General features: G+C 41.6%; 2 protein-coding genes across 2 annotated transcripts; both read left to right on the forward strand.

The window, feature by feature from the left end:
- The first annotated feature begins 1,695 nt into the window (after window positions 1-1,695).
- On the forward strand, window positions 1,696-12,312 carry LOC145214876 (mucin-6-like). The gene is made up of 31 exons (XM_080083485.1): window positions 1,696-1,769; window positions 1,834-1,853; window positions 1,923-2,004; window positions 2,281-2,405; window positions 2,553-2,763; window positions 2,833-2,921; window positions 4,429-4,538; window positions 4,603-4,841; window positions 5,711-5,867; window positions 6,027-6,136; window positions 6,192-6,361; window positions 6,536-6,757; window positions 6,860-7,029; window positions 7,097-7,212; window positions 7,272-7,400; window positions 7,477-7,660; window positions 7,765-7,953; window positions 8,017-8,166; window positions 8,236-8,373; window positions 8,491-8,712; window positions 8,773-8,859; window positions 8,921-9,032; window positions 9,104-9,333; window positions 9,395-9,495; window positions 9,562-9,833; window positions 9,898-10,316; window positions 10,400-10,578; window positions 10,675-10,850; window positions 10,920-11,149; window positions 11,307-11,510; window positions 11,616-12,312. Exons 1-31 carry the CDS (start codon window positions 1,714-1,716, stop codon window positions 12,129-12,131), a joined length of 5,415 nt encoding a protein of 1,804 aa, XP_079939611.1. The 5' UTR covers window positions 1,696-1,713; the 3' UTR covers window positions 12,132-12,312.
- Window positions 12,313-15,133: 2,821 nt separating this feature from the next.
- On the forward strand, window positions 15,134-109,971 carry LOC145213102 (von Willebrand factor-like). Its single transcript, XM_080081340.1, has 19 exons — window positions 15,134-15,359; window positions 103,254-103,363; window positions 103,893-104,081; window positions 104,148-104,500; window positions 104,580-104,806; window positions 104,863-105,077; window positions 105,140-105,388; window positions 105,519-105,705; window positions 105,777-106,000; window positions 106,071-106,214; window positions 106,278-106,397; window positions 106,464-106,607; window positions 106,672-106,829; window positions 107,223-107,388; window positions 107,813-108,009; window positions 108,078-108,358; window positions 108,644-108,894; window positions 108,957-109,137; window positions 109,200-109,971. Exons 1-19 carry the CDS (start codon window positions 15,134-15,136, stop codon window positions 109,493-109,495), a joined length of 3,918 nt encoding a protein of 1,305 aa, XP_079937466.1. The 3' UTR covers window positions 109,496-109,971.
- Window positions 109,972-120,205: the final 10,234 nt, after the last annotated feature.

Below are 120,205 nucleotides of genomic sequence, written 5' to 3' on the forward strand. Positions count from 1 at the left end.
CAGGATCTCTTCTCTGAACAAACTGAAACTTTGCATGCTGTTTCTGTTTGCGATTCCAAGTTGACTCGTGAAAACCGTTTGATATTGAACTTGTTCGTTTTTGCAGGTTATAACCAAGATTTTTTCAAAAAGAAACATTGACAAATTTTTTTAATTGTCCTGTGAAAGTGAGAATTCCATAGTTGAAATGAACTGTTTTCTACACATAAAACATCATTACACTTTACAGTTGCATCAAACAACTTGAGTATACATAATTTGGAACAAAATTGCATCACAGTTTCATTTATTCCCACAAGTGTCGTAATATTCAACTAATTTATTGGTGTAAGCAAAACCAACGCGTTTTCCGTTTTCCAACCTAACACGAAAACAAAATATCGTTTTGAAAACTTTATTCGAAACGAAATTTTATTTTGAAACCAAATTCTTCCTTTCTAATTTGTTTTTTCGACACACGGTCAAATTTGTTTGTAAACAAGATATTTTATCATCTTTTGGCGTAAATAGTGGAAGATTCACTTTATCTCGACAAACAGTCTCGTTTTTGCTTTACTTTAATGTGAAACCCCTTCATGTTTCTCTAACTTAACGTGTGGTGAGAATGTTATCACTGAACAGATCTGTTTTCTTCACAAATAAAATCATCATACTTTAGAGTCGCGCTAAACAACTCTAGAATATCGTAATTGCCAGATAATTATGTTACAATTTCATTTGTTTCCACTAATATTGCAAAATTTAACTAATTTCTCGGTGGAACCCAAACTAACTTGTATTTCCGTTTTTAAACCCAACATGAAAACAAAATTTCGTTTTGCAAACGTTATTCGAAACGAAATTTAATTTTGAAATCTTAACTTCTGTTTATAAATTCCTTTAACGGTGAATGATTGGCAATGATAATGAAAAGTAACTTTTTATCTAATAAAAATGATTTACGATCGTATAATTAGAGCCCAGTCAGTACAAACAATAATGCAACACTCCACCGTCCTCTAGCGTCACCATGCGCAAATCAAAAAAATTCGAAACGAAATTCCGAAACAAAAATTTTGTTTTCAATTTTTTTTTCGTTTTGGACCGTGCTATAGGACGTTTGTGCACCAACAGGTTTGATGATATTCGCGTATCGAATGACTTTGAAACGGTATTGCAACTGTGACGACTAAAAAACGTTACTTTGATTTTTGATTTATTTGCACCAAGTGGATGCCACGCAGTGTGCACAATTGTCAGATAAGGATTTGCTTTTCAAACTCTCTAACATCCGTGTGACTTTCGAAAACACGTTACTCTTGACAGTCATCTGCTGCCAAAACTTGAAAACTCTGTCTTTCAAAGACACTCAAATCCGTAACAGACAAGCGCATTTGACTAGATATTGTGATATCAGCTGTGTTCGGAAGCGACGATAGCACTCAGAGATACAGTTGAGTACTGCAAAGCGAAAGACTATTGAGTGTTTTTGGTATGAGTGAAAGTTTCAAGTGTCGTTTTTACCGGATGCGTACAAATATAGATCCCGGATCCAGGAATCGTTTGACACTTACAGCAAAAAAGCCAACGTCATCCAGCAACCCAAGCCGGATTTCAACAAACTACATAAGAAACTTGAAATGCAGCTTGCAGCATACAGGCGCAAGAGCGCGCCAACGTAATCACGTTGAGTTGATTGAGATACGGAACATAGCTTATTGTAAGACACTACGTATGCCTTTCGGAGCCTTTTTGCTCTGTTTATTTGCCTTGACTGCTGCCCCCAACAGGTAAGAATTATAATTCCTAAAGTTTTACTTTGCGTTTTCAAATAAACCATGTTTTTTTTTACAGCATCAATGGCTTTGTACCAGGTAGGTATTTTTTTAACTTTAAAGGCCACTACCTAAAACATGTATGAGCTACGCAAGATATTTTTACAGATGTTTTTGATCTCGGTCAATGTAAAAACCTGATCTGCCCTGAATTTGGAGAAGTTGATTATGAAACTAACGGCAACATAATGTAAGTTTAGGCAACAGGGAAGATACTTTACGCGAGTGTCGCTAAAAAAAATTGCAATTGCAATTAAACAAATATCTTACGATTTTTGTTTAATTTGTTTATTCGTACTTTTCGACAACCTTTGGTGCCATACGACATCAGGTCACCCGATTTTTTGTTCCGCTGAAGAATAATCTTTTTTGTCACTTAATTGTTAACAAAACTAAAATAAATAAAAAAATTATAGTAGTTGTTTCATAGCAGATATATCTTATCTGATTTTGTTTGTTTTGTCAGGGTTTGCACAGTTTCGTGTCAATCTGGGTACAAATTCGAGGGGATGGATCCCGGTGAGACTATAGAATCACTTTGTCAAACTGACGAAGGAGACTGGTCTGTGACAGAATTTCCTTCATGTGTAGGTTCGTACCAAACCAAAGTGTTTTAAAATTGATTTGAAATTGAATGTGTGTTTTAAAAAAAAAAATAACTAAAGGGACGTAGGCCTATATAGACTTTTCGTGGTGTTACTTGCAGGCATTGGAGCTAAAACTTTCACCTTTTTTCAGAGGCGAAGTGTGAAGCTATGAAGCCGCAAAACTCTGTTGGAAATCCCGACTGCACAGTTGCCGGAAATCTTCGGATTTGCGACATTACTTGTGCTACAGAGTACCGAGCAAGCCACACTCACCTTTACGCGTGTAACCTAGAGACTGGCAAATGGTCACCTGCGTTTAAGGAAAACAATCGTTTTCCAGCTTGCATTAGGGGTTCAAAAAAGTAAAAATTTTCTAAGATTGTTGGTAAACAAATTCTGATTTATTCAATTTTCTAATGTTTGTTGTACAGATGTAAGGAACTATCTCCACCAGTAAACGGATTTGTAGCTTGCAACGTGACAAACGAAGAGCAGAGATGTTATCCCACTTGTCCCAAAGGTTTGTGCAATGCACTTTTTGAACTTAACCATTACAAAGATATTAACATGGAAAAGCAAAGTAATTTACTAAGCATGCGGTCCACGAATAACAGTGATACAGTAGATGTTTTGCATGCCGATATCTGTATATTTTTATGTAAAGTGAGCGGTTTGCATCTATTGGAAATAAGCGTGTGAAACAAATAGGGTGCGAAACTACTTTGTACTTGTCATTTTGATAACAATGAAGATATGAGCGATTTATTTCAGTGCGAACATCACACACAATAGTTTTGACGCTAACCAAAAAATTAATAACTTATTTAATAAACAAAGACGAAAGCATTCTGTAAATTTTCGGGCTTATTCAAGGTCTGAAAAAAATTCGCTACATGCCGTGTTTTTTTCGATTGCGACCAAAAAAATATTTTGTACATGTTTGCTAGAATATTAAAAATGCTCAAAAAGCAAAATTGCCAAAAAAACAACTGCGCCCTCCACAATCGGGCCGTCACTCGTAGCGTGCGCCGGAGCACAAGGACCCATTTAGGAACCTTTGGTTAACTTATGATTCGCCACCGTTTCTTTACCTGTTGGTTTTGTTATGGACGTTACCTATTTCGGCTGCCAAAACTCTCCGTTTAATCGCATCTGTAGGCTAACAAATTGCAATAATTAATCTCTAAGTATAAAACTCGAAAAGACACCAAGACTTTAAGGTTACACAAACACTTTTGCATGCATGTCATGTTAGTATTTCTGTACTATCAATTACCAATAAAGCAAACCTACAATGAACTTTTGTTTATCTTTTACGTGTCACGAGAAGAGAACCTGTTGGGGAAAATTCCGGGTAGCCATGTCTCAAAAGTCGCTGGAGGATACCCTAACTAAGTAGCCCTGCAGAAAAATTTGGCAAGAAAACTTTATGCTCTTAATGAATTGCACATGTGCAATAATAGCAATAACATTTTCAAAATGTACATGATATTTTTCGTTTATTGTCGTTTTTCCACTTTTCCACAATTTTGCCAAATCTTTTGTTTGCCTTCTTTTTTTCTTTCTTGCTAAATCAAAAAAGTCACGTCTAATCCGCTGTTCAATAATGAAACAAGATTTCACTAAACAACAAAACAAACGATTTTTTGAAACTATTTGTAGTTTTCCAATAATCTAAAATCACTAACCGAATATGTTGTTTCGCAAAATAGAGACAAATCTTATAAACAGAACGGAATGGCAACTATATAGTTACTATATCTCTACTTGCTTTGTGATTCTGTCCATTTCAAATAGTGAAAAGACATATCGACTTACGGCTTTTCGCTTCAGACATACTGGCAACGAGATGCATACTGCCAAATCGCAAAACCTAAAACTAACCTCGCATTGTTTCGTCAAAATGTAAACTTGTTTAAGAGTTAATAGTGGCGCACACTTGTTTTTAGTGTTAAAAAAGTGCGTATAGTGTTAGGAAGATTTTTTTATAATAATATGAAAAACGGACCTACATGTTTTTTTGCCAGGATTTGAATTTTCCGTCAATATACCATCATCTGGCTACTATCGTTGTGACGAAAATGGAAAGTGGTTACCTGGGGATAATGCTCCAGCCTGTGTGGAAAAAGCAGATGCTGTATGTAACATGTACAAAATGACGAAAACTCTATTTTTGCTTTATTTATGTATAAATAACACAGGTCAATCCACTGGGCGTCGGACATTTTACTGGCATTTACACTAACGTCAAAGCACCAGCTGACCAGACGGGCACCTGCTTTACGTGGGGTCAGCATCATTATCGTACCTTCGATGGCACAATGTACAGATTTCGCGGAAGATGTACATACGTGCTTGCAAAAGATATTGTTGATGATACATTTGCTGTTCACGTTGTTAACGACGATGACTGTGATGGATCTGAAACAGGATGCAAAAGGTACGACTTGTATACATATATTTCTGAATAGTTTTAAAGAGTTGACGAACGAATTATTTTTTTAAAGTTTTAGGCCCCTTGCCACCTTGACATGTGACTACCACTAGATAAGCGTGTTATCTTGTCTGCTCCAATTAAATAGCCTGAAAAAAGTATGCAAGGGAGAACTAATAAAAACTGCTTAAAATTGGGGGCTTTTCCTAAAACAGACAGGTTTAGCTGACAGGTAAAGGTAGGAAGGCTTGTTTAGTTTTATTTCGGGCTTAGGTGTTTATCCCAGATATTTCGCTTGTGGAATTCATAGTATATACGTTAGAGAGAAGTATGACGTTAACCTTTTTTCGTGACATGTAATAGGGGTTAAGTTTTAAAACGAGAAACTGTTGCAAGGTATTTGAATGTGTGCATCAGATCAACATCCCAGTCAACTTGTTTAAAGTTTATAAATATAAATTTTATGCGAATTATTCTCAGTCCGCCAGGCCCATTAAAATCGTTGTACTGAATCACCAAGCATTTACCACCACATGGCAAGGCGTAGGCTAGAAACTGCGACGGGATTCGAACCAACGACGGAAGTGTTTCCGGGACTCGCGCCCTACCAGTGAACCCGTCGAAAGTCGAATCACAAGCACTGTGGACTGCCTCGTATGCTGCACATGTCAGCTTCGTAGTAAAGGATCGCCGTATTGACCGTATCAGTAAAGATAAACATTAATTCACCACTGGAATCGGCCTGAAGCGTCTATGCAGACCAACGATCACGATGCGCTAATGTAAAAAGTTACTATATGAGTTAAATTGTAGAATTGTTTTGCTCAGATTAATCTTTTTTTTAATTTTAACATCGCACGGACGCTTTATTTTAGAAGCGTGCTGATCGTTTACGGCGAAGACGTCTTGCGTCTAGAAACTGATCCTGTGACCAGTGAACCTTCTGCGTTTGGTGGCGTTACTAAACTCAACCTACCTGAATACATTTATGGACTCTCAGTGGAACGGATTGGGGGGTACATAGTGGTCAAGGTAGAAAAATCTCACATTTGTTAACATATTTTTTTAAATTTCCAACAGAAATAGATCTATAAATTATTTTAGATATATTGGCTTTAAAGGCAGTGCTATCAACTACATGTAAGTTATGAAAACTCGTGGGAAAAACACTTACTATAAATTTGTTTGTAGGACAATACCAATACACTGTATGTGAAATGGGATGGAAAGGAACAAATTTGGGTCCATGTCGACGAACAACTATTTGGAAAAACAGCCGGTCTATGTGGCACCTTTAACAGGTCAGTTGTACGAACTGCACCGTTAGACAGTTTGACATTAATATGTGTTTTACAGGGATTGCTCAGATGATCTTACAATTATCGTGGCCGACGAATCTAGAGTAGTAAAAGATATTGCTGCGTTTGCAAATAGTTGGAAAGCTATTTCCACCTGCTCTGAAGCTGGTAGTCAACCGTTTTGCACCTGGGGCGACGGAGTACAATTGGAACAACGATTGTTGACAGGTGTTGTATCACAGTATGGTTTGCCTATGACGAAGTGAAGTTTGTTTATGTGTGCTTTCTAATATCTGGGGTAGTTCCTTGGGCATCGAGTTTTTCTGATGTTATACGCACCCTTTGCCAGCAAACATACTTTGTGCTTTTTTTTCATTGTAAAACTTATTCTCTACTGTACAGGCAAGGCCTTGGAGATGTGTGGACTAATCATGGAATCAAAGTGCCGCGATGTTGTAGATCCACTGGCGTATTTTGAGTCTTGCAAAGAAGATGTTTGTTTCTTTAGTGCACATCCCAACTCTGTGTGTTCCTCAATGGCCGCCTATTTTCGTGAATGCTCTCGTCGTGGTGTTCATGTTGAGTGGCGAAATGATGGGCTTTGCATGGAAATGTGTCCTTTGGGTAATAATCTCAATTGTGTTTAGTCTTGTAACGTATGGAATCACATATCATTATAAGAACTAGTTGTGTTGTATTAGTAATCTTACATTTTCTAATTCGCAGGCATGGTATTTGACCACTGTGGATCATCTTGTCCTAAGACTTGCTCCGGCCGTGAATATAATTGTGAAGACCGTCATTGTATAGATGGGTGCCACTGTCCGGATAACATGTATCTACAAGATGGCGAATGTGTAAGAAAAACCGAGTGTCCATGTCAATTTGGAAAAAGCGTATGTCAACTTTGTATTTATTTTGCTGTGTAAAGACTATTAATCTCATAAAAATGTAAAATCACAGACATACAAACCAAAAAGTAAGATTAGACGAGACTGCAATCAATGTGTCTGTGCTCGTGGCAAATGGATTTGCACTAAAAATAGATGCGACGGCATTTGCCGCACATATGGAGACAGGTAACGTGTAAAACTAATCAATATGTATAAATATATACATAAATATATTGAACACACAGACATTACGATACGTTTGACGGAGCGGAATATAATATGCGGGTCGACCAAGATTGCTCCTACATCTTAGCCCGATCGAGTGGAGTACAGGACATCGTTTTTGAAATTGTTATTGAAAACGAAAGATGTGTGTAAGTATCTGTTCCCAGTAGAAATAATATTCCTTTTGCTCTGAAAACTGAACAGTTTTTTGAAATATTTTTGAAGTAAAACGTCCGCTAGTGGTATACAAGAATGGCAGCAGTGCACCAGAAATCTTGCCGTTACTGTAAACGGAGTGACAGTTAAGCTTTTGTCTGGCGGTGTAGTGTTACACAAAGACAAAAGCATGAAACTGCCCTATGTTGCTGATTCGTTTGCAGTAGAAGATGTGACGTCAGAATATCAAAAGGTAAATAGCAATTACCAAAAATCATTCTTTGGTATGGTCTATGTTAAAGCGTTAAAGAAAATGCACTTTTGCAATTTGTAACTAATAGTTTTTAATTTGCGCAGGTTACAATTTGGAATGGTATGACAGTTTTGTGGGACAAACGAAGTCATTGCCAAATACGAGCTAAAAGCAACATGTGTGGATTGATTGCTGGACTTTGCGGAAATTTTAATTCCATTCAGGATGACGACAAATGGGCTCCCGATGGAATTACTCACGAGGATATATATGAATTTTCTAGTTTATGGCAGGTACGTTTTAAAGGCTTGTTGCACATTAAAGACCAAGAAATTAATTTTAGGTTGAACTTTTAGACGTCTGTTTGTCCTGGTGCTCCTCGATGGGACCCAATGAGGGTACATCCATGCAAAGTTAACAATATCAACAAACCGTATGCACGGGAGATGTGTGGAAAATTAAGAAGTCCACCTTTTCTTCAATGCCATGACATAGTAGAATTCCAAGTAAATTTACACAAAATAAAGTTGTTTGTCTTATGTGCAATTAATCTTATGAACCAATAATGTTTTAAGCCATATTACGAAGCCTGCATGTACGATTTTTGCAATTCACCGACAAGAGAAATGGCGTGCAGTGTATTTTCCACTTATACATTGTCGTGTAGCAAACAAGGGGTGGTATTCGACTGGCGGTCTGACACAGGATGCGAAGTAAGAATTACGCCACCAGTGTTTTTATTTCACAATAAAAAAAGTTATTTTTATATTTTATACTGCACCGTAGCGAATTAAAAAAGTGCAAACCTACTTTAACCATTTAAAACAAAGGAATTCTGTTCCGCTGGAATGTTGTGGACGGAGTGTGCCAAATCATGCGAAGCTTCATGTGGTGCAATTCATGAAGAAATCCCGTGCAGCGAGGAATGCGTTCCCGGGTGCACTTGCCCGGAAGGTCAAGTACTTAGTTACGAAGGTGTTTGTACAGTTGTGGAGGAGTGTCCGTGCTTTTTTGATGGTCAAAAATACTTACCATCCGAATCTCACATGAAGGTGAGTATAATGTATCGAATACGATTTCAGTGGTGATTAAGCGTTAACATCTCTTACCAGGACTGCAATGTCTGTGAATGCCACAAAGGAAAATGGGAGTGCACCGACAACTACTGTCCTGTTTCCGAAGATTGCTCTGATACGGAGGTAGGTTATTGTAATAACGTGGATTAAGAAACAACGACCACATTACTAAACATTTTTTTAGGAATTTGTAACATGCAAGTGGAAAGAACAGGTATCTTGTTTCAGCATGCACCTTCCTCAAGACGAACCTGTGAAACCCGAGCATTGTATCTCTGGGTGTCAATGTCTTGAAGGTTAGGTTGCGTTTCTTTGTTCAAAATCACTTTCGGTTCGATTTGTCAGTGCCTTTTTGTCTCAAACACAGGAATGGTACTCGACGAAACTACAGGACAATGTGTAAATAAAGAGCAATGTCCTTGTGTGTACGGCGGAAGAAGTTATCGAGAAGGAGAGGAAATGCGCAAGGATTGTAACACTTGTCATTGTACCGGCGGAGTTTGGACTTGTACAGAAAACGTTTGTCAGGGTGAATGCCGAGCATATGGTGCGATGCATATTACAACCTTTGATGGCCACTATTACAAGTTTGGTCAGGTGCGTTTATCTACAAAAAGGGTATTCATGCGTTTTACACCAGTCGATTACATTTCTTTAGGATTGCGAATATATTTTGGCCAAAAACACAGAAGAAAATGAGCACAGTTTTAGAATTTCTGTCACAAATGTTCCTTGTGGATCATATGGAACCGTGTGCAGGTCTGTAGTTACCTGAAAAAAAAAAAACGTTTTTTAGTTCACTTGACACTTACTTTTTCCTAATAGCAAATCTATAACAATGATTGTCAATGTCGGAACAGCGGAAGAAGAAGTTTTAACATTAGTCCGTGGAAAACGCGTTGAAACATCAAGAAACTCGGCTTTTACTGCAAGATTTGCTGGTCTTTTTGTCTTTATAGATACTAACATAGGTGTCACGTTGCAATGGGACAAGGGTACATACCTTGCACTTAAAGTCACAGGAGAACATTCAGGAAAAGTCGAGGGGCTTTGTGGCAATTACGATCAAAACTCCAAAAATGATTTCAAAACCAGTGGTACGTGCAATTGACAAGTTTTTACCAATCGCGTTGTTATGTTATATAAACATGCATTGTAAAGGTGGATTGGAGGTTGGTGATCCACTGGTCATGGCAGAATCCTGGCAAGTAGGAATGTGTAAAGATCCAGTCAGTGTCGAAGATGTCGATGGCTGCCAAAATAATCCAGGACGCAGATCGTGGGCTGAAGCTAGATGCTCCGTTATTAAAACAAAGTTTGCAGATTGTCATGGTTATGTTAATCCTGATCAATACTATGAAAGATGTATATTTGACACTTGTGCTTGCAACACGGGTGGGGAATGTGAGTGCTTCTGTACATCAATAGCTGCATATGCTCAAGAATGTAACAAGCACGGAGCTCACCCCTACTGGAGAACACAAGATATGTGTCCTATTCAATGCGACGGTTATCGCATTTACAATCCATGTGTTTCCGCTTGTCCAATTACTTGTGACAACTACAACAGCAGAACAAAGGTACATATATATATATTAGATAGTCTACTCAACTATTTGGCCTGAAGTATTAAACTGAGTTTCGCCATACAAAAATTTTATAGATCGAAAGCGAGTGCAAAGACTCCTGTGTTGAGGGTTGTTCATGCAAAGCTAAGTTAGTATACGATCGGGAGGAAAAGTGTTGCGTCGAAAGATCAAAGTGCGTATGCACTGTACATGAGGGAGTTTTATACGGAGAAGGAGATAAAATCTATTCTTTGTCCGACGAATGTAAAAGTTGGTAAGGATAACTACATTAAATTTCAATCTTCCACCAGTAATAGATTAAAGTTCAAAAGTAATGAAAAATAATTTTAAACATGTTTAATTATTTTAGTTACTGCATGGATCATGCAATCCACTGCCTCGGTTTACCTTGTCCTGAAAACTATTTACCACCTGTTATGCCGTGTACGATACGATACTGGGAAAGAAAAGACAAAAAGAAGTACAATCCATTTTTGTTAAAACCTTCTCAAGAAACGTGCAACCTAGAAATTGAAAAAGCGTTAGGTGAATAATCGTTGGGTTGTAAAATTTTAATCACAAAGAAAGTAGCCTATAATAAAATTGTATTTACAGACTTGTGTCCCACGAACAAGCAAAACAAATGTGGATATAAATGTGGTTCATTGTGTCATGCTTGGAGGAAAGCGACATATGAATGTGTGCACGGGAAAAGCAGTGAATGCTGCTTAACATGTGGACAGACTGTAAATGCATGTTCTTCTGGGCAGGTTCTCCGGGATGAAAATACATGCATATCTCCCCAGGATTGCCCGTGTCTTCTTCCGAATGGAAATATTATAGCTGTATGTGGTGTTATGTTTGTGGTTAATTTTTGGTCTTAATTAAAAAACAGAGCTTGTAAAACTGTGCAGAGCTTGTAAGCAACGTTAGGTATTATACAGACTGTGTATCAGAACAATTTTTGTCCAGCCTGTTTTAAATCAATGTACATGTTTTAAGCCTGGTGATAATTGGGATTGTCGTGTTACATGCATTCGTTACTACTGCTGGAACAATGCATTGGAAGAATCTCACCTTGTTGGCTGCACGCCGGAAAGCGAAGAAATTCTGATTCCTGAAAAAATGCCTATTGATGTGGAAACACCAGAATATCCCAGCTACACAGCTATGGCAATCAAATACCCAGAAAAAAAAGAAGAAACGGTATTTGCTGAAACTAACTTTATATGTGTCTAAATGTCAAGTTTTATTTTGTTATGTTTTTAAAAAAGTTTTTTTGCGATTCTTTTTTATTGTTTTATCTTCCAGGAAATGTCGGTCTCATCTACAACAGATTCGGATACCTTTATTGAGCTAAAATTAGAACAAGAAGAAAAAAGCAAAATCAAGCATGAAATATCGGAGAATCTTCCTTTTACATCTGAACAGCTCTTGGCTAAAGTTCACTCTCCATTGCATATTGGGGAAACAGATTTAGTCTCGCCGGTTCCGGTTATAACGCAAACACTGGATGAATTCAAATTAGATCGAGTTGAACTTCCTATTGAATCTATTGTACCACCACCAGCTTTTTCCTATGAAATTGTAAATGAAGAAGCAATGTGCGTCGATCAATCAGGAAGAGAAAGAAATTTTGGAGAATGCTGGAGAGCGGCAAAATGTCAAACATGTGCATGTTGCGATCGCAATGAAGTGCAGTGCACTGAACGTGTATGTTCATCAGCTCCTTCGTGTCCAACTGGTCATAAGCTTGTGGAGGATGCTAATGATGGTTGCTGTTTAACGTATCGATGTGTAAAAGGTGAGAAACCTTTTTGCGAATAATGTGTTTTTGAGCAAATAATTCGTCATTCGTAATTTTTTACATAAAGAACGCTTTTTATGCATATATTTAGACGACATACAACCTATTAACTATTTAGTTATTATCACTTAGCAGCAGTAGGCCTACAGGTTAAATCCAAACAAAAGCTTGTGGGTAAAATATTTTTTCGCTGTTTCAAAAGTCAGCGCAGTGTTACTCGACGCTGTGAATAAAAATAAGTTAGCTTGTAAAATAGTGTTTTTTTATCAAAGGGGCGTTGTATGAATTTTTAAACAAGAAACATTACCAACCTTTTTTACTTAGTAAACATGGGGTTGTTTTAAATGCTGATGCGAGTCTAAAACAAACAGAGCGTCTGTTCAAAAACGTGTAAGAACCTGTATCGTACTCAATAATTTAACCAACACTGAGCGGACGAGCGAAAAAACATTATCTTCTAGGGTTACCATATTTGATGATACACAATCTCTGACAAATTTATCTCAGTTGCGTTAACATTTTTTGAGATCCAAACACTTCTATTACGGAATAAATTTAGAACATTCGAAAGTCACAGAAAGATACGAAACTCCAAGGGTGTCGAAGGTCACATCACATTGCAGTTTGGAAATTATGTCAATTAAACCTATTTTTGTGCACTCAAACTTAACGCTTATTTTTAGTCAGAGGAACGGTTTTACTACTGTTTTCATTTATAACATATGAGTTTTTATTTATAAATTCAATTTCTGTAAATGTCTGTTGAAATCAATTGTTTTCAACCTTTTTTCATAACGATACCCATTTTAGGAATCCCTTTCAAAAAATTCACGTTCTTTTGATAATCTCTACAATAAACTTTGGGCAAAGAGAAAGGGTCTGAACTTCTTTCAGTTTATATACATAAAGTATCTTGGTACAGGGCGCTGCAAGCTTTACCTAATACAAGCGTTTGATGTATGTTTGCCCACCAAGTGCTGTTGTCACTTTCATTGAATGAATTGTATAGTGACGTAATAAAGCGTTTGTTTTGTATTGTAACGATCATGATGGAACATAAAAATAAGTTCAAACCGAATGGTTTGACTTTTTTTGCTTATAGATGTTTTTATATGTTATTGCTGATAAACAGTTACTTTTTACTTTTTTAAAGTTCGTCAAAGATTATTTTAAAGGAGTCGCCACCCGAGGGTTGAAAAACACTGTTTTAAATTACAAACTTTTACTTTGAAATGTTAAAAAAATATTTTTTTTGGATAAAAATCTTACAAAATACTACAATTGTTGTTGAGTGTTTGAGGGCCGCGAGTTTGACAACACTGCGATACTCTGATCTTTGTCAATTACCCTTTTCCGTAGGCTTCTGTTGCACTTGTAAAACCATTTTCGTTAGCAGTGAAAGCAAATGAAACTTTCCACGTTTGCACATTGCATTGCAAGTTGTGTTTTCTTCAGACTCGGATTTTTATTTCTGCATTTGACGCGTATTTGTAGACAACTAGTAACAAACGGTGTTGTTACGGGCGCACACACACTCTGCAAACGAAAAAGTGACCTTGTGCGCAGTGTTGCCAGATTGCGCTTTTGTCGCCGAATTGGGCTACTTTGGACGTCGAGTTGCGGTCTTTTTTCATGAGTTGCGGGTTGAGCCTTTTTGGGCGGGTTTGTGAATGGCATTTTCTACCGTATGACGAGCAATGATTGCATTATTATTGTGACGTCAAAAACCTTGTAAGTTCAATTTTGACAAAAGAACTAATGAAACTGCCCAGAGCGTCGGAGATTTAACATCCAGCTGAGCAAAAGAATGCTTTCAGCCCACGCAATGCAACGTTCATTTTTCAAACAAAAGAAATTCAATAAACGGCTCCGTTGTTACCACTTCATAAGAATTGTCTCTAGGCAAAACAATTTCTTTTATGTTTTAAAGGTCATCTTACTTTGTTATTAATGCGAAACATGTTTGTTTTAAAGTGGAGATTGAAAAATTAATAAAAAAACAGCATGAAAAGTGGGTAAACAGAGAGTGTTCACCAAAGTGTTACTGGAAACAGTTCAAATTCAATTTTAAAATGAACAATCATTAAATCTGAAAAGGAGAAACCTAAATAATTATCACACAAATAGGTGAAAGTAGTGAAAATCAATTGCATTTCAGGTATTTGTAAAATTGGGCTCCTTTTGGGCTACTTTTGACTGGTAAAGTTGCGCTTTTCCGCAATTTGACCTGGCAACACTGCTTGTGCGTTACCCTGCGCGCCGCCAGTTTACCTCTTTACGTTTCACGGTATAGACGCGGTTGTAGCTAACTACTAAAAACTTTCCCCGTTGGTAGGTTCATTTAATAAAATAAATATTTTTGTAAATTCCGGACTTTTATATACATTAACAGAATTTTTAGCTCTTCCGGCAGTTTTTTATTGTAATATGCCAACGTTTCGATGTCCCATACGAAACACCTTCATCAGGGTAATGACATACATTGCAAACACAAGTTACTATAAAGCGAAAAGGGCGGCGAAACACACACAAAAAAGGCGATAGAAATAACGCAGTGCGTTGGCATATTACAATAAAAAAACTGCCGGAAGAGCTAAAAATTCTGTTAATACGTTATGCCTGGCAGCAACAGTGTATTCATTTTATATACATGTTAACATTTCTCCCTGACACAGATTTAAACAATCAATTCCTGATATGTCAGGGAAAATCCTGACGTATGGCAACCCTATTATATTAAGACAACCGAAAATCAATCAATAGTTAATTAATGACGCTTTTTTTCATTACAGATATATGTGATATCACACAGTGCAAAAATATTGCACCAAATTGCAAATATTATGAAGATTTAAAAAACAGCAAGGAGGAAGGCTGTTGCGCCACTTATAAATGTGTGTGCAATCAAAAGAAATGTATTCAATTGGCAAAGCCAGCATGCCCAGAAAACAGCATAAGACTAGAAATCGATACAGAAGCATGTTGTCCTGTTGCAAAATGTGTGCATGTAACAACAAAGTTTATGGACAACCACGAAGCTTTGCCCGGTGGACAAACCAACGAGGATTTTGGTGAATTTTTACAAATTGCAAACAACAAACCACAACCTGCTGCAAAAACTGCTCAAGAGGAATGGTTTAATCTGCCAAACTATGCAGATGGAGTGATTGAAGTTCCACCAAACAAACCATCCCAAAAGATACAAATCGTGGATACAGTTCCATTGAAACCCTCTGGACAATATAATGGTGGAGTTGTAGAACAACCAGTCCAAAAGTTCGGACCGCACTTTGTTGAAGACTACAGCGAGGTTACGCCGGAAAAACAAGCACCATTGATTGAATTCTTTGAAGACGGCAAATTGCAACCATCGCAACCTGCATTCTTCGATGATGTTGGCGTGGTACCTAACAAACCATTCCAACCTGTTTATGGAGATGGAGTAATTGATGTTTTGCCAAACAAACCAGCTCAAGGTGTACAATTTTTGGATGAAGTGCCAATGAAACCCTCTGGACAATATTATCCCACAGTCGTTGGTGGACAACCAGTCCAAAAGTTCGGACCGCACTTAGTTGAAGACTACAGCGAGGTTATGCCCGAAAAACAAGCACCATTGATTGAAATCTTTGAAGAAGGCAAATTGCAACCATCACAACCTGCATTCTTCGATGATGTTGGCGTGGTACCTAACAAACCATTCCAACCTGTTTATGGAGATGGAGTAATTGATGTTTTGCCAAACAAACCAGCTCAAGGTGTACAATTTGTGGATGAAGTGCCAATGAAACCCTCTGGACAATATTATCCCACAGTCGTTGGTGGACAACCAGTCCAAAAGTTCGGACCGCACTTTGTTGAAGATTACAGCGAGGTTATGCCCAAACAACAAACACCATTAATGGAAATCTTTGAAGAAGGCAAATTGCAACCATCACAACCTGCATTCTTCGATGATGTTGGCGTGGTACCTAACAAACCTTTCCAACCGGTTTATGGAGATGGATTGATTGATGTTTTGCCAAACAAACCAGCTCAAGGTGTACAATTTGTGGATGAAGTGTCAATGAAACCCTCTGGACAATATTATCCCACAGCCGTTGGTGGACAACCAGTCCAAAAGTTCGGACCGCACTTAGTTGAAGACTACAGCGAGGTTATGCCCGAAAAACAAGCACCATTATTGGAAATCTTTAAAGACGGCAAATTGCAACCATCACAACCTGCATTCTTCGATGATGTTGACGTGGTACCAAACAAACCATTCCAACCTGTTTATGGAGATGGATTGATTGATGTTTTGCCAAACAAACCAGCTCAAGGTGTACAATTTGTGGATGAAGTGCCAATGAAACCCTCTGGACAATATTATCCCACAGTCATTGGTGGACAACCAGTCCAAAAGTTCGGACCGCACTTAGTTGAAGACTACAGCGAGGTTATGCCCGAAAAACAAGCACCATTGATTGAATTCCTTGAAGACGGCAAATTGCAACCATCACAACCTACATTCTTCGATGATGTTGGCGTGGTACCTAACAAACCATTCCAACCTGTTTATGGAGATGGAGTAATTGATGTTTTGCCAAACAAACCAGCTCAAGGTGTACAATTTGTGGATGAAGTGCCAATGAAACCCTCTGGACAATATTATCCCACAGTCGTTGGTGGACAACCAGTCCAAAAGTTCGGACCTCACTTGATTGAAGACTACAGCGAGGTTATGCCCAAACAACAAGCACCATTAATGGAAATCTTTGAAGAAGGCAAATTGCAACCATCACAACCTGCATTCTTCGATGATGTTGGCGTGGTACCAAACAAACCATTCCAACCTGTTTATGGAGATGGATTGATTGATGTTTTGCCAAACAAACCAGCTCAAGGTGTACAATTTGTGGATGAAGTGCCAATGAAACCCTCTGGACAATATTATCCCACAGTCGTTGGTGGACAACCAGTCCAAAAGTTCGGACCTCACTTAATTGAAGACTACAGCGAGGTTATGCCCAAACAACAAGCACCATTAATGGAAATCTTTGAAGAAGGCAAATTGCAACCATCACAACCTGCATTCTTCGATGATGTTGGCGTGGTACCTAACAAACCATACCAACCTGTTTATGGAGATGGAGTGATTGATGTTTTGCCAAACAAACCAGCTCAAGGTGTACAATTTGTGGATGAAGTTCCAATGAAACCCTCTGGACAATATTATCCCACAGTCGTTGGTGGACAACCAGTCCAAAAGTTCGGACCGCACTTTGTTGAAGATTACAGCGAGGTTATGCCCAAAAAACAAGCACCATTATTGGAAATCTTTGAAGACGGCAAATTGCAACCATCACAACCTGCATTCTTCGATGATGTTGGCGTGGTACCTAACAAACCATTCCAACCTGTTTATGGAGATGGAGTAATTGATGTTTTGCCAAACAAACCAGCTCAAGGTGTACAATTTGTGGATGAAGTGCCAATGAAACCCTCTGGACAATATTATCCCACAGTCGTTGGTGGACAACCAGTCCAAAAGTTCGGACCGCACTTTGTTGAAGATTACAGCGAGGTTATGCCCAAAAAACAAGCACCATTATTGGAAATCTTTGAAGACGGCAAATTGCAACCATCACAACCTGCATTCTTCGATGATGTTGGCGTGGTACCAAACAATCCATTCCAACCGGTTTATGGAGATGGATTGATTGATGTTTTGCCAAACAAACCAGCTCAAGGTGTACAATTTGTGGATGAAGTGCCAATGAAACCCTCTGGACAATATTATCCCACAGTCGTTGGTGGACAACCAGTCCAAAAGTTCGGACCGCACTTAGTTGAAGACTACAGCGAGGTTATGCCCAAACAACAAGCACCATTAATGGAAATCTTTGAAGAAGGCAAATTGCAACCATCACAACCTGCATTCTTCGATGATGTTGGCGTGGTACCTAACAAACCATACCAACCTGTTTATGGAGATGGAGTGATTGATGTTTTGCCAAACAAACCAGCTCAAGGTGTACAATTTGTGGATGAAGTGCCAATGAAACCCTCTGGACAATATTATCCCACAGTCGTTGGTGGACAACCAGTCCAAAAGTTCGGACCGCACTTTGTTGAAGATTACAGCGAGGTTATGCCCAAACAACAAACACCATTAATGGAAATCTTTGAAGAAGGCAAATTGCAACCATCACAACCTGCATTCTTCGATGATGTTGGCGTGGTACCTAACAAACCATTCCAACCTGTTTATGGAAATGGAGATGGATTGATTGATGTTTTGCCAAACAAACCAGCTCAAGGTGTACAATTTGTGGATGAAGTGTCAATGAAACCCTCTGGACAATATTATCCCACAGCCGTTGGTGGACAACCAGTCCAAAAGTTCGGACCGCACTTAGTTGAAGACTACAGCGAGGTTATGCCCGAAAAACAAGCACCATTGATTGAATTCTTTGAAGACGGCAAATTGCAACCATCACAACCTACATTCTTCGATGATGTTGGCGTGGTACCTAACAAACCATTCCAACCTGTTTATGGAGATGGAGTAATTGATGTTTTGCCAAACAAACCAGCTCAAGGTGTACAATTTGTGGATGAAGTGCCAATGAAACCCTCTGGACAATATTATCCCACAGTCGTTGGTGGACAACCAGTCCAAAAGTTCGGACCTCACTTGATTGAAGACTACAGCGAGGTTATGCCCAAACAACAAGCACCATTAATGGAAATCTTTGAAGAAGGCAAATTGCAACCATCACAACCTGCATTCTTCGATGATGTTGGCGTGGTACCAAACAAACCATTCCAACCTGTTTATGGAGATGGATTGATTGATGTTTTGCCAAACAAACCAGCTCAAGGTGTACAATTTGTGGATGAAGTGCCAATGAAACCCTCTGGACAATATTATCCCACAGTCGTTGGTGGACAACCAGTCCAAAAGTTCGGACCTCACTTAATTGAAGACTACAGCGAGGTTATGCCCAAACAACAAGCACCATTAATGGAAATCTTTGAAGAAGGCAAATTGCAACCATCACAACCTGCATTCTTCGATGATGTTGGCGTGGTACCTAACAAACCATACCAACCTGTTTATGGAGATGGAGTGATTGATGTTTTGCCAAACAAACCAGCTCAAGGTGTACAATTTGTGGATGAAGTTCCAATGAAACCCTCTGGACAATATTATCCCACAGTCGTTGGTGGACAACCAGTCCAAAAGTTCGGACCGCACTTTGTTGAAGATTACAGCGAGGTTATGCCCAAAAAACAAGCACCATTATTGGAAATCTTTGAAGACGGCAAATTGCAACCATCACAACCTGCATTCTTCGATGATGTTGGCGTGGTACCAAACAAACCATTCCAACCTGTTTATGGAGATGGATTGATTGATGTTTTGCCAAACAAACCAGCTCAAGGTGTACAATTTGTGGATGAAGTGCCAATGAAACCCTCTGGACAATATTATCCCACAGTCGTTGGTGGACAACCAGTCCAAAAGTTCGGACCGCACTTAGTTGAAGACTACAGCGAGGTTATGCCCGAAAAACAAGCACCATTGATTGAATTCTTTGAAGAAGGCAAATTGCAACCATCACAACCTACATTCTTCGATGATGTTGGCGTGGTACCTAACAAACCATTCCAACCTGTTTATGGAGATGGAGTAATTGATGTTTTGCCAAACAAACCAGCTCAAGGTGTACAATTTGTGGATGAAGTGCCAATGAAACCCTCTGGACAATATTATCCCACAGTCGTTGGTGGACAACCAGTCCAAAAGTTCGGACCGCACTTTGTTGAAGATTACAGCGAGGTTATGCCCAAAAAACAAGCACCATTATTGGAAATCTTTGAAGACGGCAAATTGCAACCATCACAACCTGCATTCTTCGATGATGTTGGCGTGGTACCAAACAAACCATTCCAACCGGTTTATGGAGATGGATTGATTGATGTTTTGCCAAACAAACCAGCTCAAGGTGTACAATTTGTGGATGAAGTGCCAATGAAACCCTCTGGACAATATTATCCCACAGTCGTTGGTGGACAACCAGTCCAAAAGTTCGGACCGCACTTAGTTGAAGACTACAGCGAGGTTATGCCCAAACAACAAGCACCATTAATGGAAATCTTTGAAGAAGGCAAATTGCAACCATCACAACCTGCATTCTTCGATGATGTTGGCGTGGTACCAAACAAACCATTCCAACCTGTTTATGGAGATGGATTGATTGATGTTTTGCCAAACAAACCAGCTCAAGGTGTACAATTTGTGGATGAAGTGCCAATGAAACCCTCTGGACAATATTATCCCACAGTCGTTGGTGGACAACCAGTCCAAAAGTTCGGACCTCACTTAATTGAAGACTACAGCGAGGTTATGCCCAAACAACAAGCACCATTAATGGAAATCTTTGAAGAAGGCAAATTGCAACCATCACAACCTGCATTCTTCGATGATGTTGGCGTGGTACCTAACAAACCATACCAACCTGTTTATGGAGATGAAGTGATTGGTGTTTTGCCAAACAAACCAGCTCAAGGTGTACAATTTGTGGATGAAGTTCCAATGAAACCCTCTGGACAATATTATCCCACAGTCGTTGGTGGACAACCAGTCCAAAAGTTCGGACCGCACTTTGTTGAAGATTACAGCGAGGTTATGCCCAAAAAACAAGCACCATTGATTGAAATCTTTGAAGACGGCAAATTGCAACCATCACAACCTGCATTCTTCGATGATGTTGGCGTGGTACCAAACAAACCATTCCAACCGGTTTATGGAGATGGATTGATTGATGTTTTGCCAAACAAACCAGCTCAAGGTGTACAATTTGTGGATGAAGTGCCAATGAAACCCTCTGGACAATATTATCCCACAGCCGTTGGTGGACAACCAGTCCAAAAGTTCGGACCGCACTTAGTTGAAGACTACAGCGAGGTTATGCCCAAACAACAAGCACCATTGATTGAAATCTTTGAAGAAGGCAAATTGCAACCATCACAACCTACATTCTTCGATGAAGTTGGCGTGGTACCTAACAAACCATTCCAACCTGTTTATGGAGATGGAGTAATTGATGTTTTGCCAAACAAACCAACAAACAGACAACCAGTCCAAAAGTTCGGACCTCACTTAATTGAAGACTACAGCGAGGTTATGCCCAAACAACAAGCACCATTAATGGAAATCTTTGAAGAAGGCAAATTGCAACCATCACAACCTGCATTCTTCGATGAAGTTGGCGTGGTACCTAACAAACCATACCAACCTGTTTATGGAGATGGAGTGATTGATGTTTTGCCAAACAAACCAGCTCAAGGTGTACAATTTGTGGATGAAGTTCCAATGAAACCCTCTGGACAATATTATCCCACAGTCGTTGGTGGACAACCAGTCCAAAAGTTCGGACCGCACTTTGTTGAAGATTACAGCGAGGTTATGCCCAAACAACAAGCACCATTAATGGAAATCTTTGAAGAAGGCAAATTGCAACCATCACAACCTGCATTCTTCGATGATGTTGGCGTGGTACCAAACAAACCATTCCAACCTGTTTATGGAGATGAAGTGATTGGTGTTTTGCCAAACAAACCAGCTCAAGGTGTACAATTTGTGGATGAAGTTCCAATGAAACCCTCTGGACAATATTATCCCACAGTCGTTGGTGGACAACCAGTCCAAAAGTTCGGACCGCACTTTGTTGAAGATTACAGCGAGGTTATGCCCAAACAACAAGCACCATTATTGGAAATCTTTGAAGACGGCAAATTGCAACCATCACAACCTGCATTCTTCGATGATGTTGGCGTGGTACCAAACAAACCATTCCAACCGGTTTATGGAGATGGATTGATTGATGTTTTGCCAAACAAACCAGCTCAAGGTGTACAATTTGTGGATGAAGTGCCAATGAAACCCTCTGGACAATATTATCCCACAGTCGTTGGTGGACAACCAGTCCAAAAGTTCGGACCGCACTTTGTTGAAGACTACAGCGAGGTTATGCCCGAAAAACAAGCACCATTGATTGAAATCTTTGAAGAAGGCAAATTGCAACCATCACAACCTGCATTCTTCGATGATGTTGGCGTGGTACCTAACAAACCATACCAACCTGTTTATGGAGATGGAGTGATTGATGTTTTGCCAAACAAACCAGCTCAAGGTGTACAATTTGTGGATGAAGTGCCAATGAAACCCTCTGGACAATATTATCCCACAGTCGTTGGTGGACAACCAGTCCAAAAGTTCGGACCGCACTTAGTTGAAGATTACAGCGAGGTTATGCCCAAACAAACACCATTAATGGAAATCTTTGAAGAAGGCAAATTGCAACCATCACAACCTGCATTCTTCGATGATGTTGGCGTGGTACCTAACAAACCATTCCAACCTGTTTATGGAAATGGAGATGGATTGATTGATGTTTTGCCAAACAAACCAGCTCAAGGTGTACAATTTGTGGATGAAGTGTCAATGAAACCCTCTGGACAATATTATCCCACAGCCGTTGGTGGACAACCAGTCCAAAAGTTCGGACCGCACTTAGTTGAAGACTACAGCGAGGTTATGCCCGAAAAACAAGCACCATTGATTGAATTCTTTGAAGACGGCAAATTGCAACCATCACAACCTACATTCTTCGATGATGTTGGCGTGGTACCTAACAAACCATTCCAACCTGTTTATGGAGATGGAGTAATTGATGTTTTGCCAAACAAACCAGCTCAAGGTGTACAATTTGTGGATGAAGTGCCAATGAAACCCTCTGGACAATATTATCCCACAGTCGTTGGTGGACAACCAGTCCAAAAGTTCGGACCTCACTTGATTGAAGACTACAGCGAGGTTATGCCCAAACAACAAGCACCATTAATGGAAATCTTTGAAGAAGGCAAATTGCAACCATCACAACCTACATTCTTCGATGATGTTGGCGTGGTACCTAACAAACCATTCCAACCTGTTTATGGAGATGGAGTAATTGATGTTTTGCCAAACAAACCAGCTCAAGGTGTACAATTTGTGGATGAAGTGCCAATGAAACCCTCTGGACAATATTATCCCACAGTCGTTGGTGGACAACCAGTCCAAAAGTTCGGACCGCACTTAGTTGAAGACTACAGCGAGGTTATGCCCAAACAACAAGCACCATTGATTGAAATCTTTGAAGAAGGCAAATTGCAACCATCACAACCTGCATTCTTCGATGAAGTTGGCGTGGTACCTAACAAACCATTCCAACCTGTTTATGGAGATGGATTGATTGATGTTTTGCCAAACAAACCAGCTCAAGGTGTACAATATGTGGATGAAGTGCCAATGAAACCCTCTGGACAATATTATCCCACAGTCGTTGGTGGACAACCAGTCCAAAAGTTCGGACCGCACTTAGTTGAAGACTACAGCGAGGTTATGCCCAAACAACAAGCACCATTGATTGAAATCTTTGAAGAAGGCAAACTGCAACCATCACAACCTGCATTCTTCGATGAAGTTGGCGTGGTACCTAACAAACCATTCCAACCTGTTTATGGGGATGCATTGATTGATGTTTTGCCAAACAAACCAGCTCAAGGTGTACAATTTGTGGATGAAGTGCCAATGAAACCCTCTGGACAATATTATCCCACAGCCGTTGGTGGACAACCAGTCCAAAAGTTCGGACCGCACTTAGTTGAAGACTACACCGAGTATATGCCCAAACAACAAGCACCATTGATTGAAATCTTTGAAGAAGGCAAATTGCAACCATCACAACCTGCATTCTTCGATGAAGTTGGCGTCGGACCTAACAAACCATTCCAACCTGTTTATGGAGACGGATTGATTGATGTTTTGCCAAACAAACCAGCTCAAGGTGTACAATTTGTGGATGAAGTGCCAATGAAACCCTCTGGACAATATTATCCCACAGCCGTTGGTGGACAACCAGTCCAAAAGTTCGGACCGCACTTAGTTGAAGACTTCAACGAGTATATGCCCGAAAAACAACCACCATTGATTGAAATCTTTGAAGAAGGCAAATTGCAACCATCACAACCAGCATTCTTCGATGAAGTTGGCGCGGTACCTAACAAACCATTCCAACCTGTTTATGGAGATCGATTGATTGATGTTTTGCCAAACAAACCAGCTCAAGGTGTACAATATGTGGATGAAGTGCCAATGAAACCCTCTGGACAATATTATCCCACAGTCGTTGGTGGACAACCAGTCCAAAAGTTCGGACCGCACTTAGTTGAAGACTACAGCGAGTATATGCCCAAACAACAAGCACCATTGATTGAAATCTTTGAAGAAGGCAAATTGCAACCATCACAACCTGCATTCTTCGATGAAGTTGGCGTCGTACCTAACAAACCATTCCAACCTGTTTATGGAGATGGAGTAATTGATGTTTTGTCAAACAAACCAGCTCAAGGTGTACAATTTGTGGATGAAGTGCCAATGAAACCCTCTGGACAATATTATCCCACAGTCGTTGGTGGACAACCAGTCCAAAAGTTCGGACCGCACTTAGTTGAAGACTACAGCGAGGTTATGCCCAAACAACAAGCACCATTGATTGAAATCTTTAAAGAAGGCAAATTGCAACCATCACAACCTGCATTCTTCGATGAAGTTGGCGTCGTACCTAACAAACCATTCCAACCTGTTTATGGAGATGGAGTAATGGATGTTTTGCCAAACAAACCAGCTCAAGGTGTACAATTTGTGGATGAAGTTCCAATGAAACCCTCTGGACAATATTATCCCACAGCCGTTGGTGGACAACCAGTCCAAAAGTTCGGACCGCACTTAGTTGAAGACTACAGCGAGTATATGCCCAAACAACAAGCACCATTGATTGAAATCTTTGAAGAAGGCAAATTGCAACCATCACAACCTGCATTCTTCGATGAAGTTGGCGTGGTACCTAACAAACCATTCCAACCTGTTTATGGAGATGGAGTAATTGATGTTTTGCCAAACAAACCAGCTCAAGGTGTACAATTTGTGGATGAAGTGCCAATGAAACCCTCTGGACAATATTATCCCACAGTCGTTGGTGGACAACCAGTCCAAAAGTTCGGACCGCACTTGGTTGAAGACTACAGCGAGTATATGCCCAAACAACAAGCACCATTGATTGAAATCTTTGAAGAAGGCAAATTGCAACCATCACAACCTGCATTCTTCGATGAAGTTGGCGTGGTATCTAACAAACCATTCATACCTGTTTATGGAGATGGAGTAATTGATGTTTTGCCAAACAAACCAGCTCAAGGTGTACAATTTGTGGATGAAGTGCCAATGAAACCCTCTGGACAATATTATCCCACAGTCGTTGGTGGACAACCAGTCCAAAAGTTCGGACCTCACTTGATTGAAGACTACAGCGAGGTTATGCCCAAACAACAAGCACCATTAATGGAAATCTTTGAAGAAGGCAAATTGCAACCATCACAACCTACATTCTTCGATGATGTTGGCGTGGTACCTAACAAACCATTCCAACCTGTTTATGGAGATGGAGTAATTGATGTTTTGCCAAACAAACCAGCTCAAGGTGTACAATTTGTGGATGAAGTGCCAATGAAACCCTCTGGACAATATTATCCCACAGCCGTTGGTGGACAACCAGTCCAAAAGTTCGGACCGCACTTAGTTGAAGACTACAGCGAGGTTATGCCCAAACAACAAGCACCATTGATTGAAATCTTTGAAGAAGGCAAATTGCAACCATCACAACCTGCATTCTTCGATGAAGTTGGCGTGGTACCTAACAAACCATTCCAACCTGTTTATGGAGATGGATTGATTGATGTTTTGCCAAACAAACCAGCTCAAGGTGTACAATATGTGGATGAAGTGCCAATGAAACCCTCTGGACAATATTATCCCACAGTCGTTGGTGGACAACCAGTCCAAAAGTTCGGACCGCACTTAGTTGAAGACTACAGCGAGGTTATGCCCAAACAACAAGCACCATTGATTGAAATCTTTGAAGAAGGCAAACTGCAACCATCACAACCTGCATTCTTCGATGAAGTTGGCGTGGTACCTAACAAACCATTCCAACCTGTTTATGGGGATGCATTGATTGATGTTTTGCCAAACAAACCAGCTCAAGGTGTACAATTTGTGGATGAAGTGCCAATGAAACCCTCTGGACAATATTATCCCACAGCCGTTGGTGGACAACCAGTCCAAAAGTTCGGACCGCACTTAGTTGAAGACTACACCGAGTATATGCCCAAACAACAAGCACCATTGATTGAAATCTTTGAAGAAGGCAAATTGCAACCATCACAACCTGCATTCTTCGATGAAGTTGGCGTCGGACCTAACAAACCATTCCAACCTGTTTATGGAGACGTATTGATTGATGTTTTGCCAAACAAACCAGCTCAAGGTGTACAATTTGTGGATGAAGTGCCAATGAAACCCTCTGGACAATATTATCCCACAGCCGTTGGTGGACAACCAGTCCAAAAGTTCGGACCGCACTTAGTTGAAGACTTCAACGAGTATATGCCCGAAAAACAACCACCATTGATTGAAATCTTTGAAGAAGGCAAATTGCAACCATCACAACCAGCATTCTTCGATGAAGTTGGCGCGGTACCTAACAAACCATTCCAACCTGTTTATGGAGATCGATTGATTGATGTTTTGCCAAACAAACCAGCTCAAGGTGTACAATATGTGGATGAAGTGCCAATGAAACCCTCTGGACAATATTATCCCACAGTCGTTGGTGGACAACCAGTCCAAAAGTTCGGACCGCACTTAGTTGAAGACTACAGCGAGTATATGCCCAAACAACAAGCACCATTGATTGAAATCTTTGAAGAAGGCAAATTGCAACCATCACAACCTGCATTCTTCGATGAAGTTGGCGTCGTACCTAACAAACCATTCCAACCTGTTTATGGAGATGGAGTAATTGATGTTTTGTCAAACAAACCAGCTCAAGGTGTACAATTTGTGGATGAAGTGCCAATGAAACCCTCTGGACAATATTATCCCACAGTCGTTGGTGGACAACCAGTCCAAAAGTTCGGACCGCACTTAGTTGAAGACTACAGCGAGGTTATGCCCAAACAACAAGCACCATTGATTGAAATCTTTAAAGAAGGCAAATTGCAACCATCACAACCTGCATTCTTCGATGAAGTTGGCGTCGTACCTAACAAACCATTCCAACCTGTTTATGGAGATGGAGTAATGGATGTTTTGCCAAACAAACCAGCTCAAGGTGTACAATTTGTGGATGAAGTTCCAATGAAACCCTCTGGACAATATTATCCCACAGCCGTTGGTGGACAACCAGTCCAAAAGTTCGGACCGCACTTAGTTGAAGACTACAGCGAGTATATGCCCAAACAACAAGCACCATTGATTGAAATCTTTGAAGAAGGCAAATTGCAACCATCACAACCTGCATTCTTCGATGAAGTTGGCGTGGTACCTAACAAACCATTCCAACCTGTTTATGGAGATGGAGTAATTGATGTTTTGCCAAACAAACCAGCTCAAGGTGTACAATTTGTGGATGAAGTGCCAATGAAACCCTCTGGACAATATTATCCCACAGTCGTTGGTGGACAACCAGTCCAAAAGTTCGGACCGCACTTGGTTGAAGACTACAGCGAGTATATGCCCAAACAACAAGCACCATTGATTGAAATCTTTGAAGAAGGCAAATTGCAACCATCACAACCTGCATTCTTCGATGAAGTTGGCGTGGTATCTAACAAACCATTCATACCTGTTTATGGAGATGGAGTAATGGATGTTTTGCCAAACAAACCAGCTCAAGGTGTACAATTTGTGGATGAAGTGCCAATGAAACCCTCTGGACAATATTATCCCACAGCCGTTGGTGGACAACCAGTCCAAAAGTTCGGACCGCACTTAGTTGAAGACTACAACGAGTATATGCCCGAAAAACAAGCACCATTGATTGAAATCTTTGAAGAAGGCAAATTGCAACCATCACAACCTGCATTCTTCGATGAAGTTGGCGTGGTACCTAACAAACCATTCCAACCTGTTTATGGAGATGGAGTAATTGATGTTTTGCCAAACAAACCAGCTCAAGGTGTACAATTTGTGGATGAAGTGCCAATGAAACCCTCTGGACAATATTATCCCACAGCCGTTGGTGGACAACCAGTCCAAAAGTTCGGACCGCGCTTAGTTGAAGACTACAGCGAGTATATGCCCAAACAACAAGCACCATTGATTGAAATCTTTGAAGAAGGCAAATTGCAACCATCACAACCTGCATTCTTCGATGAAGTTGGCGTGGTACCTAACAAACCATTCCAACCTGTTTATGGAGATGGAGTAATGGATGTTTTGCCAAACAAACCAGCTCAAGGTGTACAATTTGTGGATGAAGTGCCAATGAAACCCTCTGGACAATATTATCCCACAGCCGTTGGTGGACAACCAGTCCAAAAGTTCGGACCGCACTTAGTTGAAGACTACAGCGAGTATATGCCCAAACAACAAGCACCATTGATTGAAATCTTTGAAGAAGGCAAATTGCAACCATCACAACCTGCATTCTTCGATGAAGTTGGCGTCGTACCTAACAAACCATTCCAACCTGTTTATGGAGATGGAGTAATTGATGTTTTGCCAAATAAACCAGCTCAAGGTGTACAATTTGTGGATGAAGTGCCAATGAAACCCTCTGGACAATATTATCCCACAGTCGTTGGTGGACAACCAGTCCAAAAGTTCGGACCGCACTTAGTTGAAGACTACAGCGAGTATATGCCCAAACAACAAGCACCATTGATTGAAATCTTTGAAGAAGGCAAATTGCAACCATCACAACCTGCATTCTTCGATGAAGTTGGCGTGGTACCTAACAAACCATTCCAACCTGTTTATGGAGATGGAGTAATGGATGTTTTGCCAAACAAACCAGCTCAAGGTGTACAATTTGTGGATGAAGTGCCAATGAAACCCTCTGGACAATATTATCCCACAGTCGTTGGTGGACAACCAGTCCAAAAGTTCGGACCGCACTTAGTTGAAGACTACAGCGAGTATATGCCCGAAAAACAACCACCATTGATTAAAATGTTTGAAGAAGGCAAATTGCAACCATCACAACCTGCATTCTTCGATGAAGTTGGCGTCGTACCTAACAAACCATTCCAACCTGTTTATGGAGATGGAGTGTTTGATGTTTTGCCAAACAAACCAGCTCAAGGTGTACAATTTGTGGATGAAGTGCCAATGAAACCCTCTGGACAATATTATCCCACAGCCGTTGGTGGACAACCAGTCCAAAAGTTCGGACCGCACTTTGTTGAAGACTACAGCGAGGTTATGCCCAAACAACAAGCACCATTGATTGAAATCTTTGAAGAAGGCAAATTGCAACCATCACAACCTACATTCTTCGATGAAGTTGGCGTGGTACCTAACAAACCATTCCAACCTGTTTATGGAGATGGATTGATTGATGTTTTGCCAAACAAACCAGCTCAAGGTGTACAATTTGTGGATGAAGTGCCAATGAAACCCTCTGGACAATATTATCCCACAGCCGATGGTGGACAACCAGTCCAAAAGTTCGGACCGCACTTTGTTGAAGACTACAGCGAGGTTATGCCCAAACAACAAGCACCATTGATTGAAATCTTTGAAGAAGGCAAATTGCAACCATCACAACCTGCATTCTTCGATGAAGTTGGCGTCGTACCTAACAAACCATTCCAACCTGTTTATGGAGATGGAGTAATTGATGTTTTGCCAAACAAACCAGCTCAAGGTGTACAATATGTGGATGAAGTGCCAATGAAACCCTCTGGACAATATTATCCCACAGCCGTTGGTGGACAACCAGTCCAAAAGTTCGGACCGCACTTAGTTGAAGACTACAGCGAGGTTATGCCCAAACAACAAGCACCATTGATTGAAATCTTTGAAGAAGGCAAATTGCAACCATCACAACCTACATTCTTCGATGAAGTTGGCGTGGTACCTAACAAACCATTCCAACCTGTTTATGGAGATGGATTGATTGATGTTTTGCCAAACAAACCAGCTCAAGGTGTACAATTTGTGGATGAAGTGCCAATGAAACCCTCTGGACAATATTATCCCACAGTCGTTGGTGGACAACCAGTCCAAAAGTTCGGACCGCACTTAGTTGAAGACTACAGCGAGTATATGCCCAAACAACAAGCACCATTGATTGAAATCTTTGAAGAAGGCAAATTGCAACCATCACAACCTGCATTCTTCGATGAAGTTGGCGTGGTACCTAACAAACCATTCCAACCTGTTTATGGAGATGGATTGATTGATGTTTTGCCAAACAAACAAGCTCAAGGTGTACAATTTGTGGATGAAGTGCCAATGAAACCCTCTGGACAATATTATCCCACAGCCGATGGTGGACAACCAGTCCAAAAGTTCGGACCGCACTTTGTTGAAGACTACAGCGAGGTTATGCCCAAACAACAAGCACCATTGATTGAAATCTTTGAAGAAGGCAAATTGCAACCATCACAACCTGCATTCTTCGATGAAGTTGGCGTCGTACCTAACAAACCATTCCAACCTGTTTATGGAGATGGAGTAATTGATGTTTTGCCAAACAAACCAGCTCAAGGTGTACAATATGTGGATGAAGTGCCAATGAAACCCTCTGGACAATATTATCCCACAGCCGTTGGTGGACAACCAGTCCAAAAGTTCGGACCGCACTTAGTTGAAGACTACAGCGAGGTTATGCCCAAACAACAAGCACCATTGATTGAAATCTTTGAAGAAGGCAAATTGCAACCATCACAACCTACATTCTTCGATGAAGTTGGCGTGGTACCTAACAAACCATTCCAACCTGTTTATGGAGATGGATTGATTGATGTTTTGCCAAACAAACCAGCTCAAGGTGTACAATTTGTGGATGAAGTGCCAATGAAACCCTCTGGACAATATTATCCCACAGTCGTTGGTGGACAACCAGTCCAAAAGTTCGGACCGCACTTAGTTGAAGACTACAGCGAGTATATGCCCAAACAACAAGCACCATTGATTGAAATCTTTGAAGAAGGCAAATTGCAACCATCACAACCTGCATTCTTCGATGAAGTTGGCGTCGTACCTAACAAACCCTTCCAACCTGTTTATGGAGATGGAGTAATTGATGTTTTGCCAAACAAACCAGCTCAAGGTGTACAATATGTGGATGAAGTGCCAATGAAACCCTCTGGACAATATTATCCCACAGCCGTTGGTGGACAACCAGTCCAAAAGTTCGGACCGCACTTAGTTGAAGACTACAGCGAGTATATGCCCAAACAACAAGCACCATTGATTGAAATCTTTGAAGAAGGCAAATTGCAACCATCACAACCTACATTCTTCGATGATGTTGGCGTGGTACCTAACAAACCATTCCAACCTGTTTATGGAGATGGATTGATTGATGTTTTGCCAAACAAACAAGCTCAAGGTGTACAATTTGTGGATGAAGTGCCAATGAAACCCTCTGGACAATATTATCCCACAGTCGTTGGTGGACAACCAGTCCAAAAGTTCGGACCGCACTTAGTTGAAGACTACAACGGGTATATGCCCAAACAACAAGCACCATTGATTGAAATCTTTGAAGAAGGCAAATTGCAACCATCACAACCTGCATTCTTCGATGAAGTTGGCGTGGTACACACAAACAAACCATTCCAACCTGTTTATGGAGATGGAGTGATTGATGTTTTGCCAAACAAACCAGCTCAAGGTGTACAATTTGTGGATGAAGTGCCAATGAAACCCTCTGGACAATATTATCCCACAGTCGTTGGTGGACAACCAGTCCAAAAGTTCGGACCGCACTTTGTTGAAGACTACAGCGAGGTTATGCCCGAAAAACAAGCACCATTGATTGAAATCTTTGAAGAAGGCAAATTGCAACCATCACAACCTGCATTCTTCGATGAAGTTGGCGTCGTACCTAACAAACCATTCCAACCTGTTTATGGAGGTGGAGTGATTGATGTTTTGCCAAACAAACCAGCTCAAGGTGTACAATTTGTGGATGAAGTGCCAATGAAACCCTCTGGACAATATTATCCCACAGTCGTTGGTGGACAACCAGTCCAAAAGTTCGGACCGCACTTAGTTGAAGACTACAGCGAGTATATGCCCAAACAACAAACACCATTGATTGAAATCTTTGAAGAAGGCAAATTGCAACCATCACAACCTGCATTCTACGATGAAGTTGGCGTGGTACCTAACAAACCATTCCAACCTGTTTATGGAGATGGATTGATTGATGTTTTGCCAAACAAACAAGCTCAAGGTGTACAATATGTGGATGAAGTGCCAATGAAACCCTCTGGACAATATTATCCCACAGCCGTTGGTGGACAACCAGTCCAAAAGTTCGGACCGCACTTAGTTGAAGACTACAGCGAGGTTATGCCCAAACAACAAGCACCATTGATTGAAATCTTTGAAGAAGGCAAATTGCAACCATCACAACCTGCATTCTTCGATGAAGTTGGCGTGGTATCTAACAAACCATTCCAACCTGTTTATGGAGATGGAGTAATTGATGTTTTGCCAAACAAACCAGCTCAAGGTGTACAATTTGTGGATGAAGTGCCAATGAAACCCTCTGGACAATATTACCCCACAGCCGTTGGTGGACAACCAGTCCAAAAGTTCGGACCGCACTTAGTTGAAGACTACAGCGAGTATATGCCCAAACAACAAGCACCATTGATTGAAATCTTTGAAGAAGGCAAATTGCAACCATCACAACCTGCATTCTTCGATGAAGTTGGCGTCATACCTAACAAACCATTCCAACCTGTTTATGGAGATGGAGTAATTGATGTTTTGCCAAACAAACCAGCTCAAGGTGTACAATTTGTGGATGAAGTGCCAATGAAACCCTCTGGACAATATTACCCCACAGCCGTTGGTGGACAACCAGTCCAAAAGTTCGGACCGCACTTAGTTGAAGACTACAGCGAGTATATGCCCAAACAACAAGCACCATTGATTGAAATCTTTGAAGAAGGCAAATTGCAACCATCACAACCTGCATTCTTCGATGAAGTTGGCGTCGTACCTAACAAACCATTCCAACCTGTTTATGGAGATGGAGTAATGGATGTTTTGCCAAACAAACCAGCTCAAGGTGTACAATTTGTGGATGAAGTGCCAATGAAACCCTCTGGACAATATTATCCCACAGCCGTTGGTGGACAACCAGTCCAAAAGTTCGGACCGCACTTTGTTGAAGACTACAGCGAGGTTATGCGCAAACAACAAGCACCATTGATTGAAATCTTTGAAGAAGGCAAATTGCAACCATCACAACCTACATTTTTCGATGAAGTTGGCGTGGTACCTAACAAACCATTCCAACCTGTTTATGGAGATGGATTGATTGATGTTTTGCCAAACAAACCAGCTCAAGGTGTACAATTTGTGGATGAAGTGCCAATGAAACCCTCTGGACAATATTATCCCACAGCCGTTGGTGGACAACCAGTCCAAAAGTTCGGACCGCACTTAGTTGAAGACTACAGCGAGGTTATGCCCAAACAACAAGCACCATTGATTGAAATCTTTGAAGAAGGCAAATTGCAACCATCACAACCTGCATTCTTCGATGAAGTTGGCGTGGTACCTAACAAACCATTCCAACCTGTTTATGGAGATGGATTGATTGATGTTTTGCCAAACAAACCAGCTCAAGGTGTACAATTTGTGGATGAAGTGCCAATGAAACCCTCTGGACAATATTATCCCACAGCCGTTGGTGGACAACCAGTCCAAAAGTTCGGACCGCACTTAGTTGAAGACTACAGCGAGTATATGCCCAAACAACAAGCACCATTGATTGAAATCTTTGAAGAAGGCAAATTGCAACCATCACAACCTGCATTCTTCGATGAAGTTGGCGTCGTACCTAACAAACCATTCCAACCTGTTTATGGAGATGGAGTAATTGATGTTTTGCCAAACAAACCAGCTCAAGGTGTACAATATGTGGATGAAGTGCCAATGAAACCCTCTGGACAATATTACCCCACAGCCGTTGGTGGACAACCAGTCCAAAAGTTCGGACCGCACTTAGTTGAAGACTACAGCGAGTATATGCCCAAACAACAAGCACCATTGATTGAAATCTTTGAAGAAGGCAAATTGCAACCATCACAACCTGCATTCTTCGATGAAGTTGGCGTCGTACCTAACAAACCATTCCAACCTGTTTATGGAGATGGAGTAATTGATGTTTTGCCAAACAAACCAGCTCAAGGTGTACAATTTGTGGATGAAGTGCCAATGAAACCCTCTGGACAATATTATCCCACAGCCGTTGGTGGACAACCAGTCCAAAAGTTCGGACCGCACTTAGTTGAAGACTACAGCGAGGTTATGCCCAAACAACAAGCACCATTGATTGAAATCTTTGAAGAAGGCAAATTGCAACCATCACAACCTGCATTGTTCGATGATGTTGGCGTCATACCTAACAAACCATTCCAACCTGTTTATGGAGATGGAGTAATTGATGTTTTGCCAAACAAACCAGCTCAAGGTGTACAATTTGTGGATGAAGTGCCAATGAAACCCTCTGGACAATATTATCCCACAGCCGTTGGTGGACAACCAGTCCAAAAGTTCGGACCGCACTTAGTTGAAGACTACAGCGAGTATATGCCCAAACAACAAGCACCATTGATTGAAATCTTTGAAGAAGGCAAATTGCAACCATCACAACCTGCATTCTTCGATGAAGTTGGCGTCGTACCTAACAAACCATTCCAACCTGTTTATGGAGATGGAGTGTTTGATGTTTTGCCAAACAAACCAGCTCAAGGTGTACAATTTGTGGATGAAGTGCCAATGAAACCCTCTGGACAATATTATCCCACAGCCGTTGGTGGACAACCAGTCCAAAAGTTCGGACCGCACTTTGTTGAAGACTACAGCGAGGTTATGCCCAAACAACAAGCACCATTGATTGAAATCTTTGAAGAAGGCAAATTGCAACCATCACAACCTACATTCTTCGATGAAGTTGGCGTGGTACCTAACAAACCATTCCAACCTGTTTATGGAGATGGATTGATTGATGTTTTGCCAAACAAACCAGCTCAAGGTGTACAATTTGTGGATGAAGTGCCAATGAAACCCTCTGGACAATATTATCCCACAGCCGTTGGTGGACAACCAGTCCAAAAGTTCGGACCGCACTTAGTTGAAGACTACAGCGAGGTTATGCCCAAACAACAAGCACCATTGATTGAAATCTTTGAAGAAGGCAAATTGCAACCATCACAACCTACATTCTTCGATGAAGTTGGCGTGGTACCTAACAAACCATTCCAACCTGTTTATGGAGATGGATTGATTGATGTTTTGCCAAACAAACCAGCTCAAGGTGTACAATTTGTGGATGAAGTGCCAATGAAACCCTCTGGACAATATTATCCCACAGTCGTTGGTGGACAACCAGTCCAAAAGTTCGGACCGCACTTAGTTGAAGACTACAGCGAGTATATGCCCAAACAACAAACACCATTAATGGAAATCTTTGAAGAAGGCAAATTGCAACCATCACAACCTGCATTCTTCGATGAAGTTGGCGTGGTACCTAACAAACCATTCCAACCTGTTTATGGAGATGGATTGATTGATGTTTTGCCAAACAAACAAGCTCAAGGTGTACAATTTGTGGATGAAGTGCCAATGAAACCCTCTGGACAATATTATCCCACAGCCGATGGTGGACAACCAGTCCAAAAGTTCGGACCGCACTTTGTTGAAGACTACAGCGAGGTTATGCCCAAACAACAAGCACCATTGATTGAAATCTTTGAAGAAGGCAAATTGCAACCATCACAACCTGCATTCTTCGATGAAGTTGGCGTCGTACCTAACAAACCATTCCAACCTGTTTATGGAGATGGAGTAATTGATGTTTTGCCAAACAAACCAGCTCAAGGTGTACAATATGTGGATGAAGTGCCAATGAAACCCTCTGGACAATATTATCCCACAGCCGTTGGTGGACAACCAGTCCAAAAGTTCGGACCGCACTTAGTTGAAGACTACAGCGAGGTTATGCCCAAACAACAAGCACCATTGATTGAAATCTTTGAAGAAGGCAAATTGCAACCATCACAACCTACATTCTTCGATGAAGTTGGCGTGGTACCTAACAAACCATTCCAACCTGTTTATGGAGATGGATTGATTGATGTTTTGCCAAACAAACCAGCTCAAGGTGTACAATTTGTGGATGAAGTGCCAATGAAACCCTCTGGACAATATTATCCCACAGTCGTTGGTGGACAACCAGTCCAAAAGTTCGGACCGCACTTAGTTGAAGACTACAGCGAGTATATGCCCAAACAACAAGCACCATTGATTGAAATCTTTGAAGAAGGCAAATTGCAACCATCACAACCTGCATTCTTCGATGAAGTTGGCGTCGTACCTAACAAACCCTTCCAACCTGTTTATGGAGATGGAGTAATTGATGTTTTGCCAAACAAACCAGCTCAAGGTGTACAATATGTGGATGAAGTGCCAATGAAACCCTCTGGACAATATTATCCCACAGCCGTTGGTGGACAACCAGTCCAAAAGTTCGGACCGCACTTAGTTGAAGACTACAGCGAGTATATGCCCAAACAACAAGCACCATTGATTGAAATCTTTGAAGAAGGCAAATTGCAACCATCACAACCTACATTCTTCGATGATGTTGGCGTGGTACCTAACAAACCATTCCAACCTGTTTATGGAGATGGATTGATTGATGTTTTGCCAAACAAACAAGCTCAAGGTGTACAATTTGTGGATGAAGTGCCAATGAAACCCTCTGGACAATATTATCCCACAGTCGTTGGTGGACAACCAGTCCAAAAGTTCGGACCGCACTTAGTTGAAGACTACAACGAGTATATGCCCAAACAACAAGCACCATTGATTGAAATCTTTGAAGAAGGCAAATTGCAACCATCACAACCTGCATTCTTCGATGAAGTTGGCGTGGTACACACAAACAAACCATTCCAACCTGTTTATGGAGATGGAGTGATTGATGTTTTGCCAAACAAACCAGCTCAAGGTGTACAATTTGTGGATGAAGTGCCAATGAAACCCTCTGGACAATATTATCCCACAGTCGTTGGTGGACAACCAGTCCAAAAGTTCGGACCGCACTTTGTTGAAGACTACAGCGAGGTTATGCCCGAAAAACAAGCACCATTGATTGAAATCTTTGAAGAAGGCAAATTGCAACCATCACAACCTGCATTCTTCGATGAAGTTGGCGTCGTACCTAACAAACCATTCCAACCTGTTTATGGAGGTGGAGTGATTGATGTTTTGCCAAACAAACCAGCTCAAGGTGTACAATTTGTGGATGAAGTGCCAATGAAACCCTCTGGACAATATTATCCCACAGTCGTTGGTGGACAACCAGTCCAAAAGTTCGGACCGCACTTAGTTGAAGACTACAGCGAGGTTATGCCCAAACAACAAGCACCATTGATTGAAATCTTTGAAGAAGGCAAATTGCAACCATCACAACCTGCATTCTTCGATGAAGTTGGCGTGGTATCTAACAAACCATTCCAACCTGTTTATGGAGATGGAGTAATTGATGTTTTGCCAAACAAACCAGCTCAAGGTGTACAATTTGTGGATGAAGTGCCAATGAAACCCTCTGGACAATATTATCCCACAGCCGTTGGTGGACAACCAGTCCAAAAGTTCGGACCGCACTTAGTTGAAGACTACAGCGAGTATATGCCCAAACAACAAGCACCATTGATTGAAATCTTTGAAGAAGGCAAATTGCAACCATCACAACCTGCATTCTTCGATGAAGTTGGCGTCATACCTAACAAACCATTCCAACCTGTTTATGGAGATGGAGTAATTGATGTTTTGCCAAACAAACCAGCTCAAGGTGTACAATTTGTGGATGAAGTGCCAATGAAACCCTCTGGACAATATTACCCCACAGCCGTTGGTGGACAACCAGTCCAAAAGTTCGGACCGCACTTAGTTGAAGACTACAGCGAGTATATGCCCAAACAACAAGCACCATTGATTGAAATCTTTGAAGAAGGCAAATTGCAACCATCACAACCTGCATTCTTCGATGAAGTTGGCGTCGTACCTAACAAACCATTCCAACCTGTTTATGGAGATGGAGTGTTTGATGTTTTGCCAAACAAACCAGCTCAAGGTGTACAATTTGTGGATGAAGTGCCAATGAAACCCTCTGGACAATATTATCCCACAGCCGTTGGTGGACAACCAGTCCAAAAGTTCGGACCGCACTTTGTTGAAGACTACAGCGAGGTTATGCGCAAACAACAAGCACCATTGATTGAAATCTTTGAAGAAGGCAAATTGCAACCATCACAACCTACATTCTTCGATGAAGTTGGCGTGGTACCTAACAAACCATTCCAACCTGTTTATGGAGATGGATTGATTGATGTTTTGCCAAACAAACCAGCTCAAGGTGTACAATTTGTGGATGAAGTGCCAATGAAACCCTCTGGACAATATTATCCCACAGCCGTTGGTGGACAACCAGTCCAAAAGTTCGGACCGCACTTAGTTGAAGACTACAGCGAGGTTATGCCCAAACAACAAGCACCATTGATTGAAATCTTTGAAGAAGGCAAATTACAACCATCACAACCTGCATTCTTCGATGAAGTTGGCGTGGTACCTAACAAACCATTCCAACCTGTTTATGGAGATGGATTGATTGATGTTTTGCCAAACAAACCAGCTCAAGGTGTACAATTTGTGGATGAAGTGCCAATGAAACCCTCTGGACAATATTATCCCACAGCCGTTGGTGGACAACCAGTCCAAAAGTTCGGACCGCACTTAGTTGAAGACTACAGCGAGTATATGCCCAAACAACAAGCACCATTGATTGAAATCTTTGAAGAAGGCAAATTGCAACCATCACAACCTGCATTCTTCGATGAAGTTGGCGTCGTACCTAACAAACCATTCCAACCTGTTTATGGAGATGGAGTAATTGATGTTTTGCCAAACAAACCAGCTCAAGGTGTACAATATGTGGATGAAGTGCCAATGAAACCCTCTGGACAATATTACCCCACAGCCGTTGGTGGACAACCAGTCCAAAAGTTCGGACCGCACTTAGTTGAAGACTACAGCGAGTATATGCCCAAACAACAAGCACCATTGATTGAAATCTTTGAAGAAGGCAAATTGCAACCATCACAACCTGCATTCTTCGATGAAGTTGGCGTCGTACCTAACAAACCATTCCAACCTGTTTATGGAGATGGAGTAATTGATGTTTTGCCAAACAAACCAGCTCAAGGTGTACAATTTGTGGATGAAGTGCCAATGAAACCCTCTGGACAATATTATCCCACAGCCGTTGGTGGACAACCAGTCCAAAAGTTCGGACCGCACTTAGTTGAAGACTACAGCGAGGTTATGCCCAAACAACAAGCACCATTGATTGAAATCTTTGAAGAAGGCAAATTGCAACCATCACAACCTGCATTCTTCGATGAAGTTGGCGTGGTATCTAACAAACCATTCCAACCTGTTTATGGAGATGGAGTAATTGATGTTTTGCCAAACAAACCAGCTCAAGGTGTACAATTTGTGGATGAAGTGCCAATGAAACCCTCTGGACAATATTATCCCACAGCCGTTGGTGGACAACCAGTCCAAAAGTTCGGACCGCACTTAGTTGAAGACTACAGCGAGTATATGCCCAAACAACAAGCACCATTGATTGAAATCTTTGAAGAAGGCAAATTGCAACCATCACAACCTGCATTCTTCGATGAAGTTGGCGTCGTACCTAACAAACCATTCCAACCTGTTTATGGAGATGGAGTGTTTGATGTTTTGCCAAACAAACCAGCTCAAAGTGTACAATTTGTGGATGAAGTGCCAATGAAACCCTCTGGACAATATTATCCCACAGCCGTTGGTGGACAACCAGTCCAAAAGTTCGGACCGCACTTTGTTGAAGACTACAGCGAGGTTATGCCCAAACAACAAGCACCATTGATTGAAATCTTTGAAGAAGGCAAATTGCAACCATCACAACCTACATTCTTCGATGAAGTTGGCATGGTACCTAACAAACCATTCCAACCTGTTTATGGAGATGGATTGATTGATGTTTTGCCAAACAAACCAGCTCAAGGTGTACAATTTGTGGATGAAGTGCCAATGAAACCCTCTGGACAATATTATCCCACAGCCGATGGTGGACAACCAGTCCAAAAGTTCGGACCGCACTTTGTTGAAGACTACAGCGAGTATATGCCCAAACAACAAGCACCATTGATTGAAATCTTTGAAGAAGGCAAATTGCAACCATCACAACCTGCATTCTTCGATGAAGTTGGCGTCGTACCTAACAAACCATTCCAACCTGTTTATGGAGATGGAGTAATTGATGTTTTGCCAAACAAACCAGCTCAAGGTGTACAATATGTGGATGAAGTGCCAATGAAACCCTCTGGACAATATTATCCCACAGCCGTTGGTGGACAACCAGTCCAAAAGTTCGGACCGCACTTTGTTGAAGACTACAGCGAGGTTATGCCCAAACAACAAGCACCATTGATTGAAATCTTTGAAGAAGGCAAATTGCAACCATCACAACCTACATTCTTCGATGAAGTTGGCATGGTACCTAACAAACCATTCCAACCTGTTTATGGAGATGGATTGATTGATGTTTTGCCAAACAAACCAGCTCAAGGTGTACAATTTGTGGATGAAGTGCCAATGAAACCCTCTGGACAATATTATCCCACAGTCGTTGGTGGACAACCAGTCCAAAAGTTCGGACCGCACTTAGTTGAAGACTACAACGAGTATATGCCCAAACAACAAGCACCATTGATTGAAATCTTTGAAGAAGGCAAATTGCAACCATCACAACCTACATTCTTCGATGATGTTGGCGTGGTACCTAACAAACCATTCCAACCTGTTTATGGAGATGGATTGATTGATGTTTTGCCAAACAAACAAGCTCAAGGTGTACAATTTGTGGATGAAGTGCCAATGAAACCCTCTGGACAATATTATCCCACAGTCGTTGGTGGACAACCAGTCCAAAAGTTCGGACCGCACTTAGTTGAAGACTACAACGAGTATATGCCCAAACAACAAGCACCATTGATTGAAATCTTTGAAGAAGGCAAATTGCAACCATCACAACCTGCATTCTTCGATGAAGTTGGCGTGGTACACACAAACAAACCATTCCAACCTGTTTATGGAGATGGAGTGATTGATGTTTTGCCAAACAAACCAGCTCAAGGTGTACAATTTGTGGATGAAGTGCCAATGAAACCCTCTGGACAATATTATCCCACAGTCGTTGGTGGACAACCAGTCCAAAAGTTCGGACCGCACTTTGTTGAAGACTACAGCGAGGTTATGCCCGAAAAACAAGCACCATTGATTGAAATCTTTGAAGAAGGCAAATTGCAACCATCACAACCTGCATTCTTCGATGAAGTTGGCGTCGTACCTAACAAACCATTCCAACCTGTTTATGGAGGTGGAGTGATTGATGTTTTGCCAAACAAACCAGCTCAAGGTGTACAATTTGTGGATGAAGTGCCAATGAAACCCTCTGGACAATATTATCCCACAGTCGTTGGTGGACAACCAGTCCAAAAGTTCGGACCGCACTTTGTTGAAGACTACAGCGAGGTTATGCCCAAACAACAAGCACCATTGATTGAAATCTTTGAAGAAGGCAAATTGCAACCATCACAACCTACATTCTTCGATGAAGTTGGCATGGTACCTAACAAACCATTCCAACCTGTTTATGGAGATGGATTGATTGATGTTTTGCCAAACAAACCAGCTCAAGGTGTACAATTTGTGGATGAAGTGCCAATGAAACCCTCTGGACAATATTATCCCACAGTCGTTGGTGGACAACCAGTCCAAAAGTTCGGACCGCACTTAGTTGAAGACTACAACGAGTATATGCCCAAACAACAAGCACCATTGATTGAAATCTTTGAAGAAGGCAAATTGCAACCATCACAACCTACATTCTTCGATGATGTTGGCGTGGTACCTAACAAACCATTCCAACCTGTTTATGGAGATGGATTGATTGATGTTTTGCCAAACAAACAAGCTCAAGGTGTACAATTTGTGGATGAAGTGCCAATGAAACCCTCTGGACAATATTATCCCACAGTCGTTGGTGGACAACCAGTCCAAAAGTTCGGACCGCACTTAGTTGAAGACTACAACGAGTATATGCCCAAACAACAAGCACCATTGATTGAAATCTTTGAAGAAGGCAAATTGCAACCATCACAACCTGCATTCTTCGATGAAGTTGGCGTGGTACACACAAACAAACCATTCCAACCTGTTTATGGAGATGGAGTGATTGATGTTTTGCCAAACAAACCAGCTCAAGGTGTACAATTTGTGGATGAAGTGCCAATGAAACCCTCTGGACAATATTATCCCACAGTCGTTGGTGGACAACCAGTCCAAAAGTTCGGACCGCACTTTGTTGAAGACTACAGCGAGGTTATGCCCGAAAAACAAGCACCATTGATTGAAATCTTTGAAGAAGGCAAATTGCAACCATCACAACCTGCATTCTTCGATGAAGTTGGCGTCGTACCTAACAAACCATTCCAACCTGTTTATGGAGGTGGAGTGATTGATGTTTTGCCAAACAAACCAGCTCAAGGTGTACAATTTGTGGATGAAGTGCCAATGAAACCCTCTGGACAATATTATCCCACAGTCGTTGGTGGACAACCAGTCCAAAAGTTCGGACCGCACTTAGTTGAAGACTACAGCGAGGTTATGCCCAAACAACAAGCACCATTGATTGAAATCTTTGAAGAAGGCAAATTGCAACCATCACAACCTGCATTCTTCGATGAAGTTGGCGTGGTATCTAACAAACCATTCCAACCTGTTTATGGAGATGGAGTAATTGATGTTTTGCCAAACAAACCAGCTCAAGGTGTACAATTTGTGGATGAAGTGCCAATGAAACCCTCTGGACAATATTATCCCACAGTCGTTGGTGGACAACCAGTCCAAAAGTTCGGACCGCACTTTGTTGAAGACTACAGCGAGGTTATGCCCGAAAAACAAGCACCATTGATTGAAATCTTTGAAGAAGGCAAATTGCAACCATCACAACCTGCATTCTTCGATGAAGTTGGCGTCGTACCTAACAAACCATTCCAACCTGTTTATGGAGGTGGAGTGATTGATGTTTTGCCAAACAAACCAGCTCAAGGTGTACAATTTGTGGATGAAGTGCCAATGAAACCCTCTGGACAATATTATCCCACAGTCGTTGGTGGACAACCAGTCCAAAAGTTCGGACCGCACTTTGTTGAAGACTACAGCGAGGTTATGCCCAAACAACAAGCACCATTGATTGAAATCTTTGAAGAAGGCAAATTGCAACCATCACAACCTACATTCTTCGATGAAGTTGGCATGGTACCTAACAAACCATTCCAACCTGTTTATGGAGATGGATTGATTGATGTTTTGCCAAACAAACCAGCTCAAGGTGTACAATTTGTGGATGAAGTGCCAATGAAACCCTCTGGACAATATTATCCCACAGTCGTTGGTGGACAACCAGTCCAAAAGTTCGGACCGCACTTAGTTGAAGACTACAACGAGTATATGCCCAAACAACAAGCACCATTGATTGAAATCTTTGAAGAAGGCAAATTGCAACCATCACAACCTACATTCTTCGATGATGTTGGCGTGGTACCTAACAAACCATTCCAACCTGTTTATGGAGATGGATTGATTGATGTTTTGCCAAACAAACAAGCTCAAGGTGTACAATTTGTGGATGAAGTGCCAATGAAACCCTCTGGACAATATTATCCCACAGTCGTTGGTGGACAACCAGTCCAAAAGTTCGGACCGCACTTAGTTGAAGACTACAACGAGTATATGCCCAAACAACAAGCACCATTGATTGAAATCTTTGAAGAAGGCAAATTGCAACCATCACAACCTGCATTCTTCGATGAAGTTGGCGTGGTACACACAAACAAACCATTCCAACCTGTTTATGGAGATGGAGTGATTGATGTTTTGCCAAACAAACCAGCTCAAGGTGTACAATTTGTGGATGAAGTGCCAATGAAACCCTCTGGACAATATTATCCCACAGTCGTTGGTGGACAACCAGTCCAAAAGTTCGGACCGCACTTTGTTGAAGACTACAGCGAGGTTATGCCCGAAAAACAAGCACCATTGATTGAAATCTTTGAAGAAGGCAAATTGCAACCATCACAACCTGCATTCTTCGATGAAGTTGGCGTCGTACCTAACAAACCATTCCAACCTGTTTATGGAGGTGGAGTGATTGATGTTTTGCCAAACAAACCAGCTCAAGGTGTACAATTTGTGGATGAAGTGCCAATGAAACCCTCTGGACAATATTATCCCACAGTCGTTGGTGGACAACCAGTCCAAAAGTTCGGACCGCACTTAGTTGAAGACTACAGCGAGGTTATGCCCAAACAACAAGCACCATTGATTGAAATCTTTGAAGAAGGCAAATTGCAACCATCACAACCTGCATTCTTCGATGAAGTTGGCGTGGTATCTAACAAACCATTCCAACCTGTTTATGGAGATGGAGTAATTGATGTTTTGCCAAACAAACCAGCTCAAGGTGTACAATTTGTGGATGAAGTGCCAATGAAACCCTCTGGACAATATTATCCCACAGCCGTTGGTGGACAACCAGTCCAAAAGTTCGGACCGCACTTAGTTGAAGACTACAGCGAGTATATGCCCAAACAACAAGCACCATTGATTGAAATCTTTGAAGAAGGCAAATTGCAACCATCACAACCTGCATTCTTCGATGAAGTTGGCGTCATACCTAACAAACCATTCCAACCTGTTTATGGAGATGGAGTAATTGATGTTTTGCCAAACAAACCAGCTCAAGGTGTACAATTTGTGGATGAAGTGCCAATGAAACCCTCTGGACAATATTACCCCACAGCCGTTGGTGGACAACCAGTCCAAAAGTTCGGACCGCACTTAGTTGAAGACTACAGCGAGTATATGCCCAAACAACAAGCACCATTGATTGAAATCTTTGAAGAAGGCAAATTGCAACCATCACAACCTGCATTCTTCGATGAAGTTGGCGTCGTACCTAACAAACCATTCCAACCTGTTTATGGAGATGGAGTGTTTGATGTTTTGCCAAACAAACCAGCTCAAGGTGTACAATTTGTGGATGAAGTGCCAATGAAACCCTCTGGACAATATTATCCCACAGCCGTTGGTGGACAACCAGTCCAAAAGTTCGGACCGCACTTTGTTGAAGACTACAGCGAGGTTATGCGCAAACAACAAGCACCATTGATTGAAATCTTTGAAGAAGGCAAATTGCAACCATCACAACCTACATTCTTCGATGAAGTTGGCGTGGTACCTAACAAACCATTCCAACCTGTTTATGGAGATGGATTGATTGATGTTTTGCCAAACAAACCAGCTCAAGGTGTACAATTTGTGGATGAAGTGCCAATGAAACCCTCTGGACAATATTATCCCACAGCCGTTGGTGGACAACCAGTCCAAAAGTTCGGACCGCACTTAGTTGAAGACTACAGCGAGGTTATGCCCAAACAACAAGCACCATTGATTGAAATCTTTGAAGAAGGCAAATTACAACCATCACAACCTGCATTCTTCGATGAAGTTGGCGTGGTACCTAACAAACCATTCCAACCTGTTTATGGAGATGGATTGATTGATGTTTTGCCAAACAAACCAGCTCAAGGTGTACAATTTGTGGATGAAGTGCCAATGAAACCCTCTGGACAATATTATCCCACAGCCGTTGGTGGACAACCAGTCCAAAAGTTCGGACCGCACTTAGTTGAAGACTACAGCGAGTATATGCCCAAACAACAAGCACCATTGATTGAAATCTTTGAAGAAGGCAAATTGCAACCATCACAACCTGCATTCTTCGATGAAGTTGGCGTCGTACCTAACAAACCATTCCAACCTGTTTATGGAGATGGAGTAATTGATGTTTTGCCAAACAAACCAGCTCAAGGTGTACAATATGTGGATGAAGTGCCAATGAAACCCTCTGGACAATATTACCCCACAGCCGTTGGTGGACAACCAGTCCAAAAGTTCGGACCGCACTTAGTTGAAGACTACAGCGAGTATATGCCCAAACAACAAGCACCATTGATTGAAATCTTTGAAGAAGGCAAATTGCAACCATCACAACCTGCATTCTTCGATGAAGTTGGCGTCGTACCTAACAAACCATTCCAACCTGTTTATGGAGATGGAGTAATTGATGTTTTGCCAAACAAACCAGCTCAAGGTGTACAATTTGTGGATGAAGTGCCAATGAAACCCTCTGGACAATATTATCCCACAGCCGTTGGTGGACAACCAGTCCAAAAGTTCGGACCGCACTTAGTTGAAGACTACAGCGAGGTTATGCCCAAACAACAAGCACCATTGATTGAAATCTTTGAAGAAGGCAAATTGCAACCATCACAACCTGCATTCTTCGATGAAGTTGGCGTGGTATCTAACAAACCATTCCAACCTGTTTATGGAGATGGAGTAATTGATGTTTTGCCAAACAAACCAGCTCAAGGTGTACAATTTGTGGATGAAGTGCCAATGAAACCCTCTGGACAATATTATCCCACAGCCGTTGGTGGACAACCAGTCCAAAAGTTCGGACCGCACTTAGTTGAAGACTACAGCGAGTATATGCCCAAACAACAAGCACCATTGATTGAAATCTTTGAAGAAGGCAAATTGCAACCATCACAACCTGCATTCTTCGATGAAGTTGGCGTCGTACCTAACAAACCATTCCAACCTGTTTATGGAGATGGAGTGTTTGATGTTTTGCCAAACAAACCAGCTCAAAGTGTACAATTTGTGGATGAAGTGCCAATGAAACCCTCTGGACAATATTATCCCACAGCCGTTGGTGGACAACCAGTCCAAAAGTTCGGACCGCACTTTGTTGAAGACTACAGCGAGGTTATGCCCAAACAACAAGCACCATTGATTGAAATCTTTGAAGAAGGCAAATTGCAACCATCACAACCTACATTCTTCGATGAAGTTGGCATGGTACCTAACAAACCATTCCAACCTGTTTATGGAGATGGATTGATTGATGTTTTGCCAAACAAACCAGCTCAAGGTGTACAATTTGTGGATGAAGTGCCAATGAAACCCTCTGGACAATATTATCCCACAGCCGATGGTGGACAACCAGTCCAAAAGTTCGGACCGCACTTTGTTGAAGACTACAGCGAGTATATGCCCAAACAACAAGCACCATTGATTGAAATCTTTGAAGAAGGCAAATTGCAACCATCACAACCTGCATTCTTCGATGAAGTTGGCGTCGTACCTAACAAACCATTCCAACCTGTTTATGGAGATGGAGTAATTGATGTTTTGCCAAACAAACCAGCTCAAGGTGTACAATATGTGGATGAAGTGCCAATGAAACCCTCTGGACAATATTATCCCACAGCCGTTGGTGGACAACCAGTCCAAAAGTTCGGACCGCACTTAGTTGAAGACTACAGCGAGGTTATGCCCAAACAACAAGCACCATTGATTGAAATCTTTGAAGAAGGCAAATTGCAACCATCACAACCTGCATTCTTCGATGAAGTTGGCGTCATACCTAACAAACCATTCCAACCTGTTTATGGAGATGGAGTAATTGATGTTTTGCCAAACAAACCAGCTCAAGGTGTACAATTTGTGGATGAAGTGCCAATGAAACCCTCTGGACAATATTACCCCACAGCCGTTGGTGGACAACCAGTCCAAAAGTTCGGACCGCACTTAGTTGAAGACTACAGCGAGTATATGCCCAAACAACAAGCACCATTGATTGAAATCTTTGAAGAAGGCAAATTGCAACCATCACAACCTGCATTCTTCGATGAAGTTGGCGTCATACCTAACAAACCATTCCAACCTGTTTATGGAGATGGAGTAATTGATGTTTTGCCAAACAAACCAGCTCAAGGTGTACAATTTGTGGATGAAGTGCCAATGAAACCCTCTGGACAATATTACCCCACAGCCGTTGGTGGACAACCAGTCCAAAAGTTCGGACCGCACTTAGTTGAAGACTACAGCGAGTATATGCCCAAACAACAAGCACCATTGATTGAAATCTTTGAAGAAGGCAAATTGCAACCATCACAACCTGCATTCTACGATGAAGTTGGCGTGGTACCTAACAAACCATTCCAACCTGTTTATGGAGATGGATTGATTGATGTTTTGCCAAACAAACCAGCTCAAGGTGTACAATATGTGGATGAAGTGCCAATGAAACCCTCTGGACAATATTATCCCACAGCCGTTGGTGGACAACCAGTCCAAAAGTTCGGACCGCACTTTGTTGAAGACTACAGCGAGGTTATGCCCAAACAACAAGCACCATTGATTGAAATCTTTGAAGAAGGCAAATTGCAACCATCACAACCTACATTCTTCGATGAAGTTGGCGTGGTACCTAACAAACCATTCCAACCTGTTTATGGAGATGGATTGATTGATGTTTTGCCAAACAAACCAGCTCAAGGTGTACAATTTGTGGATGAAGTGCCAATGAAACCCTCTGGACAATATTATCCCACAGCCGATGGTGGACAACCAGTCCAAAAGTTCGGACCGCACTTTGTTGAAGACTACAGCGAGGTTATGCCCAAACAACAAGCACCATTGATTGAAATCTTTGAAGAAGGCAAATTGCAACCATCACAACCTACATTCTTCGATGAAGTTGGCGTGGTACCTAACAAACCATTCCAACCTGTTTATGGAGATGGAGTAATTGATGTTTTGCCAAACAAACCAGCTCAAGGTGTACAATTTGTGGATGAAGTGCCAATGAAACCCTCTGGACAATATTATCCCACAGCCGTTGGTGGACAACCAGTCCAAAAGTTCGGACCGCACTTAGTTGAAGACTACAGCGAGTATATGCCCAAACAACAAGCACCATTGATTGAAATCTTTGAAGAAGGCAAATTGCAACCATCACAACCTGCATTCTACGATGAAGTTGGCGTGGTACCTAACAAACCATTCCAACCTGTTTATGGAGATGGATTGATTGATGTTTTGCCAAACAAACCAGCTCAAGGTGTACAATATGTGAATGAAGTGCCAATGAAACCCTCTGGACAATATTATCCCACAGCCGTTGGTGGACAACCAGTCCAAAAGTTCGGACCGCACTTAGTTGAAGACTACAGCGAGGTTATGCCCAAACAACAAGCACCATTGATTGAAATCTTTGAAGAAGGCAAATTGCAACCATCACAACCTGCATTCTTCGATGAAGTTGGCGTCATACCTAACAAACCATTCCAACCTGTTTATGGAGATGGAGTAATTGATGTTTTGCCAAACAAACCAGCTCAAGGTGTACAATATGTGGATGAAGTGCCAATGAAACCCTCTGGACAATATTATCCCACAGCCGTTGGTGGACAACCAGTCCAAAAGTTCGGACCGCACTTAGTTGAAGACTACAGCGAGGTTATGCCCAAACAACAAGCACCATTGATTGAAATCTTTGAAGAAGGCAAATTGCAACCATCACAACCTGCATTCTTCGATGAAGTTGGCGTCATACCTAACAAACCATTCCAACCTGTTTATGGAGATGGAGTAATTGATGTTTTGCCAAACAAACCAGCTCAAGGTGTACAATTTGTGGATGAAGTGCCAATGAAACCCTCTGGACAATATTACCCCACAGCCGTTGGTGGACAACCAGTCCAAAAGTTCGGACCGCACTTAGTTGAAGACTACAGCGAGTATATGCCCAAACAACAAGCACCATTGATTGAAATCTTTGAAGAAGGCAAATTGCAACCATCACAACCTGCATTCTTCGATGAAGTTGGCGTCATACCTAACAAACCATTCCAACCTGTTTATGGAGATGGAGTAATTGATGTTTTGCCAAACAAACCAGCTCAAGGTGTACAATTTGTGGATGAAGTGCCAATGAAACCCTCTGGACAATATTACCCCACAGCCGTTGGTGGACAACCAGTCCAAAAGTTCGGACCGCACTTAGTTGAAGACTACAGCGAGTATATGCCCAAACAACAAGCACCATTGATTGAAATCTTTGAAGAAGGCAAATTGCAACCATCACAACCTGCATTCTACGATGAAGTTGGCGTGGTACCTAACAAACCATTCCAACCTGTTTATGGAGATGGATTGATTGATGTTTTGCCAAACAAACCAGCTCAAGGTGTACAATATGTGGATGAAGTGCCAATGAAACCCTCTGGACAATATTATCCCACAGCCGTTGGTGGACAACCAGTCCAAAAGTTCGGACCGCACTTTGTTGAAGACTACAGCGAGGTTATGCCCAAACAACAAGCACCATTGATTGAAATCTTTGAAGAAGGCAAATTGCAACCATCACAACCTACATTCTTCGATGAAGTTGGCGTGGTACCTAACAAACCATTCCAACCTGTTTATGGAGATGGATTGATTGATGTTTTGCCAAACAAACCAGCTCAAGGTGTACAATTTGTGGATGAAGTGCCAATGAAACCCTCTGGACAATATTATCCCACAGCCGATGGTGGACAACCAGTCCAAAAGTTCGGACCGCACTTAGTTGAAGACTACAGCGAGTATATGCCCAAACAACAAGCACCATTGATTGAAATCTTTGAAGAAGGCAAATTGCAACCATCACAACCTGCATTCTACGATGAAGTTGGCGTGGTACCTAACAAACCATTCCAACCTGTTTATGGAGATGGATTGATTGATGTTTTGCCAAACAAACCAGCTCAAGGTGTACAATATGTGAATGAAGTGCCAATGAAACCCTCTGGACAATATTATCCCACAGCCGTTGGTGGACAACCAGTCCAAAAGTTCGGACCGCACTTAGTTGAAGACTACAGCGAGTTTATGCCCAAACAACAAGCACCATTGATTGAAATCTTTGAAGAAGGCAAATTGCAACCATCACAACCTGCATTCTTCGATGAAGTTGGCGTCATACCTAACAAACCATTCCAACCTGTTTATGGAGATGGAGTAATTGATGTTTTGCCAAACAAACCAGCTCAAGGTGTACAATTTGTGGATGAAGTGCCAATGAAACCCTCTGGACAATATTACCCCACAGCCGATGGTGGACAACCAGTCCAAAAGTTCGGACCGCACTTTGTTGAAGACTACAGCGAGGTTATGCCCAAACAACAAGCACCATTGATTGAAATCTTTGAAGAAGGCAAATTGCAACCATCACAACCTGCATTCTACGATGAAGTTGGCGTGGTACCTAACAAACCATTCCAACCTGTTTATGGAGATGGATTGATTGATGTTTTGCCAAACAAACCAGCTCAAGGTGTACAATATGTGGATGAAGTGCCAATGAAACCCTCTGGACAATATTATCCCACAGCCGTTGGTGGACAACCAGTCCAAAAGTTCGGACCGCACTTAGTTGAAGACTACAGCGAGGTTATGCCCAAACAACAAGCACCATTGATTGAAATCTTTGAAGAAGGCAAATTGCAACCATCACAACCTGCATTCTTCGATGAAGTTGGCGTCATACCTAACAAACCATTCCAACCTGTTTATGGAGATGGAGTAATTGATGTTTTGCCAAACAAACCAGCTCAAGGTGTACAATTTGTGGATGAAGTGCCAATGAAACCCTCTGGACAATATTATCCCACAGCCGTTGGTGGACAACCAGTCCAAAAGTTCGGACCGCACTTAGTTGAAGACTACAGCGAGTATATGCCCAAACAACAAGCACCATTGATTGAAATCTTTGAAGAAGGCAAATTGCAACCATCACAACCTGCATTCTTCGATGAAGTTGGCGTCATACCTAACAAACCATTCCAACCTGTTTATGGAGATGGAGTAATTGATGTTTTGCCAAACAAACCAGCTCAAGGTGTACAATTTGTGGATGAAGTGCCACTGAAACCCTCTGGACAATATTATCCCACAGCCGTTGGTGGACAACCAGTCCAAAAGTTCGGACCGCACTTAGTTGAAGACTACAGCGAGTATATGCCCAAACAACAAGCACCATTGATTGAAATCTTTGAAGAAGGCAAATTGCAACCATCACAACCTACATTCTTCGATGAAGTTGGCGTCATACCTAACAAACCATTCCAACCTGTTTATGGAGATGGAGTAATTGATGTTTTGCCAAACAAACCAGCTCAAGGTGTACAATTTGTGGATGAAGTGCCAATGAAACCCTCTGGACAATATTACCCCACAGCCGTTGGTGGACAACCAGTCCAAAAGTTCGGACCGCACTTAGTTGAAGACTACAGCGAGGTTATGCCCAAACAACAAGCACCATTGATTGAAATCTTTGAAGAAGGCAAATTGCAACCATCACAACCTGCATTCTTCGATGAAGTTGGCGTGGTACCTAACAAACCATTCCAACCTGTTTATGGAGATGGAGTGTTTGATGTTTTGCCAAACAAACCAGCTCAAGGTGTACAATTTGTGGATGAAGTGCCAATGAAACCCTCTGGACAATATTATCCCACAGCCGTTGGTGGACAACCAGTCCAAAAGTTCGGACCGCACTTTGTTGAAGACTACAGCGAGGTTATGCCCAAACAACAAGCACCATTGATTGAAATCTTTGAAGAAGGCAAATTGCAACCATCACAACCTACATTCTTCGATGAAGTTGGCGTGGTACCTAACAAACCATTCCAACCTGTTTATGGAGATGGATTGATTGATGTTTTGCCAAACAAACCAGCTCAAGGTGTACAATTTGTGGATGAAGTGCCAATGAAACCCTCTGGACAATATTATCCCACAGCCGTTGGTGGACAACCAGTCCAAAAGTTCGGACCGCACTTTGTTGAAGACTACAGCGAGGTTATGCCCAAACAACAAGCACCATTGATTGAAATCTTTGAAGAAGGCAAATTGCAACCATCACAACCTGCATTCTACGATGAAGTTGGCGTCGTACCTAACAAACCATTCCAACCTGTTTATGGAGATGGATTGATTGATGTTTTGCCAAACAAACCAGCTCAAGGTGTACAATATGTGGATGAAGTGCCAATGAAACCCTCTGGACAATATTATCCCACAGCCGTTGGTGGACAACCAGTCCAAAAGTTCGGACCGCACTTAGTTGAAGACTACAGCGAGGTTATGCCCAAACAACAAGCACCATTGATTGAAATCTTTGAAGAAGGCAAATTGCAACCATCACAACCTGCATTCTTCGATGAAGTTGGCGTCATACCTAACAAACCATTCCAACCTGTTTATGGAGATGGAGTAATTGATGTTTTGCCAAACAAACCAGCTCAAGGTGTACAATTTGTGGATGAAGTGCCACTGAAACCCTCTGGACAATATTATCCCACAGCCGTTGGTGGACAACCAGTCCAAAAGTTCGGACCGCACTTAGTTGAAGACTACAGCGAGTATATGCCCAAACAACAAGCACCATTGATTGAAATCTTTGAAGAAGGCAAATTGCAACCATCACAACCTACATTCTTCGATGAAGTTGGCGTCATACCTAACAAACCATTCCAACCTGTTTATGGAGATGGAGTAATTGATGTTTTGCCAAACAAACCAGCTCAAGGTGTACAATTTGTGGATGAAGTGCCAATGAAACCCTCTGGACAATATTACCCCACAGCCGTTGGTGGACAACCAGTCCAAAAGTTCGGACCGCACTTAGTTGAAGACTACAGCGAGGTTATGCCCAAACAACAAGCACCATTGATTGAAATCTTTGAAGAAGGCAAATTGCAACCATCACAACCTGCATTCTTCGATGAAGTTGGCGTGGTACCTAACAAACCATTCCAACCTGTTTATGGAGATGGAGTGTTTGATGTTTTGCCAAACAAACCAGCTCAAGGTGTACAATTTGTGGATGAAGTGCCAATGAAACCCTCTGGACAATATTATCCCACAGCCGTTGGTGGACAACCAGTCCAAAAGTTCGGACCGCACTTTGTTGAAGACTACAGCGAGGTTATGCCCAAACAACAAGCACCATTGATTGAAATCTTTGAAGAAGGCAAATTGCAACCATCACAACCTACATTCTTCGATGAAGTTGGCGTGGTACCTAACAAACCATTCCAACCTGTTTATGGAGATGGATTGATTGATGTTTTGCCAAACAAACCAGCTCAAGGTGTACAATTTGTGGATGAAGTGCCAATGAAACCCTCTGGACAATATTATCCCACAGCCGTTGGTGGACAACCAGTCCAAAAGTTCGGACCGCACTTTGTTGAAGACTACAGCGAGGTTATGCCCAAACAACAAGCACCATTGATTGAAATCTTTGAAGAAGGCAAATTGCAACCATCACAACCTGCATTCTACGATGAAGTTGGCGTGGTACCTAACAAACCATTCCAACCTGTTTATGGAGATGGATTGATTGATGTTTTGCCAAACAAACCAGCTCAAGGTGTACAATATGTGGATGAAGTGCCAATGAAACCCTCTGGACAATATTATCCCACAGCCGTTGGTGGACAACCAGTCCAAAAGTTCGGACCGCACTTAGTTGAAGACTACAGCGAGGTTATGCCCAAACAACAAGCACCATTGATTGAAATCTTTGAAGAAGGCAAATTGCAACCATCACAACCTGCATTCTTCGATGAAGTTGGCGTCATACCTAACAAACCATTCCAACCTGTTTATGGAGATGGAGTAATTGATGTTTTGCCAAACAAACCAGCTCAAGGTGTACAATTTGTGGATGAAGTGCCAATGAAACCCTCTGGACAATATTATCCCACAGCCGTTGGTGGACAACCAGTCCAAAAGTTCGGACCGCACTTAGTTGAAGACTACAGCGAGTATATGCCCAAACAACAAGCACCATTGATTGAAATCTTTGAAGAAGGCAAATTGCAACCATCACAACCTGCATTCTTCGATGAAGTTGGCGTCATACCTAACAAACCATTCCAACCTGTTTATGGAGATGGAGTAATTGATGTTTTGCCAAACAAACCAGCTCAAGGTGTACAATTTGTGGATGAAGTGCCACTGAAACCCTCTGGACAATATTATCCCACAGCCGTTGGTGGACAACCAGTCCAAAAGTTCGGACCGCACTTAGTTGAAGACTACAGCGAGTATATGCCCAAACAACAAGCACCATTGATTGAAATCTTTGAAGAAGGCAAATTGCAACCATCACAACCTGCATTCTTCGATGAAGTTGGCGTGGTACCTAACAAACCATTCCAACCTGTTTATGGAGATGGAGTGTTTGATGTTTTGCCAAACAAACCAGCTCAAGGTGTACAATTTGTGGATGAAGTGCCAATGAAACCCTCTGGACAATATTATCCCACAGCCGTTGGTGGACAACCAGTCCAAAAGTTCGGACCGCACTTTGTTGAAGACTACAGCGAGGTTATGCCCAAACAACAAGCACCATTGATTGAAATCTTTGAAGAAGGCAAATTGCAACCATCACAACCTACATTCTTCGATGAAGTTGGCGTGGTACCTAACAAACCATTCCAACCTGTTTATGGAGATGGATTGATTGATGTTTTGCCAAACAAACCAGCTCAAGGTGTACAATTTGTGGATGAAGTGCCAATGAAACCCTCTGGACAATATTATCCCACAGTCGTTGGTGGACAACCAGTCCAAAAGTTCGGACCGCACTTTGTTGAAGACTACAGCGAGGTTATGCCCAAACAACAAGCACCATTGATTGAAATCTTTGAAGAAGGCAAATTGCAACCATCACAACCTGCATTCTACGATGAAGTTGGCGTGGTACCTAACAAACCATTCCAACCTGTTTATGGAGATGGATTGATTGATGTTTTGCCAAACAAACCAGCTCAAGGTGTACAATATGTGGATGAAGTGCCAATGAAACCCTCTGGACAATATTATCCCACAGCCGTTGGTGGACAACCAGTCCAAAAGTTCGGACCGCACTTAGTTGAAGACTACAGCGAGGTTATGCCCAAACAACAAGCACCATTGATTGAAATCTTTGAAGAAGGCAAATTGCAACCATCACAACCTGCATTCTTCGATGAAGTTGGCGTCATACCTAACAAACCATTCCAACCTGTTTATGGAGATGGAGTAATTGATGTTTTGCCAAACAAACCAGCTCAAGGTGTACAATTTGTGGATGAAGTGCCAATGAAACCCTCTGGACAATATTACCCCACAGCCGTTGGTGGACAACCAGTCCAAAAGTTCGGACCGCACTTAGTTGAAGACTACAGCGAGTATATGCCCAAACAACAAGCACCATTGATTGAAATCTTTGAAGAAGGCAAATTGCAACCATCACAACCTGCATTCTTCGATGAAGTTGGCGTGGTACCTAACAAACCATTCCAACCTGTTTATGGAGATGGAGTGTTTGATGTTTTGCCAAACAAACCAGCTCAAGGTGTACAATTTGTGGATGAAGTGCCAATGAAACCCTCTGGACAATATTATCCCACAGCCGTTGGTGGACAACCAGTCCAAAAGTTCGGACCGCACTTTGTTGAAGACTACAGCGAGGTTATGCCCAAACAACAAGCACCATTGATTGAAATCTTTGAAGAAGGCAAATTGCAACCATCACAACCTACATTCTTCGATGAAGTTGGCGTGGTACCTAACAAACCATTCCAACCTGTTTATGGAGATGGATTGATTGATGTTTTGCCAAACAAACCAGCTCAAGGTGTACAATTTGTGGATGAAGTGCCAATGAAACCCTCTGGACAATATTATCCCACAGCCGATGGTGGACAACCAGTCCAAAAGTTCGGACCGCACTTTGTTGAAGACTACAGCGAGGTTATGCCCAAACAACAAGCACCATTGATTGAAATCTTTGAAGAAAGCAAATTGCAACCATCACAACCTGCATTCTACGATGAAGTTGGCGTGGTACCTAACAAACCATTCCAACCTGTTTATGGAGATGGATTGATTGATGTTTTGCCAAACAAACCAGCTCAAGGTGTACAATATGTGGATGAAGTGCCAATGAAACCCTCTGGACAATATTATCCCACAGCCGTTGGTGGACAACCAGTCCAAAAGTTCGGACCGCACTTAGTTGAAGACTACAGCGAGGTTATGCCCAAACAACAAGCACCATTGATTGAAATCTTTGAAGAAGGCAAATTGCAACCATCACAACCTGCATTCTTCGATGAAGTTGGCGTCATACCTAACAAACCATTCCAACCTGTTTATGGAGATGGAGTAATTGATGTTTTGCCAAACAAACCAGCTCAAGGTGTACAATTTGTGGATGAAGTGCCAATGAAACCCTCTGGACAATATTACCCCACAGCCGTTGGTGGACAACCAGTCCAAAAGTTCGGACCGCACTTAGTTGAAGACTACAGCGAGTATATGCCCAAACAACAAGCACCATTGATTGAAATCTTTGAAGAAGGCAAATTGCAACCATCACAACCTGCATTCTTCGATGAAGTTGGCGTCATACCTAACAAACCATTCCAACCTGTTTATGGAGATGGAGTAATTGATGTTTTGCCAAACAAACAAGCTCAAGGTGTACAATTTGTGGATGAAGTGCCAATGAAACCCTCTGGACAATATTACCCCACAGCCGTTGGTGGACAACCAGTCCAAAAGTTCGGACCGCACTTAGTTGAAGACTACAGCGAGTATATGCCCAAACAACAAGCACCATTGATTGAAATCTTTGAAGAAGGCAAATTGCAACCATCACAACCTGCATTCTTCGATGAAGTTGGCGTCGTACCTAACAAACCATTCCAACCTGTTTATGGAGATGGAGTGTTTGATGTTTTGCCAAACAAACCAGCTCAAGGTGTACAATTTGTGGATGAAGTGCCAATGAAACCCTCTGGACAATATTATCCCACAGCCGTTGGTGGACAACCAGTCCAAAAGTTCGGACCGCACTTTGTTGAAGACTACAGCGAGGTTATGCCCAAACAACAAGCACCATTGATTGAAATCTTTGAAGAAGGCAAATTGCAACCATCACAACCTACATTCTTCGATGAAGTTGGCGTGGTACCTAACAAACCATTCCAACCTGTTTATGGAGATGGAGTAATTGATGTTTTGCCAAACAAACCAGCTCAAGGTGTACAATTTGTGGATGAAGTGCCAATGAAACCCTCTGGACAATATTATCCCACAGCCGTTGGTGGACAACCAGTCCAAAAGTTCGGACCGCACTTAGTTGAAGACTACAGCGAGTATATGCCCAAACAACAAGCACCATTGATTGAAATCTTTGAAGAAGGCAAATTGCAACCATCACAACCTGCATTCTACGATGAAGTTGGCGTGGTACCTAACAAACCATTCCAACCTGTTTATGGAGATGGATTGATTGATGTTTTGCCAAACAAACCAGCTCAAGGTGTACAATATGTGGATGAAGTGCCAATGAAACCCTCTGGACAATATTATCCCACAGCCGTTGGTGGACAACCAGTCCAAAAGTTCGGACCGCACTTAGTTGAAGACTACAGCGAGGTTATGCCCAAACAACAAGCACCATTGATTGAAATCTTTGAAGAAGGCAAATTGCAACCATCACAACCTGCATTCTTCGATGAAGTTGGCGTCATACCTAACAAACCATTCCAACCTGTTTATGGAGATGGAGTAATTGATGTTTTGCCAAACAAACCAGCTCAAGGTGTACAATTTGTGGATGAAGTGCCAATGAAACCCTCTGGACAATATTACCCCACAGCCGTTGGTGGACAACCAGTCCAAAAGTTCGGACCGCACTTAGTTGAAGACTACAGCGAGTATATGCCCAAACAACAAGCACCATTGATTGAAATCTTTGAAGAAGGCAAATTGCAACCATCACAACCTGCATTCTTCGATGAAGTTGGCGTCATACCTAACAAACCATTCCAACCTGTTTATGGAGATGGAGTAATTGATGTTTTGCCAAACAAACCAGCTCAAGGTGTACAATTTGTGGATGAAGTGCCAATGAAACCCTCTGGACAATATTACCCCACAGCCGTTGGTGGACAACCAGTCCAAAAGTTCGGACCGCACTTAGTTGAAGACTACAGCGAGTATATGCCCAAACAACAAGCACCATTGATTGAAATCTTTGAAGAAGGCAAATTGCAACCATCACAACCTGCATTCTTCGATGAAGTTGGCGTCGTACCTAACAAACCATTCCAACCTGTTCATGGAGATGGAGTGTTTGATGTTTTGCCAAACAAACCAGCTCAAGGTGTACAATTTGTGGATGAAGTGCCAATGAAACCCTCTGGACAATATTATCCCACAGCCGTTGGTGGACAACCAGTCCAAAAGTTCGGACCGCACTTTGTTGAAGACTACAGCGAGGTTATGCCCAAACAACAAGCACCATTGATTGAAATCTTTGAAGAAGGCAAATTGCAACCATCACAACCTGCATTCTACGATGAAGTTGGCGTGGTACCTAACAAACCATTCCAACCTGTTTATGGAGATGGATTGATTGATGTTTTGCCGAACAAACCAGCTCAAGGTGTACAATATGTGGATGAAGTGCCAATGAAACCCTCTGGACAATATTATCCCACAGCCGTTGGTGGACAACCAGTCCAAAAGTTCGGACCGCACTTAGTTGAAGACTACAGCGAGGTTATGCCCAAACAACAAGCACCATTGATTGAAATCTTTGAAGAAGGCAAATTGCAACCATCACAACCTGCATTCTTCGATGAAGTTGGCGTCATACCTAACAAACCATTCCAACCTGTTTATGGAGATGGAGTAATTGATGTTTTGCCAAACAAACCAGCTCAAGGTGTACAATTTGTGGATGAAGTGCCAATGAAACCCTCTGGACAATATTATCCCACAGCCGTTGGTGGACAACCAGTCCAAAAGTTCGGACCGCACTTAGTTGAAGACTACAGCGAGTATATGCCCAAACAACAAGCACCATTGATTGAAATCTTTGAAGAAGGCAAATTGCAACCATCACAACCTGCATTCTACGATGAAGTTGGCGTGGTACCTAACAAACCATTCCAACCTGTTTATGGAGATGGATTGATTGATGTTTTGCCAAACAAACCAGCTCAAGGTGTACAATTTGTGGATGAAGTGCCAATGAAACCCTCTGGACAATATTATCCCACAGCCGATGGTGGACAACCAGTCCAAAAGTTCGGACCGCACTTTGTTGAAGACTACAGCGAGGTTATGCCCAAACAACAAGCACCATTGATTGAAATCTTTGAAGAAGGCAAATTGCAACCATCACAACCTGCATTCTTCGATGAAGTTGCCGTCATACCTAACAAACCATTCCAACCTGTTTATGGAGATGGAGTAATTGATGTTTTGCCAAACAAACCAGCTCAAGGTGTACAATTTGTGGATGAAGTGTCAATGAAACCCTCTGGACAATATTATCCCACAGCCGTTGGTGGACAACCAGTCCAAAAGTTCGGACCGCACTTAGTTGAAGACTACAGCGAGTATATGCCCAAACAACAAGCACCATTGATTGAAATCTTTGAAGAAGGCAAATTGCAACCATCACAACCTGCATTCTTCGATGAAGTTGGCGTCATACCTAACAAACCATTCCAACCTGTTTATGGAGATGGAGTAATTGATGTTTTGCCAAACAAACCAGCTCAAGGTGTACAATTTGTGGATGAAGTGCCAATGAAACCCTCTGGACAATATTATCCCACAGCCGTTGGTGGACAACCAGTCCAAAAGTTCGGACCGCACTTAGTTGAAGACTACAGCGAGTATATGCCCAAACAACAAGCACCATTGATTGAAATCTTTGAAGAAGGCAAATTGCAACCATCACAACCTACATTCTTCGATGAAGTTGGCGTGGTACCTAACAAACCATTCCAACCTGTTTATGGAGATGGATTGATTGATGTTTTGCCAAACAAACCAGCTCAAGGTGTACAATTTGTGGATGAAGTGCCAATGAAACCCTCTGGACAATATTATCCCACAGCCGATGGTGGACAACCAGTCCAAAAGTTCGGACCGCACTTTGTTGAAGACTACAGCGAGGTTATGCCCAAACAACAAGCACCATTGATTGAAATCTTTGAAGAAGGCAAATTGCAACCATCACAACCTACATTCTTCGATGAAGTTGGCGTGGTACCTAACAAACCATTCCAACCTGTTTATGGAGATGGAGTAATTGATGTTTTGCCAAACAAACCAGCTCAAGGTGTACAATATGTGGATGAAGTGCCAATGAAACCCTCTGGACAATATTATCCCACAGCCGTTGGTGGACAACCAGTCCAAAAGTTCGGACCGCACTTAGTTGAAGACTACAGCGAGTATATGCCCAAACAACAAGCACCATTGATTGAAATCTTTGAAGAAGGCAAATTGCAACCATCACAACCTGCATTCTTCGATGAAGTTGGCGTCATACCTAACAAACCATTCCAACCTGTTTATGGAGATGGAGTAATTGATGTTTTGCCAAACAAACCAGCTCAAGGTGTACAATTTGTGGATGAAGTGCCAATGAAACCCTCTGGACAATATTACCCCACAGCCGTTGGTGGACAACCAGTCCAAAAGTTCGGACCGCACTTAGTTGAAGACTACAGCGAGTATATGCCCAAACAACAAGCACCATTGATTGAAATCTTTGAAGAAGGCAAATTGCAACCATCACAACCTGCATTCTTCGATGAAGTTGGCGTCATACCTAACAAACCATTCCAACCTGTTTATGGAGATGGAGTAATTGATGTTTTGCAAAACAAACCAGCTCAAGGTGTACAATTTGTGGATGAAGTGCCAATGAAACCCTCTGGACAATATTACCCCACAGCCGTTGGTGGACAACCAGTCCAAAAGTTCGGACCGCACTTAGTTGAAGACTACAGCGAGTATATGCCCAAACAACAAGCACCATTGATTGAAATCTTTGAAGAAGGCAAATTGCAACCATCACAACCTGCATTCTTCGATGAAGTTGGCGTCGTACCTAACAAACCATTCCAACCTGTTTATGGAGATGGAGTGTTTGATGTTTTGCCAAACAAACCAGCTCAAGGTGTACAATTTGTGGATGAAGTGCCAATGAAACCCTCTGGACAATATTATCCCACAGCCGTTGGTGGACAACCAGTCCAAAAGTTCGGACCGCACTTTGTTGAAGACTACAGCGAGGTTATGCCCAAACAACAAGCACCATTGATTGAAATCTTTGAAGAAGGCAAATTGCAACCATCACAACCTACATTCTTCGATGAAGTTGGCGTGGTACCTAACAAACCATTCCAACCTGTTTATGGAGATGGATTGATTGATGTTTTGCCAAACAAACCAGCTCAAGGTGTACAATTTGTGGATGAAGTGCCAATGAAACCCTCTGGACAATATTATCCCACAGCCGATGGTGGACAACCAGTCCAAAAGTTCGGACCGCACTTTGTTGAAGACTACAGCGAGGTTATGCCCAAACAACAAGCACCATTGATTGAAATCTTTGAAGAAGGCAAATTGCAACCATCACAACCTGCATTCTTCGATGAAGTTGGCGTCATACCTAACAAACCATTCCAACCTGTTTATGGAGATGGAGTAATTGATGTTTTGCAAAACAAACCAGCTCAAGGTGTACAATTTGTGGATGAAGTGCCAATGAAACCCTCTGGACAATATTACCCCACAGCCGTTGGTGGACAACCAGTCCAAAAGTTCGGACCGCACTTAGTTGAAGACTACAGCGAGTATATGCCCAAACAACAAGCACCATTGATTGAAATCTTTGAAGAAGGCAAATTGCAACCATCACAACCTGCATTCTTCGATGAAGTTGGCGTCGTACCTAACAAACCATTCCAACCTGTTTATGGAGATGGAGTGTTTGATGTTTTGCCAAACAAACCAGCTCAAGGTGTACAATTTGTGGATGAAGTGCCAATGAAACCCTCTGGACAATATTATCCCACAGCCGTTGGTGGACAACCAGTCCAAAAGTTCGGACCGCACTTTGTTGAAGACTACAGCGAGGTTATGCCCAAACAACAAGCACCATTGATTGAAATCTTTGAAGAAGGCAAATTGCAACCATCACAACCTACATTCTTCGATGAAGTTGGCGTGGTACCTAACAAACCATTCCAACCTGTTTATGGAGATGGATTGATTGATGTTTTGCCAAACAAACCAGCTCAAGGTGTACAATTTGTGGATGAAGTGCCAATGAAACCCTCTGGACAATATTATCCCACAGCCGATGGTGGACAACCAGTCCAAAAGTTCGGACCGCACTTTGTTGAAGACTACAGCGAGGTTATGCCCAAACAACAAGCACCATTGATTGAAATCTTTGAAGAAGGCAAATTGCAACCATCACAACCTGCATTCTTCGATGAAGTTGGCGTCATACCTAACAAACCATTCCAACCTGTTTATGGAGATGGAGTAATTGATGTTTTGCCAAACAAACCAGCTCAAGGTGTACAATTTGTGGATGAAGTGCCAATGAAACCCTCTGGACAATATTATCCCACAGCCGTTGGTGGACAACCAGTCCAAAAGTTCGGACCGCACTTAGTTGAAGACTACAGCGAGTATATGCCCAAACAACAAGCACCATTGATTGAAATCTTTGAAGAAGGCAAATTGCAACCATCACAACCTGCATTCTTCGATGAAGTTGGCGTCATACCTAACAAACCATTCCAACCTGTTTATGGAGATGGAGTAATTGATGTTTTGCCAAACAAACCAGCTCAAGGTGTACAATTTGTGGATGAAGTGCCAATGAAACCCTCTGGACAATATTATCCCACAGCCGTTGGTGGACAACCAGTCCAAAAGTTCGGACCGCACTTAGTTGAAGACTACAGCGAGTATATGCCCAAACAACAAGCACCATTGATTGAAATCTTTGAAGAAGGCAAATTGCAACCATCACAACCTGCATTCTACGATGAAGTTGGCGTGGTACCTAACAAACCATTCCAACCTGTTTATGGAGATGGATTGATTGATGTTTTGCCAAACAAACCAGCTCAAGGTGTACAATATGTGGATGAAGTGCCAATGAAACCCTCTGGACAATATTATCCCACAGCCGTTGGTGGACAACCAGTCCAAAAGTTCAGACCGCACTTAGTTGAAGACTACAGCGAGGTTATGCCCAAACAACAAGCACCATTGATTGAAATCTTTGAAGAAGGCAAATTGCAACCATCACAACCTGCATTCTTCGATGAAGTTGGCGTCATACCTAACAAACCATTCCAACCTGTTTATGGAGATGGAGTAATTGATGTTTTGCCAAACAAACCAGCTCAAGGTGTACAATTTGTGGATGAAGTGCCAATGAAACCCTCTGGACAATATTACCCCACAGCCGTTGGTGGACAACCAGTCCAAAAGTTCGGACCGCACTTAGTTGAAGACTACAGCGAGTATATGCCCAAACAACAAGCACCATTGATTGAAATCTTTGAAGAAGGCAAATTGCAACCATCACAACCTGCATTCTTCGATGAAGTTGGCGTGGTACCTAACAAACCATTCCAACCTGTTTATGGAGATGGAGTGTTTGATGTTTTGCCAAACAAACCAGCTCAAGGTGTACAATTTGTGGATGAAGTGCCAATGAAACCCTCTGGACAATATTATCCCACAGCCGTTGGTGGACAACCAGTCCAAAAGTTCGGACCGCACTTTGTTGAAGACTACAGCGAGGTTATGCCCAAACAACAAGCACCATTGATTGAAATCTTTGAAGAAGGCAAATTGCAACCATCACAACCTACATTCTTCGATGAAGTTGGCGTGGTACCTAACAAACCATTCCAACCTGTTTATGGAGATGGATTGATTGATGTTTTGCCAAACAAACCAGCTCAAGGTGTACAATTTGTGGATGAAGTGCCAATGAAACCCTCTGGACAATATTATCCCACAGCCGTTGGTGGACAACCAGTCCAAAAGTTCGGACCGCACTTTGTTGAAGACTACAGCGAGGTTATGCCCAAACAACAAGCACCATTGATTGAAATCTTTGAAGAAGGCAAATTGCAACCATCACAACCTGCATTCTACGATGAAGTTGGCGTGGTACCTAACAAACCATTCCAACCTGTTTATGGAGATGGATTGATTGATGTTTTGCCAAACAAACCAGCTCAAGGTGTACAATATGTGGATGAAGTGCCAATGAAACCCTCTGGACAATATTATCCCACAGCCGTTGGTGGACAACCAGTCCAAAAGTTCGGACCGCACTTAGTTGAAGACTACAGCGAGGTTATGCCCAAACAACAAGCACCATTGATTGAAATCTTTGAAGAAGGCAAATTGCAACCATCACAACCTGCATTCTTCGATGAAGTTGGCGTCATACCTAACAAACCATTCCAACCTGTTTATGGAGATGGAGTAATTGATGTTTTGCCAAACAAACCAGCTCAAGGTGTACAATTTGTGGATGAAGTGCCAATGAAACCCTCTGGACAATATTACCCCACAGCCGTTGGTGGACAACCAGTCCAAAAGTTCGGACCGCACTTAGTTGAAGACTACAGCGAGTATATGCCCAAACAACAAGCACCATTGATTGAAATCTTTGAAGAAGGCAAATTGCAACCATCACAACCTGCATTCTTCGATGAAGTTGGCGTCATACCTAACAAACCATTCCAACCTGTTTATGGAGATGGAGTAATTGATGTTTTGCCAAACAAACCAGCTCAAGGTGTACAATTTGTGGATGAAGTGCCAATGAAACCCTCTGGACAATATTACCCCACAGCCGTTGGTGGACAACCAGTCCAAAAGTTTGGACCGCACTTAGTTGAAGACTACAGCGAGTATATGCCCAAACAACAAGCACCATTGATTGAAATCTTTGAAGAAGGCAAATTGCAACCATCACAACCTGCATTCTTCGATGAAGTTGGCGTCGTACCTAACAAACCATTCCAACCTGTTTATGGAGATGGAGTGTTTGATGTTTTGCCAAACAAACCAGCTCAAGGTGTACAATTTGTGGATGAAGTGCCAATGAAACCCTCTGGACAATATTATCCCACAGCCGTTGGTGGACAACCAGTCCAAAAGTTCGGACCGCACTTTGTTGAAGACTACAGCGAGGTTATGCCCAAACAACAAGCACCATTGATTGAAATCTTTGAAGAAGGCAAATTGCAACCATCACAACCTACATTCTTCGATGAAGTTGGCGTGGTACCTAACAAACCATTCCAACCTGTTTATGGAGATGGATTGATTGATGTTTTGCCAAACAAACCAGCTCAAGGTGTACAATTTGTGGATGAAGTGCCAATGAAACCCTCTGGACAATATTATCCCACAGCCGATGGTGGACAACCAGTCCAAAAGTTCGGACCGCACTTTGTTGAAGACTACAGCGAGGTTATGCCCAAACAACAAGCACCATTGATTGAAATCTTTGAAGAAGGCAAATTGCAACCATCACAACCTGCATTCTTCGATGAAGTTGGCGTCATACCTAACAAACCATTCCAACCTGTTTATGGAGATGGAGTAATTGATGTTTTGCCAAACAAACCAGCTCAAGGTTTACAATTTGTGGATGAAGTGCCAATGAAACCCTCTGGACAATATTACCCCACAGCCGTTGGTGGACAACCAGTCCAAAAGTTCGGACCGCACTTAGTTGAAGACTACAGCGAGTATATGCCCAAACAACAAGCACCATTGATTGAAATCTTTGAAGAAGGCAAATTGCAACCATCACAACCTGCATTCTTCGATGAAGTTGGCGTCATACCTAACAAACCATTCCAACCTGTTTATGGAGATGGAGTAATTGATGTTTTGCCAAACAAACCAGCTCAAGGTGTACAATTTGTGGATGAAGTGCCAATGAAACCCTCTGGACAATATTACCCCACAGCCGTTGGTGGACAACCAGTCCAAAAGTTCGGACCGCACTTAGTTGAAGACTACAGCGAGGTTATGCCCAAACAACAAGCACCATTGATTGAAATCTTTGAAGAAGGCAAATTGCAACCATCACAACCTACATTCTTCGATGAAGTTGGCGTGGTACCTAACAAACCATTCCAACCTGTTTATGGAGATGGATTGATTGATGTTTTGCCAAACAAACCAGCTCAAGGTGTACAATTTGTGGATGAAGTGCCAATGAAACCCTCTGGACAATATTATCCCACAGCCGATGGTGGACAACCAGTCCAAAAGTTCGGACCGCACTTTGTTGAAGACTACAGCGAGGTTATGCCCAAACAACAAGCACCATTGATTGAAATCTTTGAAGAAGGCAAATTGCAACCATCACAACCTGCATTCTTCGATGAAGTTGGCGTCATACCTAACAAACCATTCCAACCTGTTTATGGAGATGGAGTAATTGATGTTTTGCCAAACAAACCAGCTCAAGGTGTACAATTTGTGGATGAAGTGCCAATGAAACCCTCTGGACAATATTATCCCACAGCCGTTGGTGGACAACCAGTCCAAAAGTTCGGACCGCACTTAGTTGAAGACTACAGCGAGTATATGCCCAAACAACAAGCACCATTGATTGAAATCTTTGAAGAAGGCAAATTGCAACCATCACAACCTGCATTCTTCGATGAAGTTGGCGTCATACCTAACAAACCATTCCAACCTGTTTATGGAGATGGAGTAATTGATGTTTTGCCAAACAAACCAGCTCAAGGTGTACAATATGTGGATGAAGTGCCAATGAAACCCTCTGGACAATATTATCCCACAGCCGTTGGTGGACAACCAGTCCAAAAGTTCGGACCGCACTTAGTTGAAGACTACAGCGAGTATATGCCCAAACAACAAGCACCATTGATTGAAATCTTTGAAGAAGGCAAATTGCAACCATCACAACCTACATTCTTCGATGAAGTTGGCGTGGTACCTAACAAACCATTCCAACCTGTTTATGGAGATGGATTGATTGATGTTTTGCCAAACAAACCAGCTCAAGGTGTACAATTTGTGGATGAAGTGCCAATGAAACCCTCTGGACAATATTATCCCACAGCCGATGGTGGACAACCAGTCCAAAAGTTCGGACCGCACTTTGTTGAAGACTACAGCGAGGTTATGCCCAAACAACAAGCACCATTGATTGAAATCTTTGAAGAAGGCAAATTGCAACCATCACAACCTACATTCTTCGATGAAGTTGGCGTGGTACCTAACAAACCATTCCAACCTGTTTATGGAGATGGAGTAATTGATGTTTTGCCAAACAAACCAGCTCAAGGTGTACAATTTGTGGATGAAGTGCCAATGAAACCCTCTGGACAATATTATCCCACAGCCGTTGGTGGACAACCAGTCCAAAAGTTCGGACCGCACTTAGTTGAAGACTACAGCGAGTATATGCCCAAACAACAAGCACCATTGATTGAAATCTTTGAAGAAGGCAAATTGCAACCATCACAACCTGCATTCTACGATGAAGTTGGCGTGGTACCTAACAAACCATTCCAACCTGTTTATGGAGATGGATTGATTGATGTTTTGCCAAACAAACCAGCTCAAGGTGTACAATATGTGGATGAAGTGCCAATGAAACCCTCTGGACAATATTATCCCACAGCCGTTGGTGGACAACCAGTCCAAAAGTTCGGACCGCACTTAGTTGAAGACTACAGCGAGGTTATGCCCAAACAACAAGCACCATTGATTGAAATCTTTGAAGAAGGCAAATTGCAACCATCACAACCTGCATTCTTCGATGAAGTTGGCGTCATACCTAACAAACCATTCCAACCTGTTTATGGAGATGGAGTAATTGATGTTTTGCCAAACAAACCAGCTCAAGGTGTACAATTTGTGGATGAAGTGCCAATGAAACCCTCTGGACAATATTACCCCACAGCCGTTGGTGGACAACCAGTCCAAAAGTTCGGACCGCACTTAGTTGAAGACTACAGCGAGTATATGCCCAAACAACAAGCACCATTGATTGAAATCTTTGAAGAAGGCAAATTGCAACCATCACAACCTGCATTCTTCGATGAAGTTGGCGTCGTACCTAACAAACCATTCCAACCTGTTTATGGAGATGGAGTGTTTGATGTTTTGCCAAACAAACCAGCTCAAGGTGTACAATTTGTGGATGAAGTGCCAATGAAACCCTCTGGACAATATTATCCCACAGCCGTTGGTGGACAACCAGTCCAAAAGTTCGGACCGCACTTTGTTAAAGACTACAGCGAGGTTATGCCCAAACAACAAGCACCATTGATTGAATTCTTTGAAGAAGGCAAATTGCAACCATCACAACCTGCATTCTACGATGAAGTTGGCGTGGTACCTAACAAACCATTCCAACCTGTTTATGGAGATGGATTGATTGATGTTTTGCCAAACAAACCAGCTCAAGGTGTACAATTTGTGGATGAAGTGCCAATGAAACCCTCTGGACAATATTATCCCACAGCCGATGGTGGACAACCAGTCCAAAAGTTCGGACCGCACTTTGTTGAAGACTACAGCGAGGTTATGCCCAAACAACAAGCACCATTGATTGAAATCTTTGAAGAAGGCAAATTGCAACCATCACAACCTGCATTCTACGATGAAGTTGGCGTGGTACCTAACAAACCATTCCAACCTGTTTATGGAGATGGATTGATTGATGTTTTGCCAAACAAACCAGCTCAAGGTGTACAATATGTGGATGAAGTGCCAATGAAACCCTCTGGACAATATTATCCCACAGCCGTTGGTGGACAACCAGTCCAAAAGTTCGGACCGCACTTAGTTGAAGACTACAGCGAGGTTATGCCCAAACAACAAGCACCATTGATTGAAATCTTTGAAGAAGGCAAATTGCAACCATCACAACCTGCATTCTTCGATGAAGTTGGCGTGGTACCTAACAAACCATTCCAACCTGTTTATGGAGATGGAGTAATTGATGTTTTGCCAAACAAACCAGCTCAAGGTGTACAATTTGTGGATGAAGTGCCAATGAAACCCTCTGGACAATATTACCCCACAGCCGTTGGTGGACAACCAGTCCAAAAGTTCGGACCGCACTTAGTTGAAGACTACAGCGAGTATATGCCCAAACAACAAGCACCATTGATTGAAATCTTTGAAGAAGGCAAATTGCAACCATCACAACCTGCATTCTTCGATGAAGTTGGCGTCATACCTAACAAACCATTCCAACCTGTTTATGGAGATGGAGTAATTGATGTTTTGCCAAACAAACCAGCTCAAGGTGTACAATTTGTGGATGAAGTGCCAATGAAACCCTCTGGACAATATTATCCCACAGCCGTTGGTGGACAACCAGTCCAAAAGTTCGGACCGCACTTAGTTGAAGACTACAGCGAGTATATGCCCAAACAACAAGCACCATTGATTGAAATCTTTGAAGAAGGCAAATTGCAACCATCACAACCTGCATTCTTCGATGAAGTTGGCGTCGTACCTAACAAACCATTCCAACCTGTTTATGGAGATGGAGTAATGGATGTTTTGCCAAACAAACCAGCTCAAGGTGTACAATTTGTGGATGAAGTGCCAATGAAACCCTCTGGACAATATTATCCCACAGCCGTTGGTGGACAACCAGTCCAAAAGTTCGGACCGCACTTTGTTGAAGACTACAGCGAGGTTATGCCCAAACAACAAGCACCATTGATTGAAATCTTTGAAGAAGGCAAATTGCAACCATCACAACCTACATTCTTCGATGAAGTTGGCGTGGTACCTAACAAACCATTCCAACCTGTTTATGGAGATGGAGTAATTGATGTTTTGCCAAACAAACCAGCTCAAGGTGTACAATTTGTGGATGAAGTGCCAATGAAACCCTCTGGACAATATTATCCCACAGCCGTTGGTGGACAACCAGTCCAAAAGTTCGGACCGCACTTAGTTGAAGACTACAGCGAGTATATGCCCAAACAACAAGCACCATTGATTGAAATCTTTGAAGAAGGCAAATTGCAACCATCACAACCTGCATTCTACGATGAAGTTGGCGTGGTACCTAACAAACCATTCCAACCTGTTTATGGAGATGGATTGATTGATGTTTTGCCAAACAAACCAGCTCAAGGTGTACAATATGTGGATGAAGTGCCAATGAAACCCTCTGGACAATATTATCCCACAGCCGTTGGTGGACAACCAGTCCAAAAGTTCGGACCGCACTTAGTTGAAGACTACAGCGAGTATATGCCCAAACAACAAGCACCATTGATTGAAATCTTTGAAGAAGGCAAATTGCAACCATCACAACCTGCATTCTTCGATGAAGTTGGCGTCATACCTAACAAACCATTCCAACCTGTTTATGGAGATGGAGTAATTGATGTTTTGCCAAACAAACCAGCTCAAGGTGTACAATTTGTGGATGAAGTGCCAATGAAACCCTCTGGACAATATTACCCCACAGCCGTTGGTGGACAACCAGTCCAAAAGTTCGGACCGCACTTAGTTGAAGACTACAGCGAGTATATGCCCAAACAACAAGCACCATTGATTGAAATCTTTGAAGAAGGCAAATTGCAACCATCACAACCTGCATTCTTCGATGAAGTTGGCGTCGTACCTAACAAACCATTCCAACCTGTTTATGGAGATGGAGTGTTTGATGTTTTGCCAAACAAACCAGCTCAAGGTGTACAATTTGTGGATGAAGTGCCAATGAAACCCTCTGGACAAGATTATCCCACAGCCGTTGGTGGACAACCAGTCCAAAAGTTCGGACCGCACTTAGTTGAAGACTACAGCGAGGTTATGCCCAAACAACAAGCACCATTGATTGAAATCTTTGAAGAAGGCAAATTGCAACCATCACAACCTACATTCTTCGATGAAGTTGGCGTGGTACCTAACAAACCATTCCAACCTGTTTATGGAGATGGATTGATTGATGTTTTGCCAAACAAACCAGCTCAAGGTGTACAATTTGTGGATGAAGTGCCAATGAAACCCTCTGGACAATATTATCCCACAGCCGATGGTGGACAACCAGTCCAAAAGTTCGGACCGCACTTTGTTGAAGACTACAGCGAGGTTATGCCCAAACAACAAGCACCATTGATTGAAATCTTTGAAGAAGGCAAATTGCAACCATCACAACCTACATTCTTCGATGAAGTTGGCGTGGTACCTAACAAACCATTCCAACCTGTTTATGGAGATGGAGTAATTGATGTTTTGCCAAACAAACCAGCTCAAGGTGTACAATTTGTGGATGAAGTGCCAATGAAACCCTCTGGACAATATTATCCCACAGCCGTTGGTGGACAACCAGTCCAAAAGTTCGGACCGCACTTAGTTGAAGACTACAGCGAGTATATGCCCAAACAACAAGCACCATTGATTGAAATCTTTGAAGAAGGCAAATTGCAACCATCACAACCTGCATTCTACGATGAAGTTGGCGTGGTACCTAACAAACCATTCCAACCTGTTTATGGAGATGGATTGATTGATGTTTTGCCAAACAAACCAGCTCAAGGTGTACAATATGTGGATGAAGTGCCAATGAAACCCTCTGGACAATATTATCCCACAGCCGTTGGTGGACAACCAGTCCAAAAGTTCGGACCGCACTTAGTTGAAGACTACAGCGAGTATATGCCCAAACAACAAGCACCATTGATTGAAATCTTTGAAGAAGGCAAATTGCAACCATCACAACCTGCATTCTTCGATGAAGTTGGCGTCATACCTAACAAACCATTCCAACCTGTTTATGGAGATGGAGTAATTGATGTTTTGCCAAACAAACCAGCTCAAGGTGTACAATTTGTGGATGAAGTGCCAATGAAACCCTCTGGACAATATTACCCCACAGCCGTTGGTGGACAACCAGTCCAAAAGTTCGGACCGCACTTAGTTGAAGACTACAGCGAGTATATGCCCAAACAACAAGCACCATTGATTGAAATCTTTGAAGAAGGCAAATTGCAACCATCACAACCTGCATTCTTCGATGAAGTTGGCGTCATACCTAACAAACCATTCCAACCTGTTTATGGAGATGGAGTAATTGATGTTTTGCCAAACAAACCAGCTCAAGGTGTACAATTTGTGGATGAAGTGCCAATGAAACCCTCTGGACAATATTACCCCACAGCCGTTGGTGGACAACCAGTCCAAAAGTTCGGACCGCACTTAGTTGAAGACTACAGCGAGTATATGCCCAAACAACAAGCACCATTGATTGAAATCTTTGAAGAAGGCAAATTGCAACCATCACAACCTGCATTCTTCGATGAAGTTGGCGTCGTACCTAACAAACCATTCCAACCTGTTTATGGAGATGGAGTGTTTGATGTTTTGCCAAACAAACCAGCTCAAGGTGTACAATTTGTGGATGAAGTGCCAATGAAACCCTCTGGACAATATTATCCCACAGCCGTTGGTGGACAACCAGTCCAAAAGTTCGGACCGCACTTAGTTGAAGACTACAGCGAGGTTATGCCCAAACAACAAGCACCATTGATTGAAATCTTTGAAGAAGGCAAATTGCAACCATCACAACCTACATTCTTCGATGAAGTTGGCGTGGTACCTAACAAACCATTCCAACCTGTTTATGGAGATGGATTGATTGATGTTTTGCCAAACAAACCAGCTCAAGGTGTACAATTTGTGGATGAAGTGCCAATGAAACCCTCTGGACAATATTATCCCACAGTCGTTGGTGGACAACCAGTCCAAAAGTTCGGACCGCACTTAGTTGAAGACTACAGCGAGTATATGCCCAAACAACAAGCACCATTGATTGAAATCTTTGAAGAAGGCAAATTGCAACCATCACAACCTACATTCTTCGATGAAGTTGGCGTAGTACCTAACAAACCATTCCAACCTGTTTATGGAGATGGAGTAATTGATGTTTTGCCAAACAAACCAGCTCAAGGTGTACAATTTGTGGATGAAGTGCCAATGAAACCCTCTGGACAATATTACCCCACAGCCGTTGGTGGACAACCAGTCCAAAAGTTCGGACCGCACTTAGTTGAAGACTACAGCGAGTATATGCCCAAACAACAAGCACCATTGATTGAAATCTTTGAAGAAGGCAAATTGCAACCATCACAACCTGCATTCTTCGATGAAGTTGGCGTCATACCTAACAAACCATTCCAACCTGTTTATGGAGATGGAGTAATTGATGTTTTGCCAAACAAACCAGCTCAAGGTGTACAATTTGTGGATGAAGTGCCAATGAAACCCTCTGGACAATATTACCCCACAGCCGTTGGTGGACAACCAGTCCAAAAGTTCGGACCGCACTTAGTTGAAGACTACAGCGAGTATATGCCCAAACAACAAGCACCATTGATTGAAATCTTTGAAGAAGGCAAATTGCAACCATCACAACCTGCATTCTTCGATGAAGTTGGCGTCGTACCTAACAAACCATTCCAACCTGTTTATGGAGATGGAGTGTTTGATGTTTTGCCAAACAAACCAGCTCAAGGTGTACAATTTGTGGATGAAGTGCCAATGAAACCCTCTGGACAATATTATCCCACAGCCGTTGGTGGACAACCAGTCCAAAAGTTCGGACCGCACTTAGTTGAAGACTACAGCGAGGTTATGCCCAAACAACAAGCACCATTGATTGAAATCTTTGAAGAAGGCAAATTGCAACCATCACAACCTACATTCTTCGATGAAGTTGGCGTGGTACCTAACAAACCATTCCAACCTGTTTATGGAGATGGATTGATTGATGTTTTGCCAAACAAACCAGCTCAAGGTGTACAATTTGTGGATGAAGTGCCAATGAAACCCTCTGGACAATATTATCCCACAGTCGTTGGTGGACAACCAGTCCAAAAGTTCGGACCGCACTTAGTTGAAGACTACAGCGAGTATATGCCCAAACAACAAGCACCATTGATTGAAATCTTTGAAGAAGGCAAATTGCAACCATCACAACCTACATTCTTCGATGAAGTTGGCGTCGTACCTAACAAACCATTCCAACCTGTTTATGGAGATGGAGTAATTGATGTTTTGCCAAACAAACCAGCTCAAGGTGTACAATTTGTGGATGAAGTGCCAATGAAACCCTCTGGACAATATTATCCCACAGCCGTTGGTGGACAACCAGTCCAAAAGTTCGGACCGCACTTAGTTGAAGACTACAGCGAGTATATGCCCAAACAACAAGCACCATTGATTGAAATCTTTGAAGAAGGCAAATTGCAACCATCACAACCTGCATTCTTCGATGAAGTTGGCGTCGTACCTAACAAACCATTCCAACCTGTTTATGGAGATGGAGTAATTGATGTTTTGCCAAATAAACCAGCTAAAGGTGTACAATTTGTGGATGAAGTGCCAATGAAACCCTCTGGACAATATTATCCCACAGCCGTTGGTGGACAACCAGTCCAAAAGTTCGGACCGCACTTTGTTGAAGACTACAGCGAGGTTATGCCCAAACAACAAGCACCATTGATTGAAATCTTTGAAGAAGGCAAATTGCAACCATCACAACCTACATTCTTCGATGAAGTTGGCGTGGTACCTAACAAACCATTCCAACCTGTTTATGGAGATGGATTGATTGATGTTTTGCCAAACAAACCAGCTCAAGGTGTACAATTTGTGGATGAAGTGCCAATGAAACCCTCTGGACAATATTATCCCACAGTCGTTGGTGGACAACCAGTCCAAAAGTTCGGACCGCACTTAGTTGAAGACTACAGCGAGTATATGCCCAAACAACAAGCACCATTGATTGAAATCTTTGAAGAAGGCAAATTGCAACCATCACAACCTACATTCTTCGATGAAGTTGGCGTGGTACCTAACAAACCATTCCAACCTGTTTATGGAGATGGATTGATTGATGTTTTGCCAAACAAACCAGCTCAAGGTGTACAATATGTGGATGAAGTGCCAATGAAACCCTCTGGACAATATTATCCCACAGCCGTTGGTGGACAACCAGTCCAAAAGTTCGGACCGCACTTTGTTGAAGACTACAGCGAGGTTATGCCCAAACAACAAGCACCATTGATTGAAATCTTTGAAGAAGGCAAATTGCAACCATCACAACCTGCATTCTTCGATGAAGTTGGCGTGGTACCTAACAAACCATTCCAACCTGTTTATGGAGGTGGAGTAATGGATGTTTTGCCAAACAAACCAGCTCAAGGTGTACAATATGTGGATGAAGTGCCAATGAAACCCTCTGGACAATATTATCCCACAGCCGTTGGTGGACAACCAGTCCAAAAGTTCGGACCGCACTTAGTTGAGGACTACAGCGAGTATATGCCCAAACAACAAGCACCATTGATTGAAATCTTTGAAGAAGGCAAATTGCAACCATCACAACCTACATTCTTCGATGAAGTTGGCGTCGTACCTAACAAACCATTCCAACCTGTTTATGGAGATGGAGTAATTGATGTTTTGCCAAACAAACCAGCTCAAGGTGTACAATTTGTGGATGAAGTGCCAATGAAACCCTCTGGACAATATTATCCCACAGCCGTTGGTGGACAACCAGTCCAAAAGTTCGGACCGCACTTAGTTGAAGACTACAGCGAGTATATGCCCAAACAACAAGCACCATTGATTGAAATCTTTGAAGAAGGCAAATTGCAACCATCACAACCTGCATTCTTCGATGAAGTTGGCGTCGTACCTTACAAACCATTCCAACCTGTTTATGGAGATGGAGTAATTGATGTTTTGCCAAATAAACCAGCTAAAGGTGTACAATTTGTGGATGAAGTGCCAATGAAACCCTCTGGACAATATTATCCCACAGCCGTTGGTGGACAACCAGTCCAAAAGTTCGGACCGCACTTTGTTGAAGACTACAGCGAGGTTATGCCCAAACAACAAGCACCATTGATTGAAATCTTTGAAGAAGGCAAATTGCAACCATCACAACCTACATTCTTCGATGAAGTTGGCGTGGTACCTAACAAACCATTCCAACCTGTTTATGGAGATGGATTGATTGATGTTTTGCCAAACAAACCAGCTCAAGGTGTACAATATGTGGATGAAGTGCCAATGAAACCCTCTGGACAATATTATCCCACAGCCGTTGGTGGACAACCAGTCCAAAAGTTCGGACCGCACTTTGTTGAAGACTACAGCGAGGTTATGCCCAAACAACAAGCACCATTGATTGAAATCTTTGAAGAAGGCAAATTGCAACCATCACAACCTGCATTCTTCGATGAAGTTGGCGTGGTACCTAACAAACCATTCCAACCTGTTTATGGAGGTGGAGTAATGGATGTTTTGCCAAACAAACCAGCTCAAGGTGTACAATATGTGGATGAAGTGCCAATGAAACCCTCTGGACAATATTATCCCACAGCCGTTGGTGGACAACCAGTCCAAAAGTTCGGACCGCACTTAGTTGAGGACTACAGCGAGTATATGCCCAAACAACAAGCACCATTGATTGAAATCTTTGAAGAAGGCAAATTGCAACCATCACAACCTACATTCTTCGATGAAGTTGGCGTCGTACCTAACAAACCATTCCAACCTGTTTATGGAGATGGAGTAATTGATGTTTTGCCAAACAAACCAGCTCAAGGTGTACAATTTGTGGATGAAGTGCCAATGAAACCCTCTGGACAATATTATCCCACAGCCGTTGGTGGACAACCAGTCCAAAAGTTCGGACCGCACTTAGTTGAAGACTACAGCGAGTATATGCCCAAACAACAAGCACCATTGATTGAAATCTTTGAAGAAGGCAAATTGCAACCATCACAACCTGCATTCTTCGATGAAGTTGGCGTCGTACCTAACAAACCATTCCAACCTGTTTATGGAGATGGAGTAATTGATGTTTTGCCAAATAAACCAGCTAAAGGTGTACAATTTGTGGATGAAGTGCCAATGAAACCCTCTGGACAATATTATCCCACAGCCGTTGGTGGACAACCAGTCCAAAAGTTCGGACCGCACTTTGTTGAAGACTACAGCGAGGTTATGCCCAAACAACAAGCACCATTGATTGAAATCTTTGAAGAAGGCAAATTGCAACCATCACAACCTACATTCTTCGATGAAGTTGGCGTGGTACCTAACAAACCATTCCAACCTGTTTATGGAGATGGATTGATTGATGTTTTGCCAAACAAACCAGCTCAAGGTGTACAATTTGTGGATGAAGTGCCAATGAAACCCTCTGGACAATATTATCCCACAGTCGTTGGTGGACAACCAGTCCAAAAGTTCGGACCGCACTTAGTTGAAGACTACAGCGAGTATATGCCCAAACAACAAGCACCATTGATTGAAATCTTTGAAGAAGGCAAATTGCAACCATCACAACCTACATTCTTCGATGAAGTTGGCGTGGTACCTAACAAACCATTCCAACCTGTTTATGGAGATGGATTGATTGATGTTTTGCCAAACAAACCAGCTCAAGGTGTACAATATGTGGATGAAGTGCCAATGAAACCCTCTGGACAATATTATCCCACAGCCGTTGGTGGACAACCAGTCCAAAAGTTCGGACCGCACTTTGTTGAAGACTACAGCGAGGTTATGCCCAAACAACAAGCACCATTGATTGAAATCTTTGAAGAAGGCAAATTGCAACCATCACAACCTGCATTCTACGATGAAGTTGGCGTGGTACCTAACAAACCATTCCAACCTGTTTATGGAGGTGGAGTAATGGATGTTTTGCCAAACAAACCAGCTCAAGGTGTACAATTTGTGGATGAAGTGCCAATGAAACCCTCTGGACAATATTATCCCACAGCCGTTGGTGGACAACCAGTCCAAAAGTTCGGACCGCACTTTGTTGAAGACTACAGCGAGGTTATGCCCAAACAACAAGCACCATTGATTGAAATCTTTGAAGAAGGCAAATTGCAACCATCACAACCTACATTCTTCGATGAAGTTGGCGTCGTACCTAACAAACCATTCCAACCTGTTTATGGAGATGGAGTAATTGATGTTTTGCCAAACAAACCAGCTCAAGGTGTACAATTTGTGGATGAAGTGCCAATGAAACCCTCTGGACAATATTATCCCACAGCCGTTGGTGGACAACCAGTCCAAAAGTTCGGACCGCACTTAGTTGAAGACTACAGCGAGTATATGCCCAAACAACAAGCACCATTGATTGAAATCTTTGAAGAAGGCAAATTGCAACCATCACAACCTGCATTCTTCGATGAAGTTGGCGTCGTACCTAACAAACCATTCCAACCTGTTTATGGAGATGGAGTAATTGATGTTTTGCCAAATAAACCAGCTAAAGGTGTACAATTTGTGGATGAAGTGCCAATGAAACCCTCTGGACAATATTATCCCACAGCCGTTGGTGGACAACCAGTCCAAAAGTTCGGACCGCACTTTGTTGAAGACTACAGCGAGTATATGCCCAAACAACAAGCACCATTGATTGAAATCTTTGAAGAAGGCAAATTGCAACCATCACAACCTACATTCTTCGATGAAGTTGGCGTGGTACCTAACAAACCATTCCAACCTGTTTATGGAGATGGATTGATTGATGTTTTGCCAAACAAACCAGCTCAAGGTGTACAATTTGTGGATGAAGTGCCAATGAAACCCTCTGGACAATATTATCCCACAGTCGTTGGTGGACAACCAGTCCAAAAGTTCGGACCGCACTTAGTTGAAGACTACAGCGAGTATATGCCCAAACAACAAGCACCATTGATTGAAATCTTTGAAGAAGGCAAATTGCAACCATCACAACCTACATTCTTCGATGAAGTTGGCGTGGTACCTAACAAACCATTCCAACCTGTTTATGGAGATGGATTGATTGATGTTTTGCCAAACAAACCAGCTCAAGGTGTACAATTTGTGGATGAAGTGCCAATGAAACCCTCTGGACAATATTATCCCACAGTCGTTGGTGGACAACCAGTCCAAAAGTTCGGACCGCACTTAGTTGAAGACTACAGCGAGTATATGCCCAAACAACAAGCACCATTGATTGAAATCTTTGAAGAAGGCAAATTGCAACCATCACAACCTACATTCTTCGATGAAGTTGGCGTGGTACCTAACAAACCATTCCAACCTGTTTATGGAGATGGATTGATTGATGTTTTGCCAAACAAACCAGCTCAAGGTGTACAATATGTGGATGAAGTGCCAATGAAACCCTCTGGACAATATTATCCCACAGCCGTTGGTGGACAACCAGTCCAAAAGTTCGGACCGCACTTTGTTGAAGACTACAGCGAGGTTATGCCCAAACAACAAGCACCATTGATTGAAATCTTTGAAGAAGGCAAATTGCAACCATCACAACCTGCATTCTACGATGAAGTTGGCGTGGTACCTAACAAACCATTCCAACCTGTTTATGGAGGTGGAGTAATGGATGTTTTGCCAAACAAACCAGCTCAAGGTGTACAATTTGTGGATGAAGTGCCAATGAAACCCTCTGGACAATATTATCCCACAGCCGTTGGTGGACAACCAGTCCAAAAGTTCGGACCGCACTTTGTTGAAGACTACAGCGAGGTTATGCCCAAACAACAAGCACCATTGATTGAAATCTTTGAAGAAGGCAAATTGCAACCATCACAACCTACATTCTTCGATGAAGTTGGCGTGGTACCTAACAAACCATTCCAACCTGTTTATGGAGATGGATTGATTGATGTTTTGCCAAACAAACCAGCTCAAGGTGTACAATTTGTGGATGAAGTGCCAATGAAACCCTCTGGACAATATTATCCCACAGTCGTTGGTGGACAACCAGTCCAAAAGTTCGGACCGCACTTAGTTGAAGACTACAGCGAGGTTATGCCCAAACAACAAGCACCATTGATTGAAATCTTTGAAGAAGGCAAATTGCAACCATCACAACCTACATTCTTCGATGAAGTTGGCGTGGTACCTAACAAACCATTCCAACCTGTTTATGGAGATGGATTGATTGATGTTTTGCCAAACAAACCAGCTCAAGGTGTACAATTTGTGGATGAAGTGCCAATGAAACCCTCTGGACAATATTATCCCACAGCCGTTGGTGGACAACCAGTCCAAAAGTTCGGACCGCACTTAGTTGAAGACTACAGCGAGTATATGCCCAAACAACAAGCACCATTGATTGAAATCTTTGAAGAAGGCAAATTGCAACCATCACAACCTACATTCTTCGATGAAGTTGGCGTGGTACCTAACAAACCATTCCAACCTGTTTATGGAGATGGATTGATTGATGTTTTGCCAAACAAACCAGCTCAAGGTGTACAATTTGTGGATGAAGTGCCAATGAAACCCTCTGGACAATATTATCCCACAGCCGTTGGTGGACAACCAGTCCAAAAGTTCGGACCGCACTTAGTTGAAGACTACAGCGAGTATATGCCCAAACAACAAGCACCATTGATTGAAATCTTTGAAGAAGGCAAATTGCAACCATCACAACCTACATTCTTCGATGAAGTTGGCGTGGTACCTAACAAACCATTCCAACCTGTTTATGGAGATGGATTGATTGATGTTTTGCCAAACAAACCAGCTCAAGGTGTACAATTTGTGGATGAAGTGCCAATGAAACCCTCTGGACAATATTATCCCACAGCCGTTGGTGGACAACCAGTCCAAAAGTTCGGACCGCACTTAGTTGAAGACTACAGCGAGTATATGCCCAAACAACAAGCACCATTGATTGAAATCTTTGAAGAAGGCAAATTGCAACCATCACAACCTACATTCTTCGATGAAGTTGGCGTGGTACCTAACAAACCATTCCAACCTGTTTATGGAGATGGATTGATTGATGTTTTGCCAAACAAACCAGCTCAAGGTGTACAATATGTGGATGAAGTGCCAATGAAACCCTCTGGACAATATTATCCCACAGCCGTTGGTGGACAACCAGTCCAAAAGTTCGGACCGCACTTTGTTGAAGACTACAGCGAGGTTATGCCCGAAAAACAAGCACCATTGATTGAAATCTTTGAAGAAGGCAAATTGCAACCATCACAACCTGCATTCTACGATGAAGTTGGCGTGGTACCTAACAAACCATTCCAACCTGTTTATGGAGGTGGAGTAATGGATGTTTTGCCAAACAAACCAGCTCAAGGTGTACAATTTGAGGATGAAGTGCCAATGAAACCCTCTGGACAATATTATCCCACAGCCGTTGGTGGACAACCAGTCCAAAAGTTCGGACCGCACTTTGTTGAAGACTACAGCGAGGTTATGCCCAAACAACAAGCACCATTGATTGAAATCTTTGAAGAAGGCAAATTGCAACCATCACAACCTACATTCTTCGATGAAGTTGGCGTGGTACCTAACAAACCATTCCAACCTGTTTATGGAGATGGATTGATTGATGTTTTGCCAAACAAACCAGCTCAAGGTGTACAATTTGTGGATGAAGTGCCAATGAAACCCTCTGGACAATATTATCCCACAGCCGTTGGTGGACAACCAGTCCAAAAGTTCGGACCGCACTTAGTTGAAGACTACAGCGAGTATATGCCCAAACAACAAGCACCATTGATTGAAATCTTTGAAGAAGGCAAATTGCAACCATCACAACCTACATTCTTCGATGAAGTTGGCGTCGTACCTAACAAACCATTCCAACCTGTTTATGGAGATGGAGTAATTGATGTTTTGCCAAATAAACCAGCTAAAGGTGTACAATTTGTGGATGAAGTGCCAATGAAACCCTCTGGACAATATTATCCCACAGCCGTTGGTGGACAACCAGTCCAAAAGTTCGGACCGCACTTAGTTGAAGACTACAGCGAGTATATGCCCAAACAACAAGCACCATTGATTGAAATCTTTGAAGAAGGCAAATTGCAACCATCACAACCTACATTCTTCGATGAAGTTGGCGTGGTACCTAACAAACCATTCCAACCTGTTTATGGAGATGGAGTAATTGATGTTTTGCCAAACAAACCAGCTCAAGGTGTACAATTTGTGGATGAAGTGCCAATGAAACCCTCTGGACAATATTATCCCACAGCCGTTGGTGGACAACCAGTCCAAAAGTTCGGACCGCACTTAGTTGAAGACTACAGCGAGTATATGCCCAAACAACAAGCACCATTGATTGAAATCTTTGAAGAAGGCAAATTGCAACCATCACAACCTGCATTCTTCGATGAAGTTGGCGTCGTACCTAACAAACCATTCCAACCTGTTTATGGAGATGGAGTAATTGATGTTTTGCCAAATAAACCAGCTAAAGGTGTACAATTTGTGGATGAAGTGCCAATGAAACCCTCTGGACAATATTATCCCACAGCCGTTGGTGGACAACCAGTCCAAAAGTTCGGACCGCACTTTGTTGAAGACTACAGCGAGGTTATGCCCAAACAACAAGCACCATTGATTGAAATCTTTGAAGAAGGCAAATTGCAACCATCACAACCTACATTCTTCGATGAAGTTGGCGTGGTACCTAACAAACCATTCCAACCTGTTTATGGAGATGGATTGATTGATGTTTTGCCAAACAAACCAGCTCAAGGTGTACAATTTGTGGATGAAGTGCCAATGAAACCCTCTGGACAATATTATCCCACAGTCGTTGGTGGACAACCAGTCCAAAAGTTCGGACCGCACATAGTTGAAGACTACAGCGAGTATATGCCCAAACAACAAGCACCATTGATTGAAATCTTTGAAGAAGGCAAATTGCAACCATCACAACCTACATTCTTCGATGAAGTTGGCGTGGTACCTAACAAACCATTCCAACCTGTTTATGGAGATGGATTGATTGATGTTTTGCCAAACAAACCAGCTCAAGGTGTACAATTTGTGGATGAAGTGCCAATGAAACCCTCTGGACAATATTATCCCACAGTCGTTGGTGGACAACCAGTCCAAAAGTTCGGACCGCACTTAGTTGAAGACTACAGCGAGTATATGCCCAAACAACAAGCACCATTGATTGAAATCTTTGAAGAAGGCAAATTGCAACCATCACAACCTACATTCTTCGATGAAGTTGGCGTGGTACCTAACAAACCATTCCAACCTGTTTATGGAGATGGATTGATTGATGTTTTGCCAAACAAACCAGCTCAAGGTGTACAATATGTGGATGAAGTGCCAATGAAACCCTCTGGACAATATTATCCCACAGCCGTTGGTGGACAACCAGTCCAAAAGTTCGGACCGCACTTTGTTGAAGACTACAGCGAGGTTATGCCCGAAAAACAAGCACCATTGATTGAAATCTTTGAAGAAGGCAAATTGCAACCATCACAACCTGCATTCTACGATGAAGTTGGCGTGGTACCTAACAAACCATTCCAACCTGTTTATGGAGGTGGAGTAATGGATGTTTTGCCAAACAAACCAGCTCAAGGTGTACAATTTGTGGATGAAGTGCCAATGAAACCCTCTGGACAATATTATCCCACAGCCGTTGGTGGACAACCAGTCCAAAAGTTCGGACCGCACTTTGTTGAAGACTACAGCGAGGTTATGCCCAAACAACAAGCACCATTGATTGAAATCTTTGAAGAAGGCAAATTGCAACCATCACAACCTACATTCTTCGATAAAGTTGGCGTGGTACCTAACAAACCATTCCAACCTGTTTATGGAGATGGAGTAATTGATGTTTTGCCAAACAAACCAGCTCAAGGTGTACAATTTGTGGATGAAGTGCCAATGAAACCCTCTGGACAATATTATCCCACAGCCGTTGGTGGACAACCAGTCCGAAAGTTCGGACCGCACTTAGTTGAAGACTACAGCGAGTATATGCCCAAACAACAAGCACCATTGATTGAAATCTTTGAAGAAGGCAAATTGCAACCATCACAACCTACATTCTTCGATGAAGTTGGCGTCGTACCTAACAAACCATTCCAACCTGTTTATGGAGATGGAGTAATTGATGTTTTGCCAAATAAACCAGCTAAAGGTGTACAATATGTGGATGAAGTGCCAATGAAACCCTCTGGACAATATTATCCCACAGTCGTTGGTGGACAACCAGTCCAAAAGTTCGGACCGCACTTAGTTGAAGACTACAGCGAGTATATGCCCAAACAACAAGCACCATTGATTGAAATCTTTGAAGAAGGCAAATTGCAACCATCACAACCTGCATTCTTCGATGAAGTTGGCGTCGTACCTAACAAACCATTCCAACCTGTTTATGGAGATGGATTGATTGATGTTTTGCCAAACAAACCAGCTCAAGGTGTACAATTTGTGGATGAAGTGCCAATGAAACCCTCTGGACAATATTATCCCACAGCCGTTGGTGGACAACCAGTCCAAAAGTTCGGACCGCACTTTGTTGAAGACTACAGCGAGGTTATGCCCAAACAACAAGCACCATTGATTGAAATCTTTGAAGAAGGCAAATTGCAACCATCACAACCTACATTCTTCGATGAAGTTGGCGTGGTACCTAACAAACCATTCCAACCTGTTTATGGAGATGGATTGATTGATGTTTTGCCAAACAAACCAGCTCAAGGTGTACAATTTGTGGATGAAGTGCCAATGAAACCCTCTGGACAATATTATCCCACAGCCGTTGGTGGACAACCAGTCCAAAAGTTCGGACCGCACTTTGTTGAAGACTACAGCGAGTATATGCCCAAACAACAAGCACCATTGATTGAAATCTTTGAAGAAGGCAAATTGCAACCATCACAACCTACATTCTTCGATGAAGTTGGCGTCGTACCTAACAAACCATTCCAACCTGTTTATGGAGATGGAGTAATTGATGTTTTGCCAAATAAACCAGCTCAAGGTGTACAATTTGTGGATGAAGTGCCAATGAAACCCTCTGGACAATATTATCCCACAGCCGTTGGTGGACAACCAGTCCAAAAGTTCGGACCGCACTTAGTTGAAGACTACAGCGAGGTTATGCCCAAACAACAAGCACCATTGATTGAAATCTTTGAAGAAGGCAAATTGCAACCATCACAACCTACATTCTTCGATGAAGTTGGCGTCGTACCTAACAAACCATTCCAACCTGTTTATGGAGATGGAGTAATTGATGTTTTGCCAAACAAACCAGCTCAAGGTGTACAATTTGTGGATGAAGTGCCAATGAAACCCTCTGGACAATATTATCCCACAGTCGTTGGTGGACAACCAGTCCAAAAGTTCGGACCGCACATAGTTGAAGACTACAGCGAGTATATGCCCAAACAACAAGCACCATTGATTGAAATCTTTGAAGAAGGCAAATTGCAACCATCACAACCTACATTCTTCGATGAAGTTGGCGTGGTACCTAACAAACCATTCCAACCTGTTTATGGAGATGGATTGATTGATGTTTTGCCAAACAAACCAGCTAAAGGTGTACAATTTGTGGATGAAGTGCCAATGAAACCCTCTGGACAATATTATCCCACAGTCGTTGGTGGACAACCAGTCCAAAAGTTCGGACCGCACTTAGTTGAAGACTACAGCGAGTATATGCCCAAACAACAAGCACCATTGATTGAAATCTTTGAAGAAGGCAAATTGCAACCATCACAACCTACATTCTTCGATGAAGTTGGCGTGGTACCTAACAAACCATTCCAACCTGTTTATGGAGATGGATTGATTGATGTTTTGCCAAACAAACCAGCTCAAGGTGTACAATATGTGGATGAAGTGCCAATGAAACCCTCTGGACAATATTATCCCACAGCCGTTGGTGGACAACCAGTCCAAAAGTTCGGACCGCACTTTGTTGAAGACTACAGCGAGGTTATGCCCAAACAACAAGCACCATTGATTGAAATCTTTGAAGAAGGCAAATTGCAACCATCACAACCTACATTCTTCGATGAAGTTGGCGTGGTACCTAACAAACCATTCCAACCTGTTTATGGAGATGGATTGATTGATGTTTTGCCAAACAAACCAGCTCAAGGTGTACAATTTGTGGATGAAGTGCCAATGAAACCCTCTGGACAATATTATCCCACAGCCGTTGGTGGACAACCAGTCCAAAAGTTCGGACCGCACTTTGTTGAAGACTACAGCGAGTATATGCCCAAACAACAAGCACCATTGATTGAAATCTTTGAAGAAGGCAAATTGCAACCATCACAACCTACATTCTTCGATGAAGTTGGCGTCGTACCTAACAAACCATTCCAACCTGTTTATGGAGATGGAGTAATTGATGTTTTGCCAAATAAACCAGCTCAAGGTGTACAATTTGTGGATGAAGTGCCAATGAAACCCTCTGGACAATATTATCCCACAGCCGTTGGTGGACAACCAGTCCAAAAGTTCGGACCGCACTTAGTTGAAGACTACAGCGAGGTTATGCCCAAACAACAAGCACCATTGATTGAAATCTTTGAAGAAGGCAAATTGCAACCATCACAACCTACATTCTTCGATGAAGTTGGCGTGGTACCTAACAAACCATTCCAACCTGTTTATGGAGATGGAGTAATTGATGTTTTGCCAAACAAACCAGCTCAAGGTGTACAATTTGTGGATGAAGTGCCAATGAAACCCTCTGGACAATATTATCCCACAGTCGTTGGTGGACAACCAGTCCAAAAGTTCGGACCGCACATAGTTGAAGACTACAGCGAGTATATGCCCAAACAACAAGCACCATTGATTGAAATCTTTGAAGAAGGCAAATTGCAACCATCACAACCTACATTCTTCGATGAAGTTGGCGTGGTACCTAACAAACCATTCCAACCTGTTTATGGAGATGGATTGATTGATGTTTTGCCAAACAAACCAGCTCAAGGTGTACAATTTGTGGATGAAGTGCCAATGAAACCCTCTGGACAATATTATCCCACAGTCGTTGGTGGACAACCAGTCCAAAAGTTCGGACCGCACTTAGTTGAAGACTACAGCGTGTATATGCCCAAACAACAAGCACCATTGATTGAAATCTTTGAAGAAGGCAAATTGCAACCATCACAACCTACATTCTTCGATGAAGTTGGCGTGGTACCTAACAAACCATTCCAACCTGTTTATGGAGATGGATTGATTGATGTTTTGCCAAACAAACCAGCTCAAGGTGTACAATATGTGGATGAAGTGCCAATGAAACCCTCTGGACAATATTATCCCACAGCCGTTGGTGGACAACCAGTCCAAAAGTTCGGACCGCACTTTGTTGAAGACTACAGCGAGGTTATGCCCGAAAAACAAGCACCATTGATTGAAATCTTTGAAGAAGGCAAATTGCAACCATCACAACCTGCATTCTACGATGAAGTTGGCGTGGTACCTAACAAACCATTCCAACCTGTTTATGGAGATGGATTGATTGATGTTTTGCCAAACAAACCAGCTCAAGGTGTACAATTTGTGGATGAAGTGCCAATGAAACCCTCTGGACAATATTATCCCACAGCCGTTGGTGGACAACCAGTCCAAAAGTTCGGACCGCACTTTGTTGAAGACTACAGCGAGGTTATGCCCAAACAACAAGCACCATTGATTGAAATCTTTGAAGAAGGCAAATTGCAACCATCACAACCTACATTCTTCGATAAAGTTGGCGTGGTACCTAACAAACCATTCCAACCTGTTTATGGAGATGGATTGATTGATGTTTTGCCAAACAAACCAGCTCAAGGTGTACAATTTGTGGATGAAGTGCCAATGAAACCCTCTGGACAATATTATCCCACAGCCGTTGGTGGACAACCAGTCCAAAAGTTCGGACCGCACTTAGTTGAAGACTACAGCGAGTATATGCCCAAACAACAAGCACCATTGATTGAAATCTTTGAAGAAGGCAAATTGCAACCATCACAACCTACATTCTTCGATGAAGTTGGCGTCGTACCTAACAAACCATTCCAACCTGTTTATGGAGATGGAGTAATTGATGTTTTGCCAAATAAACCAGCTAAAGGTGTACAATTTGTGGATGAAGTGCCAATGAAACCCTCTGGACAATATTATCCCACAGTCGTTGGTGGACAACCAGTCCAAAAGTTCGGACCGCACTTAGTTGAAGACTACAGCGAGTATATGCCCAAACAACAAGCACCATTGATTGAAATCTTTGAAGAAGGCAAATTGCAACCATCACAACCTACATTCTTCGATGAAGTTGGCGTCGTACCTAACAAACCATTCCAACCTGTTTATGGAGATGGAGTAATTGATGTTTTGCCAAACAAACCAGCTCAAGGTGTACAATTTGTGGATGAAGTGCCAATGAAACCCTCTGGACAATATTATCCCACAGCCGTTGGTGGACAACCAGTCCAAAAGTTCGGACCGCACTTAGTTGAAGACTACAGCGAGTATATGCCCAAACAACAAGCACCATTGATTGAAATCTTTGAAGAAGGCAAATTGCAACCATCACAACCTGCATTCTTCGATGAAGTTGGCGTCGTACCTAACAAACCATTCCAACCTGTTTATGGAGATGGAGTAATTGATGTTTTGCCAAACAAACCAGCTCAAGGTGTACAATTTGTGGATGAAGTGCCAATGAAACCCTCTGGACAATATTATCCCACAGCCGTTGGTGGACAACCAGTCCAAAAGTTCGGACCGCACTTTGTTGAAGACTACAGCGAGTATATGCCCAAACAACAAGCACCATTGATTGAAATCTTTGAAGAAGGCAAATTGCAACCATCACAACCTACATTCTTCGATGAAGTTGGCGTCGTACCTAACAAACCATTCCAACCTGTTTATGGAGATGGAGTAATTGATGTTTTGCCAAATAAACCAGCTCAAGGTGTACAATTTGTGGATGAAGTGCCAATGAAACCCTCTGGACAATATTATCCCACAGCCGTTGGTGGACAACCAGTCCAAAAGTTCGGACCGCACTTAGTTGAAGACTACAGCGAGGTTATGCCCAAACAACAAGCACCATTGATTGAAATCTTTGAAGAAGGCAAATTGCAACCATCACAACCTACATTCTTCGATGAAGTTGGCGTCGTACCTAACAAACCATTCCAACCTGTTTATGGAGATGGATTGATTGATGTTTTGCCAAACAAACCAGCTCAAGGTGTACAATTTGTGGATGAAGTGCCAATGAAACCCTCTGGACAATATTATCCCACAGCCGTTGGTGGACAACCAGTCCAAAAGTTCGGACCGCACTTTGTTGAAGACTACAGCGAGGTTATGCCCAAACAACAAGCACCATTGATTGAAATCTTTGAAGAAGGCAAATTGCAACCATCACAACCTACATTCTTCGATGAAGTTGGCGTCGTACCTAACAAACCATTCCAACCTGTTTATGGAGATGGAGTAATTGATGTTTTGCCAAATAAACCAGCTCAAGGTGTACAATTTGTGGATGAAGTGCCAATGAAACCCTCTGGACAATATTATCCCACAGCCGTTGGTGGACAACCAGTCCAAAAGTTCGGACCGCACTTAGTTGAAGACTACAGCGAGGTTATGCCCAAACAACAAGCACCATTGATTGAAATCTTTGAAGAAGGCAAATTGCAACCATCACAACCTACATTCTTCGATGAAGTTGGCGTCGTACCTAACAAACCATTCCAACCTGTTTATGGAGGTGGAGTAATTGATGTTTTGCCAAACAAACCAGCTCAAGGTGTACAATTTGTGGATGAAGTGCCAATGAAACCCTCTGGACAATATTATCCCACAGCCGTTGGTGGACAACCAGTCCAAAAGTTCGGACCGCACTTTGTTGAAGACTACAGCGAGGTTATGCCCAAACAACAAGCACCATTGATTGAAATCTTTGAAGAAGGCAAATTGCAACCATCACAACCTACATTCTTCGATGAAGTTGGCGTGGTACCTAACAAACCATTCCAACCTGTTTATGGAGATGGATTGATTGATGTTTTGCCAAACAAACCAGCTCAAGGTGTACAATATGTGGATGAAGTGCCAATGAAACCCTCTGGACAATATTATCCCACAGCCGTTGGTGGACAACCAGTCCAAAAGTTCGGACCGCACTTTGTTGAAGACTACAGCGAGGTTATGCCCGAAAAACAAGCACCATTGATTGAAATCTTTGAAGAAGGCAAATTGCAACCATCACAACCTGCATTCTACGATGAAGTTGGCGTGGTACCTAACAAACCATTCCAACCTGTTTATGGAGGTGGAGTAATGGATGTTTTGCCAAACAAACCAGCTCAAGGTGTACAATTTGTGGATGAAGTGCCAATGAAACCCTCTGGACAATATTATCCCACAGCCGTTGGTGGACAACCAGTCCAAAAGTTCGGACCGCACTTTGTTGAAGACTACAGCGAGGTTATGCCCAAACAACAAGCACCATTGATTGAAATCTTTGAAGAAGGCAAATTGCAACCATCACAACCTACATTCTTCGATAAAGTTGGCGTGGTACCTAACAAACCATTCCAACCTGTTTATGGAGATGGATTGATTGATGTTTTGCCAAACAAACCAGCTCAAGGTGTACAATTTGTGGATGAAGTGCCAATGAAACCCTCTGGACAATATTATCCCACAGTCGTTGGTGGACAACCAGTCCAAAAGTTCGGACCGCACTTAGTTGAAGACTACAGCGAGTATATGCCCAAACAACAAGCACCATTGATTGAAATCTTTGAAGAAGGCAAATTGCAACCATCACCACCTACATTCTTCGATGAAGTTGGCGTCGTACCTAACAAACCATTCCAACCTGTTTATGGAGATGGATTAATTGATGTTTTGCCAAATAAACCAGCTAAAGGTGTACAATTTGTGGATGAAGTGCCAATGAAACCCTCTGGACAATATTATCCCACAGCCGTTGGTGGACAACCAGTCCAAAAGTTCGGACCGCACTTTGTTGAAGACTACAGCGAGTATATGCCCAAACAACAAGCACCATTGATTGAAATCTTTGAAGAAGGCAAATTGCAACCATCACAACCTACATTCTTCGATGAAGTTGGCGTGGTACCTAACAAACCATTCCAACCTGTTTATGGAGATGGAGTAATTGATGTTTTGCCAAATAAACCAGCTCAAGGTGTACAATTTGTGGATGAAGTGCCAATGAAACCCTCTGGACAATATTATCCCACAGCCGTTGGTGGACAACCAGTCCAAAAGTTCGGACCGCACTTAGTTGAAGACTACAGCGAGGTTATGCCCAAACAACAAGCACCATTGATTGAAATCTTTGAAGAAGGCAAATTGCAACCATCACAACCTACATTCTTCGATGAAGTTGGCGTCGTACCTAACAAACCATTCCAACCTGTTTATGGAGATGGAGTAATTGATGTTTTGCCAAACAAACCAGCTCAAGGTGTACAATTTGTGGATGAAGTGCCAATGAAACCCTCTGGACAATATTATCCCACAGCCGTTGGTGGACAACCAGTCCAAAAGTTCGGACCGCACTTTGTTGAAGACTACAGCGAGTATATGCCCAAACAACAAGCACCATTGATTGAAATCTTTGAAGAAGGCAAATTGCAACCATCACAACCTACATTCTTCGATGAAGTTGGCGTGGTACCTAACAAACCATTCCAACCTGTTTATGGAGATGGAGTAATTGATGTTTTGTCAAATAAACCAGCTCAAGGTGTACAATTTGTGGATGAAGTGCCAATGAAACCCTCTGGACAATATTATCCCACAGCCGTTGGTGGACAACCAGTCCAAAAGTTCGGACCGCACTTAGTTGAAGACTACAGCGAGGTTATGCCCAAACAACAAGCACCATTGATTGAAATCTTTGAAGAAGGCAAATTGCAACCATCACAACCTACATTCTTCGATGAAGTTGGCGTCGTACCTAACAAACCATTCCAACCTGTTTATGGAGATGGAGTAATTGATGTTTTGCCAAACAAACCAGCTCAAGGTGTACAATTTGTGGATGAAGTGCCAATGAAACCCTCTGGACAATATTATCCCACAGCCGTTGGTGGACAACCAGTCCAAAAGTTCGGACCGCACTTTGTTGAAGACTACAGCGAGGTTATGCCCAAACAACAAGCACCATTGATTGAAATCTTTGAAGAAGGCAAATTGCAACCATCACAACCTACATTCTTCGATGAAGTTGGCGTGGTACCTAACAAACCATTCCAACCTGTTTATGGAGATGAATTGATTGATGTTTTGCCAAACAAACCAGCTCAAGGTGTACAATTTGTGGATGAAGTGCCAATGAAACCCTCTGGACAATATTATCCCACAGTCGTTGGTGGACAACCAGTCCAAAAGTTCGGACCGCACATAGTTGAAGACTACAGCGAGTATATGCCCAAACAACAAGCACCATTGATTGAAATCTTTGAAGAAGGCAAATTGCAACCATCACAACCTACATTCTTCGATGATGTTGGCGTGGTACCTAACAAACCATTCCAACCTGTTTATGGAGATGGATTGATTGATGTTTTGCCAAACAAACCAGCTCAAGGTGTACAATTTGTGGATGAAGTGCCAATGAAACCCTCTGGACAATATTATCCCACAGCCGTTGGTGGACAACCAGTCCAAAAGTTCGGACCGCACTTAGTTGAAGACTACAGCGAGGTTATGCCCAAACAACAAGCACCATTGATTGAAATCTTTGAAGAAGGCAAATTGCAACCATCACAACCTACATTCTTCGATGAAGTTGGCGTGGTACCTAACAAACCATTCCAACCTGTTTATGGAGATGGATTGATTGATGTTTTGCCAAACAAACCAGCTCAAGGTGTACAATTTGTGGATGAAGTGCCAATGAAACCCTCTGGACAATATTATCCCACAGCCGTTGGTGGACAACCAGTCCAAAAGTTCGGACCGCACTTAGTTGAAGACTACAGCGAGTATATGCCCAAACAACAAGCACCATTGATTGAAATCTTTGAAGAAGGCAAATTGCAACCATCACAACCTACATTCTTCGATGAAGTTGGCGTGGTACCTAACAAACCATTCCAACCTGTTTATGGAGATGGAGTAATTGATGCTTTGCCAAATAAACCAGCTAAAGGTGTACAATTTGTGGATGAAGTGCCAATGAAACCCTCTGGACAATATTATCCCACAGCCGTTGGTGGACAACCAGTCCAAAAGTTCGGACCGCACTTTGTTGAAGACTACAGCGAGGTTATGCCCAAACAACAAGCACCATTGATTGAAATCTTTGAAGAAGGCAAATTGCAACCATCACAACCTGCATTCTTCGATGAAGTTGGCGTCATACCTAACAAACCATTCCAACCTGTTTATGGAGATGGAGTAATTGATGTTTTGCCAAACAAACCAGCTCAAGGTGTACAATTTGTGGATGAAGTGCCAATGAAACCCTCTGTACAATATTATCCCACAGCCGTTGGTGGACAACCAGTCCAAAAGTTCGGACCGCACTTAGTTGAAGACTACAGCGAGTATATGCCCAAACAACAAGCACCATTGATTGAAATCTTTGAAGAAGGCAAATTGCAACCATCACAACCTGCATTCTTCGATGAAGTTGGCGTCGTACCTAACAAACCATTCCAACCTGTTTATGGAGATGGAGTGTTTGATGTTTTGCCAAACAAACCAGCTCAAGGTGTACAATTTGTGGATGAAGTGCCAATGACACCCTCTGGACAATATTATCCCACAGCCGTTGGTGGACAACCAGTCCAAAAGTTCGGACCGCACTTTGTTGAAGACTACAGCGAGGTTATGCCCAAACAACAAGCACCATTGATTGAAATCTTTGAAGAAGGCAAATTGCAACCATCACAACCTACATTCTTCGATGAAGTTGGCGTGGTACCTAACAAACCATTCCAACCTGTTTATGGAGATGGATTGATTGATGTTTTGCCAAACAAACCAGCTCAAGGTGTACAATTTGTGGATGAAGTGCCAATGAAACCCTCTGGACAATATTATCCCACAGTCGTTGGTGGACAACCAGTCCAAAAGTTCGGACCGCACTTAGTTGAAGACTACAGCGAGTATATGCCCAAACAACAAGCACCATTGATTGAAATCTTTGAAGAAGGCAAATTGCAACCATCACAACCTGCATTCTTCGATGAAGTTGGCGTCGTACCTAACAAACCATTCCAACCTGTTTATGGAGATGGAGTGATTGATGTTTTGCCAAACAAACAAGCTCAAGGTGTACAATATGTGGATGAAGTGCCAATGAAACCCTCTGGACAATATTATCCCACAGCCGTTGGTGGACAACCAGTCCAAAAGTTCGGACCGCACTTAGTTGAAGACTACAGCGAGGTTATGCCCAAACAACAAGCACCATTGATTGAAATCTTTGAAGAAGGCAAATTGCAACCATCACAACCTGCATTCTTCGATGAAGTTGGCGTCATACCTAACAAACCATTCCAACCTGTTTATGGAGATGGAGTAATTGATGTTTTGCCAAACAAACCAGCTCAAGGTGTACAATTTGTGGATGAAGTGCCAATGAAACCCTCTGGACAATATTATCCCACAGCCGTTGGTGGACAACCAGTCCAAAAGTTCGGACCGCACTTAGTTGAAGACTACAGCGAGTATATGCCCAAACAACAAGCACCATTGATTGAAATCTTTGAAGAAGGCAAATTGCAACCATCACAACCTACATTCTTCGATGAAGTTGGCGTGGTACCTAACAAACCATTCCAACCTGTTTATGGAGATGGATTGATTGATGTTTTGCCAAACAAACCAGCTCAAGGTGTACAATTTGTGGATGAAGTGCCAATGAAACCCTCTGGACAATATTATCCCACAGTCGTTGGTGGACAACCAGTCCAAAAGTTCGGACCGCACATAGTTGAAGACTACAGCGAGTATATGCCCAAACAACAAGCACCATTGATTGAAATCTTTGAAGAAGGCAAATTGCAACCATCACAACCTGCATTCTTCGATGAAGTTGGCGTGGTACACACAAACAAACCATTCCAACCTGTTTATGGAGATGGAGTGATTGATGTTTTGCCAAACAAACCAGCTCAAGGTGTACAATTTGTGGATGAAGTGCCAATGAAACCCTCTGGACAATATTATCCCACAGCCGTTGGTGGACAACCAGTCCAAAAGTTCGGACCGCACTTAGTTGAAGACTACAGCGAGTATATGCCCAAACAACAAGCACCATTGATTGAAATCTTTGAAGAAGGCAAATTGCAACCATCACAACCTACATTCTTCGATGAAGTTGGCGTGGTACCTAACAAACCATTCCAACCTGTTTATGGAGATGGATTGATTGATGTTTTGCCAAACAAACCAGCTCAAGGTGTACAATTTGTGGATGAAGTGCCAATGAAACCCTCTGGACAATATTATCCCACAGTCGTTGGTGGACAACCAGTCCAAAAGTTCGGACCGCACTTAGTTGAAGACTACAGCCAGGTTATGCCCGAAAAACAAGCACCATTGATTGAAATCTTTGAAGAAGGCAAATTGCAACCATCACAACCTGCATTCTTCGATGAAGTTGGCGTCGTACCTAACAAACCATTCCAACCTGTTTATGGAGATGGAGTAATTGATGTTTTGCCAAACAAACCAGCTCAAGGTGTACAATTTGTGGATGAAGTGCCAATGAAACCCTCTGGACAATATTACCCCACAGCCGTTGGTGGACAACCAGTCCAAAAGTTCGGACCGCACTTAGTTGAAGACTACAGCGAGTATATGCCCAAACAACAAGCACCATTGATTGAAATCTTTGAAGAAGGCAAATTGCAACCATCACAACCTGCATTCTTCGATGAAGTTGGCGTCGTACCTAACAAACCATTCCAACCTGTTTATGGAGATGGAGTAATTGATGTTTTGCCAAACAAACCAGCTCAAGGTGTACAATTTGTGGATGAAGTGCCAATGAAACCCTCTGGACAATATTATCCCACAGCCGTTGGTGGACAACCAGTCCAAAAGTTCGGACCGCACTTAGTTGAAGACTACAGCGAGGTTATGCCCAAACAACAAGCACCATTGATTGAAATCTTTGAAGAAGGCAAATTGCAACCATCACAACCTGCATTCTTCGATGAAGTTGGCGTGGTACCTAACAAACCATTCCAACCTGTTTATGGAGATGGAGTGTTTGATGTTTTGCCAAACAAACCAGCTCAAGGTGTACAATTTGTGGATGAAGTGCCAATGAAACCCTCTGGACAATATTATCCCACAGCCGTTGGTGGACAACCAGTCCAAAAGTTCGGACCGCACTTTGTTGAAGACTACAGCGAGGTTATGCCCAAACAACAAGCACCATTGATTGAAATCTTTGAAGAAGGCAAATTGCAACCATCACAACCTACATTCTTCGATGAAGTTGGCGTGGTACCTAACAAACCATTCCAACCTGTTTATGGAGATGGATTGATTGATGTTTTGCCAAACAAACCAGCTCAAGGTGTACAATTTGTGGATGAAGTGCCAATGAAACCCTCTGGACAATATTATCCCACAGTCGTTGGTGGACAACCAGTCCAAAAGTTCGGACCGCACTTAGTTGAAGACTACAGCGAGTATATGCCCAAACAACAAGCACCATTGATTGAAATCTTTGAAGAAGGCAAATTGCAACCATCACAACCTGCATTCTTCGATGAAGTTGGCGTGGTACACACAAACAAACCATTCCAACCTGTTTATGGAGATGGAGTGATTGATGTTTTGCCAAACAAACCAGCTCAAGGTGTACAATTTGTGGATGAAGTGCCAATGAAACCCTCTGGACAATATTATCCCACAGCCGTTGGTGGACAACCAGTCCAAAAGTTCGGACCGCACTTAGTTGAAGACTACAGCGAGTATATGCCCAAACAACAAGCACCATTGATTGAAATCTTTGACGAAGGCAAATTGCAACCATCACAACCTGCATTCTACGATGAAGTTGGCGTGGTACCTAACAAACCATTCCAACCTGTTTATGGAGATGGAGTAATTGATGTTTTGCCAAACAAACCAGCTCAAGGTGTACAATTTGTGGATGAAGTGCCAATGAAACCCTCTGGACAATATTATCCCACAGCCGTTGGTGGACAACCAGTCCAAAAGTTCGGACCGCACTTAGTTGAAGACTACAGCGAGTATATGCCCAAACAACAAGCACCATTGATTGAAATCTTTGAAGAAGGCAAATTGCAACCATCACAACCTGCATTCTTCGATGAAGTTGGCGTGGTACCTAACAAACCATTCCAACCTGTTTATGGAGATGGAGTAATTGATGTTTTGCCAAACAAACCAGCTCAAGGTGTACAATATGTGGATGAAGTGCCAATGAAACCCTCTGGACAATATTATCCCACAGCCGTTGGTGGACAACCAGTCCAAAAGTTCGGACCGCACTTAGTTGAAGACTACAGCGAGTATATGCCCAAACAACAAGCACCATTGATTGAAATCTTTGAAGAAGGCAAATTGCAACCATCACAACCTGCATTCTTCGATGAAGTTGGCGTCATACCTAACAAACCATTCCAACCTGTTTATGGAGATGGAGTAATTGATGTTTTGCCAAACAAACCAGCTCAAGGTGTACAATTTGTGGATGAAGTGCCAATGAAACCCTCTGGACAATATTACCCCACAGTCGTTGGTGGACAACCAGTCCAAAAGTTCGGACCGCACTTAGTTGAAGACTACAGCGAGTATATGCCCAAACAACAAACACCATTGATTGAAATCTTTGAAGAAGGCAAATTGCAACCATCACAACCTGCATTCTTCGATGAAGTTGGCGTGGTACCTAACAAACCATTCCAACCTGTTTATGGAGATGGATTGTTTGATGTTTTGCCAAACAAACCAGCTCAAGGTGTACAATTTGTGGATGAAGTGCCAATGAAACCCTCTGGACAATATTATCCCACAGCCGTTGGTGGACAACCAGTCCAAAAGTTCGGACCGCACTTTGTTGAAGACTACAGCGAGGTTATGCCCAAACAACAAGCACCATTGATTGAAATCTTTGAAGAAGGCAAATTGCAACCATCACAACCTGCATTCTTCGATGAAGTTGGAGTCGTACCTAACAAACCATTCCAACCTGTTTATGGAGATGGAGTAATTGATGTTTTGCCAAACAAACCAGCTCAAGGTGTACAATATGTGGATGAAGTGCCAATGAAACCCTCTGGACAATATTATCCCACAGCCGTTGGTGGACAACCAGTCCAAAAGTTCGGACCGCACTTAGTTGAAGACTACAGCGAGGTTATGCCCAAACAACAAGCACCATTGATTGAAATCTTTGAAGAAGGCAAATTGCAACCATCACAACCTACATTCTTCGATGAAGTTGGCGTGGTACCTAACAAACCATTCCAACCTGTTTATGGAGATGGATTGTTTGATGTTTTGCCAAACAAACCAGCTCAAGGTGTACAATTTGTGGATGAAGTGCCAATGAAACCCTCTGGACAATATTATCCCACAGCCGTTGGTGGACAACCAGTCCAAAAGTTCGGACCGCACTTTGTTGAAGACTACAGCGAGGTTATGCCCAAACAACAAGCACCATTGATTGAAATCTTTGAAGAAGGCAAATTGCAACCATTACAACCTGCATTCTTCGATGAAGTTGGAGTCGTACCTAACAAACCATTCCAACCTGTTTATGGAGGTGGAGTAATGGATGTTTTGCCAAACAAACCAGCTCAAGGTGTACAATTTGTGGATGAAGTGCCAATGAAACCCTCTGGACAATATTATCCCACAGCCGTTGGTGGACAACCAGTCCAAAAGTTCGGACCGCACTTAGTTGAAGACTACAGCGAGTATATGCCCAAACAACAAGCACCATTGATTGAAATCTTTGAAGAAGGCAAATTGCAACCATCACAACCTGCATTCTTCGATGAAGTTGGCGTCGTACCTAACAAACCATTCCAACCTGTTTATGGAGATGGAGTAATTGATGTTTTGCCAAACAAACCAGCTCAAGGTGTACAATATGTGGATGAAGTGCCAATGAAACCCTCTGGACAATATTATCCCACAGCCGTTGGTGGACAACCAGTCCAAAAGTTCGGACCGCACTTAGTTGAAGACTACAGCGAGGTTATGCCCAAACAACAAGCACCATTGATTGAAATCTTTGAAGAAGGCAAATTGCAACCATCACAACCTGCATTCTTCGATGAAGTTGGCGTGGTACCTAACAAACCATTCCAACCTGTTTATGGAGATGGATTGTTTGATGTTTTGCCAAACAAACCAGCTCAAGGTGTACAATTTGTGGATGAAGTGCCAATGAAACCCTCTGGACAATATTATCCCACAGCCGTTGGTGGACAACCAGTCCAAAAGTTCGGACCGCACTTTGTTGAAGACTACAGCGAGGTTATGCCCAAACAACAAGCACCATTGATTGAAATCTTTGAAGAAGGCAAATTGCAACCATCACAACCTACATTCTTCGATGAAGTTGGCGTGGTACCTAACAAACCATTCCAACCTGTTTATGGAGATGGATTGATTGATGTTTTGCCAAACAAACCAGCTCAAGGTGTACAATTTGTGGATGAAGTGCCAATGAAACCCTCTGGACAATATTATCCCACAGTCGTTGGTGGACAACCAGTCCAAAAGTTCGGACCGCACTTTGTTGAAGACTACAGCGAGGTTATGCCCAAACAACAAGCACCATTGATTGAAATCTTTGAAGAAGGCAAATTGCAACCATCACAACCTGCATTCTTCGATGAAGTTGGCGTGGTACCTAACAAACCATTCCAACCTGTTTATGGAGATGGAGTAATTGATGTTTTGCCAAACAAACCAGCTCAAGGTGTACAATATGTGGATGAAGTGCCAATGAAACCCTCTGGACAATATTATCCCACAGCCGTTGGTGGACAACCAGTCCAAAAGTTCGGACCGCACTTAGTTGAAGACTACAGCGAGGTTATGCCCAAACAACAAGCACCATTGATTGAAATCTTTGAAGAAGGCAAATTGCAACCATCACAACCTGCATTCTTCGATGATGTTGGCGTGGTACCTAACAAACCATTCCAACCTGTTTATGGAGATGGATTGTTTGATGTTTTGCCAAACAAACCAGCTCAAGGTGTACAATTTGTGGATGAAGTGCCAATGAAACCCTCCGGACAATATTATCCCACAGCCGTTGGTGGACAACCAGTCCAAAAGTTCGGACCGCACTTTGTTGAAGACTACAGCGAGGTTATGCCCAAACAACAAGCACCATTGATTGAAATCTTTGAAGAAGGCAAATTGCAACCATCACAACCTACATTCTTCGATGAAATTGGCGTGGTACCTAACAAACCATTCCAACCTGTTTATGGAGATGGATTGATTGATGTTTTGCCAAACAAACCAGCTCAAGGTGTACAATTTGTGGATGAAGTGCCAATGAAACCCTCTGGACAATATTATCCCACAGTCGTTGGTGGACAACCAGTCCAAAAGTTCGGACCGCACTTTGTTGAAGACTACAGCGAGGTTATGCCCAAACAACAAGCACCATTGATTGAAATCTTTGAAGAAGGCAAATTGCAACCATCACAACCTGCATTCTTCGATGAAGTTGGCGTGGTACCTAACAAACCATTCCAACCTGTTTATGGAGAAGGATTGTTTGATGTTTTGCCAAACAAACCAGCTCAAGGTGTACAATTTGTGGATGAAGTGCCAATGAAACCCTCTGGACAATATTATCCCACAGCCGTTGGTGGACAACCAGTCCAAAAGTTCGGACCGCACTTTGTTGAAGACTACAGCGAGGTTATGCCCAAACAACAAGCACCATTGATTGAAATCTTTGAAGAAGGCAAATTGCAACCATCACAACCTACATTCTTCGATGATGTTGGCGTGGTACCTAACAAACCATTCCAACCTGTTTATGGAGGTGGAGTAATGGATGTTTTGCCAAACAAACCAGCTCAAGGTGTACAATTTGTGGATGAAGTGCCAATGAAACCCTCTGGACAATATTATCCCACAGTCGTTGGTGGACAACCAGTCCAAAAGTTCGGACCGCACTTAGTTGAAGACTACAGCGAGTATATGCCCAAACAACAAACACCATTGATTGAAATCTTTGAAGAAGGCAAATTGCAACCATCACAACCTGCATTCTACGATGAAGTTGGCGTGGTACCTAACAAACCATTCCAACCTGTTTATGGAGATGGAGTAATTGATGTTTTGCCAAACAAACCAGCTCAAGGTGTACAATTTGTGGATGAAGTGCCAATGAAACCCTCTGGACAATATTATCCCACAGTCGTTGGTGGACAACCAGTCCAAAAGTTCGGACCGCACTTAGTTGAAGACTACAGCGAGTATATGCCCAAACAACAAGCACCATTGATTGAAATCTTTGAAGAAGGCAAATTGCAACCATCACAACCCGCATTCTTCGATGAAGTTGGCGTCATACCTAACAAACCATTCCAACCTGTTTATGGAGATGGAGTAATTGATGTTTTGCCAAACAAACAAGCTCAAGGTGTACAATTTGTGGATGAAGTGCCAATGAAACCCTCTGGACAATATTATCCCACAGCCGTTGGTGGACAACCAATCCAAAAGTTCGGACCGCACTTAGTTGAAGACTACAGCGAGTATATGCCCAAACAACAAGCACCATTGATTGAAATCTTTGAAGAAGGCAAATTGCAACCATCACAACCTGCATTCTTCGATGAAGTTGGCGTCGTACCTAACAAACCATTCCAACCTGTTTATGGAGATGGAGTGATTGATGTTTTGCCAAACAAACCAGCTCAAGGTGTACAATTTGTGGATGAAGTGCTAATGAAACCCTCTGGACAATATTATCCCACAGTCGTTGGTGGACAACCAGTCCAAAAGTTCGGACCGCACTTAGTTGAAGATTACAGCGAGGTTATACCCAAAAAGCAAGCACCATTGATTGAAATCTTTGAAGAAGGCAAATTGCAAGCACCATTGATTGAAATCTTTGAAGAAGGCAAATTGCAACCATCACAACCTGCATTGTTCGATGATGTTGACGTGATCCCCATCAAACCGTTCGGTCCTGTCTACGCAGATGGAGTGATCGATGCTGAGCCAAACAGGCCATCTCAAGTTGTCGACATCTTCCATAAAGGTTCATTGAAACCCTCTGGTCGATATCATTCTGAAGACTATGGTGGACAAGTATCAATTAGACCACTTGACCCGAAACATATACATTCAGATTCATCATCGCCGAGCAAATTATCTACTGAAACCTGTCCTGGTGTAAATTCCTTTGATCAGCTTTCTTCATGTCCATTGAATTTGCTTTGGGATGGCTATGCATGTGTTGCCCCTCAAGATTGTCCCTGCACTCGACTTGACTCTATATATCAGGTGCCGAAATTTTAGTTCCGTTTATGCAATGTGTGTGTGTTCTAACGTTTCAATTATTTGTTACCAATGTTGTTTGTGATATAGTTGTTGTTTACACGATCCTGTTCCTCGTGTAATGCGCTAGGACGTTATTATGTTGTTTGATAAATTTGAGAAAATGTGCGGTGGACAAAATCTTAGTCAGTTCAATTTTTTGAAGCTTTGCAAATAAACGTCGTTGATTAAAAAACATAAGCCATAAAAGTTTACAGTGAATTTTGATCACTGGACTGCTTAATTTGTTCTATAGGCCATTCGTTTGTTTGTCATGTGCTGGTTCTTTGTTTTGTTGTAGACCGGCTCAATTTGGAAGGAAGACGATGGTTGTACCAACTGCATATGTATTGCTGGTTCCGCAAAATGTACCCCACAAATATGTGACGAAATCAGTTGTTCTCCAGGGTTTGTTGCCAAGTTGGCCAAAGAATCTTGTTGCCCGATATGTACTTCTTCTAACACTACATGTGGAAATGGAGAAAAACAAGTTAGTGCACAAATTTGATTTTTATTGCATCGCGACCAACAAAAACCGACGTTTTACTGATGTTAGGTTGGAGATGTGTGGTCAATGGAATGTAATACCTGTATTTGTACTGAAGCTGGTGAAAAGTGTTCTCATGTTGATTGCCCAGAGACTAACGTTCCACCGTGTCAAACAGGCTATGAACTGGTTAAAAAAATCGGAGGGTGCTGTGATGTATATGAATGTGTATGCGACCAAAAGCTTTGCGATACTTCTGTTCCGGATTGTCCGCAATATTACGCAGCAGTAACTTCGGGTTTAAATGTTTGTTGCCCTGTATATAAATGTGTATGTCAACCTGAACAATGTCCACCGACTTTCTGTGGCCCTAATGAGAGAAAAGTGTGCGTTGACGCATCCGAGTGTTGCCCACAATATAGGTAAGTTGTTTAGTTTGCACTAATGTTGGAACGTTGCAAAGTTAAGTTCGATATTATTTGACAATATTTTGGTAATTAGTTGTCAACAGATGGGATGTATCAGTGAAGACGGGCAAAAACGAAGCATTGGGGACAGTTTCAACAATCCTGTCAATTCCTGTTCGATCTGTACATGCACAGCTGACAATGTAGTTACATGTTCGCAAAACATATGCGAAGACCCAACTCCACGAGTTTGCAGAAGCGGCGCTCAATCAGTTTTAACCAACACTGCAAATGGTTGCTGTAAAAAATATTCATGTGACTGTAAGTATATGCAACTTATGCGCGTCTTCTTTGGTTAATCGAACACTTGTGTATAGGCTTGTGCAATGGTGTTGAATTAAGTTGGGACACCTTTGACGGGAAATCAACAATGTATAGTGGAACAGGTGTTTACACACTTGTACAAGACACAAATGCCAACGATTTTGTGGTGACAATAAGTCGAGTGAGGTGCGGTGGATCAATATGCACAGAATTTATTCAGATTGAAGACCTTATACAACGACACAAAGCAAAAGTTTCAGCCTCAAAAGTAATTGCATCGTTTTTATGTCGGTCTAGAAATGTTCTCGCGTTTCATCAATGTTTTTTCAGGTTATTATTAACGGAGAAGAAATTGTGCTCCATTCAGGTGACACAGTTTCAAAAAGTGGATTTTCCTTGTCGAAATACCCTGATGGAAAAATAAAAGCCCTTTCTATTGCCACCGGTGTAACAATTTCGTTGGACGCTAACGGCCATGCTTGGTCAGCTTTGGTACCCTATTCATATCAAGGCAACACTATAGGCATCTGTGGTTTGTGTGACGACAACATAGAAAACGACTTTTGGGATGGACACTCAGTAAGGATATTTACAAAGTGGTGCTGAGAAAGGGAATTTATATTTGCCCTCTTTGAGGGTTAAGAAGTTGAATAAATAAATAAAATATTTGTAAGGATAGTAACACATTGCTGTTAACGAACTGTTTTAGGTGTGTGATCGAATCGATGATTTCATGAAAACTTTCGTCCTGCCTTCATCAAACATACAAAGTTTCGTGTCAACGAAAAACTCTTGTATTGAAGCACAAATTTGTGCAGATGTTTCTGGCACGTTTGGTACCTGTCCACACAATATGGATCACTATATAAACTCGTGCAAAATAAGCGTTTGTAATGGTAAGCGAAAAAGTAAAAATTAACACGCAATCACCTAAATAACTTTACATGGCTTTGTTTTAACTTTGCAGGTGGTGATGGTTGTGAAGCGTTGGCGTCCATTGCATCTACTTGTCGACAGCTTGGTCATTGCATTGAATGGAGAACAAACGAAATGTGTCCATTCCAATGCACCTCAAATATGATTTACAAAGCCTGTGGTCCAAGTGTTGCTAAAACTTGTGACAACTACAGGAAATATTCAACACTTTTAGTGGAACAATCAACAGAAGGCTGTTTCTGTCCAGACAATCTGGTACTTGTTTTTGTCTTTATTACCTAAGCTTTCCATTCCAAATCTATTCTTAACACTCATTTTTCTTAAGGTGCAACATGACGGAAAATGCATCAGTGTCTTAGAATGTCCACTCTGTCGCGATGAGAATGGCATTGCCAGAAAGGCTGGTGAAATATGGAGAAAGTACGGAGATCCTTGCACCACAAGTTATTGCTCGTCGTTGGGAACAGTTGTAAGCTGTTAATAAATAAATCATTGCTTTAATATGTATTTATTCTCGAGCATTATTTTAAAGATCCAATCATTGGTAACCTGTTCAAACTTCCCCAAGTGTGGTGATGAAGAAACCCTAATTCAACTTCAGGAAGACACATGTTGTCCTGTGTATGAATGTGTTTCTGCGGAGAAATGCAAGGTATTTGTCGTACGTGGTCTGTACACTTAAAATTGGGTAATGTCATGAAAAATATCTTGTTTGTAGGAGGTTTCTTGTCCTTCCTATGGAAGTCCAAATTGTGGTCCTGGGCAAGAAATACAAACAATTGTTCACGATGAGTGTTGCGTTGAGTTCGTATGCGTTTGCAATAGTGGTCTCTGTCCATCTGTTTCAACACCTAAGTGCGAGGTCAGTAAAAAAAAAACTGAACAGGACGAAACTAAATATATTTAAGACGGGTATTACTGTTTAGGCTGGAGAAGAACTGGTCAAAGTAAGTGGAGAATGCTGCGAGAGCAGTGTTTGTCAATGTTATCCTGAAAACTGTAAACCTCCTCCAATCTGTGAAAATGACGGATACGAACTTGTTGTCACAAGTTCCGGAAGGTGTTGCTTTGAATACGACTGCAGGTAACAACATATTGTATTTGTGGGCAATCTAGATCAGGGGTTCTTAACCAGGGGTACGTGTACCCCTTGGGAGTACGAAGCACCAAAGCAGGGGGTACGGCATACAGGGTGAAATTATACGCTATTTAGGCATATTTGTCAATAATGCGTACCAAGTTACTTTGTTATATATCTAGAACGGCTTAATTTTGTACTACTTGCATACTGTTTTAATGCATGCATTCAACACGCAAGTTATAAATACACTGAGTTTAATTCCTATTATTACAATTTTATTTACTTCCGTCGGCCATTTAAACGGGGGGTACGAGAAAATTTCATGAAAGCTCAAAGGGTACAAGCGCTAAAAAGGTTAAGAAACACTGATCTAGATGGTAATACGATTTTTTAAAGATGCGTTCGCTCTTCCTGTCCTGAAGTACCGATGCCAACTTGTGACGTTGGCGAAGATTTGGTGGTTTCCAACCCTGGAGAATGTTGTACAACGTACATGTGTGTATGCAATAAGGAAACATGTCCAGTAAAACAACTCAGCTGTCCAGAAGGCTACTACCTGAAGGTTTGCTTAGATACATACGGCCAACCAAGTTTTGTGCGGCCAGCAAAATATTTTTTAAGTTCTGTGTTTACCAGGCGGAATACCCTGTCAGAACAATAAAACTATACACTACAGCATCTTTGGTCGGGCCAACAAGCTGACATAATACATTGATTCCTTATGAGTAGAAATAATCAGCATCTGCGATAGTTAAGTTACGCCGTGGTTGCGTCATTGTTATGGCATCGATTTAACAGTTCGACCTGCAACTTACTCTAAAGTTTTTTAGGGGGGAGGGGGTGGGGGTTCAAGTAGTTTGAGTTTAAGATCTCTAGTTTAGATTTAGCTCAAGGCTTCTTAGGGCGTCACCGATAGCTGTCTAGGCGGCAGTGGTTCTTAAACTTTTCAAGCGTGAATTACATTTAGCCATAACACTATTTTTCAGACAACCAAATCGGAGGAAAAGTGTTGCTCTGAAGTAACTGAATGCAAGTGTGATGAAAGCGCATGTCCTGCATACAAAGCTCCTTTGTGTGACGTTTCAGCCGGATTTAAATCAGTTACTACAGCATCGATATGGTACCCATATAATTTGCCACCGTGTTGCCCAATGGTATATGAAGAAGTATGCGTCTGTGATAGGTGGGCAAGTCAAAAACCTTCAAATTAGAATTCAAACATGGTAATTCATAATTTGTTTCTTTTTGTAGTTCTTTATGTCCTGTTACTGAGCAGCCAGTTTGTCAATCGTACGAAAGTATATCTTTGGTGCCCACTTCTTCATGCTGTAATGTGCCAAAGTGTGTATGTGACATTAACAAATGTACAAGCGGAGTAACCACCTGTGCGGCAAATAAACACGTGAAGATTTATCGAGAAAACGATTGCTGCGAGAGAGCAGACTGTGTATGTAACGCCTGTTGTCCACCAAGTCCCTGCAAAGAAGGCTGGATTGTGACAGAAACCATTGATGATTGCGGTTGTGAAACAAGTAAGCTTGATCGCAAACTTGGCAATTACCGCAAAATATTTTTTTTCAAAATATAAGGAATTTATGAATTTACGTGACTGTGTGTAATGCGATAACTCATAAAAACTTAAGCAATACAACAAAAGGTTTCGGTTGGGAAAAACTTTTTCAGTCGGATGATGACTTTTGAAAATGATGAAGGTATTTTTTAGGGTTTAAAAAACTGAAAAAAGCTACAACATCCTTATACGGCATTGACTGTTAAATGTATTTGTAAAAATGCTTTCATAGCTACTCTTTGTATAGGATCGTGCACTCCTCCGCAGTACTGCGTGTACAACGGAGAGCAACATCAACCAGCCACAAAATGGATGGAAGACGTTTGTTTGGAATGTGCATGTTCTTCGGTATCGAATTTGGATGGTGTATACGAAACGGAATGCACGGCAATACAGTGCGGTAAATGCAGCACAGGGTACACTTACGTACCTGTTCCTGGCGCTTGTTGTGGTGACTGCGTAGCAATAACGTGCCATTACGATGGACAGCAGCACTCGGTATGTCTACAGTGGCGATGCATATGGTGGAGCCGACCCATTTACCACTAAATGTTTTGCAGATCGGACAAAAATGGAATCCAGAAAACGACACTTGCAGTACGTGCACTTGCGAAATGAATTCACTTACCGGCGAAGTTTTTACTGTTTGCAACCAACCGTCGTGCGAACCTATTAATCCAAATTGTCCCGCTGATAACATAAGAACAACACAGGATGGATGTTGCAAGTATTGTGATACAAGTAAGAACACAATCCACCGAAAACATGCGATAAAACATTCACAAAACATTTGTTTTTTGCAGCCTACGTTGGAGGGGAATGTGCGCCTGCATTACACACAATGGATTATCTGACGATGGACGGATGCACTAGCACCGAAAAAATAGGAATAAACACTTGTGACGGAACGTGTAGGAGCAGATCAACATACTCGCTTGAAACAAACAACTTCACCAAGATTTGCAGTTGCTGCACAACTACGGAAACCGTAAACCACGTCGCAGAGTTGTTGTGTCCTGACGGTTCATCAAAGACAGTGGAATATAAAACAGCTGTCACATGTGGTTGTCAGTCAAGCAAATGCGAAGATACACCTTAGAATTGGTGTAACTTTTAGCACGGCAAACTGTGAAATCAATACTTTGTTCTTTTTATTCATTCACTTTCCTCGTTTAGTTTAACAAATCATGCAATTTGTGTTTTTTGTAATGCCAACGGGTTTAAAAGCTATCATGTTGCATTTCTATGCATACACGTGCATGTTTTTTACGATGCATGATAGGATTCTTTTATATGTTGCTACTTTGGCGTTGAAAAAATGCAATTGCTGCCAAGATTTGAGGTTTAGGTTTTAACAGTTGGTTGTTGCTGTGTAACATTTTTTCAGGTTTTTTGTTGCTAACAGTAACACCATGCCAGTAAATCTCTTCCTCATTTTTGGCTTCACTAGCTATAGTAGCAAAGGTCCTCGTGTGCTGTTGGGGGCAGTTCATGACAAAAGCCTTTCTTTTTGACACCGGATTACTTAATGGTTTAATTACGTTTGTAGCTTCTGTACGTGGTGTTTGTTTAGTTCGAGGAAATACATTCATGCATACAAATTGTGTAATGGAACACTTTAAACGTTCAAAACAGTGAAAGTTAACGTTACTGCCAGCTTAGTTGGGCTACTGCAACAACCTATAAGTATTTTTTCACGCTACCTAGTGTTTGGGAGCAAATAATGAAATCAGTTACAGCTATATACAGGTTTATATTTTTAATGTTGTTTGATGGGTGTTCTATGATATCAGGGCTCGAAACTTAATAGTGAGTAATATTCCATTAAAAGCCGGTGGGTCAGAGAAAACAAACCACATGCGTTGTAACAGAGCACATCCACCTAATTGTTTTGGTAATCTTGGAATTAGATTGTTTGAGTGCGAGATCTCAAACGCATAACTTTTCCAGCTATCTCGGTTATATTTTAAAACTCTAGTCTCCCTCTCTAATTCGCAAAAACGGTCCAAGACCCTGCTAAACACTTATCGTTGAAACCAGGTGACACTATTGCCCAAACATTTATACTGCAGTAACTAAAACCTTTAAAAGTGCGATTTGATACACACTTTTTCACGAAAGCACGAACACCAAACATCGCGTCTACACCACGTTAAAGCCAAGGGAGGACTGACGAGAGGAAATCTCTAGAAAAAATATCTTTTCCACCGGCCGCTGGACAGGGGGGCAATAACACAGCACTTGCAAACAGTAAAGAACTGAGGCAGGAATGCATTCGAATTCGCTGGTGTAAAAATATAATAACAAAAGCGGGAAAATATTAAAACGTGAAAATATCGGAATATATCTAGAAAAGGATAAACATGAGTACCTAACATGCTTAATGGTGAATAAATTACCGAACAAATTATGTGATAGGGCACGTCGCATTCAGTTGTGCAGGAGCGGTACCACCTAATAGAGCAATGTCATTAAAGACGTCGCTATACGACCGGGACATTTCAATCGATTAAAGCCAAGAAATAATTTCATCTTCCTTTCACTTATGGCGTATTGTCTCACATTTCCTGTCTGCTGTAGGTTTGTTATTTTTTTATTACCGCCACTAACGTTCCGAGGAACCGCGCTGGTTTTTCCCATTAGGCTAGTTTCATTTGGTCAACAGAACCTGTGGGTCCAACCATCGTCATATGCAACTGGCTGTACCCCACCTGGTTCGTGCAATCGGTTGCGATCCCATATGGCAGAACTGCAAATACAAAATGCAAATACATTTTGGCTTGACTTGTTCTTTGAGAGGTCAGAGTTTTTAAATATAGAGCGTCAATGATACCAACTGATTTCGTTAAAATCGTGAATTCGAGATTTTTGCAAGGGAGTTGAGGAATTTTCAACTTACCACAATTCGTTTTTTAAACTTCCAACAAGTTGGTAGCCTTACACCTCCAATTTTCCTTGAAACCTAAAGGTGGATTCAGAGACTGAAATGCCATGGTAGGTTTTGCTTCGTGGTTCAGAAATACGATTATAGAAAAAGTTAATTTTAGGATATTCTAAATTTAGCCTACCTTGGTGACCGACTCGTTCCAATTTAGCCTTGGGGTATCGAAACGAAAAAGTCATGTTTCTCAACAAAAGTAATGAACGGACTTTTGATGAAGACGGATCAAAACGCGATACGACAAAATACGTCACACAAAACCGAACAAAACCAGTTGGGTGACATTACATTTAATTGTCAGGTCAAGTCATTCCCGTAGTCCTGAGACCGTTGGGGCAGTTTGAGTTTACCACCTCTTCCATCTATGGCAGGAATGATAGGTGTCGTTGTGCTACATTGGACTCATCGTTGTGTTACACAGGACAAAGAACCTGATGGTGTCCATCTTCTCTCCACGTATTGATGGTTGTTGGCTCGCAAAAGCTCATCCGCCCTTTGACAGGTCTTGTTTTTAGTAGTGATGTACCGAATCGGCTAAATTTCGGTTCGGCCGAAACCGAATATTCGGCGGTTTTGCCGAATAAACTCGGCCGACTCAACCGAATCATTTATGAAGTCACGCCAAGTCGAACGCTACAAGTTTGTTATGAAAATTTTTTTATCTGCCAGGCAATTAGTGCAGAATAGTTGTGTTTCGTCCCCATTTCACTTCTGTGCGGTTTAAAATTGCCTCAAGCACGATTGCCAACCTGCCAATGAATTACTGATTGTTTTGGCCAAAGTGGGAAAAACGATAATATGTTGAATACATAAAAATTGAAAATACATAACAAATGACGCGATTTTCGTTATGGTGTAGTTTAAAAGATTGCGTGGTACCCTAATAAGCAGAAAATACATGTTTTACAATACATGCTTTCAATTTGTGTTTGTAAAACATTCGGTTTCGGCCGAATTGCAACAAATTATTCGGCCGAAACTGAATCTTGCAAAAATGGCCGATCCGGCCGAATAAATTCGGCAAACCGAATATTCGGTAGTCTAGGCCTACATCTCTAGTTTTTAGTCCGGCGGGGAGTCCACACACCCGCCTGCCTCAGGTTTAACCGACAACAACAAATATTACTATGCTCCACCAAAGTTAGACACGGTTAGAACTAGTGGTGCACCAAACCCGCCTAAAAAGGTTCGTGCCGAAACCGAATAATTTCGGCCGAATCAGGTCGAACCTAAAATCCCCTTTTTTATGGACGTTTTCAACTGAACCATGTGTTGTTAATGCAAGTAAACTCAATTATGACAAACCAAAATCACTTTCACAATGCGGAAGCTTTACTGCACTTGTAATATTTTGCAGACAACGTGGCTCGTATTTTATAGATACCACAAATAGTTAATTTAAGATGTTTCGTATGGGCGAAAATGAAAGTTTAGGTATTATTTCCGTGCAATCAAAAAGTTCGGTTTCGGCCGAATTTTCAAAAAAGTTCGGGCCGAAACCGAAATATTAGAAAACAGCGTATTCGGCCGAAATGTTTCAGCCAACCGAACCCGCCTAAAAAAGTTCGGGCCGAAACCGAATATTCGGCCATGAGGCCGAATAATTTCGGCCGAATCAGGTCGAACCTAAAATCCCCTTTTTTATGGACGTTTTCAACTGAACCTTGTGTTGTTGATGCGAGTGAACTCAATTTTGACAAACTAAAATCACTTTTACAATGCGTAAGCTTTGCTAAACATATAATATTTTGCAGACAACGTGGCTAGTGTTTCATAGATACAACAAATAGTTAATTTATTATGTTTCGTATGAGCGTAAATAAAATTTAAGGCCTCAATTCCATGCAATAAAAAAGTTCGGTTTCGGCCGAATTTTCAAAAAAGTTCGGGCCGAAACCGAAACATCGGAAAACAGCGGATTCGGCCGAAATGTTTCGGCCAACCGAAACTTCGGTGCATCACTAGTTAGAACCAAAGAGATTATAAACCATGAGATGAAACTCGGGCCAGTCACGTGACTATTTGCATTGTTAAGCTGAATTTAGTTTCGTACGCCGTTCCGCTTCAGTGCATAGAAGTTTTGCACGTTTTTCGCTGAAATTGTATGTACTTGATAGCAGACTGCAAGTTAATAATAAGTGCAATAATCGGTCGTCAGGAGTTAGGATTTAATTGTTGGCCGAAGAATGATGTTATATTTGTCTTATAGTTGTAGAATTTTTATAAAATCTATAAAAACTGCGATATAAGATGGCTATATAATGTGAAACGAGAGACAAAGTTTCATTGGGTCACTGGGTTGTTTTTCTACAATAAATCATCTCTGGTATTATGACAAAGTTTTTCAGTTGAGACATTTATATAGAGTGGTTTATTACGCATATAAAGTGACAAGAATGTGGCAAAATTCACATGTGGTAGTTTCAAATTAGAGAAAATGAGTTACCTTGCAATGCAATTTGTACATTTTTTAACATCCTTTAGTGTGCCTTGTTTCACAAGATATTTAACAGAAAGATGGATTTACCACATGTTCAGTACGGACAAAGCCATGCACTTTGCCACTCCAACAAATATATAGTTTGTCAGGCATGTAAGAATATGAGGGGTTATATTTTTAAGACTTATAAACATTCCATTAACAAACAGTTTTGATTATGAAAACAAAAAATGTGACAAGAGTGCATGATAACTGGTTGCTTTTTTATTCAGCATCTTGTATCACATTTATACTATGGTAATACTGTGTTATTTTTTATTATTTTACAGATACTTCGGTCTTCTGTTGTTGTCAAATCAGATCTAAATATGAACAGTTGGAACATTGTGTGAAGCCTGTCACACAAATGAAATTAAAAGCCATGAACTGTATGATACATACAATATAAGCAAGGCATGTTTAAAATGTTTCATGTAAAACAGAACACTGAACTTTTTACCAGTTTGCATTCATTTCCACACAGAATATCAAGCTTTTACTCATGTTGGTAGTGTAAGTGTAAGGCTGTTACCGAAAACTGTGCTTCATGGACTAAGTGCCTCATGGTGATATCCCTGGCATGCAACTTCTCAATATGGCTGTCTTTTCCTCTAAACTGCCACTCACTCCAAGTTCAGAATAAACAACAAACAAACACTTGTTGAACTTGGTCATCTTTTAAGTACAAATTAACTTTGACGTACTGTTATACTCCTTTAAGGCTGTTAAAGAGCCTGAACACTTTTAAAATGCAAGTTTGAATCACTTTATTTTGTGCTGGATGTTGCCTAAAACTTTCTTAACATTGTTTACTGTTAATGGGTTTCCATTCTTTGGGTTTTGTTGCTGTCTTCCAAGATATAAAGCAAAAATCATAAACAATTAATTGGTTAAAAAAACAAATACAAACTTCAGTGTCTGACAGTTGTGAGATTCACGAATCCACTCTTTTTTGAGCAGCTTTGAATCTGTTGGTCCAGCCTATATGTATGTACAATATTTTTTTGTATAGAAACTGAGATAATTTTTTATCGTTTGCAAGTAACATTAAATATGCCTATTTGACATAATGTGGCATACAACAGAGTTTAGACACGTTTAATGAAAAATTAAAGTAATTGAACTTTTTCGCCCTGTTGGAGCTCATCAGACTGCCTGGCAGGCAATGAAAGTTCAAGAATGGTAAAAAAACCTTACCTTTGCGGGTTGCAGAATTGCAGAAAGATTATGAAAGTCATTTTGCACGAAAGTTATATTTAACACGAAATTTTGCTTTTTTTCGAAAAAACCTTAAGCATGTAAACACAAAACTTAAGCAGACCTAATTCGCTTTATGTTCACAAAGTATTTTTTTCATAGTTTCGTAATATGGATCGAGTCTTTTTGCTTTATTGTATGCAAGCGTGTATGCACTGAAATCAGCAGTGGCTGTCTAAGTGAAATCCATGTTTTTCGCCACCTCGTCCGTAAAAGAGTGCGAATAAACGAAACTAAACTACATTTAGTACCACCATGGGCAATTTTTTTCTGCCTCTCGCACTAAATTCGAAACATGCGATGATAATTACAAACACATATGGCTCGTTTTGCGCACTTAACTATAGCAAACTACAAACAAAATGTTGAACAAACTTCTATGCACTGAACCGTGACGCAGGACGAAGGAAAACCCAAAAAAATCCATTGTTACGTCAGAGGTTCCACTCATGTTTTCTACACTCTTTGTTAGAACCAAACCACTATTCAAAACTGGCAGCAGCAGCAATAGATGCAAAACACGGGATGAAGAGAAGTTTAAATGTGAGATTAAACAGCAATTTGAGTATGCTGCTATAAGGTCATATTGTTTGACAGAAATACATGGTACGATATAACGGCATTTCGGGATAAATCATTTGAATTTATTATTGTACCATAGATTACTTACCATGGATAACAAACCCATTGTTACGGTCATGGATGAGTGCTTCTGGTTGGTTCTTGAGAAATGTGCACTGTTATTGCTAGCAGGCTACGTACTTTTCATGTTGTAAAACGCTTTACGTATTTCGGCTTCGCCTAGTAATGCTCGCGTTATTATTTTTGGGAACACCGGACTTGAAGCTTTGTACCAATACAAAAAAAACAGAAATGGCTAGTATCAGTGCAACCAATGACTTCGAGAATCCCGAACAACTTGTGTTATTATACTAGAGAATGAATTTGAACGAAATTTTGAAACTTGGGTTAGCAACATGAAGGAAGTTGATAGTTTCTTACCCAAAAGACTTTCTTAAAACAATCAACCTAGATGCTAGGTTTTCTGAAAGTGGCTTGGAACATGTGTCCAATTGGATAACGGCTGTTTATGCTTATGATGGTGAAGAAAAAAAAAAATTCTTGGTTTATTGATGTTTGCTTAAAAATGTTTTTTTTTCATCTTCTGTCACTCCAAGTTTTGCTTCCCGGTATTTTTTGGAAGTTATAGCAAATACTTGACACTGGATGCGTGTTTAAATGAATGCAACCAAGCAGATCAGATGTCACACTACAAAACAAGAAAAATGACACCTTGTAATATATATATATATATTGGTGGATACACGTGGACAAGGCAATAAAAAGTGTTGTATATGACACAAAGCTTAGTATGTGACAAACACATTGATCTAATTTGTTTAAATTAAAAAAGCAGGTGCATTGAAATTTTCTTCCAAAAGGTATATAGATGTGGTCAGCCATGCATATTCCTAAATATAAAGTTAGTTGTGCAGAGTGTATGAAAAATATTTTGCCCACATTAAGTTGATTTTATTCACATTAAGAATAGTTTTTTGAGTGATGAGTTTGTAAAACAACTTACCATTATCATTTGTTTTTTAAAAATTGATTGGTCAAAGTTTTGTCATATATATTTGGAAAGAAGTTTTTCAAAAAGTAAGCAAGCAATTAAAGTGGCTCGCGTGGTGAATGGTGATTGAAAAAAGGGTTAACATATATTTTTTTGTTTCATTTTCTGAAGGTCCAAAATCAGCCTGGAAAATATTTTCACATGTCCATCAGTTTTCATGCAGCTGTACCTTTTGTTTTCTTTCCTGCACCATTTTTCAAACACTACAAGGTGTTCGTTGTTTTTTGTCCTTTAACTTTTACTATGCTTGTTTGTCATTCTTAATTGATGGTGGTTTGACCTACTGGTTCGAGATGTAAGTGCCTGTTGGTGGAATACGATTTTGCCAATGATTGTGTTATTTAACAAGTGACAAAAAGACGGACGCTATTTTAACTTTTTAAAATAGCAATAGATGCAAGAAAGTGTAAATTACACAAAAATTCCCATATTATTATAAGTGTAAAAAATAGCAATATAAAATACTATCTTTTTGGTTACATCAAATATTTGGTATACTTGGTGTTTGTACCCTTAATGCCAGACAATGGAAGCAAGAAAACCTGGTGCAGTTTCTGTCCTAAAATGTCAAAATCCAGTTTTGTGCGATTCTTTTTAGGTGAGCAGTAAACAGGCCACACTGTTGTCGACCTGTAAGGTCTTATCAGTGTTTCTGCATGTAAGGCCGTATAGACCAGTGGTTCTTAACCTTTTTGTAGTCACGGACCCCTTTTATGATTTTTGTAAGTCTGCGGACCCCCAACGCAATTTACCAAAAGTCTTTTTATGTTTCACATTTTTTGCATTATACCCTGTCATGCTTTTGAAGCATTTAAATCCGCCTTCACAGTCCATTAAAATCAATGACGTTTCTGTATTGTAGTGGCAATGCATCGAATTGATAATATTTCTGGTATATATAACTTCACAAATCACTTGTCCCATAAAGTCTATTGTCCATGTGTGTTATGATGTCACAATAGGGAAGACAATCACAAAAAGTAATTGTTTTGGGGTAATAAACAGCGTGCACTCGTATACAGGATTGTAGAAACGGCTGAGAAACTTAAAAATATTCTTCTGTTGATTAATGATACATAACATCTTTCCCTCCGTGGACCCCTTGAAACCATCTCACGAACCCCAGGTTAAGAACCACTGGTATAGACTATAGTGTAGCCAGTAACCACATTATGGAGCTCCAGTGTGTGTAAGTAACCGCGGCTGAAAATTTGTAGTGCGTGATAATGTAAGATTGTGAGTTGTAGATTCTTGTGTTTCTTTCCGCAACATTTGCTGTATTACCAGCTGCTACATCCCTCAATGACAACAAAAAACGTCAATTTTGAACGATGTTGTTTCGTATGGGTCTTGCCTAATTCGGACTTTCTTACATTAAAAGGGTGGTTCTTTGGCCGTTAGACTTTGCTGTTTGGTATTACGACAAGCATCCCGGGACAAAAATGTTGCAAAATGTCATCGCTTTATCGCAAACTGTGAGTAAACTTGTTTAAAGTATTCAAACTACCATCTACCGCGGTTTGTTTTGAGCAAAAAAACTAGAAGCGTTCATGCGTGTCCAATCAAAACGTAACAATGGAGACAATGGCAGTTTGGCATCCATGATTGTACGCTCCGTCGGTTTCTAAGTTCGTTACTTTTAACTTTCCGCAAGTGGGCGCACTTATACCAAACTTTTTGTGTGTTGTCTGGCGTCCATGGTGATGTACCTGCCGGGCTTGCTTTCGTTGAAGGCACCGAGTTCGAGTTCGCCTGTTTCAGCAGTTTCAACAGCAGTTGCCTTGAAATATGTTATTAAGTTTGTTAAAAGAACAAATAATCTGCAGTTAATTCACAATTAATTCACGCCTTGTGATAGATGAAGAGCTTGTACAGGGAAAAAAATATATGTTTGGTTTTGGGAAAAAAGCAGTTAGGAAAATACTCCAAACAGTTGGAACACTGTACACGGATCTGTTCAAAAAGTGTAATGACGAATATAACGGCCCAAATAGACGTAAAAAGCGACATGCGGCATTATTCAAACGTTTTGAAAAATGTTGTTGACATCACATGAGTGTATTCGTTATTAAGCTTAAAACATTGTTCAATGTAAAAAGATGGATATTGAAAGAAGTAAATGATATATTTCTTGTTATCATTGGTTTTTAACGGTGATTGTGTTTTGAAGTATTGCATGTATTAAAATTTCCAAAAAAATATTGTATCGACAAGTTTTTTTTTAGTGTTGGAGTTTAACTATAAAATGAATATCAAATTCTAATTAACCAAATTTGGTAAATAACAATTTTGTTTGACAAGAATTCTGATTATTCATCAATGTTTCATGGAAACAAACCTTTGCCTCTTTTGATTTTTAGAACATAACCTAGTTAAATACAATCTACTGAATCTACAATTAAAGATAAATTAGATTCATGATTATTTCATTACACAGCATTGTTTACTTCCATATGAAAGCCGTCCAGTCCAATATTGTTCTTAAAATGTCGGATTGTTATCATATCCAAAAGAGTTAAAAATTGTTTCGTGTGGCATGTTTTGAAGTGTCAGTTAAATATTTTTAGTTAAATTCTTAATATTTTTGTTTGATGACACAAGTTATTTCAAACTAACACATGCTGGTAAAAACAAAATATATGTAAGAGAAAGGCTTTTCTTGTACTTTTTTATAGGGTTGGTTATTTGACCGGTCAAATAAAATCTGGTCAATTGATCGGTCTAATACTTGTCAAATAGGTCATAACAGTCAAATTCTATGCACACTATTAAGTTAATTTTAGTTGAAAATAGAAAGTTTAATCTTCTTATAAACCGTAAGTAATGGATATAAAGGTTTAAACTCATGTTACATAAAAAATGTTTGTCACATAGAAAATGTTTAGTTTATATTATATCACAGCATTTTCCTACTGCACCACATGTCCATATTTTACCAAAGGCCCTATCTGTGTGTCTGTATATTTTATTCAATAGTTGAGTTGAGTTATTCAATAATTACATTTATAAACTGGATTCTCGCAATATTCTATGAACATCAGATTCAAGTCTAATTTAACACAAAGTTTATTGTTTTGCTGTTGTCACATCTAGTCTTATTCTTACAAAACATGGAATACAAAAGCTTGGCATGTACATACAATGTTAATCCCAATAAATCTACTTGGCATATAGTTAATCCACAAAAATCAAATCTTTTCAGGGCAATTACTAGCCAAATATTTACAACAATTTTTAATAAATTACAAAAAAAGTACTGTAGGCTAACCAGTTTAAACAGCTGCTTTAAATTACTTGTTTTTTTCTGTCAGTCAAAACGTGCAACATTTGAAAATAATGCCCAAGTAAGTATGCAATAATATTAGTAAACTACCTTCCTCCATGTACAAATTATACTTGTTTTTTGTTTATAACTGTGCTAGAAGTTATCCATGTTTTGTAATTGCGCTACAAATCTAAACTGCCAACAAAAAGTATCGCCCAATTGTTTTGGGCCAGT

This window comes from Phallusia mammillata, chromosome 2 (genome assembly GCF_965637545.1).
Source record: "Phallusia mammillata chromosome 2, kaPhaMamm4.hap1.1, whole genome shotgun sequence".
Lineage (NCBI taxonomy): Eukaryota > Metazoa > Chordata > Ascidiacea > Phlebobranchia > Ascidiidae > Phallusia > Phallusia mammillata.

Excerpts from the sequence above, each read along its gene's own strand:
- LOC145213102 (XM_080081340.1), top strand. The coding sequence starts at position 15,134 with ATGGACAACCACGAAGCTTTGCCCGGTGGACAAACCAACGAGGATTTT. Across the intron at positions 106,830-107,222 it reads TGCTTTGAATACGACTGCAG|ATGCGTTCGCTCTTCCTGTC; the intron begins GTAACAACATAT and ends GATTTTTTAAAG. Across the intron at positions 108,010-108,077 it reads GAAGTATGCGTCTGTGATAG|TTCTTTATGTCCTGTTACTG; the intron begins GTGGGCAAGTCA and ends TTCTTTTTGTAG.
- LOC145214876 (XM_080083485.1), top strand. The coding sequence starts at position 1,714 with ATGCCTTTCGGAGCCTTTTTGCTCTGTTTATTTGCCTTGACTGCTGCC. Across the intron at positions 6,137-6,191 it reads CTATGTGGCACCTTTAACAG|GGATTGCTCAGATGATCTTA; the intron begins GTCAGTTGTACG and ends TGTGTTTTACAG. Across the intron at positions 8,713-8,772 it reads CATCCGAATCTCACATGAAG|GACTGCAATGTCTGTGAATG; the intron begins GTGAGTATAATG and ends ATCTCTTACCAG.